Raw genomic sequence first — 144,179 nt, forward strand, 5'->3', positions numbered from 1 at the left:
TAGAAAGTGGAAACTTAGAGAATAGTTTATATACCGGGACGTTTGGAGTTCCTGAACTTTAGGGAATACGTTTATGGACACACGCTAAACGATTTACTGTAATCACAAACTTTGAATAAATCTTATCTCCGGGGAAGATAAAGGGACATTATTGCCGCAGTCTTCTATAAATATAATACATACGCGTCACAATCACGGAGGTATACGGTGACATTATCTTCAGTGTCGGTCGCATTAGTGAAGGGACGGGACTCGCTAAGTTGCCCTTTGGTTGTTTAACTGGAGGGACGTAATCCTCTCGTAAACGACTCGACAATGTCGGGGACTTAACGCGCTCGTGTTTGAAGCCATTTCGAAAAGCCAGGAATTTCCGCGAAAATCCAAGCGGGTAGATTCGTTAGCGCTTGCAATTCGTAGAGAACGTCCTTTGGAAGTGAATCAATTGAAACCAAATCGCGGAAACACCGTCTCATTGATTTCGGAGATTGGCTCGCTTTCATTAGTTAAAAGCGCGAGTCTTCGACGTGCACCTTCTCTCTCACTCGGTGTGCCTGAGATATTCTAATCCCGGGAGAGAACAAGGGGACGATTGGCCCCGAAGATAAACATCAATATCGCCACGCCCGTAACTTGAACGTTTGACGCCCGACTAGATTCCAAAACGCGTCGCCTTTTGCTCCCGAGGTAAACAGAGTAGGTTGACTCGGATTAAACCCGTTTCCCCACTCCGAGCGTCATAGCCATAATGTTAACCCATCGCGTTCGTAGGGAAATATATAAGGTAGTTCTTGGGGGCCCTTCAGACTAGTTTCTCGCTCATACAAAGTGTCAAGACGAGCTAATTAAAATGATACCCGAACTCCTAAATCTGGGCTTAAACCTCGCGAAACCTTCCTTGTCCAGCAAACACCTTGTTTAACGTCATGCCGCGTCCCCGTACGCCGGAGACTGTTTTGGCATTCGGGACGACCCACACCCTTAATATTCCGCACTCGCTATCACCCAGGGGGAAGACTCCCGTAAACAAATTATACCCTATACAACCCTTCGTTTATAGTTTCGGGGGTTTTGAGACGACAACCCTGCTCTCCGAGCTGCGACGCTTTCTATATTTCACCGGTAAAATATGACGCTACCCGGAGGTATACCCACCGCCTTCGCGAATAAAGGGAACGCGTTTTACGTGCTTCGGACCTTAAAACAATTCATTATCGTTGATCCGAGCTTTACCGGGCTGACTCGGAAACCTCCCCAAAGCTCAAACATACGGTTAGTATGTTGGACGCATAGTCGAGTTATAACTCAGCAGGTTGGTGTTGAAGTATAGCCAGGTACAAAGGTGCGGAGAGTTAGAACTATGGTTTTCCCGATGGCTAAGTAATAGCGTGGTCGTGGGTAGGACGCGTCTATTCTTTGCAGACTTTACCTTGTCCGTACTGGGGAAGAGTTATTAATTGGTCTTTCAAACAAGCAGATGAGGTGGTTTAAGGAATCAATTTTTTTCCGCGTTTTACGAGACCGTGACTGAGCATGTAAATTGCCGGCCGTTTGGCAATTTGCTGTACATTCTTTCACTTTTTGACTACCACGGTCTTGGGTCGCGTGAGCGAAGATGCTTAAGGGATTTGGGAGGATGGTTCTTTCGCACTACAGCTTCCTACAAAGCTGTCGCTGGAACGTTCGATTGGGTGTAGTGAATAATGCTATTTCGAATCGATTGCAAACTAATTTTGACTTCTAGTGTAAACGCAGCCATTTTTGAGGATTGCTCTTTTTACGCTTTTTTTTTGCGGCGTTACAGAAAGGGTTGAAGTTTTTCTTTAGGCCAGAAAACGAAGGATTGGGAACGGAAACTCATTACTTGGTTTTTTTTCGTTTAGGAGTTCTAGTTATTTTTTTTGTTATGGAGGAAATTGGAACGATTACGGGAAAATTTTTGGCCACTGCTTTTGCCATTGCTTGACGAAATATAAGGTATTAAAAGTTCACAGTAAAAAGCATGACTCGTTACGTTTTTTAGCTCTCCGTCTGTACAGTCCATTACAAAAACCTCTGTTTTCTATAGCTCATTGTAAATTTATTTTGTGATGGAGCTATTTCCAGATAGGGAAGTTTTAATCTTTAATTTAAGAAAACCAAAATTAAGGGATACAATTTTAAAATAACCACACCTCAAACCATAAGTTTATAATATTGTTTCCTAAGTTTGCCATTTTGGGGAATATTTTGGGGAATATTTTAGTGAGAGCTAGTAACAAAGTGACGTCATCACAAGCGGGAGCAAGCCGACGTAAAACGTCGATGAAGCAGTCTGTCAGTGAATAGCTCCCTGTAAAACTTTTGCATGTGAAGAATACGAAGTGTCACTCTTTTGGAACATTATTATACAATGATGCTCAAACTGTATTAATTTTCCTGTTCAAGAATATTGAAGACCAAGACCAGAGGCTCGTGCGCGAATTAATATTATACCTCATCATATTGAGTGACAGCTGGGACTGTTCTGATACCTGATGTTTCTTTGATGGTTGATATTTAAATTGTAGATGTTTCTGCACCAAAACATTTATATGTTAATATGTGAATATGTATAATAATCTCATGTTAATTGTATTGAGTCCGGGTTGTCATTCAAGCTGTGTAACAAAGCAACAAATTAAGAGACCTGTGCAAGAATAATCATCCGAAAAATAGAGTCTTGGTTTGGGTTTTTTTAATATGATTTTAATAATTTGCTTAAAAAAAAGCTGAGTTTTCGTTTTAATTTTCTTAAAAATGTAAAGAGAAAGCCGACTCTTCCATTAGGCGCACCGATGTGGTAAATTAAAAAAGCCATTTCGCGTAAACATTTGTATGAGTACAGACACATACTCCTTTAATTTCAATATTTTTAATCAATTATTTACACGGGCAATTGGGTTATGGTTAAATGGAAGACGGAATAACTGTATTTGCTTGAGCAGGTGTTTTGAATTCCAGTCAAGAGAGGAAATTGCTTTATTTTTCTATCACCGCGCAGAAAAGTCTTTTTAGAATTCGCGGATCTTATTAAAGAACTTTGGCGAAACTCTTTCCCGCGCTTTAACAGCGTGCCAACTTCTCTGTTTCGTAGCTTTTGATTGAAGCGCGTATTTACCTTATACATAGTTTCGCGGCGATCCTTCACTCTGAAGCATTTTCAATAAACAGCCAGTGAGAGAGCGTGCCAAACTTTTCCGGGGTCTCGTGTTGAAGGGCGCAAACTCCCTTAAACACACCTTACTCGGAAAAATTTCCTCCCTATTTACTTTTCAACATCGATTCGGCGGCTTCCTCGTCCGCCGGATTTTGACGTGTTATTCCCGGGCTCATCGTTCCTCCTATACTCTACTCTCGCTTCTTCCCTTCCAAATAGCGGTGTACCCGGAAAGAAAGAAAATAGGGACGAGACGTTTACCTCCAACTTCCCTCAAGATAAACCACTCCTTCTCGCTAAGGTCATATATTACGAAAATCGATTTCACTTTCTCTAAATATCGAAAGAAATTCGATAAAAAAGATGGAATTTCAATGGCGTAATATGGCGAAATAGTAGGGTAGACCTAACGCCTATTAATTCGGGGTATTTTTTGTAGGGGCTATTAAAATAATTATGCTCTAAATCTCGCATCCGGAGCCTGAAAACTAAAAATAAATTATTCGCTAAACATTCGCGTGCTTTCGAGACATAAATCAAGCCTGAGGCTTAAATTAAATTTTAGTTTCTTCCAATATGAATTTTATTTTCAGTGTTTGAAAAAAAATTATATGAGTCAAAGTTTTTATGAAAAAATATTATTTTAAGTTCTATTTGAATAATTAAGTTAAAATTCCTAATAACAAATTAATCTATTAACTTAATCTTAATTTAGTGGACGTTTTTTATTATTGGGGAAGTGCGCTTACCCCTGAACATGGGTGTACAACGGGTGGAACACTTTTACAGGAGTAGTAGATATAATCGTCTATTTTTCGCCGTAATTATTAATAAAATCATTATTTACCAAAACATTTTCTGTAAATAAGTAATACGACGCCGAAAAGAGCTTATTTTATTTTAATATCTTTAGTCCTATTTAATAATAGGAATCTTAAACTAAATTTTATAAATAGAACGTTGCTAGAAGTTCTCGAACCACTCAATCAATTAATTATTTTCCGTTTGAGAAAGAGAGATCGTTCGTAACACGTTTCATTTTAAAAAGTTCGATATCGAAGCCCCTTTTTTTCGTTTATTTTCCAAAAAGAGAGTGGAAATCAGTTATCGGAAGAAGTTTAGGAACTGATTACGTTCATCAGATTAAGTACCATTAGGCCCAAGAAAATTCAGCATCCACCCTTTGGCAGCACCCCACCAACCCCCTGTTCTTTTTTTTTCAGTCGAGCGGCGTATAAAAAGAGTAAGGAGGGGGCCATAATTTCTTTCGCTCCATTAGATCGAGAATTTTCAACAGGGAGAAATCTCTTTGTCGAAATAAAAAGGACTGGAAAATGCAGTTCTATTGATCCCTTTCGCATCCAAATCAAGCATGCTTTGATCTGATTTACCCCTCTTACCTCCTCTCACTGCCAATACACGGCCTCTCTTTTTTCGCCTCCCCGTCCTATCTTCCTTAATTGAGCTTTACGGGTAAAAAAGTTCCCTTTTTAGACTATAAATCTTCATTTGTCCCGTTTGCCTCCCCCACGCCCCCGTGTCTCTGAGCTCCCTTTTCTTTGGCGCCTCATGGTAAGAACGCTACGGAGAGATTTAGAATGCGGGAAACTGCGAACGTTATCCCCGTACGCTCTTTTTAAAAGATATTGAAGATAAATAGACGATATACGCCGTATACCTTTCTGGCAGTTTTCGAATAAAATTCAATTTTGCATCACGTAAAGATTTCAGGAACGTCATCACGTCACCGAAGTTTCTTAAATTAACGTTTTTTTTCGGAATTTGTTAATACAGTGGGAAATTTTACGCCAAAGTTTAGCGTTAGTATAAACTGCGCCTATATTTCTCATCGTCTGATTAATTAAATTTGGTTTCCATTATTAAGGGCGCCTTAAAAACACTAAGCCTATTAAATTTACCCCTAGTCATATTAATAAACCGCCTATGATTTCATTTACGCCAATTCCCCTTCGTATTCTTATTTTCAGAAAATAAAAATACCAATCTCATTCCATAATGGAATATATTGAAATGATCGATATTTTGAAGTTATATTTCTTTCGTAGCCCGTCTGCGCTATGATAAAGCTATTAGCTCCCCTCCCGTACATATATCTTTGCGGGACGTATATATCTGGGCTATAAATAATCGTGTTTTGTGTATAGCCGGTCGCTCGCTAAAATATTTACACCCTTTTCGAGTCGCGTTCACGCCTTTCTTGATCCGTAAGAAAAATTCGTAGCTTTTATATAATGTAGGGCGGAACGCGGTGCTTGTTAAGGTAAGGAGTGGGCCGCGACCAACCCTCTCTGGAGAATGGGGGGTGGTCGTAAAATCTCGTTTTCGAGGAGGCCTATAGCTCTCTTACCCTGAATGGCTGGTTGTCGCTTTTCTGGATAGGGGTTAACTATAACGTTTCCAAAAATGACCAAATATATTTTATGGGTGGGCCCTTCCAATATTTTACTTTCTCTACAAAATTTGATCGCAAAATTGGCCATTTTTCCAAGGGTTTCTTTACCTTCGGCTAGGCGTTTTCCACCGTATTGATTTTGTCGCTGTCTTAATTTTGGAATTTCGCTCGTTAATGCTTTTTTGTATTAAATACTAGCCGACTCCATTGTTTAAAATCGAATAACTCAATGACGGTCTTCCGAACCCCCGTTATTCTGAAATGTTTCGTTTTTACGATAAATTTGTTCTCCTTTATATCGGAAAATTATTTTAAGGCTGATTCATTCCGAACGCTAGTTCTATCGGGCTTTTAGAAATTAATTTAAACAACCATTAAATATTGCAATTGTGGTTTCGAAATAGTTATTGATTCCTAGTATGACGAAACTCTAAATCACCCACTATTATATCTTATTTACTTTATTGATTGAGCGGCCTTATTTTTCAGTAATTTTCCACTTCGGTGCCGGGGCCCTAGCTTCTAGATGGAAACGATAAGCTGTAATTAAGTACAAACGTATTCCGCGCATTATACACGTACGACTTTAACGAATCTTAAGCGGATTAAAAATATCAGAATGTTAATCAACAGGTATTGGAAACTAGGCTCGGGCTATAGCGCCTGCGGAAACAAAATCCACGGCTTTCACTTTCATTTTATTCCTTGTTGGCCATGCCGCGCGTAATCACTCCATTTCGGGAATTTAAGGAACTCAAATCCGTCGGCAGGGCGCTGCTATATAAAAGGGGGATGTAACGAAGCGGTAATTCCGTCCAAACAAACTAACATACAAACTAGGAGGGCCGCGCGAAAGATGGGGAAGAAGAAATCCGGCAGGAAAATCCTCGTAACAAAGTCCCTCGAGACTCGGAGCTTATTCCGCTAACCTTGTTGGCGTAAGCAATTTTCTTCGCTTAGGGTCCTACCGAAAATATACCGGTACCTGTAGGAAGCTCACGTAGGCAAGCGCCCCTCCTTTACGACCTCAAACATTTTCTCTCTCTCGGCACCAGCTCCTTTTTGCTCTCCTTATCAGATCCTTATTTTTTATTTTTGCATGTCAGAGGTCAGAAACCACTAAAAGTTTTATAGAGGGCCTAGTTTTACGTTCTTCCTAGCATCTTCGGGGGCTCTCTTCTACCCTTCGCTTGCCAGGCTATGAACGTTTGGCCCTGGGCCCCGCTTCGCGTGGATTCAATAATCGCCCGGGAAGATTTATCTAACCCCAGCCTCTTCGATTTTAGAGGCGTAAGTGACTCCCTTAGCGAAGTTGTTAAGCTAACCAATAAAAGTTGAACTCGCTCGCTAAAGTAGTCGCTGGAGATTCGCCAGTTTTAGGGTTCTAGTTGTATTACTGGCTCCGAAAAGGGAACCGATAACTACGTAACCCCGTCGAAACACCAGGCTCACTCTACCTCTTTATAGGAGCGTATAATTGAACTCCTCCTAAGAAACTCATCTTCATAAATAATTGATCGTAAAATTTATAATACTTTTGCCTGTGAGAAAATGAAGATGATTTATTTCCACAGCAATGTTGTATAAGAAATGTTATTGCGATTCTAGTTTTTTATTAAAGGTCACTTTTAAATTGAACTAACTTTTTCTAAAATAAGAAAACCGTGCAATTTTTTAAAGAATTTTTGGTCACTCTTTTTCAGACCTTAAAATTTTACTATTGTTTTTTGTTGTACAGATAATTATAAATTTATTTTTCACCAGGATATATTTATTAATAGTTTATAAATAAATATTTTCCGAAGAAAGTCGTAGTTAAATAATTCCATACAGTTTAGTGTATAGTTGTGATATTTAGCCGCGTAGCTAGTTTAGAAGTTGATAAACCAATATTGATTTCGAATATCAGTTGCTCTTTGATCCAACTTTATCAAACAAGGCTAGCATCTCTTTGTTGCCAAAATGAAAGAACGGAAAGTTCAATTGGTAGTTTTCCTTTCGCTTTCCCCCCCTCTCTCTCATTCTCTCTACTTCGGTTTCATTTGGGGCGGATGAAAAATTCGGTCTTAAAGAAAACGGACGAAATAACTGCGAGACATAGAACTAGCTCTGCCGCGTTTCTTTAAAACTAACTTTCCACGGAGAAGGTAGAGAGGGTGAAGGCTCGAATCTCGAGATTATTATACTTATAAGAAACCTATTCTTCCATAAAGTTCGCCTAGAGAGTCGCAGCCAGGGGCCCAACAAACAGTTTACTAAGTCGGTAAAGAGGAAGGCGGCTTAACCCTCACTCTCGGGCCTCGCGATGGAAAAGATGCTGCCAGAGAGAAAGGAATTCAAGGCCAATGTGTTTTTCCCGATCCGAAAAATCACCTATAAAGTACCAATCTCTCGCTCTTTCTCCTCTCATTGGTGGAAGAAAGCGAGCTGGGAAGTTTGAAACGGGGGCCCGCGGCTACTCGAACGTTAAACAAGGCTCGCCGGTAACGGTTAACGACCAGCAGAGCGAAGCTGCTTCGCGAAGCTATCGCACCGGGGCGCTCGTGTCTTCCTAGAAAACTAGCCGCGTGCCAGGCCTTCTCTCTCTTTCTCTATCCACGGTGGCTCCCATTCTGTTCCATCTTTTGATCCGTGGCTGGGTTGCAGCGGCAGAAAGCTCCGGGCTTTCGAAACAGAGCGTCGCAGTTCGGGAGCAAATAAAGAGTCCGAGAGTTTTGGTGGAGAAAGAGACGGGACATACCCGGCCGTTCTTGCGCGAATTTCTCCGCGGGGCACGTGAAGCTCCTCTAGATGATAAGCCGGATGGCGGATAGGAGCTAATAATGTCGGGTGGCCACGCGCCCTTTTGCTAGTTTGCGTTTCCTCTTTTTTATTTCTTCTTCTTTCTCTTCCGCGAATTTTCGCTCAGATGACTAGCCTGTTGGAATATTTGACTGTTAGGGATATCATGCTTTGGATTTTGGCTTTCTTTCTATCGGGTGAGTTAACCTTCCTTCGTTCTCGCGTAGATGTTCAATATATTTTATATACCCGGAATTATTAATGCGTTGGACACCGTTACGAATATTTTGCTTTCGAACTAGGGGCTCTATTTCTGAGCTTCCGAGCTCAGTTTTAAATCTTCGTATAAAATTCAGAGGGTCTTACAATTTTTTCATAAACTATATTTCACTATTAAAGTTGCAACTGCGAATTTTTATGAAGGGTTTCGCGATTCTCGATCGTCGAGGCTTTGTCTGTTCTAGGTGGGTGTTAATGAAAATGGAAGCGGTCGGAGCGGACCTTTGGTTTATTTTAAAATTACTCTTATGATATTATTTTCTAGTAATGAAAAGGCTGAAGACTGTTGGGATTTAGAATTTTCGCCTGTTTAATGATAAAATGGAGGTGACCCGAAACAACAATTTACAGGGGAACGTGGGTCAGGGAAAACAGGAAAATCAGATAAAGGGTATTTTTAATTATCTTGAAAATGTTATAGTTATATAAAAAAATATAAGATTGCAATGAACGTTTTTCAATAACAACATAACGTACTCACCTTTGTAATAAAGTAAATATACTTTACTTTTCAAAAAGTTAATGAAAAATTAAAAACTGTATAATCTTTAAAAACCAGAAAATGTCAAAGGATTTTGAAAATATTTTGGCAACCTAATTTAAAATTTTAATCAACAAAATGAAACACAAGGTATAAGGATAATTCAGAATGCGTTCTTTTTCAAACGGAGGAGAATGTACAATAGTCCATTAGTCTGGTCGCATCGGAAATTTGGCGATAAAACATTTACAAGGCGTTTTCCTTTTAGTGCTCTTACGTCTAGCGATAGTTAATGCACCATCTCAATCTTATCGTACCATTTTCATTGTTCATAAGTGAAATGGATTTTCAATGTTTTTCTCCCTATGAATCTCTGGCGCTTATTATTATTATTTTCTCGGGTACAAGGAGTGGGATTCAATCTTAGAAGAAAAGCTATGTCTAGGCGGGCCATTACATGTTAAACCCATTATCCCCGACCAGTAGATATCTCTTTGCCCCCCTTTATTTGGTCATAAAGGAGCAGCTGCAATAAAAAAATGGCCAAAATACGCTTAAAAAATATCTCTCTCATATTTGCCAAGTCGTATCTGCCGATATAAAAGCCGCGCTTTTTATCGACACAATTTCTTACATAATTTACCCTTATGCAGCTAGATGGCACATTTTATTAACAACACTTCGTAGCAAATGCCTTAGTAGACACTCGCCCATTATTTCGACAAATAATATAAATAACGGAATTCGACCTGATTTAACATCTTTTCCCGGAGAAAAGCTTATGAAGATATCTCCAGTAACTATAATCGGCTTAGGTTCCTGTCTCTTTTCGTTGTCTTTCAAGCGCAACCAGCCGTAACATTGTTGCTATAGCGCTTCTCTAATGCTTCCGTGACTTTACCCATCACTACAGTATACTTCCACTGTCAATTTAACTCGTCGGCGCTACTAAAGCTTATTAAGTTGCGGGATTTATTTCCTTCCCTGCTCGCGTGCAATACTCATCGGCCGTCCATTTATGTGCTTGTATCGCGTATACAGTTACTGGAGAATAGGCGTTGGATAGTAAGCAGATTTATTTAGAGAAAGATACTGAGCCGATACGTGTACGCGTGACTTGAGAATGACGCTTTTGTATCGTTTTAATGTAGTGCACTCTAATGAGCGCTATTTCACATCTTTGCTTTGAAGTATATATAACGAATTCCCTTTGATCTCCTTCCTCCGCGATTCATATCCGTAATAATAAATTAATTTAAACAATGAAAATCGATAACTTTCTGCGTTAGCTTTCGCTTTCATTGGTATACTTTTCGGATATCGCTTTTCATTTATTCATTTCAAATAATTTTATTTTATACCTTATCGAAAAACAATAGGAATGCACTCTACGACAATTGGTTTTTCTATTTTAACTATAAAAAGCATTTCCTTGTTTAGCTAAAAAAATATTCGTTAGGGTTGGGATGCTATATATATATTTATTAGCAATACGAAAAATATTCATAGCATTTTTTCGTAACAGGAGAAAGCTCTTCGTAAATTAGGATCTTTTTGACCTATAAATAAATTATAGACCCCTGGTTAGCCGTTCCATGTTATCATAACGGTTATTACCAGATAGATCGTTCCTTTATTAAAAATCGATTTTAAAAGATGACGCTGTATTTTAAACATATTTATACATTTATTTTTTTCGCGTTGCAGCCAACCCATGCAAAGCCAGCTTGAGCGGACCTTCGTTCGTGAAAGAGCCGCCAGCGAAAGTGTTGTTCTACAACACGACGGGCACGGTTCTGTCTTGCTCCTGCCAGGGCTCCCCTACGCCGACAATCTCGTGGGTGGACGAGGAAGGGAAGCCCGTGTCGGACGTCGCCGGCTTACGACAAATTCGCAAGGACGGCTCCCTGGTTTTTTTACCCTTTCGTGGTGATGAATACAGGCTAGATGTGCACGCTGCTTCTTATCGCTGTACCGCTTCCAATTCAGTGGGGACCATCGGTAGTCGGATATCCGCCGTTAGAGCTGGTAAGTGTAAGATTTTCAAGTCTGCCCTATCCCGGACCTCTTTCTACACCTCTCCTTTTCTTACATCCGCGCCGCTTCGCTCTGTTTACAGTCCGCCAAACGTTATTATTTATGGACTTTTGATAGAGGTAGCAATATCTCCGGTCATGATACGAAAGCCAATATTCTTCCGCCACCGTGTATCCGTATCGTCGATAAAGGCATGGTGGCTCCAATGGTGTTGTTGATTTCGTTTTTACGATGGTCTTATCAAATTCCCCCGGATTCTCGATTTAATACAGCTTCCTGGTTTTGTTTACGCGGTACGGAACAATTTGAATAGGTGGTTTGGGATTTGTTTAGGATTTTATAAGCTAAATTCGGAAATGTACTACGATGGAATTGCTAAAGTCTTCACGTAAAATGTTTTTGCGTATTCATCACTAAGATTCTGAAGGATAATATTTCTTTTTCGGTTACTCAATTTTGGGTTAGAAGCTTTGAAAAATCAAAATGTAAAATAAGACTTGCATATTTGAAAAGAGCGCGATATATATCGCGATAGTTTGTTACGTATTCTTTCGAGTTGTGGACTTAGAGGTCGGCGGAACGAATAAATTAACCGTCAATATTTCGATTAACCATAAAAAGTTGGGTTAATGGTTTTTATGAACATTTTATACGAATAAACAACGATTTAACGCGCAATAATAATCGGTTTTTTCGTATATTTTTTGGATACTTTGCGGTTATGAATAAAAATAAATAATTGGATGATTTCTTATTCAAACGCCGACCTCTAGTTGTGGTTAGCAGTTAACCGTTAACGAATAGCAGAGAAAATACCTTCACCTCCGATCATCTTCTCTGATTGAATAAAGTCTATTAATTTTATCTAAATATGTCAACTGACCTGCTTTTTAATTCTTAGAGCCGTCATATTATGTGGTCATATTAGAAAATGAAAACATTTAGAGTAATGTTTTCTTATTTAAAGTTAAAGGAAAAATTTCACGTTAAGTAGGCGTAAAGTTTACTTTCGAACAGCAAGAAGTAGATTCTACATTCGGCTAAAGAAAACGGATAATTTTTTAATTGGATATATTCAGTATAGTGTCAAACAGCTAACTGTTATCTGCAATTGGTTAAAATATTCATTTAATCTGATATCGGAAAAAATAAGTTAACCTATCGCAGTTGGAAGCGATACTTTCAGGGCAAATACCAGCTTAATATGAGTTTAACCGTGCATTAGGGCGTTTAAGCATTATAATGCTACCAAACTGCATTAAAATAATCCATGTACGTGCTGTCATCGTGTGTAGTCAACCAACCGATTCTCAGATAACAGTTATCTGAACCTGTAAACTAATTGTGATAAGTCAGATAAAAGATTATCCTCATAATTAATCAATATTATCGAATCCGTATATGGGTCAAAATAACGGAATCTGATGAGATGAAATATAGCAGATCAGTTTAGATTAATTCATCATCCTAAATAACCATCTTGAAATTACATTGCTGGACGGAAGAATGGAGGGTGTTTCAAAAGGTTATGCAAAAATTTTAAGGAGTTGTAGGGGGTGAGTTGAGAAGTATGCCTGCTTTTCCCCCATTTTCATACGATGAGTTAAAAGAGCGCTAGAGAGCTTCTATGTGTGGCCTAGCAGCCCCTGGAAGTAGGCTGCAACAAGTGAAAAACCAAGCTGCAGGGACTTTAAATACTTTTTAAGTTTACATTTTTACGCTGGTTACCTCGATTTGTTTACAAAGTCTTTTGTTACCTATATCACACGAACCCAAACCCTAATGTTCGCGTTTTACTGCTGCTTGGTCTTGTGCTTGCTGCAGCCTACTTCCAGGGGCTAGTAGGCCACACTTTGAAGCTCTCTGGCGCTCTTTTAACTCATCATAGGAAATTTGGGGGAAAACAGGCATACTTCTCAATTCACCCCTACAACTCTTTAAAATATTTTCATAACCTTTTGGCCTCTGAAAGCTCTAACCAAATGTACCTCAATTGTATTTCAAAAGATTCCACAAATTTGATGTTGTTTCAACACCGCGTGATTCGTAGGAAACAAAAGCTTCCCTTTCCCTTCCATCGGTTGCAACATTTCTTTCTCCGTAAAATCTACGTTACCGTTGTTACGTTATGGGTCTTTATAGCAAAGACCGAATGATAACAGTTCTATATATAAATCAATAGCGCCGGAAGAACGTGATGGACACTAAGCCCTTAACATACGGTTCGCTGTTTCCTTAACATCAAAACTGAGTCGGTGGAGCGATTCATTCTCTAAAATTATAGGTCCCTCAAAAAATGGCTTGAAAGGATACGACAAAACCAAGAAAAAGGATCTCGACGACATTTTTACGAAATTAGCGCGAAGCAATGATTGGGTAGCAAAAGGGAACGTCGTAGACCTCCATCATTATACGTCATCCGCGATTTATTAAAACGGCAATCAAATTCACTCGCGTCCGCACACTCTCCAACTGCCAAGTCGTTCGACCATTAATTCTCTGTTTTAGACATCATTCTTTAGCCCTTTTTTAATAACTTAATACTTAGAAATCAGGGGAAAGGCTGAGAAAGAGAATCGGGGGGAAAAGCCGTCTCTCGGAACCATTATTTAAATTCCTTGTCAGAGATATTTTCTGGTGGAGAAAGCGACTCTCTCCCGCGATGTAGGGGCGGGCCGCTGATAGCTCGATTTTACTACAACATATTGCCCCAGCATCCATAACTTGGAGGCCTCGCGACTCCTTTTATTATAAGAAATATCGAGATAGATTACGTCATTTCCATAACCTAACGCAACGTTCTTTGCCCTTACGATTCCCTGTCGGGTATTCGCGCTCTTTACTTCCGAACAAATCGAGGTGGAAAGCTTTGGACGAGAGACGACGTTGAGGTGCGTTGAACGGCGACTAGAGACTCGACGGGGTTAAAGCCAAAAAGTAATAAATTTTCTACAACATTCATAGTCCACTCAGGTCGATCGGGAAAGAAAATGTATAATCCTCTTCGGCCCGGAGGTGATGCTCGGATTTTTTCCTTCCAATTTTGGGACGAATTTAAAAAAAAAATTGATTCAACTTTGCCCAGAGGCGCGTGAAAAAAACGATTTCTTATTTTCAAAGGAAAACAACCTATTTCACCTCGCTTTTTTACGCGTCCTTTGTTTCTTTTATGCCCACCTATTTTACATATGCACCTTCGTTAACACTAATCACCCCCCCCCCGAATATCATTAATGTGTTAATTTAAAAATACATTTCTTCAAGGTGGTGAGTAACACAAACCTTAATAATAATAGACACGATGGTGTCTCGTTAAAGTTAGTTAATGATCATAAACATATAGTTTTGCAGTAAGAGTAAGATATATTTCGCTTGTGGATTTTTCCTATACTGTAGAGCTCCGAAATTGGATAAGAAATATCCGTTTTATTTGATTTTATCCATAACCGAAAATTATCTGAATATAATTTTTTTTTGCATATTAAACCGTGAATAATATCCATAAATAAACAGTTAACCTAAATTTTTATGAATTATCGAAAATTTGGCGGTTAATTTATCTGTTCCGCTGAGCTCAACTAAACAGTTTAATAAAATAAAATCTTACCAATACACTCTTTTATGCGTTATTTTTCAGGGCGCCTCCATTGGAGTTTTCCCCCTTTAGCCCCCATTCTCCATATCCGCCGACCAAAGACCCAAGCCTGGACTCCCCGCCAAGGGTGTAGGTAATGGCGAACGCGCGGGGGGCGAATAAGAGGGAGAGGAAGGCGCGAAAAATAGTGTATACACTCATTCTGTATACTTATTTGCTTTTTTTGCAAACTTAATTGCCGATATAACTGATGGCCAGAAGCCAATACCACGTACGAGACTGACGATGGATCAATCTCTTAGCATAATTAGAATACATTTGCTTATTAATTTGATCCTTATAGCTTCAACCGAAGGAGTTGGGTAGCGGGATTAAAAAAACTGAGAGAAGAAGGAGTATAGAAAGGTACATATTTGAAAATGTATCGTTGAATCAACAGAGCGAGGAATTTGTAAAATATTTTAAACTTATTTAATAATCCATTTAATTAATTTGGAGTCGGACGAGGAGAGGAGATAAGGGAAGGTGGGCGGGTGGGCGTGGGAAAACAGGAAGCTGCCAGCGCCCTTAATCTGGTCGGGGATTTGCGAGGGGGCCTCCTTGTCGTTCGATTCGGCCGCGATGCAGCACGCCATCAGGTTATGTAGAAGGCATCGGCATACGTCTGTTTGGCCGCCGTTAGCCGAAACTGTTCAATGATAAATGACCGGAGATTTGAGAGTGTATTACGCTAAAGGCCCTCGCGAGCCTGTCTCCCGACATTGATGAATTTATGAAGCTTGGATTGACTCGGCTTATTTAGCACGCCTCGCCCTGATATTAAACTACACTTTAATAGTTACTGAGGTCGACTATGTAAAGACCACCCCTTTAAATCCTTTCGGGTGGTTTAGCAATTGAATCTAACCTGACGAAAGTTTAATTTTGCCCTGATTTTGCGTTTGTCTTTGGCCTAATATACGCGTATAAAACCTACTTGTCCCACCGCGATGAAGTATCATATCTAACGATCTCTCTGCTTACCGCGAATAGCGCATTTTACGAATTAACGTATATAGCCATCCTATTTCTCTACAGCTAGGCATTTAGAAAATAGTAATTTTTACAGTTCGGAGCTCCAAAGATGACTTATGGCATTAATTACCTTAAACCGAATTTAATGAGAAAAGCTTGTCGGGTGAGAGGGGCGAGACAAATGGGGTTGAAACTAGCTCTCCTTTTTGCTGCGATATACGTTCATTTATCGGAGTCTAAGCCTCATGTATATCCGTCTGGGCTTCGCGCAGACTCGCTATAATTAAAGCTATTTATAATGACCGCATTTGCCAGCCAACTTGATTAATTTAAAGTTAAGAAGTCTGACCGAAATTGTGTATAATATATGGGTTTCGATTTTCTTGCCCTCGAAAGATATCAGATTTTAGGGTGTTTTCCGCAATGCTTAGTAAAGTCAGCTCATTAATTGTAAATTTTCAATTACACACGAACACTTATTAATGTTATCAACGTAACGTTTAGTTTTTATAAAACTAAAAGTAATTAACGTTTTGGCTCGATCATTGCGTAAGTACATTAATAAAGCCGCTGTAGAAGTGTTCCACCCGGGTGAAAGAATGAATGTTTTCAAACAGGGAGGAGCAAAGCAATACAATTAGAACACACTTTAATTTTGTTTGTGAAAATATTAATTTGAATATTAAAAATAAGAGCATTGGTGTCCAGTTTGAAGCGTTGCCAATAGGAAGTTTAACCAAATTTTTCTGAACTACGCCATTGGCCCTCCTGGATATTGGTATAGCAACCATAAATAATATTTGTTTACCGTATCGGGATTATACGGTGTTATTAACACGCAGTCGTTAATATTTCGTGAACATTTCACAACAAACACACCTATATATTACTCTGTGTTTACATTTCGCGTGCATAAAGTCAGCCTGCCGTCTAAAGGAAAAAAAAAGCTTTTAGAAAATTCCGGCTATAGTACGCTTGACCGCTTAAGTGTTCCATTCGGCATACAAGCGTAGACATATCCATTAACGAAGGCATTCTTTTAAGTCTTTTAGTAAAGGAAACCAAAAGAAGGGGGAAATAAAAACAGACGCTTATTGAGCTTGAATAGGCAAACAGAAATGCTTTATTCTCTAAGTCTCTAAAACCTTTTTTTATGGGCTTTATTTTCGCCATCAGGCACGACGCTAACGATATACGTCTATCGGCACTCTTTAACCCGAACGGGTTAGTGACCGGGTGGGGGGGGGGGGGGGGGTTACTTTACCAAATTGCAGCGGGCGGCGTCTAGTGTCTTGGAACGTGGCTTGTTTCTACTCCGTTGTAAACTGGCGGAGGGTCCTATACGTAAAAATCTCTCCGTAAAAGCTCGCTCTGTCGGGTTAAAAATAAAGCACATATTGTTTTCTCAAACTCTTTTCTTTCTCTATATGGCTCTCGACTTGAGGCATTTAAACTGGTCAATCCACTTTGCCGAATGGGAAAATCGTGTACGGTTTTAACGGATTATAATTCATCAGGTTCTAAAGCCCCGCGGAGCCTCCCCCACCCTTGCCTCATAGCTTCCTGGGCTCATGGCCGATTATGCGGCAACGCAAGAGGTTACCTTACGCTTTGTTCTCTCCACAGCCAGCTCTGCCATCCATCCTACCGATAGTTTCGACCAAATAGAATCGATACCGTACATTGGCTCTACCTTGTTAAGGTTATCGATAGTATAGCTAAGTAGCGGAGGACCCTCGAATAGGAGCGCTTTCCTATCGTAATAAAGGACATCCTTTTGGAAATTCGACGCTTTATCAATAGGGCTTAAAACGCGTGTATTGTTTTGCCGAGTTCCTACGTACGTTTTGAGAATGTATACGGTCCTTTAAAATTTATCTCTGGTTTTGTAATTTGATGGCCTGATTAGGAACCGAATTTAACCTTCGAGGAAGCCGCTCGGATCGCAGCCGTAAAAGGAAACGCGGAGAGGCCGGCGAGTGGGGTGCTATCTAATTAGTATTTATCCCGAGATGCTAATCTTACAGCAGCCGCGGCTCGGAAACTATCAACGCGAGTTATATAATGGACGGCTCGGATCGGGAGTGTTTACAATTGACGGCATACGATAGACCGCGTATACGTAGTTTGAGAGATGAGCCCTTCTATATCCGTTATCATTTCTAAAACATTACTTCTGTTATAAGCCGGCTGGGAAGATACAGTATAAAAGGCTTATATACGGAGGATGTATATTTCATCGGGATAAAGGCCGCCTCGTTTACAGGGTCTCGCGGATGACGCGTCCATTTCCCCGAATCGACGAGAGTGGCGTCGCTCGCCAACAGCGCGCAACCTAGGACGCTAATAGACTGTTGACAATTTGAGACGTGAATCGAAGTATTGTCGCGAGTGTATTCCGGGATTATTCGGCCGAGAACCGGCTTCGCCGACGTTCTGTTAATAATTAAAGCCTATTCAATCGCTCGCCGGCTTAAAGGGTCTTAACTAAATAGGATTCGGAAGGTATATATCTCCGCGATTCCGCCCTCTCCCTACCTAAATACTCGAATCAATATTTGAACGGAAAACCGGTAAACTGGGTGGCGCGCTTGTAACAGAACAAACACGCCCCCTCTTTATACCCGTTTATAATTAAAGTTGTCTGGCGCCAATAATAAGGATAATAGTCCGTTTAAGGATCTCACGTTCTTCTCGCTGAAATTAAATTTCGAGAGCCCGTGAGCCCATAAACGTACCCTTTTAAAGTAGTATCTGGAGTAGCGAACAACCCTCTTACCAGGATGTCGCGTTTTGGGAAGCATATACGCTACGCGATGACCATTTTCTAATTATTTCGGCTCGAATAGAAAATTCCTAGATCTTGGGAATATGATTCTCCCTTTGGGCGTTGCTCACTAATTCCGTTTGAGACCAACGACGCTTTATTTTTCGGATCAAACGAAATCGAATTATCTTTCAATAAAGAAGAATTCGCATAGCGTGTTTTAATTCCCTCGTGGGAAGTATAATTAGAAAATGTAACTACTCAGCCCTCCATTTTCGTATTTGTACCACCTCCAGTTCCATTTCTAAAAGACATCCGTTGCGTTTTGACAGGTAGAGCAAAGATTAAAGGTTAAACGTCGGCCGTTTTGCAGTTGAAGGCATGCGATGGTTATTACTTTTGTAGGACCTTGTCTCCGCGGCTAAATCGCTTTGGCCAGAGGCGTTTACTCTTGTTAACATGCGAAACACGTTGCTGACAAGTTTCCTTTATTGCTTTGGTTTGGATCAAAACCGACCGGCTCAACCACCAGGACACGCGATGACCGTTTTGTTCGGGTCCAGGCTATCGTAATCTCAGATTTATTCTCGCAATAAGAAAATTCCTTACAGGTTAGTCGCGAGAATGTTCTGATCGCGATGATTGCGTGGATTGGCGGGTCGTGATACCGTATGCTCTGTTGGCTAGTGATATGAAGATTACGCTACTGATCCAATTTCTAATTTAATTACGGCACGCTGCCGAGAAGCCCTTTATTTTTGGTCTCACTCATTCTTCGACGGGGTCTCCACGGATACCTAAGCAAGAAACTATTTTTTTAAATTGGGCTGAGATGGTATAATCTTTTTACCAGCCGCCCTTCTGATGAACTGATATCCAATGAGTAGAAAAGTAAAGACAGAATGGCACCCTTTACTGACAATTAGTAGTCGTTAGAATTTCAACATCATTAGTGGAAGATTAATTGATTCTTAATCGTCACTTTACAGTAACGGATAAAACCCTCCTCGAGACATGGCTGCGGGGACCCTTCTCTCTCTTTTTGGGCGGGAGACGAAACAAGGGTGACAATCAAGATGGCGAATTGCCTTCAGGGTTCAACTCTTTCACTGTCTCTTTCTCGCAACACCAGCCTTTTGTTCCTAATAAGTGGGCCAGAGGGCGCGTCTTGAGATTTGGAAGGCTACTTTTGTCTCGAAGCGGGTTTTGACTCGCCCATTTTCTCTTTCTTGTTTTTCCCGTTTTGTGCCAGGTGTACTTTTCTCCGGGCACCCCGATGCGATTTCTATATTAGTAACGCTGGGGCGCGGATAATTGGGAGACGGCGCGATTAAAGCGTTGCCCTTAATGAGAAAGGACTACCTTAATAGGATTTCAGTGCGCTCTCTCCACGTATGGCTTTCGTGCCTACCGGCTCCTTATACGAATAAAGGAGGTTGTCGCCCCTGTATTTGTCTGCTGTCTTCTTGGAGAATTGCTAGTTTCAACTCGTTCAAATAATTTATTATAACAGTGCTTAAGAATAAATGATAAGCGTCATATAGACCCGGGAAGAGTTGTTATATATTGCCTTCGTCTTTAATTCATAATAATATTCTCTCGTTGTTTTCTATTTTTACAAATTGCACGCTTCGTATAATTGGTGGTATTAATACAATTATTTTACTAAAATATCTTTAATTTAGTAATTAAATTAGAATAATACAAGTTCTAGCACAATTTTCTATTTTATTTCGTAATAAGGCTATTATAAATTAGTTCAGCTAAGCGTACAAAAATCTTTTCACTCAAACGTTAATTTCATTTTCTGTATTTTTTTAATGAACTATCGTGTTGCCCCAACGCAATTATTTTTGTAGCAAATATTCTAATTAAAAATATTTAAAATTTTGATTTTGTGCCTTTTACTTTATAAACTTGGTTTGGACTTAGTTCTGGCCCATTTCTTCGTTCGCGGGAAACTGGACGGTAGTATTTTAAGTCGAATGCAGTACTAGGCGCAAAAAAAGCGTTGAAAAATACGAGGGTGTAGAAGATCTCCTCTCGTAGCGTCGCCCGCGAGTCGATCATAGACTGGTCGGCCAAACATTCTGGGGGCTCTATTTCCCTAAGCTTCTTCTCGACCATCAAAAGTGGTTTATTAAGATCCATGGCGATGCAATGGGATGGGGTGAATGATAAGGCAAAGCCGACTTTGCCCGAAACGCGAAGCCGACCCTCCCCACCCCTCGATTGGAATGATTGTCGACTCAACTGACAGTTCGGCGAAAAGCCCTATAGGCGCTGATGTAGCGCTCTTTTTAGCATCTCGACCCATCCGCTTTTGACAGAAACGCCAGCTAGATCGTGGCCCAAACTCGCACCAGCTCATATTTTCATCGAAGATTCATCTAGGCCCCTTCCATATTTTTTTTTGCTTCACTGGCTTCTATATCTCACGCTTGTGTAATATGCCTAGAAGATAGCTTAGAAACTTCACTCTCTTTTCCCCTTTTCTAGATTATATGGGAACCTATTTTGCCATGTCCCTTTTTTTAAGCGTACCCCTGCTGGACTGATGCTGTGTGCATATTGCCTTATCGATCCCGTATACGGAAACCCTAAACGGTTCTCTGGAATTTTCCACCAATCTACTATTTTTTGTATTGGGTTTTTTTTTATCCTCGCCACCCATCACCTCTCCGTTATGACTTTGAGATTGGTGTTTTATACGTGAATGACCTCTTAAGAAAATTGAAGTAATCCGTTTTGGGGAAACTAATAAAAATTTTTTCGAGTGCCCACTCTTAGCTATGGTGTTTGCGGTAACGAATGTTTGCAAGGTCAAACCGTAGGTGTATATTTTTTTAAGTTTAATTGAGGAGTTTAAAATTATACTCTGAACAATTAGCAATTTACGGTTCTTCAATTAACTTTTAAACCAGAGTCTACGTATTGACCTGTCAATTATCGATGCGTTTCTGTTGCCTGTCAATAGCGAGAGTTATTTGCGTGCTCGCAAACCACTAGAACTTACACGAACTAATTTTTAATGAGTGAGTGCAAAAAAGGAATTTTGGGAACCAATTTCTTCTCCACTTTGATGTTGGCCTTAAAGAAAGAGGCTTAGATATGAAATCAACAACGTAACTTCGATGTTATAACATTTTCAATCCCACGATTCATTTCGTTAGTTACATGATCGTGCGATCTTTTTTACGTTGGTACCTAAATCTAATAATATCTTGGAAAAATCTCTGTGTTCGAGACCTATATAAAATTTTATTTATAATGGAACTGTATAGTTTCGAAAATGCAATCGGTTTTTGACAAGACCCGCGAGGGATGGCTATTATTTTTTTAATAAAAAAAGACCCAATAAGATTGATATCAAAGAAACCAATTTGTATGAGAGTTACAATAGAGCCTCAGGGTCACAAAACGTATATACGTGTAGCTAGTTTTTTCCGTCATTGTAAAGCGAGATGAGGACGAAGAACAAGTCCATTTTGTTTCTCTGGCTCTCTTTCTAAAACTTCGCTATAAGCCTCTATTCAAGAATTTTGGAATTCCCAGGCTGGATCACGCGTATTCCATCATTCGCTTAAAAGACCATCGGTTTCGCTTGTCGATAGAAAATTACCCATTGTACGAAAAGAACGGGAAACTATAAAAAGTGGACATGTCTTGCCGATTCCGAATCGTATTATTCGTGGCCGGAACCAAATATATTCTACTCGATTATTTGAGCGTTTTTACGGCTAGATGTAATGTAATTGCGCGTGTATTACACCAAGTTTCTCTCTCTCTGGAGACTCACGTATGAATAATTCTGAGTTGACCTTTAAATCGAAGGTGACCTGCCTTAAGATCCCCGCACGTGAAAAGGATTGGATTACGCCTTTAATTAACCTTAGGGGATTCATTAAAACGGCGTCTAGGGCTCCTCTGGAGATACTTCTCGCGTTACGAACACCCTCGTGGCCAAATGTTAAGACGTATTCTAGATTAAATATTTCGCTTCACCAGAAGGCTTTAAAAAATTTCAAAATGTGTTAAACAAAATTTTGTTCAAAGATCAGGTAATTTTGTCGGTTTTCCGACCGTTGACAGCGGCTGCTGTTTGGTGTCATAACAAGAATTACGATTCTGGTGAAGTTAAGGTCAATTTTGGTTGGTTTTGATCAGGCATAGGTTCTTTGGGTTGGGTTAGATTTGGTTGAGTTGAATTATACTACATATGATAGGCTTAGGATAAGCTAGGTACGATATATTTAGGTTTAGAATAAGCTAGGTAGGATAGATTTAAGTGTAAATTAGGCTAGGGAGGATAAATTTTGGTTTCGGTTTTCTCAAATAAAGTTATGGTTGGGTAAATAGCGTTTGTTAGCTTTTTTTAATAAGCTTGAAATTCTTTTAATTACCAAAAAAACTCTTACGTATTGTCTTTGCAATGATATTACACCAAATATATCACATTAGAGCAATTTGTGATTGTTATGAATAATTATAAATTATTATGTAATATTGGTAAATAATAATTATACATTTGATATTTGAAACCCGCACATTTAGTGGGTGGAATTCAATCGAATGAGATTGGCTTAAAATGGAAGTCGTATGGGAGTCGGTTAAATGGATGATTTAATTTATACGGGAGACTAAATAGAGTTTTTGATTGTAAGCCTTTTAATTAGACTTTCCGTCGGAGTCTTCGAAAATAATACCTCTAATTACATTAGGCAAACGCGAAATGCTGCCTCAATTTTCGAGTATAAATACTCCAGGAATGAACTTCGAGAAGAGTCCTGCCCTAACTATGATTTTGTTTTTGTACTTAAGTTTATTGGGTGGAAAGCTTCAGCTACTTGCGGGTAAGGTGCTCTGGTCAGAGCGAGTTTTTCCCGCGTAGAACAATCATACTACGTGTACTTTAAATTAGCGCTAAGCCAAGCGTTAAATGTTTATTTTTATTGTGTTTTACACGCAATGGTACACTGCGTGTGGGTTTAATTGAACCAAATACTCATTTTTGGTACTGTTACATAGTCTTTTCATAAATATATGTTTTCAGTGAAAGTAGGAATCTAATTATCTAGGAAATATCCCAGACATTAGTTGTCCTGTAATTCTAAAAATAAAATAGTTTTTTGTTTATACATTTTTTCCGCCAAATATTTCTTTCGGGAAAATATCGGTAAAGGGAACGGAAAAATTTCGTGTATAAATTTTGTATGTAGGAAAATATGATGCTGTTGGGAAAGTTTGAAAAATTCCTTTTAAACATTTAGATATACGGCATTTTAGGTTTTACGACTCTAGCCGTTTCGGAATGCCTTGGTTTGTTGAAAAAGTAAATAAAATAAAATGATCTTTCCTTCGCAGTTTTCCAAGCATAGATGCTACACTCGCTGGCTTAACGTTCCCGCAGATAACCGAAAGAAATAGGCCTGAAATCGATTTGTTTCCTACTCGATGTCGACTTTTAGGAACTCTCGCGATATCAAAGATTTATTTTACTTCGTTTTTTCCGAAATAAAACTTATTATATTTTATAACTCGAAATCAGATGGGGAATGTGCCATCAATTTTGGTTCAAGGTGAAGGTTTTATTATTTTCCTTAGAAAGTATAGCTTCGGTAGTTTTATAAAAAAATTACTTACTTTAACAAATTTAAAGACAACATTATAGCTACGGTAGTTTTATAAAAAAGGTACTTACTTTTACACATTTAAAGACAACATAATGCAAATTTAGTATTTTTTTAAGATTTTGCTCGAAATGTTCCAAGTAAAGGTTTTGTTGAACCAATAAGTAAAACGTAGTTTCCGTGTTTCAGTCTTGATTCGTAAAATAGCCCTTGGTAAATTTTTATTTTCTATATACAGGAAATGTATGAGGTTGTCGATATCGATGATTTGAAAATTGCAAAGATATACGTTCTGAAAACCGAGGCTGTCTCATTTGCAAATTTTCCACCTTTCGTCTTCATATATCGAAGGGTGTGGGAAGAACTTTTGAGCATTTTTTTGAGTTTGTAAATGTTTACGCTTCAAATCTTCTAGGTATGGTATAGTCTACGATTCAAATCTTCTAGGTATGGTATAGTCTACGATTCAAATCTTCTAGGTACGGTAGTCTAAGGTTCTTATCATCTAGGTACTGTATAGTTTAGGCTTCAAGTCTTCTAGGTACCTTATCTGAATGCTCAAAAATAGTTTTTATTTTATTATATATCTGGAGTTGTCTAGTGTTGTTGGATTTTTAGTGTACATTTTATTTAAGCTTACGAGCACTAGAGATTAATATATAATTAGCTTTTTCTGACTGTACATTTTATTTAAGCTTACGAGCACTAGAGATTAATATATAATTAGCTTTTTCTGACTCTCCAAAAAAAAAACACAAAGACCATGAATTTAGGGATGAATTCGTTTTCTCACTGAAAATTTGTCGTCTATTTAAAATCTCGTACACAAGTTTTGGATTAAAAATCAGAAATTCCTGTACTTCAAAGGCAAAAATAAAGATTTATGTATATGATAGCATCACTTCAAACTTGGAATAAAGGGCCATAGTATCATTTTAGAGGGAATTTCAGAAAGCTCCTCCCTTTCCGTACCTCGTGATAGCTTTATAATTTGGCATTTATCCAACCCTATTTCCAGAGAATAGCTAGATAATCAAGTGAAATTGAAACGATCTCATTACCTTTGAAAACTACGACTCACGGTCTCCAGCGTATCGTCGACGAGACAACCGTTTGCTTCGTTAAGCGCTAGCTCTATCACTGAGAGAAAAATGTTCTGTAAAGAGAACAAAGTTTCTGGCCACCCCTGATTCCAGAAAACCCCTGTATATATTACAGACAAATCTCTCTGTTGGTTGGTACCTCAGAACCTTTCTGTAAAATTTACATATATAAATATTCCAAAAAACAGACCCTTTTCTGTAAATTCAACAGTTTTTATATGTGTTCCTATTATTTATTTATACAGAAATAATTATAAATTTACCGGTTTCGTTTTGCTTGAAAACGAGTAATTTTACAGAAACTACTGTACATAAAAAGTTTTTAATGTTTATCTTTCTTACAGAAAAACATTAAAATGTTCTTAAATTTTAATACTGTAAAAACTATCCGTAGGAAGTACAGATATTTCTCTCAATGTAATACTTATTTGCCTTAGAGAAAATAAGTTTCGCCTATCACTTATATAGTGGTACACAATTATAAGGGTTTCTTGTAGGGGTTATTGGTATTATTTAAAGATACCATTTTGTTCCACTTCGAAAAAAATAACCTCTGTTTTTTTCTGGGGTGTAAAACAATTTAATGAGATTTACAGTGGAATTGTAAATATTAACTTATTAAGTACATTCAAAAGATTTTTAAAAAATGAAGTTTTAAAGGAGTAATAAATTTGTGTGAAGTTCTTTTGTTCTATATTTATATTTTTAATTTTTTTATTATGCGTGTTACCTGTTCTTGTTTACATTTTTTTTTATTATATAAAATCTATTACATATTTTTAACTATATGATATATCATAGAGGGAAATAAGTGGCCTGATGACTTGGCCCTCTAATGTATTAAGTTAACTTCCTTTTTAATAATTTTTTTTGAATTTGAATTTGATTTGATAATGATGGATATAAGCAACACGTTTATTGCGTTTCAAGGATTGAATTTTTAAAGACTTGTTCTGGTTTCCAGCAACTTTCGTTTTAAGTAATAACTTGAGGATAACTCGCGATAACTTGGAAATCGTGTATCCTCCGAAGCAAAATGAAAATCAAATACATGTTTCTCGACGGAAAGGGAGGACTATAAGGGAGAAGGGTGAGGAAACGAGAAGAGGAAATATTCGATAAGCGATCGTTTTCGGGCCACCGCTATTGTAAGATCGTTAATTACGTCGAGTCGACCGAACACGTAGCTGATAGAGAATCATTGGATGAAAAGGGAAGGAAATAGCGAATGACATAACGAAAAAAAAAAAACACGAGAGAGAGAAGAGGGAGAAATCCCTTTTTATCGATTTTTCCCCTTTTACCAGTTTCCCTGGTAAAACTCTGTTTGAAAGATCTAGCATAACACCTACGATGACCTAATAGGTGGCAGATCGCCGGAAATATCTCACTTTCGCAGCAGCACGTGTGCCATAGAGCTGATAGCCCGTCGATAGTCTTCCTTCTGGTCGTAGTCCTTCTCCCGTTCTCTCCCAGCCACCAAAGAATCTAGGTGTCTAAACGCGAGGAAAGCACTTCGAGCTTATCGCGTCCACAGAAAACTCTAGGCGATTCCCTCAGGAGATTTTACCATCCTTCGATCCCCTTTGCTCCATCTCTCTCTCTCTCGTTGTAAGCTCCCAATCTTTAAGAATTCCTTTCATATAGAATGTGTGTCAATATGGTCGAATTTAAAGTCACTAGTTTCTAATAGCGAACGTGCTACATCACCAATGTGGATTTAGCTTTTTCCTTTAAAAAAACACATCGCTAGGCACAATGAGTCTTCTTTCTTAAACTTCAAATATTTGATCGGACACGAATTTAGTGAGTGCTCGATTAGGGTATAGAAAAACTCTTTGGAAATATTTATAGCAAATTGATACCAAAAGTATTTACTTTTTTAGATATTACCCACATGACTGCCCCAAAAAGAAAAAAAGAAATATTCTCAAGGTAAAAAGTAAATTAATTATTATACCTAAAGTATTTACTCTCTTTAATATCTACATGATTGCCAGAATACAGTAAAAGTTTCTACGTATATATGAAGTAAATCGATAAACGAAAACGAATGAAGTTTTTTTTTGCTTTATTAACCGCGCCTCCAGGTAAAAATTATATGATAAACTTTTTTAATACCCGAATAGCTAACTAAATGAGAGTTAAGTAAAATTATCATGGTAAGAAGTAAAAAATCTCAGGCTAACAAAAGCTTAATTTGTTACTTGAAAGTCACGAATGAAAAACGTGTTTGTGAGGAATGATCCATGATGAATAAACGCTCCTAAGCAACAAAGAATGAGAATTGCTCAGGCCCCTCCGACTGTCATATTTTGTTTTTGGCTTTCCCTTTAAATTAGGCAGGAACCTTAGTCGTTCTTTTCTAATGTTAAGCGAACCGGAAAATTAGGCTTTTACTTAATGAGTTTTTTCATCGCTTGAAATGGAATAATTTATCCCGCTTATATTTTTTTTGACTACCAAGAACTTTTCATTAATTATGTCCCTTTACGTTTTTACGCTGGTCTTACCTTACGAAATTTTCCCATTTTCTAAACTCATTCGTTTCATTTTAAGGGCCATCTTCTGGTAATCGACATACGCGTCTTAATTAAAATAATATACTATCTTAACGCATAAGGGTAAAGAAGATGTGGTTTCTAAGTTGATGTTATTCTGAATACGTACGATCACAAATAGTAAACACTAAATATCTATGTATAGTCTCTAGCTATAGCAAGTTCGTTGTCCCTCCCTGGGATTGCAACCAACATTGTTTCTTACGCGTGTCGTAAATTACGATATCTTACTGTCATTACCCTTTGGGTGACTAAATAATTATAGGCAAAACGGCCAAAAGAAGCCGGGAAGTCATCCGTTTGATGTGACGGACAAACACCGACTGTTTACGTTTAACTCTCCGCTTTCTAAATTTTCTGATTCTCTATTAATTCACTCCTGACATAACAAAAATGACTGTCTCGCTTTGTTTCCATTTACCGACTTCTCTCCGAATCCGGCCGGAAGCGTTCCGAATAAACTTTCCGGCCTTTTCGAGTGACGAAGCGAAAGGAAACGGCCTCGTTGCGTCACTGCGACTGTCCGGCCAAGACAATCTGAATTGACCGTACCCTACGCCGAGCCTTTTATCGAACTCTCCGCTCACTTTGACACGCTCTCGTTGAACTATACGAGTGGAGAACGTCGAATCATTTACGGTCGCGAGCACGTTCTCAAGTAAAACTAATGAAACGTCTCATTCCTCGCCTCAATTTGCATAATTCTCTCTTTCTCCGTTTTCTCTATTCTCTGGGTGTGGCGAGCGCTCGGGACGGCTTACGAAGCGTACCCTTGTCTCTGCGCAATGCCCTTAATTGAAAGTACAATCGCACTCATCCGTTTATAAGAGACAGGCTAGCGTGTTCAGTAAATAGTCTAAACTCGACCACAAAATCTACTTCTCTTTTATTATCTCTTAAAACTTTAATCGCGTTGGACAAAACCCGAACAAATATTTTTGAGAATACGTCTAGGATTTCCACTTACGCTATTGCGGACGCGGCGAGTTCTCAAAGAGTTTACGCGGTTTGAAGAGAGCCCGTCCCCGAGTCTCGGTCGCTGAGGGTGATTATTTCTTACGATTGACTCGTCCCAGTTATAGACTCGGATTGCATTTTCATATTTACGTTATATTCTTTGTGGATAAACTTAAATCCTCGGTTTATCTTCGTTTAATTTATGAGAACGGATTTGCTTAAGAGAGGGCCGCAGTAATTTTTCCTTGGTGATAACTCTAGCAAGCAGCTTTAGCTATAAGTCGCCTCGGACATAGACAAACAGGAACGAGCCGGAGCTTACGTCTTTATCGTTATGCTAGGGCAAGTTTTAATCTCGTTAATTACTTCTAGCCTTAAGAGAGCCAGAGCCTGAAGAGAATGCGACGAGAAAGAGGCCTGGAATCCCTGGACGATCTCTATCTCGCCTTCCCTCTCTCTCTCTTCTCGGAGGCTCGGCGGATCGTGCCGGTAATTACCCCGCGCGTTCGTGGACAAAAGCTCCTTCTATCGTCGTCGGACGTTAGGGATCGCTTTACGCCGGAGGGTTTTCCATCCCCTCTAGACAACGAAACTACTAATAAAAGAAAACCCTTCCCACCGCTGTTGCAGTGTTGAATTTGATCTTGGTATCTGGAAAGGTTTTACTACCGACGCGTTTCGCTGCCAGAAGAGAATTTTCGCCACGCTTTATTGCTCCAGTTTTTCTCGGGCATTAATCCGAGGTTAATTGAGTCCATGAGTCGAGAGGTGCACCCTTGTCCGAGAGCTTCTCTCTTTCCATAGCGTTATTCCACCGACAAAAACACCATTTAGCATCCAAAGGTCGTTATATTCCGTGTAAAAATGAAAAGAACGAGCGACCCATGATGAAAATGGCTTAAGTAATTTTTTGGGGCGTTGTAGCTAAATGTTCGTTGATAACTGGAAATTTTTTACGACGCCTCATAAAAATCCTTTTTTTTGCGAGGTACTTAATGCGGTTTTCCTCCATCATTCGAGACTTAGTTTAATTTTTTTACGGGTGCGTGGCGACGGTTATTTGCCCCGTTTTCCCACGAGACGCAGTGTCTGATGGGTTCATATCGAATAAACCCCCCTTCTTTGTCCTTGGATTTAATTTTGGGAGAACGAGACAAAGGTGCTTATTTAACCATTTCCGTTTCTATTTCGCAGTGATTTATCAAAAGTACGAGATACGTGTCTACGACGAGTACGTCATTCGTGGTAACAGTGCCGTCATGAGATGTCACGTTCCTAGTTACGTCAAGGATTACGTGATAGTGACGTCTTGGATGGGCGATGATGGGATCGTAGTATTTCCGCATTCTTCACTAGGTAAGCTCCAACTTCATTCCTTCGCTGTCTCCTCTCTTTTATGTCTTAGTTCGCTCGTAAAAACCAGCGAAAAAAGAAGTTGGGTAGTTGGGAAGGCGTACGTCATTCCCTTATCTCTGCCGCTTTTTCATCGTTTTTTTCTCTCTCTGGGCCGTGGTGTAGACGCCAACAGTAAATTTAGCGTTTTACCGTCAACCGGGGAGCTGCTGGTCAGGAACGTGCAGACGGAAGATGGCAAGATCATTTTCAAATGCCACGTCAAGAACGCTCTTTCCGGACACACCGAGGGTAGCGCTTCGGGTGGAAAGCTGGTCGTAACCGGTAAGAAGCCGTTCCACGCTGGCGCAATCTTATTAGGCATTTTCGCCGCTGAGAAGCTTTAATGCTTCCGTTGGTGTTACAGCCCAATTCTATCGTTATAAAAGCCGCCTTACACCGCGGATATAAATGACACGTGAGAAACTCGTTTCCCGAGCGCGTGTTTTCTCCTCCATTTCGAATATTGGATAGGGATTTTAACGTTCCCAATATTCGTGGAGAGAAAGAGAGAGTATTCCATGGGTTTAAAATAGGTCAACTTCATTGTAGATCCGCGGGAACCGGATAACTCTTATCGTTCGTACAATTCCGTTCAGTCAACCGTACCAATGGATAAGATGGTAGAGAATCCATTCGTGTCCAGTCTAGGGCACTCGCGGCTTACTTTCAAACTTTACCCTCAATTTACCTCTTAAAGAAATGTCAACGTCACGACTCTATACGCTAAATATCTCTATAGCTCACTCCAATCCCCTCGCTAACTTCTTCGGCCGTATCGCGCTTGGCCCCGTATTTCCATTTGCCAATTTTGGTTCAATCCCGTAGCGAGGCTGATGAATGACGTGTCAAATGGGACGACAACCGATACTGTCTGCTCCGGGTTTAGACCCTTTCAGTCTGCTGGCTAGTTTTGGAGGTCGTTTCTCGAACGACACCACCGCCATCGTACCGACGGATTTTCCCTCCGTTTTCTCTCGGTTTCTCTAGACACCCAATTCTGGGTGCATCCCTCTTTTTTTGCTATTTTTCTTTCCCTTTTCCACGCTCATTCTTTAAGGTAAATAGGCCGTTGGGGACAGTAAAATGTTTACCTTTTTTATCCTCGCGTCCTCCGTCGTGGCCAGCCATTTATTTATTTGCTGACTTTTATTCGGTTCCCTTAGAAAAATTGCTCTTTCTTCGAGTATAAGGAAGAAATCCCTTACGTACCGACCAGAGTGCAATCTAGAACGTCGCCTGACTTTTGGGCTGTTTCTTAAGCTTAAGGCCCAAAAAAATCGGGCCAGACAAAAACTTTTTAAGCAGATGAAGGTGTAATTTGTTTATTTTAAAATGATTCAGTGGCTATCATCAACTCTCTATACACCACTGTAAAATAGAATAAAATAAAAACAAAGAAAGAAAAAACCAAATATGCTTTCATCCTCTAGAGGCTAAAGTATAGACTCGTTCGTCTTTTATCTTGGTTTATTTCCTACAAAACCCGTAAATGGAGGGTACGAAGAGTGAAAAAGGAGAGGAAGTAATGGTTGAGCCCCTGCGTAGTAAACTTTTCTATTCTAATGGTCCGCTATTGAAGTATCAGATTACCCCGAGACTCTTAGACACGGAAAACACCATGTCAGGCTAGTTCAGATAATAGAACAGAAAATGATGCCAAAAGCTTTCTACAGATTGAAACTTTGGCTCCGAATTTACTGCCGTACTTGTACCGGTAAAACATATTTCTGATCTTAGCAAACACTCTAAGTCAGTCTTCAGTTTTTTCTGAGGGTGTTAGGATTTAGCTCCCGTCTTATAGTGTTTGTGTAGTGTGGAGCTTAGGGAACAATGGTTGAGTAAATAACGAAAATATTTTTAACAGAACCACGGCGTGACAAGGCTTACCTTGGACAACATCGAAGAGGATATATATATATATATACAGTATGTTTCAAAAGGTTATGCAAAAATTTTAAGGAGCTGTAGGAGGTGAGTTGAGAAGAATGGCTGTTTTTTTCCCATTTCCGTACGATGAGTTAAAAGAGTGCCAGAGAGCTTCCAAGTGTGGCCTACTAGCCCCTGGAAGTAGGCTGCAAAATGCACAAAACCAACTCACCCCCCATAACTCCTTAAAAGTTTGCTAAATATTTCGAAACATCCTATATATAAAAAAAAATAATAATAAGATATATTTCTCTGTTATATAAGGCCCAAGCCTACTTAACTATGGGGGAAATTAGTACAGCCAAAGGCACGAAAGTTCATAGTCGGACCGCTAAAAAATTAAGACTTCTTTCTTTATTTATACGTAATTAAATATTTTGAAATCAAAATTATCATCAACATTATTAAATTTTAATACAACTTTAACCTTTAAGCCTTTGCTTTCGTAGAAACAATTACCCCATATCATTCTATTAGTTCATACATTCTAATTCACTGACATGAACCAATTAATGGAAAACATTAACTGGAGGTTAAATTTAATCTAAGACTGATTAGAGGGTTAATTTTGTATGTTTGAGATAGCTGCTTCATGGATCAGAATAAAATGCCATCTTGGATCATTCCCAAACAATTTTTGCATAGAGATAAATATTAGCTGTTGAGTGAGACCATGCATAGACAGTATATATCCCTAAGGGGATTAGAATACGCTCTAATTATTAGACCCCACCACAGTCACTTTGTTGCCAACTCCAAGATTTCGTATCGATGCTAGGGCCCCGACTGAATAAAGACGACCGTACTTTAAAAACGCCAGATTTCAAGGTCATTTGAAGCGCTGGGAAGCTAACGTTTGTCTCCCCCTCTTTCAATAACAATGACGTTAATGCAATGCAGGTAGGCAATTTTCGTCTCCTTAGGTACGTATACTATCTATGGTGAGACCTGCATTTTGACAACTATTTAGATGTAACTAGGATTAATTGTCTATAATTCAGTGGCTGTGTTGTGGCTATTAGTTTATTTAAAGTTATATTTTTGAAAGGTAATTAAAGAAGGTCTTCTGAAGAATCACTTACTAAGATATCGCAAAAATTCGATAACTTTAGTGTTCGTTTCAAATAATACTTTTATTGACCTAAGAAAATACATTCTAGACCACCGAAGAATTGTTCGAAGTTTCATTCATTGTATAACCTTGTCATCGCAGTTGAAAAATTTTCTTCAAATTTAAATGAATTGTTAAAATTTGAAACTTTTGATTTTCCATGTGTAAAATTTTGTTCTAGGTAAATAATTCAAACAAAATTAATTACTGAGATAAAATATAGTAAATACATAAATTTACATGTTAATAAAGTTGTAGGGAATTCCAGCGTAACCCTGCAATGACCTTCTTTTAAGGGTAAATGGACCTTACATGTAAGTATTCACAATGACTTAGTTGAATCTACTACACAACTTTTGGGTCAAGCAAGTTAAACGATACTTCCCGGTAATCTTAGCGAAATGAAGGAAATATGACAAATTCAACAAACCTACATTAATTATCTTAAAAACTCTCATACACAAGATTTAAAGTCTACTAGTAGTCCCTTGCTTCGCTCGCTAAATCAATTAAGAACGCTCAATTATTAATTGAGATGACTCTTATTTCCAATATATAATAAACTTGAAATTAAAATAAAATTCTATATATTGTAATCTTTTGATTACTTAAAAAAAATTCGAGGTAAACAACACAAAGTTGATACAGTGTAGTATAAACCCTTTTTCTTGATTATAAGGTTTTTTCACTATAAGAATGATAATATTTCAGCACGAGAGATAGGTAGTTTGGCCTAATAGGAAGTTTGTTTCATCATTTCCATAAAAATAAACTTTATTCCTAAACTATCATATATTTTCCAATTTCATTTACAATTTCCCTAACATTTTTTAGTTTTCTAAATATTCCTCATTTGAACGAATCATGGCCAAAATAATACTTGTGGGTCAGAATAAAAATATAGATATAGACTATTATACGCGCCTTCCCAATCGACCGCCATTAACTTACAGTCTACTGGGAGGGTGATGATAAAGCCGGTTTTGGGGGTATGAAATTTTTGCGGTAGAGGGCTTGCTCGTTTGTTGTCTGTACGATAATGGCGGCGCCCATTAAACGTTTCTAAAAAGAGTATATATCTACAAAAAATATCTAATCTAAAATATAATAAATATCTTAAACTGCTTTGGTAAAAACATTTTTGTTTTAATAGAAATATGGCTTTTAGAAGGTCTAATCGGAACATTTATTTCTTTATTTGGCCTTGCATTTCTTATAACGCTGGCCGTAAATATATATTTTTCTATTTGATAAAATAACTTGTTGTTATGGCCTTATGATGAATGCTCACTGGTAATTTACTGTTCCCATGACATATTTTTTTCTTATAATTTCAAAACCCCTGATAATAGGGTGGGAACAAAGATTCATATCTGAGGTTTGTTAAACACTTCTACAGCCGTTTTTATCTATTTTCATCCTATTAAAATATATTCGTTAAACATAACAAATATTTACACTTATTAATAATTTTCAACATAAAATACAATACAATACAAACACTTAGCCAAAAATCCGTATTCTAAACTACTTAAAGTTTCAAAAATACAATACAAAAATTATTCACATAAAAATCCATATTTTAAACGCCTGTTAAAAAGAGTTCCATTCGTTTTCAACCAAATAAATGGTATATAAGACGTGACTTAATAAGTTACGACTTCCGTATATTGAAAGAAAACACCCCCTTTTCCCCTCTGCTACTGCCAAATCCATTCCATCCGCGAATAAAGAAAATCTTTCTTTTAGCGTTGCTCTTTCTTTTAATACCGATAGCAGTCTTTTTCCCCCAAATTTTTTTCTATCATAAATAGAAGGGCTTTTAGTAAATGGTAAATAGCAAACCTCCCTTCCGTTAAAAAAACAATTAGAGTGTAAAATAGTATAGAATCCTTTTTTCTCTTCCATCCTCTGATAATTGGTTTTGCGAGGAAATGTTCCTTCCTAAAATGAGAGCCGCTATTCCCAAGTAAAGATAAGTTATCTTTACGAGTATTGTCTTTGACTCGATTTAACCTTTTGGAGATTTTTTCATACATATATATTCAACGAAATAGGAAGGAAGGGAGTTGCTAAGAATATATCTGTACATAGCTTAAAAGGAATTTAAACTAAGGGGCCCACCTCTATTCTCCCGCCCCCTTCTAAATTTACGGAGTATTTCACTAGAAATCGAAGATTTGGGTCCCTCTCTTTGAAAGCACTAAATCTCTGTAGGTTGCTTGTCTGGGTGGGATTTTTGGTTCCTTTTAGTTTGCAACCAAGAAAAAGTCTCGAAAGAAACGGGGAAGAGAAAGCTAGATTAGGTTACTGATGGAGCAAAAACGAACAAATTTTCCTACTGGTTATCTCTCCTTCTCCATCTTTCTATTTTCCACGGAGAAGGCATCATTGAACCTTCTTTGAATATTAGAGTTTGAGCGACGATCATATTTTTCCAGCGCCATTAATGTTGAATCGCGCCAACGTACTGAAATCGTCGTTTAATTGGTGGTGTAATGCTTATCGAGGTCATTAGTTAGCGTTTAGACTTAGGAGCGTACACTCCAAGGACTACGACTAGTTTTCCGTGTAGCTTTGGGTAATTTATAAGCATTTTATGAATAAGATATTTTTCTTGCAAAATTTCTTTGGGTTGCGAGAAAATCTTTGAAGAATAAAAATTTTGAAATCAGTGCTACAATTATTCTTATGAATGCGGGTTAAGTGAGAATAAGTAGCCCCAACTATAGCCTCTGTTTTCATGATTCCCGAAAGAAATTATCCGCCTGTACACGGAGAGAGAACCCGCGATCCTACCTGACTGTCTAACCGCTGCCGGCAACTAAGGAGGAAAAATTACACGAGGAAAGGCGGTGTGGCGAGTTCTTCCATCCGGAAATCACGAGTTGAACAGGAAGCTGCCCAGCTTTTGTCTGCCAAGGTTAATTCATCCGTGGGCGCGCGCTCTAAAATAGCAAAGTTCCAAATAATGGGAAGAATGACTACATAAATAAATAAATAAAATAAATTGAATTTAATTGAATTTATATTTTTATATTCCGGAGAATGTGCGTCGTGGGAAACTAATTATTACGACTTGCCACTCTTGTTTCGAGTTTCTCACTCTCGTAAATTTCAAGGTAATGGAAGATAGGCGCGCTATACGCGACACAAACTGGCAATTTTTCCGGAGAACGAGGTTTTTTTATATATATTTCTTTCCTCTTCTCCCATTTCGAAGATTTCGGTCGAGAAAATTACGGATTCAACATGCAGAACGAGAATATTATGCTTAAGAAAACATCTTTCCACTTTTGTTATCTTACCCCCTTTTTTATTACGGTTCTTGCTGCCTGCGTGGAGAGGCATGTGGGACAGGGATTTCGGATAGAGGTTGAGTAGACGCGGTAGCCCTTCCTAATAGAGAAAGGGAAAAGGAGACTAGAATTGAGAGAAGAGAAGGAATAAGATGGGAATACAAAATCCCATTTTTGAACTTTTTGTCAAGGAGTTTATTTGTTTTAGACCCGATGCTATTTCGCTACGCGAATAATTTACAGAGTATTTTGAATGAAATGGTAGCATTGGGAATTTCTTGTTATTTTATCTCTGAAGAACGTAATTGGAATTTCATGGGTTAATGGGATTTTTCGTTTTCAAAATTTTATTATAGACCGGATATTTATCCCCGTACCGTTTAATGATATTCAAATTCGTGGTGCTTAAAATGTATTAAAAGTTATGTAAATATTCAATTTCAAATTTTCATTTAATTTTGCAATAATTTTAGATAGTAAGATATCAAATAAATTTAACGCATTGAACCAGAAATAAGTTTTTTTTAATATTTTGCTTAAAATTTAACGCAACTTTTAAATTAGAATCGCTACTTCTTCCAACCAATTCCTTGCTTATAATATTTGATAAAGGATTATTCTTCGGAGATCTGTAGTCTTTCCGTAACGAATACGGAAATGCTTAAATTAGCCATAACGTTAACCATTAATCATAATTTTCTTCGGGCACCGCATTTTTGTTTATATTCTATTATATTCATTCCATCCACGGAACCTGAATAAAAAACTAGATATTTTATCCTTTGCATTAAAATTTATAAAATAATGGAACTTCTTACGGAAATAACGAAGAGTTTGGATAGAAGAGCCTTCTTCGCTTAAAGAAAAAGAGAAGTTGAAGTAGAAAACGCAGAGTACGATAAAGCGAGTGAAGGAAGGGTTTCTTTGTAGAGGAAAAATGGGATTAAAAAAGGGAAGACGAGGGCTAAAAAGATGAGCGTATCGCATGACCAGCCACAAGCGTACTGGGTGACTGAAATTCCTTAACATACTGGTATCTTCCGTCGTAGTGTCTCGGTTGGAATGCCTCGAGGAATGCTGGATGGGCGCGTTATCCAGTTGCAATGAACGACTAGATTTTTGTCTGAGAAGGAGGCAGTATAACCAGAGGTTTTTCAAAGAGAAAACTCCTTTATCCGGAAAATTTATTCAAATAGAAGGGGGATAGGAGGGAATAGGCGCGTTTTCAATTTTGTGACGAGTATGAGGGGCTAGAACGGAGGAGGCGAGTCCGTGGTGTTTCCTGAGTGGGGGGGTCCCTTCGTATTATACTCTTTGGAAGATCTAGGTCGAAATACATGACCCATAACTAATTATTCACTTTTATACTTAACCTATGTGTTACATATAATATTAGTACAAGTGAGGTGGGACGCGAAAATCAAAGCATATTCCACATTCTCCATTCCCCGAGAATTTGGTAGCCTTAACCTATGTATATACTCTGTCTCGATTGTCTTTTTCGTTGTCATTTCTCGAAAATTCTTGTAGCGTAACGCGCCTTTTTATCGTTGAAAGAGCAAACACGTATCCGCCAAATTACAAACTCCAGACTATAATGGAACATTATGTATATTTACTGTTTTTAATCACATTCGCAGAGAATCTTCCCGGTTAAATTTCCGAATCTACTTAGTACAGAGAAATTAGGTTATAGACCTTCGTGCTGAATTATTATAAGAATAAAAACATTTAATTAAATACAATTATATACAATTGAATAGAACCTCGACTAGTTTCGGGGAGACTATCGCGCCGATTATCAAGAGGAAGAAGTACTTAGTACACTTTGTTTGCTTTACCCAATTTTAAGTTCGAGTTAATTTCGCTTGTGCAAGTTTACTTTCTACGCGAGTTTTGACAATAAATATATTACGACAATATACTTTTCTCTCGTAGCAGCGGTATTTATTTAATATTAAATTTCCAAACTAGGATTCTTATTCTAATTTCTAAATTAACCCCGCCGTTGGTAATTTAACTTATTTACTCGGTCACGTGAACAAATTTGCGATATAATAACGGTTGTTTAGACAGCAGCATGCATTTGAAACGATTTTAATATTTTCGAGTCGCCCGTGTTTACAGAACCGCACACCAGCGTTCCTCCTCGAGTAACTCACGTCCTGCACCAAGTATCAGCCAAACAAGGTGACAATGCCGTCCTTCCCTGCGTCGCTCAGGGCTTTCCGGTGCCACGACATCAGTGGTTTAGGTCGTCCGGAAGTCAGTTGGAATACTTGCATCTCGGACACCGACACAAGCAACAAGACGGGGTTTTGGTTCTACATCGCGTTTCGATCGACGAGGCCGGCTCCTACGTGTGTTCCGTCTCCAACGACGTCGGCGAAGAGAAAGTGGAAATGAGGCTCACCGTCACTGGTAAGACAAAGTAGAAATCCGTCCAACAATTCATATTTAATTAGTCTCGTTGATTCGTAATTCCTTAATAACCAAGAATACCCAGCACGCAAAACAATTTATCCCATGAGGCTCATTTAAAGCTTCTATATTTTCACTTAGCACGAAATAATTGTAGTGTATTACCGCGAGGAAAATGTATACAGTATGGATCGTTTTAGTCGTCTGATATCTTAGAAAATTTAATTATAGCCAATCCCGTAGTTTAGTAATCAAATTAGCTTGCTTTGTACTCCCGGGTCATCCTGAAATACTTTAATTTCTCCTATTTTATAGAATTATCCTATTTATAAGCTATAAGTGTTATTTAGAATAGTCATTTATCTCCGAATAACTGGCTTGGCTTTAAATAATGGCGAGGGAGTATTGTTAATTTAATCAAGCGTGACGAAGCTCGTTATCAGTCTTCCCCCAAAGTTTACTTTGAAAATAAATTAAGCCTGTTCAAGTTGACTTGAATCACGTAGGAATCCCTTGTTTAGTCTCTCTTCACGCACCGTTGATAATTAGTTGGGAAGTTGACTGCTGTTTCGGGTCCCCGCTAAATCTAAGCTAGAGACCTGCACATCGCGAATGGAACGGAGAGGGAGAAATCAGATGTAACCACCCAGGCCTACCGAGTTCGTTATATTCTCGATTGTTTAAATTGAAATGAGCCAATGTTTAGTTTCCCCAAGATAGAACTCTGTCTAACGAGTAACGAACGAACTAATTTTCGTTGGAAGGAGCGTAAGCTGTTGATACTAGAAATCGGCTGTAATTAAATTCTTTGAAGCGGGTTACCGGAGGTTGAACCGGGGAAAGTAGAAGACTTTGCCGCTCTTGGTTTTCTTTGTCTCAGACCCTCTTATTCCGGTGGAGTTTAGCCCTAGAGGTTGTATGTTCTACAGAGAGTGATGTTCCCTTTTTAGTGCCCTTATCCGTTTCGATTCACCCGCACCATCAAGAAGTGAACAAAGGCGTTCAAGTGAGCATGAATTGCACTGTTGTCGGACAGCCGTTGGACTTCGTCGAGTGGAAAAAGAATATGGAGGCCATCGTCGCTGACAGAAGGGTTTCTTTTCACTCCAGGACTTTGCTCAATATAAACTCAGTCGAGCAGCGGGACAGGGGCATGTACCAGTGCTTCGTGGGCAACGAAGAAGGTGCTGTGCAGGCCGTTTCCCAACTTTTAGTTTTATGTAAGATGCTTCATTGTTCATAGTTCCTTGATCTTTCAAGTTCAAGTTCAAAACCTAATACTTTATGGAAGCACATTCTTGAGAAAATTTAACTACCCTTAATTCCAAACGAAATAAGCGATATTTATTCGCTACGAATAAAGATCTCGCGTGTCTCATTGTGTGTCTCGCTCTTGCTTCTCTTCACACAGCAGAACCGCCACTGTTACTTCATGCCTTTGACGACATCACTATTAGGCCGGGCCAGCAGTCGTCTCTCAAGTGCTCCGCGACGGGAAATCCTTTGCCGCAAATCACGTGGTCGACATTCGGATACCCGGTTAGGGACTCTCATAATGTCCGACTGGGGGATTACGTCAGCAGGGACGGTTCGGTGGTCAGTTTCGTTAACTTCACTTCGGTGAGCCTGTCCGACGGCGGACATTACGAATGTCGTGTCGAAAACGATTACGGACTAGTGATTCACGGTGGACAAATGAAAGTTACGGGCCCTCCTTACATTCGAGACTTATCTAATAGAACGGCCATCGCCGGACAGAGCATCTCAATCACCTGTCCCGTAACGTCCGCTCCGATTCAGAAGATCACCTGGGAGAAGGGTGAGTTGTTCTTCGTCATCATTTAGTCGAGTGATACAGCGTTGCAGTTTCATTGTTAAGTTCTGAAAAACAGACTGGAAATGCAAAAAACCTTGTTTTAAATTGGGGACTAGAGGTTTGAGCCAGCCTGCGGTGTAACCGGGGAAAAATTATATTTCCACATTGTAATTCAATAATTTTACATTATAAAATTGCCGTGAGGAAGTATTTTCGTGGTACAGACCCATACTTCCGGAATTTCAATAGTATATTTTTCTCAAATTTCTATGAGAGTATAATGTAAAACCTTTAAATCCGAGATTGTTTTGCATTTTTAAGTAGTATGAAAATTTAGGTCAGAGTAGATAAACTAGAAAGCCGAAACCATTTAGCTTTGCATAATTTTGGAACCCTAAATAACCGGCCCTCGGCAGATAGTAAAATTTAATTTTGTTGATTTTGAAAATGCCCAAGTCTTTAAAAAAATTTCAGTAAGCGCGTGCCATTCCTCGAAGTTGTGGGCCAAGAATTGGCGAGATTCAATTGAGATAATAGGGGTACAAATTCTTTTCGTGACGTTGCTTTTACATTACTGTCGCTCGCTGCTGGCGGAGAAAGAAAAGGAGAGATGGAATACGCCATTACAACTTACGGTGACCATTTTCCGTCTATAAGACACTCTGGGGACCTAGTCCAACCAAATCGACCATTTGAATCTCGAAAGGGTATATTCTTTATCGCGGGCCCAGGCGGAACTCAGTACCGTCGCTTTTTTTATTTTAAACGAGGCCGGATATATTCCCGAGGTCGCCTTAACATACCATTACAATCTTAAAATCTACTGTTTTTATATCGCTCTCGGAGTATATACCCCGAGCGTTTTATTGAAATTGATCTTCCCCGCCTTTATTGTTTTGTCTTAGGTGGTAAACAGCTTCCGTTGGGACGAAGGCACAAAGTTTTTGGCAACGGTACTCTGGTTATTCAAGACGTGGATCGTATCGAAGATAATGGTCGGTACACTTGTTTCGCCGAGGCGGACAATGGAGAAAAATCGCACAGGGATATGTACTTAAAGGTTATAGGTAAAACTAACTTGATGCTTTATATATTTAAGCCTCCCTTTGAACTAAAAGTCTGAAAAGGTTTGTTCGCGATATTTTAATGGTGTTTTCCTTCTTCTACATAAGTTTTAATATACTATCAGCGAAGAAAAAATTAGTACCTGAACCAACGGTAATAGAGACAGGGAAGAATGTTTTCTTGGCTTTCAACGATTTCATTTAAAACACTTGAAAAGAGTTTGTTTGACGTATTCCACTCGGAGCCGAGTATCATATCTAGTTCAATTATCTAAGTTTCCAGAGTTTTCTTGAATGAATAAAAAAAAACAAGTCTCGTTCTAATTTTAAATTCGTTTATTTCGAACTAAACCTTAAGGCACTTTCCCCGTGACAAAGAGCGCGTAAAAAAACAATATTTGAAATTCCTTTTGAAGCCACAGGGAATTTCTCTTCCATTTTCTTCCTCCCTTATAGTTCCGTGGCCATTGAATTTTATCCTAGATTGCCAGACATAAATCCAATAAATTTTCTCTTTTTGGCGTCCTCCCGTTACCCTTTTATTCCCTTAGTGCCCCCAGCCATCACTCCGATCGCAGCCAGTACCAACCTGCAGGAAGGGATGAGAACAAGCCTGACGTGTTCCGTCCCCGTCGGCGACCCTCCAATTAGAATTCGCTGGTTCAAAGACGGCCAGTCTTTCGGGGGAGCTCTGAGCGCCGAGCTGGGCGTTTCGACAGAGTCGATAGATGATTTCATCTCGACGCTGGTTTTTAAGTCCTTGCGGAGGGACAACAGCGGGACTTACACTTGCTTGGCCACCAACGACGCTGCGGCCGTTAATTTCTCCGTTCCAATCAACGTTAATGGTACGCCTGGCTTCATTTATACTTTCTCATATTGATTACCTCGAATATTTTATCCCCTTCTCTTTACCGCCATGCTATTATTCTTAATAATTTCTTTCTCGGGAAATTACTTTGGAATGATTACGAGTAATGACACCGGACATTTTTGTTCTTCTTTTCCTATTAATAACCCGCGAAATTAGCTTGGTTTTTTGACTGTTTCTTTTTCTTCTTTAAGGATTCTAAGATTATATGTTTTTTTTTTCGGTTTTAAAATGGGCTACAAAATAACTTTTTATCATTGTCTGTGAAGCGCTAGGTTTTCGATTCGATCTGAACCAAATGCGTTTACACTGCATTGCTTGAGATTTTCTAACTTATTAAACGTAAAATACATGAAACATTTCATTTAATTATTATTGTTCACTTCACTAATTCAAAATCGAGCAGATTTCGAATGACTTGAAAAAATAATGACTACATTCACGTTCCATTCACTTGTACACCAGAAGTAAAATGTTCAAATGTAAAATTTAACGTGAACGGTTTTAATTAATAGAGGGAAAAGTTTCTGAAAGATCAAAAGAGTTCTACTTCAGACTAGGAATGAAATATTTAATGATGAACCACTTATGTTAAAGAGATCCGTCGGACTTACGAAAATCCTTCTTAATGTGGAAAAATTTTTCCTTGACAACAAAATCTCCGATAAACTTGACAGTTTCATCTTAACAAGAATTTTTGGCGCCACTAGGCCTACCTTTAACTTAACTTTTCAGTGGTTGCCAATTCACTTTTCACCTTATTTTCATCATTGTTATTTAGGTTCGGCGACTGTAGGCAGTGACTTTGCAAGGCTGCGAACACGTACGAGCACCACGCTTTAGTTAGCGCGAGCGTACGCGTTATTGAGAAACGGTTACCGTAGAGATTTTCCCATATACATCCGTTGCTGAAATAGCGTTTCTCTTTCTGTGAAGAATTGGTGGGGTGCTTTTTCCTTTTTTCAATCGTTGACAAGAAATCGTCAAGTCGCTAAAAAGCGAGTGAAACCTTTTCCCGCGAAGCCCAACTAAAAAGAGAAGAGAGGCGATGAACAGGCGGGGGGGGGGGAGGGGGTCGCAAATGGAATAAGTGAAATCGAGACTCTTTCTCCCGGCGCGCGACTTTTGGTCTTCTTTCGAGTTTCTTTTTATTACGATTTCGGAATTTCCAAGCTGCTCTAAGTTTCCCTAATGAGCGAAAGTTCTTTTTTCCTGGCTGTGGAGTTTAGTGTTCTCTTTCCTCTTCGCGGAAAGAAGTTATAGGCGGCTGCTCACGGAGCCGCTTTCTCGTTTTACTTTATAGCCCCGAAAACGGGAGTTCTCCGAGCTCTCAACTATGCGGTCAAATTTCTCATAACTTTTCAACTGGTACGTTACGTTCTCATTTCCATTCCTACCACGCTATTAGTTCTGTAAAGAAATTTAAACACTTGGAATTCTTTATTTATATTTTAAATTAGACATGAACGGAAAATAGCCGAAATATTTATCTAGCTACTTGTATTTTATATTAAATGAATGGATATTTTTTTAAATTTGTTTGAATTATAATTTTGGTTTATCAAGTTATCAAAAAGCACCCACCCTTATTTGAAAAAACTTCAAAATCCAAGAGTGTCAAATGATTTTACCTTTGGATCGCAGTAATTTTGAAATTAGTTTAACGAAATCGTATACGAAAATGTTTTATATCGCTAAGTTTATTTCGAATTTGAGTTAATTTTAAAATAACGAATCTTCGAGTCTTTTCAATAAATAGTGATAATTTCCTTACGGACGCGCCGTCGTTGATTCTTCTTAAGCGTATCCGAACAGTCCTTTCTCGTAGCGAAGCTTCCACTTGGGAAGGTATCGGAGAAAAGGGCTCGTAGATCGAGACATTTCCTAGATGGATTTTTATCCTTCGAAAGTAGCTCTTCCCCGCAGCACTTCTCCCTTAAGTCCAGCCCCGCTGCGCTTTCGAGTGCTTCTTTCCCTTTCTTTCCACGGATATCCCCTTCGCGCACCCACTTCTCGGGTTGCTTCGGCTAATAAACAAAAAGAATCGAGCCTAACGAAGCGAAAGATTAAAGGCATAAAGTTTCATTCGACGCATTAGGCCAAATCCATTTAGTCTTCTGGGCTGCTTCAAAGAGGGGGTTTTCTTTACGAACTGCCATTCCCGAGACCTTAATTATGGACGCGAAGCCCTTTTTGACTGTCAAGGTGTGCGGAGATCGTTAAACTTAAGCTTCGTCTAAAAGAGTTCCTCGTGGATTTGGGGTACCACGAGGGGTGAAAATAATTTTTCCTCTTCACTGTTATTCCCTCTTAACCGATCTCGCTGCCTCTTTAAAGGCGAAAGGCTGCTAGAAGAAAATAAAGATTCGTTAAGGAGAAAGGGGTTTTGTACCGAGCGAGAAAGGGGGTGGGGCCAGTGGAGAAGCGGGAATCGAGCCGAAAGGCTACTTTTATTAAAGAATTCCCCTAAGTTCTTTATCTTGGTGCGCTCGTGGAATTTTTAAATAAAGGATGTTATTAATAAGTTCCCAATTTCCAGCTCCGCCCAGATGGAAAATTGAGCCACGAGATTTGGACGTAATAGTTGGTAGCAGAGCCGTTATTGATTGCCAGGCTACGGGAAAACCCGAGCCCAGGGTACTCTGGAAAAAATCTCTAGGCAAGATATTCAATTTCTTTTCTATCTTTTTACTTTTCCTTAGTCTCTTTTATATTCCGGTTGGAAAGATTAACGTTTATTATTTCAAAATGGCCGCGTACACAATTAGAAACTTCGTCACATACCAGCGAGAAAAGCAATGTATAAGTAACGCCTGAAGTTATATATATTATATTGAATGCTCGCATTCTAAATTAAATCATATTCGATATTAAGCTAAATTTTTACAAAATTAAAATAATAAAAACCTTTCTGACTGCTTTTCTAACTCTTTTAAATATTTTTTTAAATCTTAAGCGCTTGTTTTAAAATGTCCTCTTTTGATCTTACGGTATCAAGCCATTTAGCGCGAATAACCTAATCGATATTCAAGGGTGCGTGCCCTTGTTATAAATTGGCCTCCTCTTTTCTTTATTTAGAGTTGGATTCGCCCGATTTCAAGACGGTCATCAGCGGGTCAAGGGTTCAAACCCTGATGAACGGCTCCCTCGTCTTTCGCGAGATTGAACCCGAAGATAGTGGGCGGTTTATGTGTGAGGCGAGTAATGGAGTGGGAGCCCCTCTGAGCACCGTAATCAATCTCAAGGTTCATGGTAAGGACGCCGCTAACCTCCACTTGCTCTCGGCCTCTCTCCGAAGAAAGATCTCGATACCCACGGGCGCCTGAGACCAGAGAGGTGGGCGGGGAGTGAGCGTTATTAAAGTTTTATTTTGGCCTGACGCTCGAGTGATTTGGAAAGCGAATATACTCACAAATTTCGTTTCTACTTAGTTCCGGTGCATTTCAATATGCCCTTCGAGGCGCTCACTGTGGCCAAAAACGATCCCGTGGAAATAAATTGCGATGCCCAGGGTGAAACACCCATTACATATCTATGGTTCAAGGAAGGCCAAGCTATCAAGAGGTCCTCTTACACTAGGTATGTTACGTTTGACATTTTAAATTGTTTCGGATTCCCACGTCGTTTGCGAGCTAGGCTCTTAAAGGAAATAGCTTTTAAGACATAATAGATTGGGTGTAATTTTAAACTTTTATTGGTTATTTTACCTACCCGTTCGTGTTGTAGTGAAAAAGCCTTTCCAGATGTTAGTCGCAAGACTCTATCCTTATACACCGGTTAATAGTTAACGCAATTGTTAAACACGTCAGAAATAATGGTAGCAAGGACTATTTGTGAAAGAAAAACGTACTTTTTAATCCGACACGGATTTCAAGCAATGGTTTTTTCGTTTCATTTCTAACAGAAGCGATCAAATTGTAATTGAAAGAGCGGACCGTAGCGACACTGGTCTGTACTCTTGCGTGGCCTCGAACGCATTCGGCCAGGAGAAGAAGACCATTCAGCTCACCGTTCAAGGTTCGTTACGTTTAAACATTACTTAAGCAACCCGTCTTTAGTCTTACATTTTTAATTGGGCTTGGATCGAGAAAAAAGTAGCGAAATCCGTTCTTTTCAATTCGTTCTCATTAAACCTAGCATCCGAAAATAAAAGAGAGCCGCCCTTTAGATAAGACCTTTTTTCAACGGCCGGGTTCTCTTTTTCATTCTCTCCTGAGTTTCAACTTTTCTCTCTCGCTTGCCCAACTCCACCGTGTTATATCGTGTATTTATTCGGCAGTCTGGCATTTTATCTCGGTCCTTTAAAATGCATTTTGTTTCGCCAGCGAAGTTTGACATTTATTATTTAAGAATGGCCTTCCGGAAAACGGAGTTTGCTAAAAATATGACGTTTGAGGCGAAGATATTTACCGAAAGGAGGCATTCTTTAACAGTCAGACCGGGGTAAAGTAGTTGAGGTCTATATAATACCGTATACGTCCTCCTCATCTTATCCTCGCAACCTGTTAGAGACCGGTTTCGAAAATAGCTTTACTTCGCGAATTCCCCTCTGGGTTCCGTCTTCCTCAAGTTATAAATCCACGTCTCGTGGTTATCTAACCTTAAAAGATCTAGAGCCCCATTTTTTGAAACAATGGCGTCGACGCGAACTATACATCCCGCCTTTAGAAAGAGGATATAAAATCACTCCCTCCCGACGCGGGTGGAAGAGACTCTCGCGTTTTCTTTCGACGAATAAACTTTCAAAAGTGCTTTACGGATGGACGAGTTTTAAAATTACGTTTGCAGCCCGTTGAGAGTTAACGCGCATGGCCTCCGAAGCCAATAGGCGCGCAAAGAGCATCCTCCTATTGATGTTTCTCTATAGTTGGGTTATTTCCTTCCGTTAAATCCTGGGAGATTTTGCAGTTACCTTTGACGTATTATTTCGGTTGTCGTCTTACTGCCATATACTTCCAAACGTATACATACATTTATTGATAAGCCCACTCGCCGTTCGTGTTTATTTATTACTTCGTCCCTGTTGTACAACTTGATCAAAATCTATATCCTTATAAATATACTTTTATTTGGATAAGGCCTTAATACATTGATTTATTTTTGTAGACAGACCCGATCCACCGAGTGATATGTCCATTGTAAGCGTTTCTAGCAAGAGCGTCACCTTATCTTGGAAAACACCGTTCACCGGAAATGCTGCCCTCACAAAGTACATCTTGCAATTGAAGAAGGCTAGAGGTAATTTATTTTGTTCGCTGTATTTTAGAATTGCGAATTGTCGCTTTCGGAGGAGCGTTAGTTTGGAAGAAGCTTATCGTCCCGATTTCTTATCCACTGATTTCGACTATAATCTGTTCGCTCATAGAACAAGGTATCCCCCATCTCAAAAGGAACGAAATGAATGAAACTTTTTTTCCCGCGAGAGAGATCACTCTCCTTTGACGAAGCAGAAATAACTTCGCGGTGCGCGAATTTCGGGGAATTTCTCGCAATTCGAAAACGGATCTTTTTCGGGGAACAGCTATATAAGTTATCGCTTGCCGCTTCACTGGATCGAAAGATACAAATTACCGTTTTTGGGAGACGAAGATAATTTGTAACTCCGAATGACATCTGCGACGCTCACTCTTTCCGCGGTGCGTGAGCTAAATTTCCGTCTTAATTATTTTTGGGTGTGGTGCGGGGGAATCTTTTGGCCCGAGACCTTTACGCTCTACATACCGTCCAATTATTTTTGATACAAGTTCTACGAATCTTTTTTTTCTTAATTGGCTCCAAGAAACACGGCGTGTAAAAACAAAAGTGACAGCCTGCTTTTATAAATTGATAAAAATGGCGTTAACCGTTTTGAGATGAAGTTACTTTCATCAAACCTGACGGAAATTTGAAAAATATCTTTTGATTTTAATTATATTTAATATTGTTTCGACCGGTGTTGAACAATAAAGTCAGAATTTAAGAATATGGCCTTCGATAACTTAGTAATATCGTAAGTTATTTAAAATTGGCGGGTATTCGTTAAAGTAGTTTACCAGGATGATTTAAAAGAGGGAAAGTGGTATTATGGAGAATGCATCTTGGTATTTGAAAAATGAAGCCACACCCCATACATTTAATATTCCAAAAATAGCGTGAGACAATAGACAAAGAAAACGTTGAACATCCGAAACTTGGCCCATAAACCAATGAGTGCCAAGAACGTGTTTAACTTTTAGAAAACTATACACAGCACGCAACCGGAGTTTTGAAGCGCCGAAATATAGTTTGTATAACATTTAGTTCCCAGATGAAGGTGTCCGTTGAGGATTGCGTAACTTTGGCGTCACGAATGGGATACGCGTTATCTTATCAAAATCATATCCGCTGGCGCAATCAGGGCAGCCAAATCGGAATTTCACATTATTATATCTTTGGCGATAAAATCTTCTCTTTTATATAGATTCGTGGGATTCGGGTAGCCGTGACGTGGTTGTGGCGAACGAGCAAGTCGAAACAATGGTCCAAGATTTAACGCCCATGACCGATTATCACTTCCGCTTGGCCGCCGAAAATATCATAGGATTGAGCGATTACACCGCCGTTTCTTCCGTAACTACTTCTGAAGAAGGTGAGGATAAAAGTCCCCTCGTAAATCTTTCGTTTCTCTCCTTCTCAGTCTTTCCGCGCTTTCTTTCTTGAGCCAAAGGTGTGGAGAGCTGGAAAGCGAACCCCTAAGCCACCCGTCTCTCACAAATTTCCAGTAATACTATATTACGGCGCAGTGAATAAAATAAGATCGGTTTAGACTCCGTATAAGGCTAACAGTTTAGTTCGGCGTGCGGTGGTTGAAGCGGCGTAGACCTTAATTCTTTCAGTTCCCTATTCTCACTTACCTACGTCGGCTTAACTTTAACCCCGGAACCCCTGTCAACTCCAGATCCTAAATCTTTTTTTACGACTCTCTTTAGAACCTTACAAATTGGATTTCAAATTGAAAGCTGTAGGTCTCGGATTTCCTAAATTTATGCGAATTCTTCGTAGAAGCTCTATTTTAAATTTTATACGAAAAGCGCTTTTCATTATTATTTTGTGTTCTCACTAAACTTAACTTTTGAGTGTGCTATTAAAATTCTTTACGGAATTACGGTTTTTTCACGTAAAAAATTTGGTATCCTTACAAAAAAATTTCATTTTTTCCTCAAGTTCCCGGAGGTCCTCCCACCAACATCAGGGTCATCAGCACTAGCTCCACTTCTTTGCACGTCTCGTGGCAGGTAAGCAAACTATAAAGTGTTTTTACTCCCTGTTTTACTTTTATTGGTTGGAAAGTGGTTTTTAATGTATTATTAAAAAAAAGTTGCTCTAAGAGTGTTTTTGGTGGGCTATTTTGAAAATATTCAAAGCTCGCTTTCAAAAACTTCATACATGGTTAAAAGTCCCGGAAGTAAATTCCACTTAATAAATTGCTTAAATATTCTTTAGAAATATCTCATACATTTTTCGAAAATGATGAATATAACAAGACGGTCAAAGTACACACAATCCTCCTGATGTGTTAAGTTTGTTTGAGCTATACACAGCAATCTGCAACGCCGGTGATATAACCAATATATATCCACGGCCATACTTATTTGCACTTATACGTATTTGTTACCGAAGGTGTAGATCCGCTGAATCCTAACCTAACCAAAAATATTTTTTTAACGTTATCGGACTTAATTTTAAATAAAATATCTACCACAGAAAGCGAAACCACCGAAAATAGTCAATTGGGCATTTACCCGACTTCTAGGGCTCCGATTTCAAACATTTATGAAAGGCTAACGATGCCGATGTATGTACATTCGAACGAGATATAATTGACTTTTCTAGACCTAACTATTGAAGAGATATGCGCGACGTGGTGGCATCGGCTACACTATACGTGAAACGAATACACACAAATACTTAGGATTGTGTGTAAAAAGGCTTAAATGCAATTTCTCATTTTTTGCCTACTAACGCCTGTAAAAATGTTCCACACGCTGCGCACCGGTGTCCAGGGTGAAGTCCACTGAGAAAATTTATTGGAACGCTTGTCAAAATGTGCTATCTAAATGTATTTCCGAAGAGACACTGGTTACTGTAGCAAATTCCTTCACACTACACTGCCGTATAAGATTCAACATTTCTCTACCTATCGGTGTTAATGTAGGAAAGCTATAGCTACATGTGCTATATGCAATAAAGCATATATTAAGCTCCAAGAATTCCAATATTTTTTTAAAGGCACACAATAAAAACGTAAGGGGAAACAATTGAAATCGTTAAATAGCTCTCTTTAAAATCAAAATATTTAAGAAATAACATTTAAATACTTATGTTTAAAAATTTCCAAAAACTAACGGCAACTTTTCTTTATTATCTCTGATAGGGATGGTAAAGTGTTGTTTAATAAGAGACAGTGCCGCATTATTCATAAGGCTGACCAGGCTGAAACCTAGGGCCCAGCAAGATCATGCATGATAAGGAGGAGGAGGGCCCCAAAAAATTAATCAGGGATCTTGGTTGAATAATAAAAATTTTGGTTGAAAACCGTATATTAAATTACCTCCATCTTTATATACCTCGAAATTGAACGTTTACCCCAAGTAATTTGGAAAGAGCATTTTCGAATGACTTTATATGAAAGTATATTTTTCGCTCTGACTATTTTGCAGGCTCCTTCCGTTTCGTTGCAACATGGTCGAATAAAAGGCTATTACATCGGTTACAAAGTGTACGGCTCGACGGAACCCTTCATCTACAAGACGGTCGATTTGAAAGCCGACACTCAAGACGGCGAGTGTGACATTGATAACTTAAGAAGAGCCTCGAAATACGTCGTCGTCGTCCAAGCGTTTAACGTCCGTGGAGCCGGACCTTTGTCCGACGAAGTAACGGCCGAAACTTTAGAACTAGGTAAGCTGGCAATTTCATTTTAGAAAGTAACTTTTCGGGCCGTCTTCCAAGTACGTTCCGAACGGCCTATTTCTATCGGTTTTCAAGCACTAGCATATAGTTTATCCCAACCTATTACCGAGAGTGCGAAAGCGCAAATTTTCTTTCCAGCTAAAAGATTTAATAGCCCGTAAAAGATCATAAACTTAATCTTTCGCATTTCCGAAATCTTCGAAATGGTGCAATTTCTAGGCAAACCTGTATTTCAATCTTGTCGAATATAATTTAGTTATATTCCCTAAATTATACGCTTCTAAGATATCTTAATTTACGCTACGAATCAGAGTCGTTTCTTCGAGAGACCTTTTGACAAATTATTAAGCCTTAGTCCATGCTTAAAATTCATTTACGAAGCGAGTGGATTTTGTTCCGATACGCCACGCAAAATGAGAGGAATGTCTGAAGAGAAATTCCAACGCAGCTGTCAGAATTTATTTCGCCATTAAGAGATGGCGCTTTCTCATATTATTTTTGAAGTTCGACGATAAGGCTCTTTCTCTCTAGTCCGAGTCTGAGGCAGGGTTCCAAAGCCCATTTTTCAAAAATTTACAACGCGCTCTCTCGCTGTGTAAACACATTATCGGAATCCCCCAATTACACAAAGGCTTTCTTACGCTCGCATGGCGCCCAAGCAAAAATCCATTATCTTCTTGCTCCCCACGCGCCATCTCTCTCTCTCTCTCTCTCTCTCTCTCTCTCTCTCTCTCTCTCTCTCTCTCTCTCTCTCTCTCTCTCTCTCTCTCTCTCTCTCTCTCGCTCTCTCTCTCTCTCTCTCTCTCTCTCGCTCTCTCTCTCTATCTCTCTCTCTGTGTGTGTGTAAATGAATGACGCTTCTCTCTCGATAATTACACTAGAGTGCCTAATCTTAGAGACATTGTCAGCTGTCTTCATAAATTATTAACTCTCTTAAGCTTAGGTAAAAAATGGGTCCTAACTCTCGTCCGACTCCTTTGGTATTTAAAGCTAAGGTTTCTGGGGAGGCACAGAAACTGATCGAATGAATGGAACGACGTCTACTCGAACCAGGGCAGGGGGGGGGGGGGGGCACGAAATTTCTTGACGATAATGTTTCACGGAATTTTATAGCTCTTCCTCATCAATTGTATTATTTTAAATTTTGGGTATTTTTTATTTGGTCCTAGTCTTTTCTTTAACTTTCTTTTCTTGCGGATGGAAAAACTATTATTCCCTCGAAAAAGATTTTAGCTCATTTCCAATTTATTCCCCTCGCCTTGTCTCATCCGCGTTCGTGCCTAAACTTAGTAGATTCTTTTGGAAAGGCCGAGGTACGGTTGTACTGTTATCGGGCCTTTTCTGTGTAGTAACGGTTGATTCTCGAACGTAGCTAGGTAATAAGGAGGAGAGGGGTAAATTGTGAATGAAAGAAGAGTCTTTATAGGGTAGGTAGGTAGCGATTCTGATAAGGAGTTAAGGAAAGGAATGGGGTGTGTATTTGAAGTTTTCTCGAGGTTTTATCCATTTTTTTCCGCCTCTTTTGATTCGGAGGAGGATGGGTTTCTTATCGGATTTCAGTTAGTGAGAGACGGATGGAATAGAATCGTTTTAACATCAACATTCAATTCCCTTTTCTGGTAAGGTTCCCGAATTTTTCGCTCGCACCGTTATATATCATTCTTACCTATAGATGTAATTGAAATTTTGTAACTGATAGCGAGGGCAACTGTACGGCTTATTTCGTTTCTTTGCTTCGAATCACTATCGCTTTGATATGAAGAATATCTGGTAGGTTGAGATATGAATAGGCTATTTCTTCGTCTACAAAGGTCTAATCGGTAGTGAGCGTATTGAAAAAGCGGCGCCAAAAATAATAAATATTCTTTATTACGAAAACCAAAAGCGACAATCTTTTATCCGATGGCGGTTACTTTTATATTTTACGGTGTACGTTTCAACGCCTTATTAAAATTTAATTCAGAATTTTCGATCAAATTAAAGTAATCCAAATCTAATTTCGAAAGAAAATTATTTCACCATTAATTCGCACAGCAGTCCTTCACTCTAAGATACTCCACGACCATCTTGTAACGAATTTTCTCGCGTTTAAAATGAATAACAGTTCATCTTCTCAACGTGAAAACCCTATAATGAGTGCGTTAGACACACTCGTCCAGCTAAATTTAACGGGGTATGTAAAAGACATTACTAATTTGGTGGAATTGTTATCCAGTGAAGCACGGAGACGATGAAGTCTTCAGCCCCACCTTTATCCGAACAAATGATTCCGCAAAACCACCACTAGCGGCAGTTACATTGTCTTTTTCAGAGGCTCGTTCCGCACTTTGTATTATGAAGAGGATAAAAAAAGGGAAGGAAAGCAGAGCGGGAGGAAGGGCTTGAAAAAGAGTGCGCTTAGCGGAAAAATTATCGGCTATCTCATTCGTCCGGGTTCTTTTCTCTTTCCGCGTCTGTGTGTTGGCGATCATTTGGCCCGACCGGAGTGAGAGAGAGAGAAAGGGACTATTAGCGTAACTTCTGCTAGAAGAGGGCGATAATTGGAAGCCATTAAGCTCGTTCTAGTCCCAACATTAAAAAAGGTGCAGTTCAAATTGGATTTTCGCCATAGAGAACAGACAGTAATTAATGATGTCGAGCTAGCAATTTGGATCGAGCCGTATCACTGAAAGAGAGACCCGTAAGCGAGCGACGTTAGACGCGTCAAATTATCGCTATGTATATACTTACCCATCCTAATCACGTTCTAATGCGTGTTAAATGATTAAGCCGGCCTTTTTTATTCCGCTTAGTTTTATCGTCTTTTTAAATGCAAAATAGGTTGCGCTTAGATTCCCACGACAACAAATATCGGAATTCCCTTTCAATTATGCTAATTATCGCGAATGTTTTTGAAATTAACCCCTTTCGGCACGGCTATAGAGTGCGGAGGACTGTTTTAAGGGAAATCGTTCCGAGAATCGAAAGGGTCGCGATTAAAACTTCCTAACGTAACCTCCCGATGTCTTAATCAAAGTATAGAAGCTAAAGGTCGTGGAGTCTTGATCGGCTTCTACGGCTTGTAAGTGATTTAAATGTAGATCGCGTACGCGGAAGGTTATTAAGGTCACCGGTTCCATATATCGGGTGGCGGGAAAATGTAATTGTCTCGATATACGGGGGCCTTTCGGGGTTGACGGTTTTAAATACCATACCCTATAATGACGAGTCTCTGGTTCGATCGTAATTGTTTTTGCTCTGTGCACAAATTATAACCTCACTAACGACGTGTTTATTATTCCAGTAAAATTTTAAGAATATACCTTTCGTATCGTACCCTAACATCATCCGTAAAAATAAGGCTTTTTACTTGTCCAATTTGCGTCTTTCCGCTTCGGGAATAATACGCGTTTGATATCACCCGCGAGGTATTTATTTTCGCCAACCCCACCAGAAAAAAAAACAATCCGCCACTATCTATAAAACTTTAATACATAAACATTTGCACTTCATTATTTATACGCTGGTTGGTAAAAACCTTTTTAATATAAAGCTGGCGCGTATATATAGAGAGCTCTAATCTGGTATAAAATTGAACGTCATTTTTTAAAGAAGCATCTAGTGAAGGCCTACCGAGAGAGCTTCACAAAGAAACGAGAACGGCTAGTTTATTTTCTTCCGCATAATTTAATAGAGCTTATTTGATTTTGCGTTGCCTGGTTTAAGAAAGAAAAAAAAACGGCCGTAGCGAGGATGGCGAATAAAATCGAAACAAAATCTCTCTATTCTCCTCTATTCGCAAATTTTCAGCAATTCCCGGAGAATACGATGGTGGGTCCCAAATCCCCACCCGTCAAAACCCTACACGCAATAAGCCCTATTGAAGATTTTGAAAGTATAAAGAACCGGTAAGGGGAAAAATACTAAGGATCCGTACTTTGGCGATGGACGCTGAGCCGAAATTTAACACGGGGAAACTGTACCCTTTCGTTAGTTTAGCGTTAAGCGTCGGTTAGGGTTCGTTTTTTGGTTACGTCACTCCGCTATATGTTGGGTTCATACCGGTAGATGGCGCCGCGGAGAGGCAAAGGGGATGAAAATCGTTTCCATAAAAAGGGACGTCAACTTGGCTTTTTCAGATCCTCCGTCTCCGCCAATTTTACGGGCGGTTGCTCTGACCTCTTCGTCGGTCCGCCTGACGTGGCACTCTGAAAACGGGGTCAACCAAGTATCAGGTAAAGTCCATTCCTCCCAGCACATGATTTCCTTCTCTCTGGTGTATATATCGTTTTGGATTCTGCCGTTTCCAATATCCACTTCCTTTCCTCCCCTTCCCATCCAGAACATTCTTTCTTTGGGAAGACTCGCTCGTGGTACACGGATGTCCTAGTGGCTTACAATCGAAGCTTCTAATACTTCCCTACTTTTTCCTCACCCAATCTCTCTTTCGAACAGACTTAGAAATAAGTGATGGAAGGGTTACTTTTCTGACATAGAGGCGCCAACACTTAGCCAAAACAAAACCACTAACGCAAATAGAAACTTGTCACTCTATGAAATATCTTCTCATTGAGTCATCCACGGATAGAATATCACTCTTTTTGACAATTTCGTTGTGCCATGAAAGTAACTTAGTTTTTCAAGAACGCAAAATACATATTTTCGTAAGCTTATTAAAATCGTAAACTAGATAGTTCGGTTTTATTTTACGTTAAATAAATAATAAAATTTTGGTATACGTAATAAAATTGGCTAGAAACTATTGCAAAAAAGGTCCTTCGTATAACATTTTTTTTGGTCTATTTATAGCAATATCTTTACTCGTATTGTACATGGCTAAAAAAATCCCAAAAATGAGAAGTTCCAGGAGTCGTAAAAACAGTTATTTCGGCGAAAGATTATCTTTTATCTTATACTGGAATAACTGCAACGGTGGGGGGAGGGGGAGAGCAGTTGTTCCGAGCGCATTAATTCAATAATTACACGGTGGGTGCGAGAGAAATGCCCGGGATGAAAAAAATAATCTGGTGAACATAAAAAAGGGGCGGACGATTTGTAGCTTGTACCGGAAGGTATCCAGCCATATCCATTCCATAGAAGAGAATATAACGGAAAAGTACTTATTTCTCAGCCCTCACTTCGGCCATAGTGAAGAAAGAAGTTTCTTATTTATCTTTTCGAAGCGTATACGCGCGCGCGGAAGAAGAAGTTGAAAGGGCTGTTGCAGTCTTTGGTATACAATCGAGTCCGCCGACGAAAGAAGAAAAACAGGGAAAGAGGCGGATCTTGTACTTTTTCGGGGTCCTTTTATGAAATTCCTTCGTGGCGATAGAAAATTGTTTTCGCCTTTTTTATCCGTTTTCTTTTTCTTAACATTATACTTTAGGTCACCCTTCCCTTTATAGGGCAATAGCGTAAGACGCTTTTGCTAAAAGCCATGTACCCGCTTTTTCGAGTAAAGAACTAAAGAGTTAGAACTACAACGTAAGTCTACGTCATGGAAGAGATTGTCTTGATCATTTGAAATTGGACGCTTGCCCTATGCCAGTGATAGACCGAAACACGTACGTCCAATACCTTACCAACTACCAACTATCAGCTATCGCGGCTAGGGGTAAACTAACTCGCGATTATCCCGAACCATCGCTCCTACGATACCTCGCCAATCGGTACTCGTCCCGATCCATTGGCTTATCGAGTAACGTTATCTCTTCCAAGGCGGATTTTCCCTTTGGAAAATAGCGGAGAAAGTGTCTCGAAGTGGGGGATGTATGTTTCCCAATGGAATCGCCTACTTTTCTAATGGCCAACTTGACGAAGCGTGGATGCGAGAGAGAAGTATTTCTATATATTTCGTAACTGGACTGGAGACCCAACTGGGATCTTACCGGTCCTGTAAAGGGCCGAGTGTGATATTTCCGTCTTAAATTATGATCCTAATAATGTATTTCTTATAAGGCCCTATAATAGTATAGTACGAAGCGCGTGGGTGGTTCGGAGATGACCGTCTCGCTCTCGACCACGACGTTGTCCTTTTTATTTGAAGGCACCATTTTCCCCGGTCGTGTTCTTTTCCAAAGAAAATGGGATAAAGTACAGTTTCGCTAAATGACTTTTATGAGGCCGAGCCGCGACTGCCTTAAGGGCTTATGAGGTAAAATACCGTAAGAGTTCCTTTTATGGCATTGTTGAATCATTTTTCTCCAGAGGCTTAAGGCTTAGCCTCTCCTATACGCCGCTTCGAAAATGCATGGCATTATGCACTTTAGGGAGGATGCACCCTCGTAAGGATCTGAAAATCCTTATCCTTTTCTCTGATTCATTTAGGCGTCCTTATTTGTTATTATTATATTTCATTTAAATCTCATAAACGTATTGTAACGATTTTTAAGTGGGTTTTCGATATTTTTCTTCATTCTTATCAAAGATTGGAATTTAATCGAGATTCTATTAAATTTCAATATAACGACGTTCAGGTTCTTTTAATATTTATTGGAAAAATAATTGTTTGCGATGCGAATACTCGATATAACAACCAACGAGGGTTTTCTTCCATTAAAGTTTTTTCGGGTAATAAATATTATGGAATATTAAAGTACGAAATGGAGCTTTCTCGGTGAACGCCATTATCGTACCTGTTCGGGGAATTTGATAACCGATGCGTTTTCAATTTCAGAGGTTAAAGTATTTTAGTTTAAAACCTTACTGCCAGGTAAAAGAGGCGGCATTAACTTGTTACGTTCTTGAAAACGCCGTACGAGCTGTCATCGGGCTAAAAGATAGCTACGGTTTAAAGTTAATTGAACGCGGCACGAATTTTCATGCTTTCGGTAACACACGAAAACCGAGACCCCAAAACCGAGGTTTTATTACCATTTTACAAAACAAAATGGCGGAAAATGGGTTGCCTTCGTACGATATTTCTCACGGCGTACGTGAGCAGTTTCGCATTCGAGCCATTCCTAACACGTGTTTAGAAATTGCGAGCGGTAGCTATAAAAATAGGTAAAAAATCCTCTTTCGGTTTGCGCCAAGGTATAATAAATACAGTAGAAATCCAATATCGTGTCTAAGAAATTTCGAAAGTGACGCAAAAAAAATCAATATTAAACTCCGTAGAAATAAGGCTTAGTTTCGGGTCATCACGAGTATACAACGCTTCGCTTCCAACGCTAACGCTAGATATGAAGAAACTGGCCTAAAAAGAAACGAGCGAGACATACTTTCAAATATTGAATTTCCGCACGGAGGAGGGGCTATATAAAGGGACTCTGGGCGTAAGTTTTTGTGTAAAACCTGTCAACAACGTCGAGGATTATCTCTAAAACGGTGAGGACAACTCTTTCCCCTTTAAAAGCGAGGATTCTCGAGAATGTACATCGTGAAACGATGACGGTTTGCACGACCATTTTGGGAATTTGCAGGATAGGTTAACTCTCCATTTCGGTGTCTCGAGAAAAATGATGTTAAGAAAAGGGATGGGGGCTTTGCGTGTATCGAGTGAAAGATTTTTTTCAATAAATCACGAAAGGGAAGTTGAGTACATCAGGAAACCATCTGCACTCTTTTATTTTTTTATACCCTCGCTTTTTCCCCAGTTCCTACTTTCTTCGCTATCTGGCGAGTCTTGCCACTTCAAATCCGTCGCAACTTCGAAACGCGTCTGTCCTTTTAGATTTTCTTTAACGGATTTGGTATAAATAAAAAGACGTGACGGATACGTTACGCAGTTGCGATTGCGCGCTATAGCTTTCTTCCTTCGCTTATCTGATTTGTTATTTCTGAAAAAAATTTCCCTTCGTCGGCACTCTCTGGCGCAGGTCATGTCCTTCAGTATCGCAAAGAAGCCGAGGAATGGATGGAGATTCAACTGCCTCCCGAAACCTCCTCTTACACGGTGGAAGATCTCACCTGCGGAACCCGATATCAATTTTATATCTACGCCTTTAACCGAGTGGGCAAGGGTGATCCCAGTGAAGTGATCGCCCTGAAGACGGAGGGAACCGGTAAGAAAATGAAATTTTATCGGGCTATTTTTACAACATCTTCCACTCTCCACCCGGCCATCGTCGGGGAATTGAGTTCCTCCACGATTGCACTGGGATCCACGCTATTCCCCGTAGTTGACTATCGTTATTCATTCGTAACTTCTTGGATTATTTAAAGAAAATGCCACGTGACCAATCGATTTCATTCTTTTGAGAACTATTTCCCGTGAAAATTAGACGAGATGGAAATGCGAAAGGTAGACCTCCGCTATTTGGACGCCTATGACGTGCCAAAAATCAATACATAAAACGCACGCAAAATGTTTTAAGTGTCACTGGAAAGAGAGCGAGCTTTAATCCAATTAGCGTTATCTTTAAAATTACTTCAAACGTCCTTAATTAATGATCTTATAGGTCTCCTTTAAAAGGTAACCAAAAATTGTCAATTTTCTTAGAGGAAGTTGAACCTTAACATTTTAATAAATTGGGAGTTTTTCATTCCGATTAATTAGGAGCAAATTTCAAAAGTTGGAATCTCTGGATTTCTCTTAAGACAAATATATAATCAAATTAATTTTTAATGACAATTCTTAGATAAGGCTTTTCCAGTCTCTTCCGTATTTTATTGTACGAAGCAAAAATTTTAAATGGAAGGTTATTAGAATAGCGTTGTCTAGCTCTAAAAGAGTGCTCTAGGTATTCTTCTCTCTCACGGAGAAGTATAGCGAACCCTTCAACTTTCTATTTTCCTTCTATCCGAGCGACTAAATTCTCGAGAGCTCACTCTATATCACCCTTTCGTTATTCTTTCTGCCTAATTTATTTTTCTTAAGCTCCGCTCACTAAGACTCCCGGGACCTTTGCTCCTTTTCTAGAACGCTTAATTCTGCAACTTGACTTTTTAGTTTCAGGCTTGCTCATATATTAAATTAATGAAATGCGTAAAATGAATTTTTTATTGTCTGTATTGACTCTTCCGAGAAAAAACTTTGAAGCCCGTTTCCGAGACGCCCTTTGAAAATTTTAGCTCGCGTAAAGTCATCCCGCGATCTAGATCATACGTTGCTACCGTTGTCTAGCAACGTTTTAAAATTTTTAAATATCAGGGATAGTTTTCTCTCATGTGTGTACGTAAGTGTTTTCATTTCCGAAAGTCAAGGGTTTGCCTTAGCTTCGATGACGCAAAATCTAAAGACAAATATTTGCGTTAAAGTATATCCTTTCGTATAGAGAGAACGTTTTCCTTGTCCTTTGATCCCGAGACGAAGACAGCGTCCGAGTGGGATGTCAACCCAAATAACCCCGATAAAGCTGTTCTCAGGATTGCTCTCCCACTCTTACCATTCTCAAACAGCAGTGGGCCAATCTCCTCCTTTTCTTTTTCACGTTTCTTTTAACACTCGGTTTTCTTGTTTGTCTTTGGTTATGGACAGAGCCAGTACCGCCTAACGAACGACACTTGATCGTTCGCAATGTCACCAACCTCTCGCTTCTGCTTAATTCTTGGGGTGACGGGGGATGTCCGATCAAGCACTTCGTAGTTCAGTTCCGACGCGAGAGCGAGCAAGAATGGAATCTATTATCGTCCAGCATCAGACCTGATCAAGAAGTGGCTCTACTCGTCGACTTGAGTCCCGGAACGTGGTAGGATTTCTTTTACGACCTATACGTATCTTAGGCTTGACCATCGCGTAGAGTGATCGCCGAAAAAAAGACTTTAATCACTGACCAAAATTATTTATTATAGCTGCAATAACCTTTGTACGCTGACAAACCCTTACGTTTATTGCATTTCTCGCCAGGGGAGACGGCTGATTAACGACTTTTAGTCACGGGTATAAATTGAAGCCCGCCTACCTCTCTTCACTCGTTCGTGATAAATTGTATTGGTTTTTGACAGTTGTAGTCCCGATACGTTGCAGTTTGTAGAGAGTGTGATAAGAGTGCCTTATTTAACTCGACAACGTTATCAACAACGTTATTAATAAGACTCGACGGAGTAGCCCCAGGGAACCATCTTCGACGACCGTGTCCATTAGGATGAAATATTTCTACAAAATCAGCGCCATCACGGTCAACAGATTTATTTCCCTATACAAATATTTGCGATGATAAGGCGAGCCGTAAAAACCCTTATCCTTCGTTTTCCCCGCAGAGAAACGCGAACCGTAGCGTTCATTTGTCAATCCTTTATCAGTGAATCGTGATTGGTACGCGTAATAGATCTTAGGAATTACCTCGGTGGGATACCGTCAAAAAAACCGAAGAGCGCAACGAGTTAAGGACACTTATTAAAGCCAATCACGTTTCTCATTAAGCAAGCCTATAGATTTTCCGGCAAACAATGAAGAACCGCTCGCGTCTATATATACTAGCGAAACGATTATGATTTTTGCGGGATAACCTCGTTTCAGGTACAACCTCTTAATGTCAGCCTTCAATGATGCCGGAGAAGCTCAAGCCGAGTACTCCGTGGCCACTTTGACCCTCTCAGGAGGTGAGACGCCAAATTTATTTTCCGCTTTTTTCGCCGCGTGAAAGACCGAGATCTTCAGCGAGCAACCGAAATATTAGCCTTTTCCGCTAAATTATTAAGCTCGAACATATTAGCCGGACGAATCAGTGGTTCAGCGCGCTTTAATAAAGAGACGCCACCTTCACCGTTCGAAACTCTTCGTCCATCGCTCCTTAAAGCTCTTCAACCGTCCGTGTGACAGAAGCCTCTTCATCTCTTTTAATTCCTTTCCGTATTCCCGAAGTCAGTATCGAGACTGCCGCCGCTACTGAAAAGGCGAGCCCAAAATATATACGGGAGGGAAGGACGTCGCGGAGGAGAGAGGATTTCGGGGCAAGGCCGTAATACAATGGGCGCGCATTAATAACGGTGGCGGCCGCTAGATAAGATGCTATATAGAACCCCGAGGACCGAGGCCGCGCTATAAGTTAAGTGTTTTGATAATGATATTGGATAATATAAAGGCCTCGGAAGCCCGATATAATTAAGATCAATGGCCGAGCCTCCTTTCGAATATCGCATTTGGAATAGAAATTTATCGTTTTACGTTACGAAAACTATCCGGGAAGAGAGGCCGTATAATATTCGTAAAATTTTACTGGCTAGGAAGTAAAGGTTTTATGGACGTTCGGTTTAAAGGGTTTGAATCGGCCCGAAGAGTTTAACGCGGTTGAAGTCGTAAAATGAGATTGCTATCAACCGACGGATGTACGTGGAACCTTCCTTCTTACTATTTCCTTTAAATGTTATTCGGGGCTATTATATTCCTTGTTTCCAATCCCCATTTTTAATCGATTGTATAAATTATTTACACCACGGACATTCACCGCGATATTGGCCGATAATGAGCCATCCAGACCAATAGCTTTCCATTCGCGACGACTAAGTTACGTCATTCCTGTATTTCCTAAAGAAAAGACTGTAAATTGATCGAGATTTAATTGATGTCGTCCATTCCGTGGTCATGTAAGAGGGATGACAGTCACGTGAGCTTTCAATCATTAAGCCTACGAGACGCTCTCTAGATTTACTGACTATCTTAACCGTATTCTCCGCGAAAGGGAGACAGTATACGAAGAGTTTCTTTTCGTTTTGTTTTTGAACCATCTGCTGGGCCATTTTTTCCCTTCTTCCGCATTCTCGTATAGGTACCGTGGAGCCTAAAACGGGAAGTGACCCTCCGGATAACTCTAAGCTGCGCAGCCTTTCAATCATTGTTCCAGTGACGTCGGCTCTTTTAGTCTTGGTTGCCGTCGGGATTGCCGTTTTCTTCCTCGTCTGCAAGAAAAGGAGCGGCAGATCGAGCAACATATATGAAGGTAATCCATTACCGTCGAACGTTCAACCCTCATCTTCCACGGCCACGCGCGTGCGTCTTTGTAGTGCTTTAGTAGTTTTTTTTTCGTGTCTGGGCTTGCGCGCGAGGGCTGGAGGATAAAAAAAAGTTAGGTTTCAAACTAGGATGTCTTTGACGCGATAAAGCTCTTGTTCTTGCTTCTAGCGCGGCTCCCAAAATGATTTTGATTACGGCGTATACAAGTTACTACTAAGTGATGGGTCAGCGTCAGACTAATGTCGATAACGAGGGCCTGCTTTTTTATCGCTGGGAGGAATCCAAGACGTTTTAGCCTTCTTTAACGATTTTTCTGATGTACTTGATGAAATGACGTTAGGGTTAATGTTGCGATACAAAATGGAGAGGGTTGCTAATGTCCACTTTTTTGCCTCGTGAACCTCCGTTCCCTGTAAATTTTATATTTTCAAGCCTTTCTTGACTTCCCAACAACGCAAAACTAGGAGCAGAAGGGTTAAATTAGGCTTGTCATTGTGTTTTTTTTTCATTCCCAAAAGCTTCGTAACTCTAACTACCGTCGTATCCAATGAACAAAAACGTAGTGTATGTTGCCCTAATTCATTCGCGTCGTACTTTCCTCAAAAACTGTAGGTATTCGGTATAGTTATTATGAAGCTCGCGTTTAGTCAAGCGCGATAGATTTACACGTATAAAGGCGAAGAGTGTTGTAGGCTTTACTAACAAGCTACGAAGCTGCCTTGGTCATCATCGGGGGGAGGGAGTCACTCTGTTCCAGACACTGACGACTTCAATTCAATTCAGTACAATTTTATTTAATAATTTTGTTTTACATAGGTTTATTGGGGCTAAGTCATGGTTGACTTGTGAGCCCTACAAATTTTTAGTTAAAACATTTTACTATATCGATATTTATATTAACATTTTAAGCATAAACGTAAGAAAAATAAACAATATTAATTAAAAGAAAAAACAAAAAATAAAAAGTATTGAAAATAATAACAGAGTGTATAAAATTACAACATTTAGAATTAGACTAGAACCAGACGGTAGAAAGATATGCGAGAAAATAAATTTTCATGTTAGGCGTTAATTATATTTATCTTTCGATCAGAAAATTCTTAATGTCTCGCTTGAATATATCATATTTTTTGTTTACGTCTATTGAATTATTTATATCGTTGAAAAGCTATATTCCGTTATGGTATATAGATGTAAATTTTTTATTTGTACTACAGTTTGGAAGAAAAAATTTATTTGGATTTCTAGAATTTATAGGTTTAATTTTTGGTTGTATAATTTTACGTTTACCATGGAAATCCTTATATAAAAATAAAATGGATAAGTAATCATAATAATTTGTAAACATTTAAGATTTTGTCTTTAAGGAATAATTCTTTAGTATGAGCTAGGTTTAAAGCGCGTATTGCTCGTTTTTGGAGATCACTTATTCTTTTTAGATTATTTTTACTTGTATTTCCCCAGATAAAATATCCATAACTTAATTTTGCGTTAAATAGTGTATAGTAGACTTCTTTTAATATCTTGTGGGTCATTATTGTTGTACATTTGTACATTATTCCGCTTATTGTTCTCAATGTCTTACATAGTTCAATTACATGGGCATTCCAGTTTAGATTTTGGTCGAAGACAATTCCGAGGTATTTGTAAGTTTGTACTTTGTTTAGTTTTTGATTGTCTATTTTTAAATCGATAGAGGTGTTTGTATTTTTACCTATATTGCTGAAAATTATGTATTCTGTTTTCGATAAGTTTAGTGTTAGGTTATTTTTTTTAGCCATGTATTAAGTTTGTCCAATGCAAGATTTACTTTTTGCATGATGGTAACGACGCATATCCCCCCCCCATTAATAATAGTGTGTCGTCTGCGTACAGAATTAATCCAGATTTGATAACGTCCGTGATATCATTTAGATATAGATTAAAAAGTAAAGGAAATAGTACTGAGCCCTGTGGGGTGCCATTACTTAGCTTTCTGGGCTCAGATAGTACACCGTTCACTTTGGTATAGCATACTCTATTGATTAAATAGCTTTCAAGCCAGCTACCGGCTACACCTCTTATTCCCAAGTCGTTTAATTTTCTTAATAAGTTTTTATGAGGGATGGAATCGAAAGCTTTAGGGGAACGGCTGTAAAACAATTTGAAAAATAGGGATTTTTGGTTATCAAACATTCTTTCTCTACCTTTAAAAGCGTCCTGAAAAAAAACCCGCTTCAAAGTTGAGTCACGACGCTCTATTCGCAATTAAACGCCGTAACTGGAAAAGCGCGCACGTACGAGCCTTCAATCTGAGCGTGCCCATATAGGCCTTTAGATCTCCAAGGGGTAAAATAGGGAGTGGAACGAGGTAGTAGAGTAAAATCGCATAGCTTGGCAATTGCGTCACGTCTTAGATCTCCGGTGACTCGGAAAAGATAACGTTTCTGGGCTCTCATTCGCGAACTCATCCGTTCCTTCTGGTCGTTCCGTTTGCAGGAGTTCGAGCGAGCGAAACTGGAGGACCTAAAGGAGAAGCCATCGTCTTGGGGGAAATCGAGAAGCCCTACGAGCAAGGAAGGGAGCAGGTTTACTTTCCGTCACCGTACGCTTCTTCCAAGGTCCCGCCGTCTTCGATGGGTCGCGAGCATTCCGAGGGTCACCTCGATAGCCCTCGTTCCTTCGGACACTCGGGTCTCCGAGGACTCCCACACGTGTATGACGTGCCTCAACACCTTCGGGGCGGAAGCTCCAGAGAAGTTAGTACCAATTTGTTGGTCCGAGTCAATATTGTCCGAAACCATACCCTCCATATACCCAACGGGCCACGGGGGAATTCCTCTTAATTAGATTTAGCTTGGTCGTATAGCGAATGACTACGTGGCGGGTCAAACAGACAGAAGTTAACTTAAAATGAAAAGATTAAAGAGATATATCAGTTATCTTCATTCGTATAAAATCCCTTATCGTTACCGTCAAAATTTCCGTTATCCACACAATTTCGTGACCCTACAGTTACCAAAAAATTTTGCTAAAGTATATTGATCGGTACTAGTAGTGTTCTACTCTGGCAAAGCCTTTGAGCTAAGAGTGTTTTCGTAAAATATACACGCTCGAAGGTTGGGCCTGGCATGGTTTAAAAAACCCGGTGTTATTACAAATAACAGTGGGTTTTCTATCAGAATTATCCCCACTTTAATTATCGATCATATTTGAATAACCTAAATAAAAATCGCTGACGTCTTTTCCTCTTCATCGTATATGTTCACCCTCTATTTTTTTCTGAAAAACGTGTTCTTGACATCTTAACTTCTTTTTTGATTTTTCTTCCCCCATTTCCCCTGCTCCGTCACATCGTATGGAAAATGGGAAAACTCCAGCAAGACAGCTGTTCCAATTACCAACTAAGTCCAACCAGCCTCTCTCGATATAATGGCGTATCCCTAGCCAAAGTGAATTTCGGTATGTATAGAACACCGCACTCGAATACAATAAAAACGACGCCGTACATTCGTATCTCCTTAAAAGAGAGCCACCCTTATTAAATTCTGTTCCGGAGTAGTTTGAAAAACCCCTTAAAAATTTGCGGAATAGAGTTGCCCGATGCAGACATTTTTTCGCTTCCCTCGAAAAAAAAAATTTCGAATGGAATTGTTCGGGATATTTATAGAAAAGCGTTGATTCGGTTTTCTTTGGTTTTCATACGTTTCTTTCGCCTTTTCTCTCTGTCTTCGGATGAAGCCGCGGAGCTGGAAGGCAAGCTTTGCAATTACGGGGAGCACAGGCCGTTGAGTTCCCACGCCGCGTCGCACAATGCTCGCCGGGAAGCTGACAAGCGCTGGTCCGCTCCGCTTTATTCGGAAAAACCTAGGTGAGTGCGCGCGATTTTTTCAATCACTTTTCTCCTACACTCTTTCTCCATCCCGTGCCGGCAATTTTCGTATACGCCGAGGTGGTGCTGGGTTAATTCGCTTTCCATTTAGACGCGTTGGCGTGCCTCGTAAACGTCCTCTTTAAGTGGGTTTTTCTAGTATGTGGAAAATTATCTACTAGGTTCTTAAAGTGCGTGCACTTTAGGCCTGATGTAATTTCAGACGGAGAAAATGGATTATCCAACCCTCGTTCCAAAAGAAAACCATTTTGTTTTGCTAATGTAATTTTTGGACTAGATACTTTTCGTTAGATTTTTAAAATACTGGCTATACGTGTGTCTAGAAATTATTCTAGTGTGCTAAAAATTATGTTATTATCATCGCTATCATCTTCTCTAACAACTCGTTATTTCTAATATAAATAAAAATTAGCTATTCTAATTTTTGGTATTTTAAATGTAAAATCATTGCTCCTTTTCTAGATTACATTAATGATTAAAATCACCGTTACTAACACTAGCATTTAAAGCATTGTTACATATGATTGAAAGTTATTTTTTAGTCAAAAGAGATAAAGTTTAGTTAGGAATAGCAATAACGATTTCATTTTAGAAATATATTAAAATATTTATATTCCTCTCTAAAGTAATTTTTTTCCAGTTATATCAGTTATATATACGTAGCCCACTTAATAATCTAATATTAATAGTTGGGATACATTGAAATATCGGGATCTTTCTCTAAGCTTTAATATATAATCCTACATAAATCCCTTTAACTAATGATTTCCGCTTTGCCCGGGCTGAATGCCGATCTGTGCTTCTTTGGTCTCTCCGCATGTTCTTGTTGTCCTTTTCTGTCCACCCTGCATCCAGACTGAGATCGGGCTTAGCGCTAAGATATGGCGTCTATCCTCCTCAGATAGGACTGGGCGATATGGAACTTTCGGACACGGAGTGTGACCAAGACCTTAATGATCTTTACGATATCGGTAAGTACCAGCATCGAACATTGCGTTTCCTTTTCTCTCTGGCGCGATCCCACTTCTCGGTTCTTTTTCATCGAAATTCCTATTTGACGGGCGCTCTTAGATTTATTTAGATCCACCACGCGGTTCCAACTACAAAGTACTGGCATGTACGCGATGAACCCCTTCTCGTGTTAAGAGTCGGAAATTAAGTCCATGAACTGTGGCTATTAACATCGCGAAGAATTCAAAATACTATTTTCTTAGCCGTAAACCGTCACACCACATTCCATTCGTACCGTTCCCGAATCACCTAACAAGACGAATATAAATTCAAAGATGTACGAAATTTAGTTGTAAAGTCGCGTTTTATTAGTCGCGAAGGTCGCTATGAATATGAGATGTATAAATAGTTCAATTTGTATTGTTAGTTATTGCAGAAACTTAATTTGACCATTACCATAAATGTAAGCGCATTATAGGCATTAACATTTACTAATCGTAAACTATTGTAGTTTAGAATTAAACGACGAGTTTAGTTACGTTGTATGATATTGGATAGCTTTATTTAGGTTCTACGGCGTGTTCGCTTTTTTCATTTGGTTTGTTTAAAAGGGCGTCGAGATTGCGAAATATGTCTTAAAAAATTCCTCCCGTTATCATCCAATTAAGTGTGTTTGGAAGATCATCTGGCTTTTCTTCACCTGCTGGCGAGCGGAGAGAGGCCCATCATCGAAGAAGCGGACGAGAACGCCGCTTATTTCGATTGCAATCATATGGACGACCGATGAAAATTACACACACAACCCTCGATTGCTGTCGTCTCTTTATGTTTATTCATTCATATATGATGAAAGGTTCTCATTGTGAGCGTCTCGCCAAAAATGCCTCGTGGAAAGACGAACGTTCTAAATAAAATGACGCTAATCAAATGAACCAATAAAAATTATTTTAATTCGGTGTCGTTTTCGAGCATTCAGGACTCAAACCTCGATCGATATTCGAGATAATGTTACTATGAACGTTTTACCACGAAAAAACCGAAAATTTCCAATCATTTAAGATAAAAAAATTGAACTGTCCCTGTGAATAAACTTTGTCATACGGAGAATGATTTATCGAGAATAAAAAAATCAAACGGTTACCACTACGTATACCTGTTGGTTTTCCTAAAAACAAATTAAATTGTTTGCCAAAATTTGAAAAACGATTGTCAATATTTGTTATTTCTGTCATAGCAAATGATTCTGCCATTTGATAATGGGCTTTTTTTGGATGCATCTATAACGTTTGAACGATTTATTGTTAGGATACCAACGACGCCTAAATTAATTAGTTTTAATTTCAATACCACGTTTTCTTTTTAGTATTTTAACTCTCCTCTAGTGTTTCAAATAGTTAGCTCATTTGAAAATTAAAAAAATATATATTTACATCGTATTATATTGAAAATCTGTAAATATCTCATGAACTTACCAAACATTTTTTCCGCTTTAAAAAGCATATTTGATCTATTAATAGAAACATTTATAAAACACGGTTGATTGGAAAAAGAAACCGATTTTTTTATATATATTTCCATTAAAAGTAAACCAAGTCTTTATAACAAAGGTATGCAGATGGAATAGCGTTCTCTAAAATCATGGGTTCGCAAAACTGATATAATTTCAGCTGGGTTTCTAAAATAGCAGCGGCAACCCAAATCCTTTATTAATTTTGGGTAAGGTAATAAAATTATATTGAGTTGGGTTCCGTTAGGTTTCGCAAGGCCAACGATCCGCAAATATCCTCAAATTTTATTAATTTATGACAACGCTTCGCTGTTTGAGGACCAAACTTATTTGAAAGTTGCTGTTTTGAAAGACACTGAAATTGCAAACGTGGTTTTGAAAAATGCTGAAACACCGACCAATACAAATTGAATTACATTAAGGCTTATAAGAATTTTATTGTTTTAGATAATTTCGGATTTTAAAGCAAAGACTTTGGTTGTCAGCGGTTGAAGTGTGTGTTTGCAAGTATGAATGTATCATTGTTGAGTAAACAGGGGTTGTATAGTGGACATATAAAGTAAGAGACCATTCTTCAAATTTTATCGCCAACCAGCGTTGGTACCGAGAAAATGGACTAAACGTGGTTATCTTCTAATATCGTGTACGTGCATGTTTAATATTTTAGGTGCAAATCTTTACAATATCGGACATCGTGACGCTGGTCTAATGGAACCAATAGCGCTTTCCAGAGTCGGCTCCAATAGTTTATTCGTCAAATTTCAGGTTTATTAGTTAAAGGTCATGGAAATTCAACAAACTTGCGAGAGCTTCGAGAACCATGAACGCTCACTTTCAAAACTACAAATTGCCGAGAACATGGAGTAAGTTCTTTGTATTTTTTTAAGTTTTCTACTTTCATTAAACGTACATTCTGACGAGAATGCCGTGGCCGCGATTACTCTATTTAAAGAGAAGATAGCGAAAGGGGCTACATCCTTTTCACGCGTTATAATAAAGTCCCCAAAGTGTAGGAAAACCCTGCCTGTTCGAAAGAGAAGATGCCGCCGATAAACAACAACTTGTTAATTTAGCATGTCGAAAAAAAGGGTGTCACCAGCTCTAATTTCAAATCGTGTCACCGGAGACCCGAAGCGGAAATTACGCTCTCTCTTCCACAAACAACTTCCGGAAGCGTTCGTAACCGTTAATATCCGGATCTCCTCTCTCACCCTCCGCGTGTCCCTTATACGTATAGAATATGTATAAAACGCCGTATTTTCCTAGAATGACTACGTAAACGCGACGCTACCACTGGTGCAGTGTATATTGCGTAAACCTTTCCCCCTTAAGAGTATATTGTCATCACTAAAGTATTCCTTCCATCCCAAACACGCAAGTGGCCGTTTTAATCACGAGACAGGGAGCGAGCTCGGAACGGCCCACTAAATTCGGTAGGCTTCGCCTTTCGCAGTGTATAAAAGACGGAGCGTATTATTGACGCCGTGTTAGCTACTGAGAAAACTCGCTCTACCATGCAGAGAGCCACTGGGAGAAAGCTAGCTAGCTCGCGAAAGACCCGCTCCAAGTTCATCATGGATTAAATTACCGATCCCTCCCTTAATATAAATGTTCCGTTAAAGACGATATGAGGTTGGTCCGCTTTCGTCAGCGCTGTCGGGTTATCTTGCTTTTTGAAAACTGGGAATTGCGTGCTGGCCGCATCTAGAGAGTTAATTAAATTTGCCAAATTAGGGGGAAATCAACATTTTAAGAATTATAACTTTGGCCGATTTATAGTTGCGCGTGCCGATGGGGACTCATTTTAAGTGTAAATGCGTAACGTACGCTGTACTCTGTTCTTGATTTAAATGGTTTATATATCTCTAGAGTTTAGCTGTTTACGGCTACCCTAGAGGAATGACGATAAAAATCACATTAAAATTCATTAGCACTCAAATAAATGTAACCTATGTTTATCCGTAACTTTGTAATGGTGGACCGTCTATTAAAGCATCTACACTGCCGTTTGGGAATTTCGCTTTAGTTTGAAGTAGCTATACACAAAACTCGTAGGTATGAACATTAAAAATCCAATACTTTACTCACTCCAACAATTTAGCCTGCGCTTTTGTAGAACTCTATTAAGTTCGTGGGAGTAGATTTTAAATTCGGTGTAGTGCGAATAAAGGTGGAACTCATAGACAGACTAGAGCAAGCTAATGAAATAGGACAATTAGATTAAAAGTTGTTAACCTGGTGCCAACTTGCTGTTTAATTGCCAGTCCCTAAACTTAAAGGGAATTTGCTATACATTCTTTATATTTTCTTAATTTTGGTTTTTTAATGAAGTTTCTTCTCATCACTTGTTATTTTTGTTATAGTTTATTGCGTTACAAAATTCAGTAGACGTTTATAGGTATATTTCGTCACATACATATATAATACACGGATAATTTTAACCTCAATTGACTGTGGTCATAAGGGTTATTGAGTCAATTTTAAATAACTTCAGAGTAATTATAATGTACTTACTACTGGTATTGAACAAATATAATATATATCTCGTACATTTGTAGCTTTTAAAAAATCCTGAAATAAGTATTTTTAAATTATTAAATTTTTATATTTCAAGTACTATAAAAATCAACTACTTTTTTCTATTTAATAACTTAAATATATTTCGACCAAAAGTTTGATCCGTAATATATGTATGTTGACGAAAATTATTATTTGAAATTTAAATACATTGCGCTTTGTTTGAAAATCTAAAAGTAATTGACTTAAGTCCTATTTACCACTATATTTTAAGTTAAAGCACTAAATATAAGCTTGTTGAGCCTATAAACAAAATCCACGCGTGTCTCTTATTTTATAAAATAATTATTTAAATCTTTTAATGGATAAATTTAAAACAAATTTTAATATTTATTTTATGTTGAAACGACTCGAAAAAATCAATAGGGTTGTAAAATTGAGAATCATTTTTAAGGAGATTTGGGTAAAATTTTCACCAAACGGTAAGTGGCAAAAATGTAAGTTTTTGCGATCTTTTATTGATAAAAACAACGATAAAGACTTTTTACGTCTCCTACTCTGCTCACTATTTAATATTTTTTAAGTTGTTTAAATATATTTGACCGAACAATAACATCGTTTATTCAGATTTTACAGGAATGTCGATGTTGTTGTTTTTAACTCTTGTAACCAAATAAAATTATATTTAAACAAAAATATTAGTCACAGCTTCGGCACCCGAATCCATAAAGTCACGAAACCGGGATAAATGGGCCGGGAGTAGTCAGTTAATTTTGGTGCCCCCCTTTCAATAGCGAGCGAAGCGAGTAAGGCGCTTCCTCAATTTATAATTGAGAAATGGAAGGAAAATTAATTTTGCTGCCAGATTTAGTATGTCGTCAGACGTCAAGGGCTAGACGGCAGTCCGTCAGAGAATGTGACAATCAAACGTTTTTGGTTCATAGGGGTGGACGCATTTACTAAGATAACTCCGGAAAATATTTTGTGAAAAGCAAATGATTAAAGTTTTGTACTTTTATTTTTTTCGAACCCTCTTGGTGCCCCTTGTAGGCTTGGTGCCCTAGGCCCAGGCCTTTTCAGCCTATTCGTTAATCCGGCCCTGGGAGTAGTGGCGTACTCCTGTCATCCCAAGCGTCTGGGAGGCAGAGTTTGTGTATGGCCATGTGAGGATGACCACCAATCACCCAACGGGTGGTCGGTATACTTCCGCCACGGGTGTCCCCACCCCTGTCCTTACGTATCCCCCCGTTGGCGTGGCCGTTACACATATCTCGCCCTGATTAATCAGATCTTCGCCGGGCTCGCGGTCTTCTCAGACTCTATCAGCCCTTATTTCTTCCTTCTTTTAATAAAAGAAAAACCGGGATAAATGGTTCAGCTCCGACGCCTTCTAAGAGCGAAAAGCGTTATCAGCTCCTCTTCAAAGGTGAGTACTCCGGCATCCGCATAACATATATTCTGGCCAAAAAGTCTGACGTTGTCGACCACCTCAAGGATATCTTTGGCATTCTGCAAGAATCATGAGTGTACTATCTGAAAGCTGGTCACGGATAACGGGGCACAATATGTAAATGAGGAGTTTTGCCGTATTACTACGCCCAAGGTCGGCCGGAATCATCTAACCTCAAAGCGTACACTCCGGAGAAGAAAAATGTAGCAGAGAGGGGAAATCGGACCATCATGGAATCAGTTCGAGTTATGTTCCATTCCAAACCTGATCTACCGCAAAATCTTTTGGCAGAAGTCGTGAATACGACGACGTATGGACTGAACCGTACTGCGCCGACAAGCGTTGCAGGAAAGAATGAATTATGGACTGGAAAAACTTATCTGTCTATCAAGCACCTAAAAGCGTTTGAGACAGACTGCTACGTACATTTCCAAAAATAAAGAGGAAGAAGCTTTTAAGAAAACGAATAAGGGTATCCTTGTTGGATACTAAGCAGATGCAGACGGATGCAGTATTTACGTTCTGAAACTTGTAGATGTTCTGCGATCCAGATATGACAGATTCAATCTAGAACGGTACATCAGCGACTCGTATTCCCCTACCTCTGATGACATTTCGAGTCACGGCAAGCTTGTTTCCAACTCTGACTACGATGACTCGGGTGAAGTTTCTAGTCAGGGTGAGCAGACATACGATGCTACATATCCTGATCTCCAGTGGTCCGCTTCAAGACGCACAGAATCTTCCTCGGCAATGTTGCCCATAATCGACTAATTCTAAAGCAATTCGATGTATAGACCATATTTCTTCATGGGAAATTACCAGAACAAGTAACCAAACGCCTTTGACAATATCAGCGGAAGAGTTTGGAACCTCCAGAAAAGCTTATATGGTCGTAAGCAGTCACCGCGCTTTTGGATCGAATGAGAGTATGGTTCCAAAGGAGCAGTGGTGATCACTGCTCATATATCTAACTCATTTTTCTTCTTTACCTCAACGATGGACTTCCTTCTTGAACTACTGACGACGCCATTGAGTACTTTCTCCGTCGATTCTCCAATGAGTTCGTGAAAGTCTCTGGGGCAGCCTCTACTTACCTTGGTTTGAAGATCATCTTTACGAATCAGAGCGCTTATGTTGCAAAGGTTCTGGAAAGATTTAAAATGATCAAATGTAAAAACCCCAGCCTTCGCTTTGCAACCTTGGGCACACGGCCCGACATAAAGTATCGCAAGCTCTGGAAAATCCAACTGTAGCTGATTGGAACGCCGTCAATCACATTATCCGGTACTTGCGAGGAACCTCAACCATTAGTCTCTTGTTCATTGCTGTTGGTACTACAATGATAAATCCCTATGGTGACGCAGATTGTGGTCGTTGCGAAAAGACTTAACGCTCAGCTTCCGGGATAGTCTGTCTGTTGGGATCAAATCCACTTACGTGGGCCAGCCGAAAGCAGCAGTCAAAGAAATAACATTACGCAGACATTTTAACTAAACCACTTTCAACCGTGGTCTTCTTTCTTCTTCGCCCGAGATTCATCTTCACCAGCAAGAAAAAGTCTTCATCGAGGGCGAGTGTTGAGAATAAACAACGATATAGACTTTGTACGTCTCTACTCGGCTCTCTAGGTGAGAGAATATACACCACTTCTCCTATTTTTGTAATACAAATATTTTTTTAGCGTTTGCATAAATATATTCACCCGAGCATCGTTTAATCAGATCCTACGGTGTTGCTGTTTTATTTCTTGTAATTAATACCAATGCTATTTTATATCAATTTTATTTTGAGTTATTTATTTTTTCGTGCTTTCTGGTTGAAATAATTTTAAACGGTTTTCTACTGAAACCAATAAATATTTTAAAATACATTCTGTAAGTGGAAAAAATTGTGGATAGATTACACAAACTCAGATTCTCTAATCTAGGGACGAACCAAAGGTATCAAGGGGTGACAATCAATTAGCCTATTTTATTTGCCTTTGGAGAGAGAAACACAATGCAAACTCAATTTTTTTATGTTATTAAAAACAGGGTTATTTTTACTTCAAATATGTCAAAAGTTCCACGTTAATTTTCTATATAATTTTGTAAAGAAAGGAAAATTATATTTTCAGTATGCTCTAAACATTTCGTCTCCAGTAAGAATTTAATCATTAGCGAAATATTACACTTTCATCTTAGAAAATACTCTGAAAAGGTGAAATAATTCACGTGACAATTTGAAAATGAAAATCAGCCTTCATTATCATCAGAGGGCTGGTTAGGCTTATATGTACGCCAAATTTAATTACATTTTGTCTTTGAGAAACATTGTTAAAAACCGAACGCCGTTTGAGTCTCTAGCTTAGTTCCAATCATATTTTTAAGATCAATGGAGTCTTCCTCTTAATACTCTTCGTAAATGAGGGGGAAGGCCCGTACAATGAACGTCGGATATTTATCAAAGTGCTAATGCTTGGAAAAACAGCATTGATGTAAATTAAGCCCAACCCTATTAGTGAAGACAAAAGGTGGGATACAGTTTCTATCGAATGCGAAAACGAAGGCTCCCGCTTTTCATTAGTTTGCCCGGGGGAAAGTTTGTTTGCCTTTTTATTACGCTCTGAAAAGCGTTTCTCCTCAAACGATCAGTCATTAAAATAAAAAAGTGGTGGAAGAAACCCTTTTTAATGAGACTTCTTCCTGCTATAAGAATAAATTTATAGACGTGCCAAAGAAGCAATTTCCAACTAATTATACACCGGAATTATTTTTTCAGGGCCGATCGTGTCTTTGCGAAATTGTAAAGCGACGAAGCGGCAAGCTAATTGGGCAGCGCGTGACGAGCCCATTTTCTTCCTCTTTATTATTTTGCGTCTAAATAAATACGTCGCAGTACCATTAATAAAAACATAAAATCTGACAGAATGGAGATTAGGCGTGAAGCATTTTGAGAAAGAATAATTTAGGAAAATGGCGTTTGGTTCTTTGACTTAATTATAAAGAATTCTAAGAATACCGATCTAACACCAACAGTTGTTTGTTTAAATATGATTTTGGAGCCCTTTTACAACGTGAAAGCTTGCTTTTATTACGCAATATATTTAAGATAAGTAAAGCGTAAATATTGAGTATAATTAGGTTCATTGTACCAATATATAATAATAATGACTAAACTTTCAGGGGATTATTAAACGAGTATTAAACTGAGATGTCTTGGAAGAGAGAAAGTAGGGTCGCCCCCATATTTTCCCCATCCATTCTTTTTTCGCCCAGAGTGAAAAAATAAACTGGCGTATAGTAATTTCTCTTCATTGAATAACATAGTAATTTAAAAATCCGTTGAAACCTTTTATTGGTGGCGCGGGTGAGCCTTTGACGGAGTACTTTCTTTGCGGGTACGTAATACTTGCAAACCCAAGTTCCCTGCGGTCGTATGCATCAATGACAAACTCTAAGACACCATTTATCATATCCTGATGGATCTCGTTGAAGTAGATGGCCGGAACGTCGAAAGCGCTGCACCGCGACTCGAACGCTTGAAAAAATTTCCAACCTCGGATTTCATTAAATTTTTCTTTATATACCCATTTTTTTCTCAACATCAACTCTCAAAAAACGATAAATTGCAGTTCAATAGAACTTTATTCTTAATTTTTATCGATTTGGTTAATCCGTCTTTTGAGAAATTTTAAGAAGTTTCGCGTTAATGTATTTATGATTAAATTATGGCTCTGTTGCAATCGAGGGAGACAATTTTTTGGAAGACAGTTGTTGTTAAATCCAAAGCGAGGAAAACCCTTTCTATAAAATAACGTAGGACAAATGGATGATTAAAAGCGATGTTTTTTATCTTGCGTTTTTTCTGGTTTTAGTTTAATTGGTTGTGCAATGCGTCATCTTGTTTGTTTTCTGTGGCCAAAGAAATACGATCAATCACACTGTTTTGCTTAAGCTTAGATAAATATATGAATAATAACTAAACTGTGAACGAATCTTCCCGCGTTGAGTTTGCAAGTTCTCTCCCTGTCTGTCGTAGGGGTTTTCCTTCGACTTCTTTAAGTTTTTCCATAAAAATTGCAAAGGTACTAAAGCAAAAGTTAGTGGACGGACACTAATGGTTATCTGTGGAAACCTTCCCTGTTGGTTTAATTTCCACTGTACCGTTGTTAGAGGGCCTTAGAATCCACACACCAATTGCAAGTGGCCCTTTCTTGTGATAGCAGATCCAACCAAGCAAAATCTGGAAACTAGCACTTTAAATTACAAAATTTTAAACGATACTGTGTCAATTTAAAAAAACTCCATTGCTGTTTGTAATGCAGATAAGGAAAATAGTTTAGAATAACTAAGGTCTTCTGGTTAAATTTTATATGGAATATTTATTGTATTTTTGCTTAATTAAATTTAATTTCACCAGAAGATTCACTAAGTTCGAAAAACCTGGCGTAGCAATCGATTCGCGAATTTCGAAGACTTACGAAAAGGAAACCCGAGGATGAAATCCGAAACCAATGGAAAATCGTTACTACGTTTACTTTGCTTCTTACAGTACTGTGACAGTAGCATAAATAGGTGACAACCCTATTTTCTATCCCTACTAAGGTTAGGCAGGGCTTAAAAAGTTAATATCAGTCGTCTGTCAAAGATAGAGTCCGAATTATGAAAGATTTAAAAAACTAATCGTTGATATCCAAATTGATTTGGTTTACTTACATTGTTAGTCGAAAGAAGTAAAGACAAATAGGGCAAAACTCCAGTAGACAAGACAGGTTCCACAAGTTCGAGTGTACTGTAAAAATAATCTCAACAATGATTAATTTCGCTAAAGAAAAGATCGTGGAAATCGGGCTCTCTTTTTTTAATAATCTCGTTAGAACGTTTATAGTTTATATAGTCATTAAGCGCTTCGAAACGAACGTTTTTCATTTTCGGTTTGTTATTTCGGTGGCCTTCCTTTTCGGAAACTGGGGATTTCGGGAGGGGTGGGAATAGAAAACTAAATATATTTATTCTCTCTCTCTCTCTCGAAATTTCAATTTTAAGCTCTTTACAAAGCAGAAAAGGTCACGAGTCGATTTCACCGGGTTTATATACCAAAAGGGAGCGTCATTATTTTTCGTTAATGGTGAAATGGGTTGAGAGAGAAGAGAAGGAGAGGAGTAGAAGCCCGGGGCACGATGTTGTAATAAGGAAGGGGCTAGGGTATATTAACCTGGATGGGGCTAGACTTTTACTACCCCCCAGTCCCCACCCATTTTTTTTTATATAAAAACGGCATTATGATGGTGGGGGGATTTTTGAAATATGGTATTAGAATAAGGAACCCTATATACACTTTTCGGCACGTCTAGCGGATGCAATTGGCCGGCCGCGAATATAGACAACTGTCCTTTCTTTCACGGTGAAAAGTGTGATATTCATTATTATTTAATTATAATTAACTTATTTCAGTAAGTTTAGATTTTATCCTTTTTATGTTCAATAAATATTTAAAAAATTCCAACAAGTTTCCATGTAATCTGGTTATTTATAATATCGTGTTAAAAAGGTTATATTTAATCTTAACTTTAGCAAAACCTTGCTTCAGAATTTTAAAAACACTACAAAGGGCAACTTTCAAATATTTTTAATTATGGTATATTTTTCACTCGGAGTGAAAATAAGCGTAAGACTTCCTCATTGTTATTTCTTTTGAAATTATGTTCTCTTTTTCTCCTTCAAACCTCTCGGGGGGCTATCCAAGTTATGAAAAATATTTATAGGAGGTAACGGACCTCACTTTGAAAATCGTTATTTTGAGAAATCCTTCCCGCCGGGAATGCGAATGAGTTCAAACACGTTGCTTTTGTTTCTTCTTTTTTTACTCGAGGATATTATTTTTTCCCACGCACTGTATACTATAAAATGGTAATTCCTTAACAGCTTTCCTTGGAACTTTTTAAGATGTTTTGACTTTGGCAATGGCCTATTTCATGTGATGTTATGATGGTTTTTCGAAAAGGGTAAATGGAAATTAAGTAGCATTACGCGACGGCCGTATTTTAATGAAGATTTATTTGATATACATCAACCTCGGTTTTTAAAATCCACTATCTCTATTTTAATTAATAGTTGAAGGGAAAAAAGCCTTTTCAGATGGGGCAAAATTTCAGTGCTATAATTAAGTAGGAACAAATGATCAAATTATTTAAGCGTTACTTCCAATGTACGTCATGGTCTAACGGTCTAAAAAATACATCATTGGTTCCCGAAAACTGACGTCTTCCAACGTCATTAGAGCTCAAGCCGGTGACGTTTTTACTTTCCCTTATTTTTCTGAATAAACCATATTTCTAATAGTTAAAGAAGTAAGTTATGCCACGTGTATCCAATTTTTTGACTTATCCAGTTCCTTACACCAAATATACTCGAACTTCTTTATTTTCTGTGTGTTGCTATCCACGAGAGGGAGGGGATGTATAAGGAATGTTCTTGGGGCTATTATTCGTTTAAATGTCTCTATGCATCAGTCAAATGGGGTCTGCACTATCTCATACAGTCTTTTCCACGAACTACGTTGCAGGTGCTCTCAGTGTCAGCTAAATTGGAATTAACGGTTGCTCTTTTCGCACTTATTGAAGACTTATTCGCATTCTTGCCTTTAAATAAGTCCCCTAGTATCTGCCCCCTTTTAAGGGTTTCTTAAACGGATAAAATTATTTAAAAGCCACGTGTGGGGTCCCATCCTCATTTCCCGGCATTAAAAAAGTTATTTTGATGAGGTTCTAAATAATATCGATTATTTGTCGTGATAAATTTTTCAATCGTTCAACTTTCAATGTAAATAACTCGTAATTGGAAGAGATATTTGAAGTTTTAAAGCGCACTATTTTTTCGGCATAACGAGTGAGAATACGCCGGAAAATAGTTTTGTTGTTGATGTTCTCTGTACACTATAATAAAATGGTTAGCTGTATGCCATTAGTGTTAACAATACTTACCATGTTTAATGAATTGCTGAGCAGGGAAAATATAGGTTGAGTAACAATACCGCCAAACTGATGAATGAGTCTGTTAAAAGGCTGTTAGCAAGTGAGGTGTATTGTTACAAATACTTTAAATCTTTCAACACTAGTTGAAATTGAATGTTTTCTGTTAAAGGAAGAATTTCTACTACATTTACGATAAGGTAAATTATCCTTCCATACGTATTTTAGGAATTCCCGCATTGTATATTCAGTGCTTTGTAAAATGCAGAATTATCATACCTCAAAACATTTGCTGTAAAACACTTTTATCTTTTGTGCTACGTAGAATATCTAGCGCCTTGAGCACAAACTAACAGTTGTCGAACGTCATAATGAGAAAATATATTGGCGCGTGTACGCTTTCGTAATATCTTCGGGGAATTCCGGGAAATTGGCTCCGTCCCGTTGTTGCGTGCCGTTTCAAGGGTCATTGGCCCTGATTTGAAATTTATCTCCTCCGTCGAGATTCCTTCTTATATTTTGTGTTTTGTTTGAGGTGCGAACGTGAGCCTACATCTTATTTATCTCATCTTGAGCTTCCTCTCGAAGCGGCATTCCCTCAACATCTAATTTCCAGACATATCAACACTATCTGAAGCTGTTGGATGATGCTCGTGTTGAACCCGTATCTGTTTTAAAAGAGTACCTTCTGGTATCACACTGTAAGGGCGGGCATATGTTTGAATCGGCCAATAAGGCTGCCCTTACAAAATACTAAATCTTCATTTTCCCTCAGCTCGAAGTAAACAAAAATTGTGCTTTACCTTTTTTCCTAGCTTTTGTTTAATACTAGACGGGCAAATTACTCACTAATAAACGTTAGTTTTCGTGGAAATGCGGAATATATTCTATCAGTTTTGATGGGTAGAATAGTGCAATCCGAGTACACTTTTGGCGTTGAAAAGAAGCGTCTGGTTTGTGTAAGGTCAGTTTTCCCGGAAAGTCATTTGGACGGGATTTGTCGTAGATGCCCCTTATGTATGTTTATATGCCCGTAGATATTGGTGGGGTACGATTTGCATTACTTGAGAAGCTCGAAAGTTCAAGCGTTTCAAGTTACAAATTTTAGTGTCGCCTGCACAATATTTAGATTTCTCTTGTTTTCTTAAGTTTAAAGATTATCCTTAGAAAAGAGCCTGTTTTTTTAAGTTAAAGGATAATATTAATAAAGTATTGAGTGAACGAGTTTCAACTTTAATGTGTTTTTATTTTCATATTCATAAGGGATCCGTTCCCTTCTTATTTTTTTATAGAAGCTTTTAGCGCTTAGAAACCTAGTCGAAGTAGCGGTATTTTCTAAGGCTTAATTTAGCATACATGTTGAACGCGCTCTTATGAATAAATTGTTGGGGAGAGTGTGAACAAAAGAAAAATTAAATAAATATGGAAATTTTTGCTTAAGAAAGATTGGGAGATAAAAAAGATAACGGTTCTTGTAATAATACGCAGTGAGCTTCTTTTTCCTTCTCGAACAATTAACAAATTTGTAAAGATAGACATTCTTAGCTGGGGCAGGGTGTAAAAACATGTTTGTACCCGCGAAAATTTTTTGATTGGCGGGATAGACATCGTGTACTAATGAAGCTAATGAATAAAACAGATACACGTTATTTATTAGCCTTTACAATTTTGGTCATTGGAAAGTCAATATACTTTGTTTCTCTTTTGGGTTGTAGGGTTAATTGAGGGCAGATAGTTTTAATAAAACCACGGTAGAGACATTGTCTTCGGTGAGGGTTAAATTGCTCCGTTATGGTCAAAATTCTCAGCAGAGTTATTTTTTTGATGCATTAAAAAATCCGTCGTATTAATTAACCTTCAGCTTTTCGTTTTCGCTTAAATCTAGTAAAAAGTCTTCCGAATAAGTCAATTTCTACGACATTTTTCGCTCTTTTATTTTTTGTCCTCAACTTTTGTATTTCCCGCTTCTCTGAGTAGCTTTATTCTCTAAGTCACACTTCTTTACCACGCTCTGGTTGTCGCTATAGATTTTGACCAATTTAAAGACGAGCGCTAACAAATTCATAATTTGTCTTGCATAAATGGGTTTGATAATACTGCAGATCATTTCTTTTTCTTGGAAAGATGATTTAGAGTTGCCTTAAATATTTTTTATAAACATACATTAGAAGCAACGTTTTTTATTAGGTTTGAAAATTATATAGACACTTGGACTGGATCCATTGCAACCTAAAACTACCGGGCCTAAACTTTGAGGCTAATGAACACACTCACTCGAAAAATAGAATATAAAATGGATTGGCGCAAAATAATGTATTAAGGGCCCAGTGCAGACTTTCTCAGAATCGCTAAATTAACAGAAAAATCGCCAACTTCCTACAAAATCGGTGTGCAGAGACATCTCGATCGCAAAAATAACAGAAATGCATCCTGTTTATTTTACGAGTGCTCTTGAGCAGTCGCTTACCATAAAGCACGCTAAAGCAAAAGCGGATTATTTTTCATAAGGTGCTTTGCAAAGAGCCCAGGATATTAATTTAGAACGCTTTTGAGCCCAAATTAAAAAGATAAATAATATATTAACGCCTTTCGAAAAATATTTACGTCAAAATCTTGTCAAACAGCGTTTGCACCGATTTAAACAGTTTCTACCTAGAAGAAACCATTCCTGGGGTAGACTAGGAGTCGTATGAAAGACGTATTGGAGTATTCGAGGCTATTTGGCGTTCCTGGACCGTTTATGGAGCCAATTTGTTGTATTACCAAATAACGTTTATCAATTTGTACACGCTTGTACCATTTTGTAAAATTTCTACTTGGAAATTCCAGAGCCTTAGGTAGAAGAACATATTATATAAAATAGACATTTTAGCTAGTTCAGATTATAGTATGACACGCGACGCTAAAAAACTTAATTGTACAATATTTTATTAAAATATTTAAATATTTTTTATCAAAGTTCCGGCGAACCAAGATTTTTTTAATTTTATTAGCAATATTTAGCCCAAAATCATAGTCCTACCTTATTATTTGAGCAGAACCAGTATACTAAAATTTCACCTGGAATCGCACCTTGTTACACCCGAGGGGTAAGTCACTCCCGGATGACCTGTACACGGAGTTCGCGTACTTAGTACTGTTAAAGGTACGGATTTTGAAGAGTTCACGAACTCTTATTAGCACAGTCAGAGGTACGACAGTGTACACCGAGTTCGCGGAGTGACCAACCCCTCGGTTACACCGTATTCCACTGACATCGTAACTAGTACAGCCAAATAGTACAGCTAATTGGGCTATAAATTTAAATTGTTTTCAAATAAACTCTTTAGCTTGCAGTTCTAATGAGGCAAAATAAAAATAAAAACGAAAAAAACTGAAAAAGTGTCGATCAACAGGCGTTCGATCATTTGGGTTTTTACCATAAAAGTAATTAACCTAATTTTAATTCACTATTTTATTGCTGTACAATCATATTTTAAGTGACTATATTAAAAAAATATATTTTACACAAAAATATCAAAACGATGAGACTATATACGAAATACAATAAATCAAATAAGACAATTAATAATCAGAAGAGCGTGGCATTCACCTTTAAATTGTGCCACAACGCAAGCAAACAATAACCACGCGATAGCTTTTCACGTAAAAATCTTATAAAAATATGTCAAAATAACAGCGTGGTCGATTAACAAGAATCGTTAAAACGTAGCGGCGGGGATCGCAAATAAACAGCTCCTTAAATATGAATCGCACAATTGCGAAAGTGTTAAAATTAACAGGAATAGCACAAGGTATCTGCATCAGGCCCTTAGATGGTTAAAGAAGATTAAATTGGGATTTATTAACTTTTTTCCTGTTAAAATTTAATATCAAATTGTCAGAATAACGAGGGCCAACATTTTATTGCTTATATATAATTATTATCAGTTAGGCTAATAGCACGGAAAGCGTATATTAGGAAGAATGGGTATGCGCTTTAGAAAAAATTTCGTTGTGGCGGTAAAGCCATTTAATTCTAGAATCTAGTCAAAATGGGCCGCCTTTGCCTCCGTGCGGACCCCATCGAAACCCGTCATTCTTTCTCGCTACAGAAAAATCTACTTTTAATTTTTTGATTCGTTCATTTACTTTTTCTATATATATAATGGATGCGCGTGTTTTGGGAATTTCTTTCGCACTCTTGTGACGACGGTAGATGAAATGATGAAAAGGAAACCGTATCCGCGTTTAGTTTGAATTTTGCTCCCCCACACCGTATAACGCGCGAGGGACCAAAATATGTTGAAGCTTTAGACGCGTTAGTTACCTATAGTATAGGCGAATATTAAGTATTCCTTACTTAATGGGACCGTGAAAAATCACCGTCGACCTCTGGTGTCGTTCGCATGGTATAGCTTTGGTCAACTCTATATTTTATCGTGCTCAATAGACCTATTAAGTTACACGCATATCGTTGCCTAATCTCAACGGAACAAAGTGTGAAATTGTTTTGTGGAAATTGGGCTCGTACGCTGTGTGAATTTTGGAAATATAGAAACCTGCCAGATTCTAACTGTCTTCAAAAGTGCCATTTTCCGTTAATACGAAAGAAATTTCAATAATGAACATTTTAACGCATCACATCATAAATTTAACATTTTTAATGGAATATTTTAAATTATGGTCGTAAAGTGCTTGAGAAATTCTCGTTGGGTTTAATGCTGATGGTATTGTTCTAAATTTGGAATCCACTAAGGGCGAAGCTGTTGGTGATATAGCTCTCGCGTAACTTGCAACGGGCTTCCCTCTCGCTCTGCATAGATGGGCTACGTCTTTCGTAATCGATACCCTTCAGGTCTTCTAATTGAGCGAGTCTCTCTTCGATCGCTTGTCAAAGCATTTGGACCCCCTAGTCCCTAATTCTAGCCAGCAGAGGACGCAGAATGTACGCCCCGAGTAACACCGGACAAGGCAAAGCGTCTTATTCTTCTTTTGGGGCGTTTTCACTCATTGTTTTCCTTTAAGCCCTATTGTTTAGTCTACCATTCAGGTTCAAATTAGATCAAGCTGATGGCTGACAAGGGTGCGATTGTCATCGTGCTCTTCCTTTCCTGGGTGCTATATAAAGCTTGAAGTGCCCGAGATTGGGGCTTTTTGGTTCCTCAGGAATTAGGGGTGTGCAAAATATTTGGTCAGACCAAATAATTCGATCGAATACCAAATCGAATATTCGATTCGTCGAATCGAATAGCGCTTGGAAAAGTTCGCGAATAATCGAATTTCTTTATCAAATAGTCGAATATTCGAAAAGATAGGGAAAAAGTATTTGGTATTTTCAAATAGTTGGCAAACTGGTCGAATAACAGCGGGTCTTTTTCTAATTTGTTGAAGTTCAAGGCCATCCCAGGAGAGCGTAGTGAAATTTTCGAACTAGTCCTTATTTCTGGCACCTCTCTTTAGGCCGCAGCGCCAAGGACCATATAAAGAGTAGCTTGCACGTCCATTATCCATACCGTTTGTATAAAAACTTCTTAGCGAAAGGTAGAAGCTGTTTATTCTAGCGCATATTGGCCAGATTACTCGCGTGTTCTCTTTTGTTATGGAATTTTCTAGAATAGCAAAGAAAAACTAAAATTGAGTCTAAAACGTAAACCAAGTCCAAAACAAAACTAAAAACCGGGAGGAAAGTTGAAGTAAGTAACTTTATGGATTTTTCTGTTTAGTATTTTTGAGTTACCTAAATTAATAATTATTGATTTAAAATGAATATAAATGCAATTTTTTAATTTGTATCAAAAGATCTGCTCCCTCTCGTTTTACATATATTTAAAAACTTGAAATTTTAATTAAGTGTTTGCAAACCATGAAGTATGTAGCATGTCCTCTGATTTTAATTGTAGTTAGTAGTTACTAAAGGTTAAAAGTCGCTAGAAGACTTGGTCCTGGAGTGGTACCTAGGGTAATAGCCTAGTTAATTATTATTATTATTATTATTTTGCCATGGTACCCAATTAAAATATGTATGATAATTGATAAGTTGATATGCACTATATTTTTGTAGGTTACGATTAACTCATTTTGATCAAATCGAAAAAGGAAGGTTGAAAATAAAGACATTTTGTACAACAATTAGAATTAATTTGAATGGTAAGTTAGAGTTTACCACAGTGGCGTAATATAAAATTATGGGCCCGCCTGCAGCCTGAGACAATGGACCCCCTTCAGTGTTTTTTATTAAGAGCATTAGAGAAGGCTAAGTAAAATTAAAAATTTAAAAGACCATCTTTTAGGACGGGCACGTCATTATACCACTGATTTATCAAGTTCGCCCAGGGAACTTTGTTCTAGGCTATACTGTATTTGGTTTAATATTTTACTATTTTCAAGTAAAGCGAACAGTGAATTCAATTACTTTTTTTGACAAATATGCAAACTATTTGGCTATTTGAAAACCAAATACGTCGAATAATTTAATATTCGAAATACTATTTGGTATTTGATCAGTTAACTGGTCTAAATTTTTGCCCTAAAAATATTCGGCCAAATTATTTGACGTTATAAATATTCGATTTGGTATTTGCCGTGCTTTGAAAAAAATATTTGATATTCGATTCGATCCCCAAAAAATGGTATTTGCACACCTCTATCAGGAATTAATATACTAGAGGAGTAGAGCTTAGGAGACCGGGGTTGTTAGTATTAATCTCAATTGCCCAAATTTTTAAATTAAAAGATTGCCATTTTGGATACCTGATATAGAACATAATTCATAATCGTCAAGTTTATTGGGTTTTCACTGAAATTTAAAACTCCGAGTGTACGTAATCGAATTCATTTTTACGGCAAACTTTATTTGGTTCAGAGGATATACGAAAGAGCTTAATTATTTCCCGAAACAAATTGTACGACTGAGGGGAGTGCAATCCAACCTCGTAAGCTAAATCCTCCGTCTCGCATTAATAAATATTTTCCACAGCAGCTGGGTGGGCCCAATTTGTAGGTTTTTCTCTCTCCGGAGCGAGTCACTCGGCTCTTGTTTATCGGGTTCGGTCCTGTCTTACTCCGTTATCTAGTTTTGTTCCATTATTAGAAAAGGGACTTTTTCCTTCACTCAGAAAGCTTCCGTATAAGTGTATTATTAGCTAAAAAGGGTCTCTTCTCTCCGTGAACAATATAATATATCACGAACGGAGAGATGGAGAGCCCGATCTTTTTCTCCAACCCCACGACCAGTAACAAAGCGTCCTTCGCAACTTCAACTCCCATTCCATCCATCTTTTTCTAGTTAAGCAATATGAAACCCTAACGTTCGGAAGTTACGAAGGGAGACTAGCTCAAGACCAAAATCAATCCGTGAGTCTTCGTTCCGTCATCACTAAAAACCACAGCCCTCTAATCTGCCACGCCGCAGTCGGACAAAAACTAATGAGCCCTGTCAGCCTTCTCTCCATGTTCTATTCCATGTCGACATTTCGGCTCTTTCTCGAGTCCCTCGATGTGGCCATCTCGTCCCATCCATCTCCAAATAGCGGTCCTCCAAAAAGGCCAATTAGGCTGTCCTCTTCTACCATTGCTTTCCCTTTCACGGCTCAATAAAAAATGGCCCTTCTTCTATAATCTTATTTTTTCAACCCGTTTAAGGATAAGCCGCAACCCATTTTGGTTTGGTAACGTTCGGTACATAGACCTCTATTGACCAACGAATCTTCCATGTTATACTGTAAGCGAGTGAGCGATGATTTTAAATTGGACCACAAAACCAAATCTATGAGGGTGCTCTTTCTGGGCGGCTTCTCTGTGGGATATACGATTAATTTAATAGCTATACCTGATGGGAACCATATATCCAGCACTTTTCTCTATTCGATATTTTTTTAGCTCAAGAATCGTCCGAAAAAGCTCTCTCAACAACGATCTGTAAAAGTCGGTTCGATCATAATCGAATTTCTCCCTTAGTAGTATTAAGTGGACATTCCAATTGCGTCTTTCGCTCTATGGAATTCAAATACTCGTTTACACATCGCGAAATTCCCTAGCGATAAATTCTATCGATTCCTCGCTCGATCAATACGCAACTCTCAAACGCTTTCCAGCTGGTCTTCCTTGCGTGTTGGCATGCGTTTGGAGATAAATTCTGCTTCAAGCGTTATTGAATTGTGAATTCGATCTCAGTTTTAGTTTAAACTACCTTTTTAAGCTCCAACATTTCGCGTAGCTAAATATTTTAGTATTCCAACCCTGATCGAGCCAATGATATACTAAACTCGATAAAACTAATAACAAAACCACAACCACCCTCGCGTATTACGAGCCCCAGTACTGGAAAACGGTATGTTAGCCTCTCCAAGCTCCCTCGCTAACACTGGGATTTTTATTGTTTCTGTCGACCATTCTCTGGCGAAGGTAACTGACGGCGTCGAGCTTAGTAAACGCGAGCGGAAAACACGAAATGCCTCTCGTGGAAAAGTTATCGGCTGTTTAATTTAATTTGCCACTTTGGGAAATAACAACATGGGTACAAATGATGGTCCTACAAGACATTTTAAACGTGTAGTTAAGAGGAAACCTTGGGATATGTCGCCAAAATAAGCAAACGTGAAACTTTTTCTCAGGTTCTAAGTGTCTTCATTTCTAAATAACTGCTAGCCTCCAAGCGCCGCAACTTGTCGTTTATGTAGGTGGAAACAAATTATCTTTGTATTTATATATTTAGTTATTTATTTATTTATTTATTTTATACAAAACGGTACGGCTTAGGCCTTGTTGTTATTCTTACAGCGGCGCCCTTTGAAAAGCGAAGGAAAAGCTTAAAGTCGTTTGCCGTAATTCTCTCCGCGTAGCTTTAACTCTTTCCGCAACGTACACTTATATATCGAGAAAAGGCTAAAATCCGGCATTTGGAACTAAGCGAGACAAGTTGGAAGAGTTGTCTGTTTCAATTTCCCCAGTGATTACGAGGCAGCGCTTTTAAAGTAGTAGGGTTTAGAATATGGGAAACTAGAGTGCCTAGAGATATCAACAGCCAAGTGATCTCTACGCAGCCTCTACCATTTGGTCCACTCCCTCAGGTTTTGCTCTTGGAAAGGAGAATTTCGCGATACAAAGTCCAATTAACTCCCGCCTCTTTGCTTCGTATATACCAGGCCTATCATTTCAAATGTACAAAACGGAGAAAATTACGTATTCTTAGAATAATAAAGCGCATCCCAGAGTCCTTTCGCGCGAGGAACAACTTTCATCCCTTACAAATGATCATTATGGTCGGTGTAAAAGTAATCGTCCTGTTGGGCTCTACTAGCAAGTATCTGCGGATGAATTTCGGGGAGAAGGCGCTAGTAGGACAATATTTCAAAAAGGGGGGAAAAGTTAAGCGTCATTACCACTTTTGACGTCGAGAAACTTCATTAGGGACCTCCTTGTAGCGGTAATTTTGATAAAATACCCTCTATAATTACCTGTTTCATTTCTCATAACGCTTGACTGATTCATTTCTTAAATTTCTATAAGAGCACCGAGGGACTTTTCCAAGACGCGGAGGTCAGAGTTGCAAAAATAATTGTTCTTCAATTGAGCCTTAGACGGTAAATCTCGTCCGAGTCTTTTTTGATACTTCTTCTCTCCGGTGGGGATTGGAACCAGACAAAAATTTTAATTTGGTTCGGAGGAGATGTTTGGAATTTGTTTTAAAGGTGCGACGTAATAGGGTTGATGATCTTCCAATACTGAAAAGTATTTAAGGCTTCAGAGCGAAACCACTACGTTTTTGGGGGTTCCGCTCTGTGAGGCCTGGAAATTGTCGGATTATATTTAAACCATTTACGGGAGTCGAACTGTAAAAAACTGTTTTATGTTTAATAATATTTTCTAATATATAAAGATGAGTGTTTGTATAAATATATGTAACGTTAAAAGAAACCACCTATGGACTGCAATGCAAAGGATAAAAAATTAGCGAATAAGTAGATTAGTCCATTATGAAAGGGATAAAAAGGGATAGATCTTCGAGTGAAAAACTAAATTAATTTAATTTAGTTTTTCACTCGAAGATCTATTTGGTCCGCATTTCGCGTCTTTTTGTTTGCTCGAAGACCTATCGGTACGAGCTATTTGTAAGTTTTTAATTTTCTACAAATTTGTTTAGGGTTAGCTTTTTCATCCCTTTTTATAATGGACTAATCTACTTATTCGCTAATTTTTTCATCCTAAATATATGTTAGTCCGCTAAAGGAATCTACAGTTTTCAACTTAGGTCGACCACATTTGGACGGTAATGGTCGGCAAAAAATCTTCCAATTTATTGTATTCATTTAATAATTAGGTATATCCGCAATATGCAAGATAGTAACTTTTGATCTTAGCCAAAAGATCGAGTTTCTTAATTCTTTAGGCATACACATGAAACAAGCTTAAATTATTATATATGGCAATTTCGACCAAACCAAAGAGTCAATATCACCTTATTATGAAACTTGGCTAGAAATGTGTTTTAAAACTGCAAGAAATCTACAGAAACTTCTCCTCAAAAGTTAATTTTTAATTTATAGGACTTGGAACGTCACATCTTAGGTCCAGGGATATATATATATATATATATATATATATATATATATATATATATATATATTGAATTGAATTAATTAATTAATTAACACATGATTAAAAATATATAATAATACATAACATAATAACTAAAATGAGGAAAAAAAGCATATACAAACATTTGTCAACGAAAATTTAAAATATCTCTCTGAATACTGAAAGGTGTCATACAATTATATTAGGAATTTTTCGTACTTTCCTGTACTTCATAATTTTGATAACAATATTTTCTTGTTTGAAAGCTTTTCATTTAAAAATAAATCGTTGGTTATTCCATACAAATTCTAATTGTTCAAAATTCTTTTAATCAATTCGCTATAAGACTTTGGGGTTGGGTAAAATAGCATTTGATTCCTAGTTAAACGGTTTGGACAGTTTAGGTTTATACACTCTAATAGCTCGGTATAGTCGATTTTATGGTTCACTATTCTGGGTAAAATTTTATGTCACATTTTATTAAACTCGCATTTACGGTATCAATGTGTAGTTTATCAAGGAATTCATAATAATTTTAAGATATGAAAAACTTTTTTCTGTATGCTTTCTAATTTTAATAGGTTTGTGACACTAGTAGATTTTACCAAAGACGTATAAAGAGTAACAAAACATCTATATGATTGTATTTGGCGAGAAATTTTGTAGGAGCAAACAAGAAGTCTAATACATATAATTATGGTATTCTGTATATGTAGGCCAAAATTGAGTTTGCTGTCGAATATGAAGCCTAAGTTTTTAATTATTTTTCGCGTTTAAGGGTTATGCCGTGTAAATTATAATTGAAAAACCTAATTTTGCTAAACGTGACTATCACGAACTATACAAATTCATACGGGACTTTAACTGGTCAAACTTTTATAAAGAAATTAGCGTTGATATTTGTGTTAATATACTAACTGAAACCATAAATAGGGGCATGGAGCTCTTCATACCTAAGACTTTACACAAGAGCTATAAAAGCATGCCAGGCTGGTATTCGCCAGATTTAGTGACTACTTCGAAACGTAAAAAATATTTTCATAAAAAATTAAAGGAACTTAAGCTACTGCTGAATAAAAACAATTCTGTGAGTTACGCTCTCTCTCTCAAAAACTCTTAATTTAAAAGGGATCATAATAATATGACTAAAAATCTGTGTGATATGGCGTTAAAACACCCTAAAATGTTCTGGAGCTATGTCAATAATAGTCTCAAAGGTAAACACTTTGACATCAAACTGAAACAAGGGTCACTTTTAAACCCTTTTTTGAATATCGGAGATATAATTGCAGCTTTCCAGGTAGTAGGGAACAAACCAGAGGTTAGTGATAAGTTAAATATGAATAAAACTTGTTGAGGTTAACGGTAATAGTTAGTGTAGGGAGCTGTTGGCTCGAACGCGTGGCATGCAGGGCTTGCCACCACCCTCCTACGCATTGTAACCCGGCCACCTGAATTAAGGGCTTTAAAAGTCGCATGATGACTTAGGCCTAAGGTGGTGCCTTGGGTATTAGCCTAGCTGATTATTATTATTATTATTAAAGTTCCTACATCCCTTGAGCAGGAAATTGTGAATTCCGTCGAAACCAGAACAAGTATTAGGTTCGAGTGTATTTATAGATTGGACGACATCGTCTTCTGTAAGACGAAGTGAAGATAAATTATTCGTTGATAGAAAATTATCAGGGCTTGATACGCCTGGTGTGCTTAAGTCGCTGGCTGCATTTGCGAAGAACATCGAGAACTCTTTAGCTATTAGGATGTTGTCAGTAATTTGTATATTATTTTTCATTAGAGTTATTGTTTGACGTGGCTCTTTGCACTTTCGGTTTTCGTAATCCCAAAAGACTTTTGGATCTTTACATATCGAGTCGGATATTTTGTGACTGTAAGATAACTTGTCAGGATCGATTAGTCTTTTTGTTAGGGTACGTTGCAATTTAAAATTTCCATTATTTATGTCACTTGGGATCGCTTCATTTTGCGATGAAGGTACTTTTTCTTCTTTAAGGATTTGATAGTCTCAGGTGAGAACCAACTCGGGTAGGAATTGTTTTTATTATTTTGTTCTTATTATTTAATGTCATTTCTTTTCTTTTAGGTACGGCGTGGTCGAGAGAAGATCGTAGAACTGAGGTAAGTATGAAGACTGCATCATTTACATCGGTGCAAGCATATAAGTTGGACCAATCAGTGGTAGCGACATAATTGTGCAGACTTACGTAATCCCCCTTTTTGAATAGATAGAGCGAATCAGCGTGATAGTAACATATTGAGAATGCGGGGTGGTATGATTCTTCAAAAACAACTGGACAATGTTTCTCAACAAAGACCGTGTTATTATTGACTAGACATAAATCTAGGGTGTTCTCTTGATGATTTCAAATACTGTTTATTTGCGAAAATTTGCACTGGTGGGAGAGGTCGAATAAAAATTCTACCTTTTTCTTGACATAGGAAGGACATCTATCGGTGACGGCGAATTGTGACCAATCAACACATCGCAGGTTGAAATCGCCTACAAAAATTATATATCCAAGACTGATCTCCTGAAACACTTTATTGAACGAGAGACTGCGATAAGTGCGCCACCACCATGAGTTTCTCTGTCCGATCTGTGTATATGGTACGGCTCGGGAAAGAAATCAGTATCAAAGTCTCCGGGGTTAAGGAATGTTTCAGTTAAACAATAAATTGGAATGTCAGTGGATACTATGTTTTCGAAGAGTTGGTCAGCTTTTTTTATTAAAAAGTAATGGCATAACCGCCTGGAGAATATTGCAACAATTGCTATGATAATTTTAAAAGCAAACTTTACACGGCACGTAAGATTGTCTGCCATGTATGTCATAGTCGCAGATTTCGCAGAGGCCGAGTACTCCTGTTTTGCCTTGAACAAGGGGGTCTTGGGCCTTCGTCTTCGAAATGTCGGGATTAATTATTATTATTCATAACTTAGTCGACATAAATAGCCATTTAAAAATAAACGAGAAAGAGATAAATCAGTACTCGACAAAAGTCAGAACCTATATATATATAGTAAGTAAGTTTTTAAGATTGTGTGGGATCCCTTTTTCTTGTGGGTTTTATTCCAAAGATTTAATTATTGAGCTATATCTATATATCTATATATCTATAATATATATATATATATATCTATATATATATCTATCTATATATATATCTATCTATATATATATCTATATCTCTATATATATATATATATATCTATATATATATCTATCTATATATATATCTATATCTCTATATCTATATATCTATATATCTAGAGATTAAAATAATTAAAAACCACTATTGTACAATTAGAAGGTTTTATTAGTGTAGTCTATATATCTATATATGTACATATATATATATATATATATATATATATATATAATTAAAACATAACTTGTCGAGGAGATGTTTCCGTAGATTTCTTGCAGTTTTAATACACATTTTACCTATATTTCCTATATCTACCGTTGTTCCTAACCAAGTTTCATAATAAGTTGATATTGACTGTTTGGTTTGGTTAGGTTGAGATTGCCATTAACTAAAGATGGCACACCTCTGATCTACAATAAAGGGGTCTGGTAATATTTAATTGATACTTTTTTCGAGCGCGAATGAGCCATCGAGTCTCGGGGGCGTTTACAGCGTATGAAGGATTAGGTTTCACCCCTTTACAGCTAATCAACTGAAGCGAGATTAAAATAGTACAGCAACCGATTAGGTTTGGCGCAAATTGGCCGCCGTTAGTTGAAATGCAAATTTCCCGCCCTTTCTCCAAACTGCAATTTCCCGCCCTTTTCTCTAAACGCCGTGTTTAATATCGCCCGTTCTACGCCATTTCATAACGCGTCTAGCGTGGGCTCTATCCGCCGCTGTTGGACTTACGCGTTCGCGGAGTTCCGTCTGACGAACTAGATTATGGAGGTCAAATGGACGGCATTTCGCTTGATACACGTAGTTGGTCCCTTATGTTAGGCCACTTAAAGGGCTGGCCATGATGGATGGAGCATACGTGCAGCGGAACTACGGGTTCAATTAGTCTTACTCAATCAACGAAGCTGGCCGAATAAGGGACCCAATATCTTCGGGAGCAGAAATTCCCTTTCCCTCCTCTTCTCGCAGGCTGGCTCATTCTCTTTATCCCTCCATTTCACAAACTATAAGCTCGCGCCAGGGATAATTCTGACAATCAGCCATATAGAATTATAATTAGTATCGCTCTCGGTGGCATCGAAGGAGGTAGAGTTTAAACGAATCTACATGCGCTGTTGAATATAGCGGTGGCGCCGGTCCTAGACGCTCAGTATTCGAGGAACACACTATTAATTGGAAGTTCCTTATTGCGATACGAGCTGGTCTTAGCTACGTAAACGGGTCGAAGGTAGACGTAATAGCTACCCTGCTGTATTTGGCCTCTTACTTCGGGGCGGACTTTGTTGATAATTACCGATGCGAGCCTGGCGAATTTAAACGCGTTTTAATGTGTAATATATTCATATCTGATTCCTATTCGCGGAATTGTTCAATTTACGGAACCCTTTGGTTTTTAGGTTTCACTACAGTGAATTCGGCAGCTAATGTCGTTTCGAATGTTATCTCAAACCCTTTTCCCTGCGTTCCGAGTTGTTTGCAATAAGCCAATGGAATTAGCGGTCCCCTGCCTTCGTAGACTTAGCTTTTATAGGTTGGCGCACTTTAACTCGCTACGCAAAGTAAATATCGAAGAACGTATTCCGTCGAAGATTTCATATTTTCCCCAACTATTCAAAATTCGTTCTATTTTAAAGCTCCTATATGTACTGTGAAGCCTGCAAATTTCCAGCTTATGTTTAGACCATGCACTAGAGTTGAACTGTAAAATACTCTTTATTTATAATAATACATATATTTACCAAAGATTACAAAGCTTAGCAACTAATAACTATCTCTTGAAGAGAAAGATTCGACTGGTTAGGTCGCACACCGGAACCAAGAAGATGAGTCCAGTGTCCCAACGTCCCTTATATAGCGGGCCCCTCGGATGACGCTACCGGTCTTCATCCTAATTCGCTGGAGAAGAAAGCCCGCCAAAAAATCTTTGCGGACTCACTGTGGTGCAATAGTAAGCGTCACCGGTAACTTTACCCCGCTCATAACCCGAAGGTGGACGACGTGAGCGAGGACGAGTCATCCCTACCTTCCACAGCAGCGTTGGCCCAAAACAACGAGAGAACTCTCTGAAGTAAATGAAAAGGCTGTTAGGGACAAAGCCTACATTTGCGAATGCAAATGCGGGCTTTACAGTACTCTAACGGCGATTTCAATAACTTAATTAAACTTCGAAAAGCTGGAAAGTACGCGACATTTCCAATAGCTCTACGACGTTTTTGAATGGTTGATGGGACACCATTAGTAGGATATTAAATTTAGTAGCCTAACCATCGAAAACATTTACCGCAATTTTTAACATAGGAGAATGGCTATTCGTAACGTACAGTCTGTTACAAAAGTCTTCGACAAAGGGAGTTTTTTCACTTTTCTTAAATTTTCTCGAAACGTGTAAAAGATAGAAAAATGAAACCATAAGAAATTTTGAATATTTTTTTATTTCCTTTCACGTGGAGTTGTTGGTTTTTTCAAAGCGACAATAGTTTCGGCGGTTACGCCAGATGTCGTTTTTGACAACTTTTTTAATAATGGAGTTCCACCTCTGAAACCGGCATTTTCGGATTCAGAGTGGTCGATTCATATTTAGAAAGGGTCACTGTCATCGCTCTACGACCAACGGTTGAGGAGCTATAGTCGGTTGCAATTTTGGTTTTGATTTGCGAAAAACTAAAAGACGTAAATTGTCCCTTTTTGGCATTCCTTCCGAATATTGAGAGACTTTCAACAACAATTCATATTGTATAGGAATATCTTAGAAAAATAGGCTTGACAATAAAAGTAAAACATTGGTAAAGAAAACTATGTTCACTTGTTGCCACCATTTAACTCCCTCAACCAATTCCGCCAAAGTTTGTTTTTACTACAATTAACATAATGCCATAAGTATGACACTTTGTTTTAATGTTAAAACTATTAGTTACTGTGTCTATCAACATAGTGTAAAAACGAGATTCACTCGAGGCAAGGAAATAAAGAAATATTAAAAATTGCTTTTGGTTTCATTTTTCTATCGTTTACACGTTTCGAGAAAATTTAAGAAAAATGAAAAAACTCCCTTTGTCGAAGACTTTTGTAGCAGACTGTACGTCTGCGTCAAAGAGGGCTACGAAAAATCGATCTTTCGATATTTTTGGCACCCAAAATTATTTTTGGTAATAATTGTTTTGAACGTGGACTAATTGTTTACATATATTACAGATTGCAGTTTAACCTCGATATCCCTTCTTTTCTGCGATTCGGATATTATATTAAATCGACATCGTGGTGACCTCACAACTTCAATAATGGTCTACGGTTTGACTCAACAACACAGATGATATACAGTGTCCTCTACAATTGTCTCTTCAAATAAGAAATAGAAATCACATACAAGATTGCCATTCCGGCGTGGAAAGTTACGATTGTCTACTCTCTTCGATAAAGAATACGCCTGATAAGAGATGGGTAATTCCATGCCAAATCACCCGTTTTCGGAAAAAGTTTCCCACGGCACCATGCGCGATTTCGACGTTACTTTACACGTTAGTAATATAGATAGTTTTAGTGGGAAATACAAATTTTTAGCATAAAATTCAACGTAGTTTTTAAAATATGATTTTTTGAAAAAATTATGTCTAGGGTGTACATTTTCGAAATGCCGAAAATCTGGGTATGTGCGTACGAATAACTCAAAACGTTTTCAAGATAGACCCACGAAACATTTTATACTATAAATATAGGTAACAGTGAGTAACTAGAAAGTTTTTTTCCCGAAATATATAAATTAAGTTTTTAATAAAAAATATTTGAAAATGGCGATTTTAACTGAAATTTCGTTTTTTTAGGTATACTAAAGATGATGTTGTCGCCAAGATATTAAATCGGAGATAAATATGAGAATTGATATTATGTTAAATGGACCCAATGAACACGAAAATAGCGCTGAAAGAAATCTCAGGAATTTAGTTTTTGAGTTATAGCTACGTGAACCGACCTATTTTTTTGAAAAACTACCAAACATGGTAGTGATTGCGGCAAAATTACGGTACGTAGGGAGTTGAAAATCAGAAAAAGGTTGCCACCGCTAAAAAGCTAAGGTTTTAAGCTACAAAATACGTAAAGAAAAAAGTTGTTTATGGGAGACCTAAATAACCAAAATCACGATTCAATTTTAAGTTATTTCAACTTGCTACGTAAGTTCCAAAACTTCGCACACGTGTCGCGGCAAACTGTAACGTTTGTTTCTAGTTTCTACCCTTAGATATTCCTTTTTTACGGATTATGTCGTGGGCTTATCAGATTATAAACAGATAAACTAAAGATTTGGTCTGCTACAAACTTCCAAAATATCGTCTAGTCACAGTATACAGGGTGTTAACTAAAAAACGATACAGAGCCAATTACTCAAAATGTGTTTTATGTAAGAATTGGAAAGTTGCAGGTTACATAGAGGGTGCAGGGGGACAAATGACAATGGAAATTTCAATGACCTTGAACCAGGTCTTCAAGGTCATTCAAATTTTATCTCTAGAATCGTTAGGATTAAAAGAATGGTTCCAATTCGAAATGTGTTCTACGTTTAATTTTAAGTCTAAACAGCTAAAATGGATGTTTTTAACATTTTGTGTACACCACATGAACATTTCTTCAGGTTTTTGTATTTGGGAGGTTTTCGTTGCCTGTAGGCTCGCCTTGGCCACTAGCCGTTTCACGGTACCCCCAATTCTAACTTTAGAATTTATTTCAATTACTTATTTAGTTTCTTTTGTGTTTAAAACATTTAAACTAAAAAAATGTTAATAAAAGTACTTGGTACGTCTTAAATCAATTAATTAACGTTTAATTTGGAGTTTTATTGGTTTATTTACCTCGGGTAAAAAGTAATTTGACTTAAAAAACCTTGGCGGGCATTTTCCTAATTAGAACCATTCTTAAGTTCTTAAGTTCGTTTATTGCAAAATGGTTCTCGAGATAAATTTTGAATGACCTTGAGCTAATGTTTCAAGGTCATCACAAGTTACAATTTACGAACTCAGTTTAGAGTTTCACGACAATTTTGATTCATTACATCTGGTAGTTTTCGATTTATAAGCCCTTAAAGGTCGTGTCTTGATTAGAATACCACACACGACCTTATTGTTTTTGGTCTAACATTTTTCGGCTTCCCATTAGTCAAATTAGATCGGGTCAAAGCTGTTTAGACATAAAATTAAACGTAGAACACATTTCTAATTGGAACCATTCTTTTAATCCTAACGATTCTAGAGATAAAATTTGAATGACCTTGAAGACCTGGTTCAAGGTCATTGAAATTTCCATTGTCATTTGTCCCCCTGCACCCTCTATGTAACCTGCAAATTTCCAATTCTTACATAAAACACATTTTGAGTAATTGGCTCTGTATCGTTTTTTAGTTAACACCCTGTATACTGTGACTAGACGATATTTTGGAAGTTTGTAGCAGACCAAATCTTTAGTTTATCTGTTTATAATCTGATAAGCCCACGACATAATCCGTAAAAAAGGAATATCTAAGGGTAGAAACTAGAAACAAACGTTACAGTTTGCCGCGACACGTGTGCGAAGTTTTGGAACTTACGTAGCAAGTTGAAATAACTTAAAATTGAATCTCGATTTTGGTTATTTAGGTCTCCCATAAACAACTTTTTTCTTTACGTATTTTGTAGCTTAAAATCTTAGCTTTTTAGCGGTGGCAACCTTTTTTTGATTTTCAACTACGGTTCACGTAGCTATAACTCAAAAACTAAATTCCTGAGATTTCTTTCAGCGCTATTTTCGTGTTCATTGGGTCTATTTAACATAATATCAACTCTCATATTTATCTCCGATTTAATATCTTGGCGACAACATCATCATTAGTATACCTCAAAAAACGAAATTTCAGTTAAAATCGCCATTTTCAAATATTTTTTTATTAAAAACCTGATTGACATATTTCGGAAAAAAACTTCCTAGTTACTCACTGTTACCTATATTTATAGTATAAAACGTTTCGTGGGTCTATCTTGAATACGTTTTGAGTTATTCGTACGCACATACCAAGATTTTCGGCATTTCGAAAATGTACACCCTAGACATCATTTTTCCAAAGAATCATATTTTAAAAACTACGTTGAATTTTGGGCTAAAAATTTGGATTTCCCACTAAAACTATCTATATTACTAACGTGTAAAGTAACGTCGAAATCGCGCATGGTGCCGTGGGAAAAATTTTCCGAAAACGGGTGATTTGGCATAGAATTACCCAGATATCTTATCTTTCCTTGCCTAAAAAATCAAGTTTTCAAAGTCTATCTAGACCGAGGATATATATAGAGCCATCAAATCACCGCCTTCTTCAGAGCGCCAGCGATTTTGAACGTGGACTAATTGTTTACATATATTACAGGTAATAATTGTTTACTCTATTACCTTTTTATTGCTCTGCTGGCAATCTTGTCATATACTATTTTTTTTTTCGGTCTTTATTTGTATAAGAATGGTTAATGACCCCAGCCTTTCGCTTATTATCGAGGAACTTAAAAAACTGAGGGCTTATAATAAGGCTGAATTTGAAAAACTAAACACATCTAATAATCACTTCTGCTCAAAAATTGATAACATTTGTAAAAAAATAAACGAACATGAAACCCGAATTGAAAGTTTAGAGGGAAAAATAGATAAAGTTAATCTCATAAATTTCGACCTTGAAAATTTACAAAAATCTACCAACTCGAAATTAGCTAAAAAAGACGAGGAAATTGCGTTATTAAAAATGCAGGTCAACTCGTTAGATATAGATAAAAGGCGAAACAATATTACAATTACTGGTGTACCAGAAAAATACGGAGAAGACCGGTCCAAATTAGCTCAGGAAATTCAAAATATTTTTCAAGACCTTCTGGGATTACCAATTAGAATTTCTTACAACCAGATTTTTAGACGAGGTGAAAATAGACGAATAATACTTAAATTAGAAGATTCTTACACTAAAACCGAAATATTGAAGCAAACTTATAAATTAAAAGGCTCAAATATTTTTATATCTCACGACTTTACAATTAGACAAGATCTTGCTAGGTACCATCTTAGAAAATTTATAAAAAACCAAGCAAAAGGCGTAGCAAAATTCAATTCTCAGTTTACTGTTTTAAGGGAAGGAAAAATATATTACTTTGACGAAAAGAATAACTGTGTAAAACCTAAAGCCTAATACGAAAAAGAATTACTTGTCTCTGTATAATCTATAATTTTTGACAGCAGTATTATCCAAAAAAATATGAAAATTTTGTACTCAAATGTAGGGAGTGCAAATGCCAACTTAGATAAACTTGTTGCAAATTTCTTTGATGAAGAAATTGATATTATAGCAATAAATGAAACCTGGCTTACTCATAATTTTAAAATCTATATCCCAAATTATACTTTTTCTGGTATTGGTGAAAGAAGGGGAGGGGGAGTGGGATTTCTAATTAAAAAGGGAATTAGATTTTTTGTAAAGCAAGAGCTGTGCCTTTTTGACCCAGACATAGAAAGCTATTGTGTAGCATTAGAGCCATCTGGGGACACAATCACAACAATATATCGACCTCATTCAGCAACATTTAATAGTTTTATGGAAAAGTGCGAATCTATAGTTAGTAAAATGGGTAATTGTAACGTTAACAAAGTTATTGTTGGTGATTTTAATTTTGATTTTAATTCAGACACTCCATGTCCGAGATCAATAATTACCTTACTTGCAAGCTATGGCCTTAGAAAAATGATAGATCTTCCCACAAGACCAGCTTCCGGAAAATGTATAGATAATTTATTTACAAATATTAATGGAGATATAAAATTGGTAAATGAATAAAAAATATCAGATCATATTCCTATTATTTTTTCTTATGATACACCTATAACCACTCCTTCAACAATCAGTATAAAGGACTTCTCGCAAAAAAATTTAATCAAATTCTCAGATAAAATAGCCAAAATTCAATGGGACGAGCTTTTTAGAATGAATGAAGTTAACATAGCCTATAATTATTTTAACGATAAAATAGAGGAAGCCTTTAAAGAAAGCTTCCCGACTAAACAAATAAGATTAACTCAAGAGTCGTGGATAACTGAAGATATTAAAATACATATTAGACATAAACGTAAATTATATAAATTATACGAACGCAACCCTTCCATCCATATTAAAAATGAATATACAAGACTCTGTAATAATATAATAAGGAACGCACGTTGCATCTATATTCGTAAAAAAATGGATTCAGCAAACTCTATTAAAGACAAATGGAAAATAATTAAATCGGTTACTGGTAAAGATAACCCAAAGAATCCCATTCCTGAGTCCTTAAGTCCTAATATAATGAACAACCATTTTACACCTATTAGTAATTCTAATAATATAAATGTGTTGCCACCAGAAGTAGATAGAAATGATGCAACCTGTGCCCTTTTTCTTGTTTCCGAAAGCGAAATTAAGACTGTTTTTGACTCTTTATCAACCACTAGTTCTCCTGGACTAGACGACTTCCATCCAAAACCTATTAAATTCATTTCCAATTATATTTTAACTCCATTGGCATTTCTTATAAACCTTTCGTTTTCAATGGGCATTTATCCGGACAAGCTTAAAAAAACCTCGATAACACCAATATTTAAAAAAGGGGATCCGAATAACGCAAATAATTATCGACCGATATCAGTTCTCTCAGTTTTTTCTAAGATTTTTGATAAATGTTTTTTAAATAGATTAAACTCCTTTTGCAATAAACATAAAATTCTTTCTGAACACCAATTTGGTTTTAGGGCAGAGCGGGGTACAGAACATGCTATAACCAAGGTCTATAACAAAATTTTAAATGCACTAGACTCGTCCAAATATTGCCTTGGCATATTTCTTGATCTCGAAAAGGCATTCGACAGTGTCCCGCACCAAAAACTTTTACAGAAGCTTGAATGTGTGGGTATTAGAGGCACAGCACTAAGCTGGATAGCGAGTTATTTGCATAATAGAAGAAGTGTAACTAAAATTAATCAAATATTATCAGACCCAAGGGTAATATCTATTGGCGTCCCACAAGGATCGGTCCTATCACCTCTGTTTTTTAACATTTTTATTAATGATATAATAAGAACCTTGACTCTCGGAACTCTGACGCTATATGCAGAGGACGCGGTCTTACTTTTGGAAAATATTAACCTAGAACTATTAATTAAGAAAGGAAATGATTACCTAGAAATCATAAATACTTGGTTGGTTAAAAATTGTCTTAAATTAAACAAAAGTAAAACAGAGTTTATTATATTTACTAATATTGGGAAAAAAATAAATGACTCCCTATGCAAAATACACATAATGGGAACTCCCATCAAATGAGTATTGAACTTTAAATATCTCGGTATATGGTTTGATAATTATCTTAATTGGAACGAACATGTCAATCAAATTTGTAAAAAGATAGCAAACGCCTCATACACCATTCGTAAATGTAAAGAAATATTTCCAAGGAGTATTCTATTTCAAATGTATTACAGCTTTTTATACCCACATTTAACATATGGAATTGTAGCTTGGGGAAACACGGCTAACTATAATATAGATAGAATGAAGAAACTTCAAAAACGCACGCTGAGAAGTATATATAATGTAGAATGGCTGTCCCCAACGAAAATACTGTTTAAAAAATGTAAAATGCTAAACATAAACCAGGTGTATAAAAACGCACGTTTAATTTTTATCTACAAAAACGCAACAAGTGATTTTAACCCATTTTTTAAAATAAATACAGCTATAAGAAATACAAGGTCAAATATATATTTAGAAATACCCCGGTGTAAAATTCAAAAAAAAAATACTCTCTATTTTCTATGCTGGTGTCAAATTATTTAATGAAGTTTATTCGGAAGTAAAAAATCTCCAATCACTTGCGTCGGTTAAAAAAAAATTAAAAATTTATTGTTAAATGACCTAATTTAAAAACATTTTTTCCCTGTTACTTTTGTTTGGTAATTGTTATTTTTAAAAAATACTCATTTATTGCATTATATTTATTGTATGTTGATAACAAAATAATTGCATATTTACCAACCGGGCTATAAGTCACTCATGACTTGGCCCGTAACCAAATATTGTAAATTTACTACGAATTAACAACAATAAACTTGAAACTTGAAACTTGAAACTTATTATTGTATCTGACACCTATGGATCAGGTAGAAGTTACGAGCTCGGTTCCACTCCTCAACATAATTCAGTATAAAAACGCCGTTCAATACAATAGGGGATACCAGGGAAGTCTAGCGGAGAGTCGTATCACATTCTTAAATCTATCTTTCCCCGAAAATAGATTTAAACGTTTAAAGATTCCTTTCAAGGTTGAGTTCAGACTTTCTCTTTCCATCAACCCGCGCCTTAAATCGTCTTCATCCCCTTTATATCCCGTGCTGTACTCAGTTAGGGAAGCATGGATTCGAAGAGCGTTTTCTGGCTAGAAGGCATTTCACTCTCGAAAACGTTGGAGATATTTTTGTTAGGACCCCAGGCTCAACCTAGCGCGGACACTGTATTTTTTTCCTTCTTTCACTGGGGCTCTTTTCTTTTCCGGTCCGGAGTCAGCATTGATATGAAAGTCGGTAGAGCGGATTACAAACTGCGAGTTGGCCGCAAGGGCTATGGACGAGAAAAAATAGTTGTAAATGTTTCAAGTGTAGATATTGCAGTTTTCCTTCTTTTCCCCTCGCTCTCTTTCTCTCCAGTCGTTGCAACGGTCTAAAACGCAAGCACAAACATGTGGTCTCGATTGAATGTTTGAGAGAAAAAAATAGTCGTTTTCTATCCTCTAGCGAGAGATATAAATTCGAGACAACTTTGAAGTATAACGTTGGCGATACTCGTGGCTATAAATATAAACATTTTTCAGAAGTAACTCGCCCGATTGGACCTTGGATGTCGTTTTTTGTTGTTCTGACGTTCTGTTTGTCGTAATTCGAATACCGTACTTCAGTTTCAGGTGAAAATAAAACAATGGTATTTTGCGTTTCAAAATGGCCTCGGTGCATTCTTTTTTAGTATCAAAAGTTTTTAGGTCACAAAAACATAATTTCCATAAAACATTATACAAAACATTTGTTTTTTACGGTCTTGCATTTGTCTGGAATTCTAATTTAATAGCCCTTTTAAGAAAGAGACGTGTCAGCTTGTTTAAAAAGTAACTTTACTGTGAGACGCGACACAAGAAACAGCCACTGATGGTCAGCTTACCCCATTCTATCGGGGACAGATTAACGTAATTTCTTTTAGCCCGCACCCTATAGTATGTCCACTTGGTCCCGCTGGTTCGTAGCTTAATTTAATGCCGCGAAAAATATCTTTGGGCGTCCAACCATTCCTGGTCATTTGGCAACGTCAGCTCCTTTTTAATATTCCGACGTCGGTCATTTGGGATATGCGAAGTCTTTTTGGGGCTGGTCATAGTGGTCCCTGGAGCGGGAAGCCATCATCCTTGGTGTAGGCAAATAGTACAGAGACGCGCGAGCTTGGTGAACAGGCTGGGATGATTTTTGCAAGAAGGGAAGGCTGGCGGAAAATGACCCTAACATCTGGAACGATGGCGGAAGAGGAAATGTTGTAAGCGCTTAGAAACACGAATTTAGTTTGGAGACGCTTCATAGAAGGCAGAATAAAATTGACGCGTGCCGTATAAGGAGGAAATATTTCCAGACGTGGCGCCTTTGAGCGACCTATCTTGCTAGTAATTTTTGTACTCGCGCGAAAACTTTACGTTTACCATTTCCTGGCTGATGTCCGTGAGCTAAAAAAATGGAAGCTCTTTAGCGAAATTCGCGAGAATTGAATTTAAATTATGAAAAAAAAAAGATTCCTAGGCGACCCGATTAAAGCGAAAGTTCTTTTCCGTGTTGCAGCCAATTTTTCTCGTTTTATACTTTTTATCGTATTTACTTGAAGAAACAAATTATCACTCTAAATTTAAAGTACACGATTTAACAAAAAAAAATTGGAAATAATGAAATCGAAAATTTCGGAGTCGGAAAGCCACGCGGATAATCTTATAAATCTTCCATGCTCGTTTCCGTTTTTTTTCAAAGAAATTATTTCATACCAGTCGTATAAAAGTAATTACAGTTTCCTTTATTTACATATTTAGTTATAGCATAATCTTTGTTAGTAGGTATAGCAGAAGCCCCGAAGCTACTACATCCGTCTCTTTTCTCCATTCTTTGAAAAAATAAGTAGGGTCTGCCGTCACTTTTATCTGGCGTACTGTGAAATACCAAGGAGCACTCTGCGTCACGAATACAAACGACTAGAAAAGAAAAGGACCAAGATCGAAATTCATCCCGTTTCCTTTTTGACTCCCATGAAAATAAAAGCAACAGAAAACCCAAGTTGAAAAGCGTGTATTTGTGAAAACGGAAATAAGTGGTTTGAGGGCTTTTGTGACATTCCTTGTTTTGCACAAACAAACAAAGATACTCTTAAGCTTCTCTCACTGTATACATGTATGGTGGCTCATACTTTCCCCGGTACATCATTTCTGTACACCCACCATAGATCCATATGAAAACGATTTTCCTTTTCTTGTTGGTCTCAACTTGGCCTCGCTTATCCGCCACAAGTTTTCAATTCGGTTTTATTTTACAAAGCAATCGTCTACATGATTGTGCAAAGTTTTATTAATTATCTTGTACTTCGCAATCCGTGATAAATATTCTTCTTGTTGGTAAACATGGAGTCGTCGTCTCCACAGGAAAAAGGCCAGGTTTAACTTAGGAGAATAGATGTTCCAATCCAACTTTAGAACGGTTTTGATGAATTTACTTCGGCAAATAAAGTAAGTTATAGATTTCGGTTTAGATTGCAGTTCCTTCTGACAGACAGCTAATATCGACACAAAACCAATTCTTGTTAGATTGATAATTATAATACGGAAGTAATTAAATGTGTAGAGTTAAATTAAGGTGTTAATCCTCAAAGGTGATAAACAGTGGACAACAGTATCCCGGGTCCTTATTTTCTTTGTGTGTCGTCATTCTGAGATATGAATTCATCTAACGAGTCAATATTGTTTTATCCGTGAAAAGGCCAATATTTTTTAAAAAACTTTGTACGATCTGAAAAACTAAATACCAAACAAATTTTAAAGAAAAAAAATATTTATATATGTTTAATAAGTTCTTTTTGAACTGCCTAATGTGTGCATATGTTTCCAGTCTTTCTTGGCTAAAAACTGTCCTCTTAATCTATCAAATTTGGTTTCCAGGATCAATTGAGTCACGCGTCTGATCCTAATTGATTCAAGTCATTTTCCCACCTCAACTTGTGTTGTCCCCGAGGCATCTACGATGCTGCTAGAGAAATAGAACACCTCATTAGAGTCATTACTGTACGTAACAGAGTATATTAACATTTTTTTTTACCAATTTCCTGACTAACTAAATCAACGTGTTTAATGACCATGTCCTGCGCTATAGCCACAAATATGGACCCACTATTTTTTTTGTTTTACGGATATAATATTTCATTTTCGGTCCTTTGACGAGGAGCCCCGAAATTCAGGTATTTGCTTCAAAAACTATTTAAATAAATAAAGCAAATAGCGATAGGATTATTCAACTCTTTAAAATTTCAAAAGCACGCATCCGTTCCTTAAAAAGAGTACCCATCGCTCTAACGGAAGATGGGCGAATTTGCCTTATAAAGGGGAAAATAATGTTCAAGCGCCGTTTTTCCCGAAGGAATTAAGAAAGATCTTAGTTGAAAGATTTCCTTGGATAATAGTTTTGGAAAACAGGAAATGTCCTCGCTGACGCTGCTTCTTTTCGCTGTTAGCTGTTGTTCTCGTTATTTCTTTCAATTCAGGGAAACGTTGAATAATGAATCGCTTTGTTTCAAAGAGCATCATTTAAAATGCATTCGTTTTACTCCGGTTCTTGTAAATCTCCATTCCGAATAATATTTTTACTTTCCAGCTCGTTTTCTTATACCGGACGACTACTACAATTTCGAATAGCTAATATTGAATTATTAATATTTTTCTGCGCGGTATTTATTAAATAGGACTTTCGATAACCAAAAAAGCGGCTAATTTTAAATGTTATTTTCATAAACAGGGGTGCTTTAGATATGCGAAAATCGATAGTGTGGGGTTCTAAAAAAAAAGAATTTGAATCTATCCAAGATATTCTAATATAAGTACTAGTAACGAAGATATATAAATAATCGTGCAGGGGGGCGATTTTATAATTTTGAGGTTAGGGACATTTTACTATATATTGATTGTTTTATCTATTTAATCGATCTAGCATGCCATTAACGAAAGAAATATCTGATACAACTTTTTATTTTATTTTTGTGCAATATCACATTGTTTATTTTATGTCTTTTATTACATTTATTTACCCCAATGTTAAACTAAACGCAAATATCGTTAACACAATCAGAATAATCGGAGTCACCAGAGATTTGAACGCAATCTTCGTCATCCGTAACCATATTTGTGCAATTACAATTTTTCCAAGCTGCCGTACATTTTAAATTATTAAGTATGCATGTACACTCATTTGAACGGCAAGTACGTGCGCATTTGCAAGCCATAAGTGTTAGAACTATATCTGGAGCTGGTGGGCCAGTAATAAAGAGGAAATCTAATTCTTTATTAGAATCTTGCCCTTCCATTCTCCATCCGTGAGCATCTGCGGGGTCGGGAATAACCGGAAACGCTTCACGACTTCTTTTGCAAAGGGCAGCTTGGTAGTTCGCTCTCAATGTGTGCTGCTTTAGCGTATCAGCGCATGGTGGAAGAGGTCCGGATTCACATCTCTCACGTTTGTGTTTTTGCAGTACATTTGGCATGTTAAATTTTAATTTCATTATAAGTCTCTTCGGACAACATCCAATTGGAACCGAGGTCATCGACTGCCTTTCGATATTATAAATTCTTAGTAATAATCTTTAAAGCTTTTAGTTTTCCATGACCACCTAACCGTATCACAGCCGCTAAACGCGTGTATCCTTATTAATGCGCTACTCGTTTGAGCTCCGATTGCGCTAACCAATTTTGAAATATCTACAATTATCACTTTAGATTTTGGGATTCTCATTAAAAATATATCAGTGTTTATTTGACGACTGAATGCGATAAATAAAACTGAAACATCTGTGTCATCGGAAACGCAAATGACATTATGGTAATGTTCAGCGGCGTGTTTAAAGTTTCAAAAGGTTTTTTTTTAATTGGAAATTGAGTTCAAAAAAGTTGGTTGAGGGCTAAGTCTTCTTGCGACTTATAGCCCTCGCTTACAAACAAGTGTACTCAACAAAATATCAAATTGTGTTAATTTATAACAGATGTAAATTTAAAATTAACATTAACTATAAACATTTTATCCAAACGGACCGACAACTAAGAAAAAAACATCAAAATAGAAAAAAAAAATATATATATATACATTTTTAACACTTAAACATTGAAAAAATCCATAAAAAATATACAATCGAAAAGTTGACTTAGGTTAAATATATTCCGCAATTACCCAAAATAATTTGCAAACATTGCTTCTTTTACATGTTTTTTAACAGCTGTATGGGTGTGCAGATTTTTTATACTATCATAAATTACGTTATATAATTTTATTCCTAAATAATATAGTGAATTAATTTTTTTGTAGTGTTAGATTTCGGGGGTCGTATAAGAATACTTGATCTAGTTACTGTATCAATTGAATTTAATTCAAACATAGGTTTGAAGTTACTGTTTAAATTCTTATAAATAAAATTTATACAACTGTATTTATAAATTTGCTCTATATTCAATAGTTTACACTTTATGTACAGTGGCTTAGACGAGGACCTCCAGTTAAGGCTATAAATACTTTTTAATACACGTTTTTGTAATTTTGTTATTCTTTTTAGATTGTTATTGGATGTATTTCCCCAGGCTATAGTATATTTCAAATAGAATGCTTCTGGGAAAGAATTCTTTACATTTGGTAATTAGGTATGTCGCGGACGCCAGTTTTTTACATAAGTAATTAATATGGATGTCCCAAGTTAACCTCTGGTCAAACCATATACCCAGGTATTTATAACTCGATACCCTTTTAATATCCGTGTCACTTATTTTAACTTTACAAGTTCCGTCCGAGATCGGCTTACCAATATTGGAAAAAATTATGTATTCGGTTTTTATTTAATTTTAAGCCGTTTTCATTTAACCATTTATCTATTAAACCCAAATAATTATTAGCAGTATTAATTAGGTGATCTAGATTTGAATTTTTTATTAATAAAATCGCGTCGTCTGCATATAAGGTTAAAAGACCCACAGGCAGTATACTTATTAAATCGTTTAATAAGTAAAGGGGAAAGAATTGAGCCTTGGGGGACCCCGATGGTTATAGGCAATGATTTAGACAAATTATAATTGATTTTCGTGACACATGTCCTATTAGATAAGTAGCTTTTAAGCCATTCAAGTACTAAGCCTCTCACCCCTAAATGTTCTAATTTATCCAGCAACCTTCTATGGGGGACACTATCGAAGGCCTTTTCCAAGTCAAGAAAAACCCCAATACAATATTTTGAGGCGTCACGTGCATCTATTATTATTTTGTAAACTGTAGCAATTGCCAATTCAGTGCCTTTACCACTTCGGAAGCCAAACTGATGGTCGGATATTAACTGGTGTTTGTCACAGAACGAATTTAACCTTAGTAGAAAACATTTGTCAATTATCTTAGCGAACACTGAGAGAACGGAAAAGGGCCTAAAATTATTGGGGACGTTTGGGTCACCTTTCTTGTGCACTGGAGTGATATAAGTGTTTTTTAATTGGTCCGGATATATACCCTTTGCAAATGATAAATTTATGATAAAGAGCAACGGAGTTATTAAATATTGCATTGTAAATATAATAGGCTTTGGATGAAAACCGTCTAGTCCTGGTGAGCTAGTTGATTTTATAGTATCAACGATTTCCGTAAGTTCCGTTGTAGTAATTGGAAATAGAGCACAAGTGGCGGAATTTTTATCAAAAGTTAAAGTTGAATCAAAGTCGATATCAGATTTAATAGTAGTAGTGAAATGCTTATTCATTTTATCAGGTGGTATACTAATAGTAGTTGACTTCGAAGTTTTTGACCTCCCAGTGACGTGGTTTATAACCTTCCATTTTTCTTTACATGTAGAGGCTGCTAGTATTTTTTTATGGATAAAGTTACATCTCGCGTTTCTAATTTGATTGTTACAGTAATTCCGGAACTTCGTATAGCTTTTTCGATTTTCATCGGTAGGATTGCGTTTAAAAAGTTTATATATATTGCGTTTCGTTTTAATAATTATTTTGATGTTTTCGGTAATCCACGATTCCTGTGACAATTTAATTGTCTTAAGTTTAAAGCAATATTCGTACATTTGTGCAAGGTTTTCGACAAAGAAATTGAAAGCTTGATTAACATCGTCGATACAATAGAGCGAGTCCCATTTAAACATTTTTATACTATTTGTAAATTTTTTTAAATTTTTTGTTGAGAAATCTTTAATTTTTATGGTGTTTGGAATTTTTATGGAGGCTTCACAAGTGAGGGCAATTGGCAAATGGTCAGATATATCATAATTTTTAATTGTTTTAGCTTCTTCATCTATATTCGTAAATAAATTATCTATACATGTGCCCGACATTGGTCTAGTGACGTCATGAATAGTTTTTCTTAGTTCATAACTCGCGAAAACATCAATTATAGCCAGCGGGCAAGGGGTGTTAGACATGAAGTTATAATTAAAATCACCAACTACAATTTTGTTAATATTGGTATTATTAATGTAATTTAAAATTAATTCGCAATAATCCAGAAAACTATCGAAATTTGCCGAGTGAGGTTTGTAAACCACAATAATTATATCACCAGAATCGTCAAATTTTTACACTATAACACTCAATATTTTCGTTAAAAAAGCAAATATCTGATAAGACAGTAAATTTAATGCCCATTTTAAGATAAAAACCTACACCCCCACCAGTCCGATTACCAACACCGGTGAAGATGTAGTTTGGAATATAAGTAACAAAGTCATCTTGAAACCATGTCTCAGTAAGAGGAAAAAATATCAATATGTCCCTCTGAGAACTGAGATACTAATTTTGGAAAATTACAATTTGCGCTCCTGACATTCGCATAAATAACTTTCATAGAAATAGAGAAAATCTAGCTAAGGGAGAAAATACAATTTATTTAAAGAAACTTAGTTTTTCAGTTCGACACAATTCTTGGATTCATTATAAAAGTATGTAAGACCGTCCTTGACAACAGTGAACTGGGTTTTAAATCTGGCCGTGCTATTACCAGGGGCTCTTATAAATTGTCTAAGATTGTAACGGGCTAATTCTTGCTTAATCGTATAGTCGTGCGATACATAGATTTGAGACCCTTTGAGCTTATATGAATGTTTTATAATTTCATTTTTTAAATGCAGGTTGTCAAGTCTTAGAATTATACGCTTGCATTCGCCCCTCCTATACACTTGGTGCGGTAATACATTTATATCAATATCAAGCAGTTCCTTTACTATAATCTTTACTTCACTAGCTAACTGAGCGCGGTCTTCTCCCGGTTTTTCCGGGAGGCCAGAGATTGTTAAATTACTGCGTTTTTTGTCAGCTTCAAGGGAATCAACCTGAGATATTAAGCTTGATATTTGTACATCTTTCTCATCTAATTTACCAGCCATTAATTCTTGGAAGTTATCGTTTTCGAATTTTAAAGTGTCTATTTCAGCAATTTTATCTTCAAGTTTGCCTAATCGGGTTTCATGCTCATTTATTTTTTTGCATATTTTATCAATTTTTATGCATAAATTTTGATTTGAGGTATTTATTTTATCGAATTCTACCTTATTATCGGTTCTAAGTTTTCTTAGTTCTTGGAGGATCGCGGGTAGAGTTGCATCGGTTTCCATTTTAGGTTAAAATAATATTAGCAGCAGTTAGTTTTTAGGTATAAGGGATAATTTCACACAAATTTCAGTACGACTTCAGAATGAGCACCAGCGAAATCAAATTATAAACAGAAAAATCAAGTCTTATTACCTGAAATACACATACAGTGGTTAGTCCAGGTTTTCAGTCGCTAGCGCTCTGAAGGGTGGTGGAGAGTAACAGCTCCTTATAAGTCCTCGATGCGATGTTTTTTGTAAATAAATGTCTTTTTTTAAATTATTTTTTTGAAGAGTGGATGATATCTCTTATCAGGCGTAGCGTTGCTCGAACGACGTAGGAGATTTTAAATCTGCACGCCAATTAGACGTAAAGCGGCACACTTTAAAAAATGATGGTTTTCTTCACAGAGACAAGATAGAAATCACTTTGAAATCAGCAATGAAGTAGCACATCAAACGCAGTAACTGCGGAGTATCAGGCTCTGTTGACTGCAATCTGAAATACACATACAGTGGTTAGTCCAGGTTTTCAGTCGCTGGCACTTTGCCGTGTATTACTCAGCGGGTGTCGGCCTCTTCTTGATTAGTGCTTAATTCTTCAATATCTTGGACGTGGTTTTTGGTCAGTTCTATGCATTTTTCGTCAAATTCCACGTATAATTTCTTCTTACCTAATTTATTTATTTTTATTTTATCTTTCCAGCTATCTGTGAGAAATTTGATTTGATGGTTTTTGCTTTCGTTACATGATAAGAGCCATGGGCAGTTTTGGATCTTGTGACTAGGTTGAATTTTACCAAAAGCAATTCCTTCTTGTGAGCCTCTCTTAGCTCTTTCCATAGATTTTAGGGAAGTTTTCCTGTACACGTCAAAAACTATATATATTCGCTCACTGTCTCGAGCAACTCGTAGAATTTATAAAAATAAATTATCCGACAGATCGTCAAATGTGTGGTTTTCGTATTAATGACATACCGTCTATGATTGTAGTGTTTGGAACAGTAACCATAGAAACGGGGGCTATTTGACCCTCTAGATAATTTGCTAATAGCCTAATACTGCTTTGTTGGTTTTTTCATCGTTCCGTCGGGATTTGCCAACGTCCACGGAAATGAGCCTAAAGGGTGACTGAATACATCTTGCATATTCAGTTTTCAACTATCTGATATGAGAAGCATATGTGAGAATTGTCATTGGTCAGCTTTTAAAGTGATTTCTTTGTTTTTTTCCTCAAACGAATTTGTCTTTTAATGTCAGTAAATGTCTTCAGTTTCAACTTTTTAATTGGATCGTAGAAGCCTGTCCCTCTTCGACAAACGATTATCAAGGAAAGATTTATAGGCTGATTCGCCTTTCTCTCTATCAGCTAATAATATCGGACAGGAATTCTCCAAAAGGATTAGTCCATGTGTTCTCTAATAGGTCGATAACTGAAGAAATAACCGCTTCGTCTCTTTTTAACCGTGGCTCTTGTAAATCAGGATGTGATAAACCATAACTTTAAGTGTTGATTTGTTCCCGTGGCTGCTCTAGATTCCGCGGTAAGATACTAGCGTGATACACTCGCTGGTTTAATGCTCAAAAAACGGTTCCTCCGGCTGTCTGCGTGTCTTTATTAACCGTTTTAACTGAACGGAAAATCCACCTTGCTTAAAATGTTCGTGTAAGTCAGGACAGGTTTTTTCCAGTTGCGTCATGGCAGCGTAGTAGTAAGGCATATATCCGAAATAGTTAACTTTGTCCATGGCGAAGGACCAAGTAATGATGTCTCGGATTGCTGACAGGTGGAGATACCAATCTCCCTCCCTATCAGCTCGAATGAGCCGTAAAAGAACGCCAACCATATCTAAATAAGTCATCCAAAACTTTGAAAGCGCCAACTTGTTTTAGAACGATTAAGGTTTTAAAAATTTCGTTAGTGTGGTCGTCTGGATTTCCTTTCCACGCCACTCTCAAGAGGGCTTCAAACATAAGTTTATGGAAACAAACTGCGCGATTATACTGCTTTCCATCTATTATTTTATTTATCGACCCCTCTGCTATTACGCCAGACTCGACTGCTAAATCACGAAGCCCCACATCGCCGAACATCTTCCCAATACTTGACATAAAGTTGCAGATAGTGTGAAAGTTCGCCATCATTAAATAAATTCCACTAAATGCTACTTGATTGGCCCAAACTATTTGGCGTATAAAGCTTGGTCAAATACTACGGCGATATTATTCAAATAACAGTCGCCAATTCAGTCGCTGGAGCATTTATAGTAGGTTAGTGCGTTGAACAATAAATCCGTTTACGCGGTGAGAAGTTCCAGAACCGCTAAGAACCTCTAATTGCCTATCTGTAATAGTAGGCACGTTAGGGTAAACCCCGCTAGGAAGTAAAACGGTGCTGTCTGTCATTGTAGTCTTTTCGTTACATAGTGCTGTGTCAATTTCTTGTAATTTGGAATACGAAGAGGAATGACCTAGTCTATTTAACGTTTTAATTAATTCAACGTTTCCAGTCAGTGTTTTGACTACCCACGGTAGTAATATATGCTTCGGAGTAAATACTTCGCCTATCGTTACGGCGTAAATTATGTCTTGCGCGATGGACCATAAAAGTCGTTTAACTCGGGCAGTTGATTTGGCGCTAGTAACACAAAGCAAATCGTTTAAAAATGTCATTAGGTTCTGTGGTATTGCCAAGTAGTCGGAGTTAAGTTCTTCAGGTTGGGGTGGCCAATGCTGCTCCGGAATAGACGTTTTAATTTGAGTTCGCTGAGAAAAAGAGAGCTTGTCTCTTGAAAATTTGATTTAGACTTTGAGAATTAACGTTAAAAAGGTGTAAAGAGTTACCGACTTCTTCTTTAATGTGTCTTCGCAGATGATTTTTAGTTGACTCTGCCACTATTTTTTTTGGAATTCCATTTCTTCCCATAAATAATATCATGTTGGTGGTAATGTCTTCTAACGAACACACTGGTTGATTTAAAAATAAGTCATTGCGAAGACTGATATAAATTCTTAAGAGACGCTTCTTCAGCTTGTTGGTAGTCATCAAGACTTTCTAATTTCTCAGACTTATCCGAAACTGTAACGGTAGTTTTCTTCGGGTAGAGTCTATAACACGTTTTATGATAATGCGTTTCCGCGGCGATAGCTAAAGTTCTTTTATCACAACTTTCGGTGGCGATTTATCTTACAGTTTTATCCGACCTTAGCTCCACTGATTGCCGTAATGGTTCTCTCGTGTTTTTTCCTTTTAAGTATTTGGTTATTTGACAAAGTATGCAAATTTTTCAAGAATTGTGGAACCTGAGGCAACTTGCTCAGAACTTCGCGATGAACGTCTTGGATTAAATAATAATAAATAATAAATCAGCTAGGCTAATACCCAAGGCACCACCTTAGGCCAGTGATTAACCGTTACCTTGACTAGACGATCCTTGTTCTCTTTCTATCATGGCAAGGTTAGTGAAACTAGCTCTAAATTTCCGATGGTAGAATGTTCTTAAATAGAGTAGAGTGGTCTTTGGATAGAGTAAGAATAGCCTCAAAATCCCTAACTTTGGCAGCGTCACAAAGGGTTTGCCACGATCTCTCATCTTGGCATCTACTTAGACTCTCACTTTCAGCCGACCGTTTGTTACATATTACAAAAATCTTCGAAATGTTTAACACATGGACAGAAAAAATCAACGTTCACTCAATTGCTCATAGAAATAAACACTGTTGTCGAAAAGTGAGGGAATCCCTGAAAAACACTTTAAACCCTTGAAGCAAAAATAAATCTCTTTATACAAAAAAACACGAAACAATTGCCAAAGCCAGAGAGTTATACAAAATTGACTTAAAACAAGGTCAGGTTAAAAGTGTCCAGTATATATGTGGCATTGTAGGCTGGACTTTGGCAAAACGAAGGAGAGAGTAAGTAGAAATATAACACCAAGGCGCTAATGCGTAAAGAACGGAACAAGTGGTGGCTGGTAGAGATTATGTGAGATAAAATGTTAGTAACCTCTAAATTAGAAAATCGCCCCCGTTACGATTATTTTTATATCTTCGTTACTATTTAGGATAGGTGACTAGTACTTATATTTAAAGATTGATAAAATCTTAAGCTACTAATATATAATTGTTAAAAAAATTGAATATATTTTAAATTTTTTTAGTAAAAAAATCAGTTCTCAAAATAACGAAAATTTCTTTAATTAAACGAAAATTCCAGATGGCGTCAGCTATGAAAAAAACGTCAAAATTTATAAAATGTACGGCAAACACCTCTCGGTAATTTGGTGTATTGAACATGACAATCGGTTAAATAGCAGTCGAGATATAAGCAATTTAATGATCTCTATCGCACCATTTTGAAATGGCCACCATCGTGTAAAGAACCCCACCCCACCGATTTTTGAATATCTAAAGCACCCCTGATTATGAAAATAACATTTAAAATTAACCACTTTTTTGGTTATCGAAAGTCCTATTTTGGGTTTCTGGCTCATGGACTAATGAGGCACACTCAAAGATGTAATAAAAATTAGTGCAGAAAAAGATTAATAATTTAAAATTAGCTATTTTGTTTATCAAAATATCATCTGGCTCATAAACTACATGTTTATGTAATATCGAGCAAATCTCGAGCGATATGATTTTCTCTTCCCCAGAATATCACACATAATAGATTTGTATCAATTTGTTGAGTCTGTATTTAGCGGTACTTTCGTATCTTAACCTTGTTATCGCGAATGCGTTACCCCAACTTGATCAAAGGTCAGGAACAAAGTTCATATTGATTCCTTTGATTGAACACGCAACTGCTACTTGATTTTTTTTCTTTCAACACATTTCTGTACTCTTTGCTTTCGCTTTCGCTTCTAAGAGGATTTTAGTTCGAGTTGAGTGCTAGCGATGGTTTGGGCGGAAATACCACCAAGAGGAAAAACTACTCGGCGTTCAGGCACTTTTGTTATTCTTTGCCTGCAGCGACGCTTTCGGATCCTAGTTTTCGCTGTCGAACGTGAGTCGCGTGTCAAAAACCGTCCCGTTTAATAAAGAAATAACCGGTAGAAGGGAGTAGAACGAATTCGGAGATACCGTTGGGTTTTCTTAATATGGTCTAGAAAATCCCGCCCGAAAACAAAAGCTTTCGTCAGTTATAACCTTTGCCAATTCGAAATTCTTCAGGATTAAATTAACGAGTCGGCCACGTCAAATTGGTAGTTATTATTTATTCGATGTAAAATCCAAGACAATTGGACACGAAGACTATAGTGAGCTGCGTGGAAAAGCTGTTTTAGCGTTAACTAGGGTAATGTGGCAGTTAGATATATTCGGTTAAACTGTGAAAAGGTAATTTTGAATTAGGAAATGATATTTGTTTTTCGGGGGATAAAATATAAGCAAGAAAACGTACGTCCAATGAAAAAGAACTATATTGGCAAGGTTATATTTAAAACTGTTTACTTGCGCACCAAAAACATATAGAATTCCACAAAAGATTATATATTTTTCCTTGTCCGAATTCATATTAAAGTAGAAGTGTTGTTGTTTGAGTTTTCACGGACCTAAGATGGAGTATTTTGCATACTAATTGAAAGCCTGATTAAAGAGATTAATGTCTTAGAGACTATGTATATAAGTCCGGGACCAGGACGCAATCTTTAATAACCCACGATATAATACTAATGATTGTGTACCCTTTGAAGTCTGCTGATACCCCTATACGTGAGGCCGGTTGTGTTTGCGTCCTACTGGGACAGAGATTCATCCTAGCTCTCCGAATGATACACGAAGGGAGTTGTCTTATCTAGGGCGCTAATGAAGGAAGGTTATACATCATGCATAAACCGGCCAGCATTGTTAAAATTTATGATTTCACGTATCTTTCAAACCATATTAACCTTCCCCAAAATAATTATAAATAATTGTATCTCTTAAAGCGAATATAAACTGGGCACCTACCTATTAAGAAGCGGATACTTGTTTGCGTTTCCTGTTTTCCAGAGACTTTTATTTAAGATGAAATTTTTAGAATTGGGCGGAGAAAATTCCGGATTTACACACATTAATATTGATTTATAATGGTCTTAAGGATGTTTCTGCGATCATTTAAAATATCGCAAATTTTAATTAAATTAGTATTATCACAGTTACTAACGCGGAGATTGTGGTTTAATTTTTTTAATTTCGTAGTCGTACGCGTTGATTATCTTTTGTAATGTAAATCTGTCGTCGACATTGATGTGCTCAAATATTTGAGAGGTATAGTTTTCATTTGGGTACGCTTTTTAGTTCATTCTCCATCTGTAAGAGCATTGTGTCGTCATTTTTTCAAAATCGCGTTACAGAGTTAGTTAATGAGCACTAGCGAAAATAAGTTAAAGCTGTCGAGTATATGTATCTTAGAAAACGACCAAAAAGCTTCCATCCGCTATATTTTTACCCGCGTGAATCTCTAGCCAAATGAACATTACCTAACTGCAGTGTGTCAGAATTAATAGCCCGGTGCACCTAGTAACAGATATCATATCACCGGAGTTCTATCATCATAGTTCCCTATGCCAGCGTCCACAAGCCCGGACAGGTGACAAATCCAGCATGGGTAGTAGTACCCTAATACTGATGGTCGCACCTTTGACGCAAGGCACTCAACCCATGCAGCAGAAGGTGCAGCAATGAGACGACCAATCCCTAATCCCCACTTCGCACACAGCAGTGGGATTAAGAGTGGATGCTATGGTAACTACAGCCGACACCCTACCAAAGTAGGTAAAGAGTCATACCCTTTGGAGAGAGCTCCTAATGAGAAAAGACGGGTACACAGCGGTCCACGTAACCCGGCACAGCTGGCACCGGAAATCCCGGTGTGCCCCAAAAGGCCGGGAAATAGGACTACCATGCCCTCAAACGGAGGCCCGCCACCCCACAGCATGCTACCCAATCCACTGAGGTGGCAAGTTTGCACGGACGCTCTCCGTTAGCCTGAGCCAAAGCTCAGTTTCCAGCCCAAACATGACCGAATTCGGAGGTGGAGATACGACAATTTGATCAGAGCTAACATCTCCCAGTGCGCCACTGCCCTCATGGGTTACAAGTGTCGGACCCTGACTCTCCGGTTAAACCACTAGTTATTGAACACTCTTACACATTTAGGGCCATTACCTAAATGCAACTGAGTGAGTAAAGAAAACGAGATGGCTTTGGTGGTCTGTAATTCTTTCGCTTTTTTTTCTGTTGGATGGAACTGAAGATGCGCCATTTCATCATCCCACTATTTTTCACTGAACACAAAACGTGGATAAAAGTGAAGGCTTTTTGTTTTGAACTAACCGTTAAACGGGTCTGTTCTCCTCATTAGAGATGCATGAGTGCCCCAAGGAGAGAAAGTGCGCAAGAAGTGGTCAGAAAATTCATCTCTTGCTAAACGATTATCTAGCGAATCCAAAGAGCTTAGCGATTTAAAGGTCTGATGACCCCTCCTACGATACCCTTAATAAGTGTTCCGTTGCAAAGTTGTTCGTCATCATATTCAGATTTCATTTTTATTTCATTCTTTTCATTTCAATAATGTACTAGACGTTTCTTTTTTGAGACTCCAAATTAATTGATGTGAATTTGTAGATCAAATCAAACTGTAAATGGCGGTCATTATTTCGATTTTTGTAATGGGGACATTTATGGCTTCATCTTCCGGACAATTATTTTATACTAAAGTATTCGATAAATTAATGGAATTATGATTACACACATATGTTACTAAATTAAATATGCCAATTTAGCTTAATTTAAAAGTTGCAAAAGTTGAAATACATGAAAACATTTCGTTAAACGATGTTTGAGTAACAACTTCCGTTATTTCCAGATGCTCATTAGGTGTCCTTACATGACATGCTTCAAAATACGTATCGATCACACAGTACTGAAAATCATTGAGCGCCTCCTGGATTAAAAAAAATGCAAGTTAACTGATATAAATGTGCACTTTAACCCCATCATTTCTGCGTACGCATTACGTTTTATGGCGTGAAAATGTGCCATATTGAACTCCTATTTACATCTACGTTCTTATTGATTTTACAACTAAAACATTCAAGTAACAATATTACGTTCTTATTGATTTTACTACTAAATTTACCAACAATTAAAAGATCAGAAAATTATCTAGAAATTTTAAATGTTCTTCAAAAAAAATTACATTAGTGTTTTAACGAATAAGCTAGATGGCGCCACCGGGTAGAGCTATTTTATATGAAAATTTAGATCGTTAGCAAGCACTCTCCTTCAATTCAATTCAATTTCCATTTATTAGATTCTTTAAATAGATCATACAAAAATTGAAAAGGGCTAAGTCAAAAAGATGACTTATAAGCCCGACACTTATATTATTATAAATTCAAAAATTCAAACAATAAATATAAAAAATAAAAAATAAAATGATGTTTAATAAAATTCCAATTTTCAATATTCTAAATTATGAATCAGTAATAACAAAAATGGGTAAGGATTAAATAAGATTATTAGGGATTTTAGTTTACTTTTAAATAGATATTCTCTTGTTGTAATGTCAATGGATTCTACAGTGGAATTTAATAAGTGTATGCCATTATACATTAGGGAGGATAACTTTTTGCTTTTTTTACAATTTGGTAATTTAAACATTATATTCATTCTAGTATTAACACATTTTTTATTTAATTCAACTATTTGCTTAAGGCCATGGTAATCTTTATACAAAAAAAGAATTGTAGCGTATTTGGATTGTTGGTAGATATTAAAGATTTTACAATTTATAAAGAGGTCTTTTGTATGTGCTAGAAAGGGGGCGTTACTTATGGTTCTAATTATTCGCTTTAGTAAAAGGCTAACTCTATTTAGATTTTGGGCGGAAGTATTTTCCCAAATACATAATCCGTAGTTTAGTTTGGAGGCAAACAGAGCATGATAAATTTCATTCAGGGTTTTACCCGAAAAAATGTGTTTACATCTATAAATGGTACCGCATATTTTCCTGAGAGATTTACATGTTCATCAAATATAATGCCTCTTCATTAACTCTTTTAATTTTTTTTATTTTCAATATGTATTTCTAAGTCACTGTTTGTTTTTTTACCAACATTGCTAAATATTATGTATTCAGTTTTTTCAAGGTTTAGATTTAGATTATTGTTTTTTAACCAGATGTTAATTATATTTAAGAGTCGATTAATTTCCCTAATAACGGAATCAAGACATTTGCCACCATATAACAATAATGCGTCGTCTGCATATAAAATTAAACCTTTTTTAATCATGTCTGAAATGTCATTAATGTAGAGGTTAAACAGTATTGGGGATATTACAGACCCTTGAGGGACACCATTTTGCAGATTTTTAGCGTCAGATAGTTGTGAATTTACTTTTGTAAAGCACGATCGATTGGACAAGTAACTCTCCAACCAGTCACCGGCCACGCCTCTCAAACCCAATTTATATAGTTTATTTATTAAGTTTTTGTGTGGGACTGAATCAAACGCCTTTCTTAGATCTAAAAATACACCAATGCAAATCATCCCGTCATCAAGGTAATTTATTATATGTTCATAAGCCCCACATATAGCATTGATCGTACCCCTACCAGAACGAAACCCGAACTGAGAGTTAGACAATAGTCTGTGTTTATCGGAGAACGATAGTAACCGGTTATGGAATGCCTTATCGAATAGCTTAGCAAAAATTGAAAGTATAGATATTGGTCTGTAGTTTAAGCAATTTGTTGGGTCTCCTTTTTTATGTATAGGGACTATAATCGTTCGTTTTAATTTTTCTGGGTATTGGCCGGTGCGAAAGGATAAATTGATTAGAAAAGCTAAGGGTATTAATATATATGGTAAAATAAATTTAATAGGTTTAGCCTGTAGGCCGTCAATAGCTTCGGCAGAGTGATTTGGAATAGAATCAGCTAAGGTTAAAGTTCGTGGTCGGTGACCGGATAGAGAGCCATTTTACTGGAGATTCTAGGGGAGTTTAAGTTAGAAGAGTCTGAGTTATTAAGGATTTCGGCAGTAAAAATATCGTTTAGAGAATTGGGATTGATTGGAATAGCTTGTTGGCTTTTTATAGATCGGTTCAGGAGATAATTTATCGTTTGCCATTTAGCTTTTTGGGTTTTACTATTTTTTATTTTTACTGAGAAATACGAGTTACGCGCGTCACGAATTTTGTTGTTGACTGTATTTCTGAAGGTCATATAGTTTTTAATATTTTCATTGGTTGGCTGGCGCTTCGATATTTTCTGTAGTTTGTGTTTAAAGCGGAGTAGTTTTCTTATTTCACTTGTTACCCACGAATCTGGTTTATTTTTTACTGTTTTTAATTCAAAACTTGCTTTATATTCGTTTTTAATTTTACATTCAAAAAGATCATATGCATCGTTTACGTTATCTATTTTATATAATTCAACCAACGATTGTTGAGGTAACTACGCACAAATTCATCTAAGGCTTAAGAGTCATTACTAATACATTACTTCCCCTCTTTTTATAAAAATTTTCAGATACTATTTTTAATTTATATAAAATACGGAGAGTATCTGAACAAAAAAATTGTCAAATTGTGTGATTTTTATTTTAGATTTTAATTACCACTTACTATGCACAAATTGGGTGCATAGGCCAATTTAGGCCTTCTGCTTGCTACCTCATATTAAACTAAAATTTTAAAATCTTTAAAATTTATATGTTAAATTGACCATCTGTTTCTATTGGTTTAAGTAAATTAACTAGTCTCCATATCGCAGTAACTCAATCAGTAACTCAGTATGGAACTCAATCAAGGACAATTTTTTTTTTAATTTTATATAACTTAACTCGTTGTATGTTTCTTTCCACATGAACTATTTAACCAATATTTTTTTAAATTGTGGTAAATATAGAGAAATACCCTTATCAGAACATTCATCTTCGAAAAGTAATCCTATAAATGTTAATAAGAAAATGGTTTACTTATACACTCTTAAAACAGTTGGGTTAAAATCAATCCAAAATGGGTTATTTTTGTAACCCAACGCTGGGTCAGTATTTACCCTACCCTTTTTTTGGGTTATTTAAATTTCAACCCAGAAATGGTTAGAACTTGCAACACAAAGTTGGGTTGTTACGTTTTAACCCACAGTTGGGTTACAAGAATAACCTAAACTGGGTTATTTTTCGTAACCCAAAACTGTGTTAATATCTAAAACAACCCATTTTGGGTTGCAATAATAACCCAATTTGGGCTCTTTTTTTACTGAAATACCCCATTTTTGGTTGCAATAATAACCCAATTTGGGCTCTTTTTTAAACTGAAACACCCCATTTTTAGTTGCAATAGTAACCCATTTTCGGCTTTTATTTACCCAAACCACCCATTATTGGTTACAATAATAGTCCTATTTGAGGTCTTTTTTTAATTTTAATCCATAACTGGGTTAATATTCCATCAATAACAGCCCAATTTTGGTTGCCTTAAAAAACAAAACTCTGAAGGAATCCATATTTCGGTTACAAAGGGACACAAATATAGTTGGTTTCCAGACTATATATAAAAAATCATAATACTGGACCTGTATTTACTGACATTTAGCTTAAAAATACACTCATTTAGTTTATATATACCGAAACTTCGTAACATTCTTAGTAAAAGAATCAAAACTATCTCTGATTTACCTAAAAGAATCCTTTCTAGCCTAAGCAGGTATAACCTAGCCCGTTCATCTACCCTATGTGAATACAATCAATAAATACCAAACTCAATCACTTAGGAAATTTTTTTATTTTCAAAATGTTGTTGTAAATAGTTAAATTATGACATTATTGTATTTTAAAAATTATATTGTTCTTTGGTTTTTACCTCTCCGAGGGCACAAAGTCCCCTAGGAGGGGTTATACAACGACCGTGTCTGTCTGTGGGTCTGTGGGTGGGTCTGTCTGTCAGGACTGCGAACGCGTTCGCATTTTCGGTGCAAAGTGTAATCACTGCGTACGCAGTTTCTCAAAGGGTTGGCAAAACCACCGTGTGACGGTGAGCGTTAACGGATGCATTTGCGGTTTGGTTTGGATGGTGTTTTTTCGCTCACCGTCGTGACGGTTTGGTGTATTACGTTTTTGTAATGTTTATGCGTAGGTTGTGAGTGTTGAATTTGTTGTGTTTGTGTTCTGATGGTTGTGCATGTTGAGTCTGTTGTGTTTATATGGGCGTTTTCTCTCCAACTTCTTAATGACTTTGGGACGGACCGAGTGCTGAGTGTTATGCTACCTCTCAACGTCCAATGGCAGGGTTTCCACCAGTTGTACACGGTATTCGTCTTAGTATCAATTTGCGATCGCATCGGGCGGGATTTGAACCCGAGACCTCCTGATTGACAGGCGGACGTTCTACCACAGAACCACCGACACTTGTTACGCCTTATTGAAAATTAGACCTTCAGCTTTATCGGAAGCGTATTTAATAGAGTACGAAATTTTGGTTTAATTGAAATAGAATTGAAATTGAAATTATTGCATCGAAGAAATTCTAATTTAGCGTTTCTCTATTGATTAAAAACAAATGCGCCACCCAGGTTTCGAACCCAGACCATTCGGCTTGGCAGTCGAGCGCTCTACCACAGAACCACCGATAGCTGCTTAGATTCACTGAAATTAAGACAGGCATCGTAAGCATAATAGGTAATAAAGTCTTTTTTTATTAATGAATTTATGAAGGCCTAATCTGGTATTTTTTAAAGGTTAAATCTTGTTTTAGCGCAGTCAGCCGAGATTAGAGGGTTAAAGGGTAGACCCTGTGGGTGGTCCACTTTCTTAACGACCTATATATAGTTCTGTTAATTCAAAGGAGATAATTTAACGTTAATTGCTTTAAGAGCTGGCGGTTTGTCAAGTGGCTCTCTGTGCTTTGTTGATGGTAAGGTTTTTGCTTCTTGTAAATACATTTGGTGTGGATATTTGGATATCTACGATTTCTAACGCAGTCAATGATTTCTTGGGTGTGCGAGTCATTATATGATATTGGAAATTGGACGGCATTGGTCTTTTTCATGTTGTATGCGTCACAACGTCAACAGGAAGTGAACGAGTCGTCCACTACCAGATATCTACGGTATCTTCATCAAGGGCGAGTGTTGAAATAAAATGAGCGTTAAAGATGCGGCAAGTATTTCGTAAGCGAGTAATTCCAAAAAGCCTCTGTAGATATTTCTTTCATTAAAATTTGCTTCGTATTATATTTAACTGATAAACTTGTTCTGTAAAAGGGTTTAATTCAATTGTGCATTGTTATAGTACGTCTAACTTACTGTTGTAACTACTTAACTTATGATATTCTGAATAAATTAAAATTGGTCGTTTCGTCTCAATTATTTTAATTATAATAAAAATTTTATACCGGGCGGGATAGAAATGGGTTAATATTTTTAACAAATAACTCTAAATTGCGGAGATATATCTTTAAGGGTTATCTCGAGAAATTAATACCACTAGGGACAATTCTTCCGAGGAGAGGTATATTTTGGCTTGCCAACTTGTTTTAAGTTAAAATTTTAACTCAACAGAACTATTATGTTACAAATTTTTAAGATACCTGTATTTTACCACAACTGTTAGCAAAATACTAATTTTAAATTGTGGTAAAACAAATTAAAAATTGTTTATTACAAAACTTAAAAAACATATAAACCATATGAAAAGGAATTTGACTTAAAATTGCTTTTTGCTTCACAAATTATAAAAAGTTCAGCCTCACTATATAAAAGTATATTATCTTAAAAAATAACAATGAAAGACTAGATTTAAAAGTTCAGTGAAATTAGGATTAAAAAAATGAAACTATAATTACGAAAAATTTTAACAAGGTGTTCAACTTATGTGAAAAATATAATTATTACACATTTTGGCTGAATACATCTTAGATTCACGAAAGTTCAGTCTCACAAATTTAGTAATTTTCGTTAATTTAATTACTTAAAAGTTAAATCTCATAAATAAACTGATATTCACAATGGGCAACAAGTACGAAAACCTCAGTTACTTTTACAAGGGAAAGTAACCAAAAATTCTCATTTTTAAGAGCAGGATTTAACTAATTATTTTATAAATAGCAACAATGAGTCTGTAAAAGGTCAGAAATAGAGCTATGGTACTGACAAGGAGACTACCCGAGGTGTTACACACCGATTTTGTTCAAACTCGGGGGATTGGTAGACCTTCATGTAACTTGAAAAATCCTAAAGGGATTTTATTCAATGGGCAACGGTTTTGCCATGGCAACGAAAAATGTTTTTGACAACATAAAATAACATAGGATTTTGACCGATTTCCCTGTGATAAAAATTTAAAAAATTGATAAAAATGTGACCAATTTCGATTTTTTTCGTCAATTTTTATCAATTTTTTTATAATTTTGGTATATTCATTTTGTTTTCAATTTTGTAAAATGTTTCACAGGCTGGGACCCTTGGAATCGGTCAAAATCCCATGTTATTTTCAATGGGAAAATTTCCATTTTAAGTTGTCAAAAACATTTTTCGTTGCCATGGCAAAACCGTTGCCCATTGAATAAAATCCCTTTAGGATTTTTCAAGTTACATGAAGGTCTACCAATGACCCGAGTTTGAACAAAATCGGTGTGTAACACCTCGGGTAGTCTCCGTGTGACTTGATTTAAAAACAATTATAAAAGTATTAGTGTGGGCAATAACCATAAAAGTACCAAAACCTCAGTTACTTTTACAATAGAAAGTAACCAAAAATCCTAATTTTTAAGAGCAGGATTTAACTAATAATTTTACAAATAGTAAAAATAAGTTTGAAATAGGTCAGAAATATAGGTATGATAAAAAATGATTTTTCAAAAACATTTATAGAAGTGCTAGTCTGTGAAAGTTTCATAAATGTTTCGTATCACCCGTTGTATAACAAGGGATAAAGACCAAAAATCTTCATATTTAAGAGCAGGATTTAACTAATTATTTTATAAATAGCAACAATGAGACTGAAACCATACCTCTATTTCTGACCAGTGTTCCTAAAATGTCACTTTTTTTCGAATATAGGCAAATTTGACAAATAATGGCATATAGTGACAAATAATGGCATATAGTGACAAATAGGGAAAAAAAATATTTTTTTACTCTTAGAACACTTTATTTGCTAGAACTTTTAGCAAAGAACAAAATAAAAGGTTTAGCTTTCAAGAGGGTCCAGTTAAACCTTCCCGTTCGCGCAACATGATCCACCGAGATTGTCTCCTTGAGCGGGTTTACAGGGACCATCCGGAATTGTATTTGTTTTTACGGCAATGCTATAAGGCCCCGACGCATCTTACCTATGGAGAGGCTCTTATTTCTTCGGAACGGGGTGTCCAGCAAGGTGATCCCTTGGGTCCGGCACTTTTTTGCCTTCTCGTGCAGAACGTAGCTTGCCGTATGCAATCAGAGTTTAATACGTGGTACTTGGATGATTCGTCTTTGGGTGATGTTCCTGATGTCGTCTTGAAAGATCTTCATCTTCTACAGGAGCTTTCGTCAGACATTGGCCTTGAAGTAAACCCTTCAAAGTGCGAGCTCTTAATTCTTAACTCGGGCGGATTTACCGAACAGCATTTTAAATCTATGTTCGCCGCGGTAGCACCTGGAATGAAAATTTTGTCTCGACCAAATTACGCGCTCCTTGGTGCGCCCCTATCTTCTGAAGCTATTTCCTCTTGCTTAGCTAGTAAGACTGAGGCTTTAAAGGTGATGGCGAGAAACCCCGAGCACATCTCGGCGCATCATGGTTTCTTCTTGCTTAAAAACTCTTTGGCCATTCCGAGGTTGTCGTATCTTCTCCGCAGCGCTCCTGTGTGGCTTTATGAAGATGGCCTCAGGTCTTTCGATGGCACTCTTCGAAAATCACTCCAAGACGTCACCAATACGCTTATGGATGAAGCTCCTTGGGAACAATCGTCAATTCCCGTGGCTAAAGGCGGCCTTGGAATTCGTCATGCCTCAAAACTCGCGCTTCCGGGGTTTTTGTCGTCGGCCTCCAGCGTCGCTGATTTAGTGCAAAATATCCTTCCGTCCTATTTTGCTTCTTCTCCGGACCCGGTTTTTCGCGATGCTCTTCGCCATTGGGAACTTTTGACGGAGGCTGTTTTACCTTCTCCAGACCATTGGAGTCATCAAAGAGTATGGGAAGGACCGGTTAATGACAATACCGCGAAGCTACTTTCCAATGGCGCAGTCAATGATCGCGATAAAGCCCGTCTTCTCTCGGTTAGCTCGAAGGAATCCGGTTCTTGGCTGAACGCGCTTCCGTCGCCTTCTCTAGGAACCGACCTCGACGATGACTCCTTTCGGATTGCGGTCGGTCTGCGTTTGGGGGCCCGCATCTGCGTGCCTCACGCGTGTAATTGTGGTGCCCAGGTCGACTCTTACGGGACACAAGGCCTGAGCTGTTCCGGACGGCTTTCCAGGCACGGCGCCGTTAATGATATTCTTAAACGTGCTCTGGTTTCCGCTGGTGTCCCAACCATTCTGGAGCCTCCGGGTCTCTCGCGCGACGACGGGAAGCGGCCCGATGGAATGTCCCTGGTTCCATGGACCGGCGGAAAATCTTTGGTGTGGGACTTTACCTGCACTGACCCTTTGACTCCGTCATATTTGGCGTCTTCGTCTGCAGCCCCTCTCTGGGCCGCCACCTAGGCTGAGTCGAAGAAAAAAGCGAAGTACTCCGGGCTTGAACACCGATATTTATATCAAGCAGTGGCGGTAGAATGTCTCGGCTCCTTCGGCCGCGACGGTTTGGCTTTGGTCCATTCTATTGGTCGTCGAATTCGGGAAACTACCGGGGAGCCGCGTTCCACGTCGTTTTTGACTCAGCGGATAGCAATCGCGATACAGCGGGGTTATGCCGCGTCGGTGTTGAACACTTTTCTGCCCGGCACCTCCCTCGCGGAATATCTTTATTGCCTGTAAAGACTTTTTTTTGTCCTTCTATGTATTTTTAAACACTTTTGAATTATTTAAATAAATTTCTTCAAACTTTTTTTTTTAATGTTTCAATCTTCTCATTAATCATCTGCCAAACATTTTATATATTTATGCGAAAGATATACAAAATAGCCCAATTATTGGCAACCCCGCATACTATGATTACAAAAATAGCTTAAACATGTTTTTATGGTATTTCATATGAAAAATTTATTAGTATTTTTACTTTTTCTATTATTTGCCAGTATATGTCAATTTGTCACTAAAAATCATAATTTGCCATGACACTTTTTGCCACAATTTGCCACAATAAATGTCAGGTGGTATTTACCACCCCGGAACACTGTTTCTGACCTATCTCAGACTCATTGTGGCTATTAAATAAATTATTAGTTAAATCCTGCTCTTAAAAATGTCAATTTTTGATTTCTTACCCTTGTGAAAGTAACAGAGGTTTTGGTACTTTTATGGATATTGTCCACACTAACACTTTTATATATTTTTTTTTAAATAAATTCAGTACCATACCTCTATTTCTGACCTATTTCAGACTCATTGTGGGTATTTATAAAATAATTAGTCAAATCCTGCTTATAAAAAGGAGGTTTTTGGTCTTCATCCCTTGTTAAATCAACGGGTTTTACGAAACATTTATGAAACTTTCACAGACTAGCACTTCTATAAAGGTTTTTGATAAACAATTTCTATATCATACCTATATTTCTGACCAATTTCAAACTGATTTTTACTATTAGTAAAATAGGGCTATAAGTCGCAAGATGACTTGGCCCTCGAATTTGTACAAAAATGTCTAGAGATAATTAAATAAATTGAATTGAATTGAATTGAATTGAAATTACTAGTTAAATCCTGCTCTTAAAAATGAGGATTTTTAGTTACTTTCCCTTGTAAAAGTAACTGAGGTTTTGGTACTTTTATGGATATTTCCCACAATAACACTTTTATAAATGTTTTTGAAAAATAATTTCTATATCATACCTCTATTTCTGACCTATTTCAGACTCATTGTGGCTATTTATAAAATAATTAGTCAAATCTTGCTCTTAAAAAGGAGGTTTTTGATCTTCATCCCTTGTTAAATCAACAGGATTTACGAAACATTTATGAAACTTTCACAGACTAGCACTTTTATGGATATTTCTGACACTAAAACTTTTATAATTTTTTTTTAAAAATCAATTCAGTACCATACTATGGTACTGATTTGAATGGAGTGATTAAATAGTTAATTGCGAATTTAATGGGTTTTGGATGAAAGTCGTCAAACCCAGGCGAACTTGATTGTTTTAAATTGAGAATTATTTCTCGAATTTCTGTTTCAGCTATAGGTAAAAGGGCACAAGTTGAAGAATTTTTTTCAAAACCTAAAGGATAGCCAAGCTCAGAGTTTGATTTAATAACAGATGTAAAATGCTTATTCATGGTGTCTGGTGGTATGGAAATTGGCGTAGAAGATTTATGTCTACCAGTGACTGTATTAATAAATTTCCATTTTTCTTTACTTGAATTAGCAAGTTGTAATTTTTTATGAATATAGTTACATCTAGCATTCCTAATCTGATTATTACAGTAGTTGCGGAATTTCGTATAGTTAACCCGGTTATCATCTGAAGGGGTGCGTTTATAAAGTTTATAAAGTTTTCGCTTCTTTTTAATAATTAATTTAACATCTTCAGTGATCCAGGATTCCTTTGTTAATTTAATATTTCTAAAGTTAAAACTTATTTTGTAGGCTTCTGAGAGATATCCATTGAAAAGGTCGTAAGCTTGGTTTACGTCTTCCAGTCAGTAAAGGTTTTCCCAATTTAATTTACTTATGGTCTTAGCAAATTTATTCATATTTTTTAGATAAAAGTCTCTTATTTTTAAAATTGTTGGAGTTTTTGCTTCTACGTCGTACACAAATTTTATAGGTAGGTGATCAGAGATATGAAAATTTTGCATAAGTTTAGCTTCACCATTAATATTTGTAAAAATGTTATCAATGCAAGTTCCCGATTATGGCCTAGTGATGTCTTTTATGGTTTTTTGGAGGCCGTGACTAACAATTAGATCGACTATTGAAGACGGGCATGTGGTATTTGTATTAAAATCGGAGTTAAAGTCACCTCCTACTATTTTGCTTATCTTAGTACTTCTATTATAGTTTCTTCACAGTATTCCAGACACTTATCAAAATGTGCAGAATGTGGCTTATAAACTATTGTTATTATATCACCAGAGGAATCTATTTTGATGCTGTAGCTTTCAATATTTTCGTTAAAGAAACATATATCAGATAGAACCGAGAATTTAATTCCAGCCTTTAGATAAAAACCCACTCCCCCCCCCCCCAATTCTGTTACCGAGACCATGCAGTGAAAACGTAATTAGGGAGATAAGTTACAAAGTCGTTTTTAAACCAGGTCTCCGTGAGAGCGAAAATATCAATATGCCCATCTGGGAAATGCGATACAAGTTTTGGAAAGTTACAATTGGCGCTACAGACATTTGCAAACACAACTTTCATTAATGAGTGATAAAAAAAAATAGATAAGATGTAAAAAAAAAAGAAGAAATTGAGTATTCAATTTTTTAGAACCACACACGTTTTCGTCTCATTATAGTAGTACATTTGTCCGTCTTTTATAACAGAAAATTGTGAGTTGAATTTGGCCGTATTGTTACTAGCAGTTTTTACAAACTGACGGAGGTTATACCTAGCTACTTCCTGCTTAACTGTGAAGTCATGCGTGATAAAGATTTGGGATCCCTTTAGCTTGTAGGAATGTTTCATTATTTCAGATTTTAAGGTCAAGTTATCAAGTTTCAAAATGATTAGTTTTTTTTCACCCCTCCGAAATACTTGAAAAGGCAGCACATTAATTTATATATCTAACATAGCTTTAAGTAATATTTTCACTTCCTTTGCTAAGAGGTCACGATTTTCTCCGGGTTTTTCAGGGAGGCCACTTATAGTTATATTACAGCGCCTTTTTTCAACTTCTAGGGAGTCTACCTGGGACGTTAAGGTCATAATTTGTCGGTCTTTCTCATTTAACTTTGTACTGAAAGATTCTTGAAAATTATCAGTCTCAAATTTTAAAGAGTCTATTTCATCCATTTTAACCTCAAGGTTACCGAGACGGGTTTCATGTTCATTAATTTTTTTGCATATTTTATCAAGTTTAGAACAAAAGTTTTGATTGGATGCATTTAGTTTATCAAATTCAGACTTATTATCACCCCTCAGTTTTAAAAGTTCTTAATAAATTGAAGATAGAGTGGCCTCACTTCCCATTTTAGGAAACAAGTTACAGTGCAATAGTCAAAATTCAGAGTTTCAATAGGATTTCAATAGAGAGCACCAGCACGATTAAGTAAAGAGTATACAAAGATAGATAGTTACCTGAAATATAGAGATTTCGATTAATCCAAATTCAAATAGCTGGTGCTCTGAAGTCGATGGTGAACAAAATCTCTTTATATATCCTCGGTTTAAGGCGTATTTTTATTATTTTTTTATTCTTGTTTTTTACGCGAAGAAAGATATCCCTTCTTATCATGGTGTTGTTCTTTTTCAAATTCAGTTACGTGGGTCCCATTCTATTTTTGTGCCTAGGCCTAATTTCTTTAAGGGTGATTATGAGTCGTTTCGCGCCTTCCTTGCTTCTGTTGATTGGTCACTTGTTCTGGGCTCTGGTAACTTGTCCTTATCCTGGTCAGCCTTTCTCGACGTTATCAAAATTGGTATAGCCCGTTTTGTTCCGTTACGTAGGCCTCCCTCTTATCCCAAGCCCAACCATCGTACGACTCGTAGCAGAGAGTTTAAAAACGTAGCCTGGAAACGATTTCTCAAAGATAAAAAACGTTTGACCCCTCCGCGTGTTTTGGATACCCTCCATACTCAGTACCGTGCTGCTCGTAATGCTTTTAATTCCCATGTTAGAAATTTACGTCACAAATATGAATCTAACCTAACTTCTATATTTCGCGACAACCTTAAAACTTTCATGGCTCATATCAATCAGTTTCGCGCTTCTAGGGTTCCGATCTCTGAGCTAAAAAAGCCCGATGGATCTGTTAGAGCTACGTTATCTGAGGCTGCTTCGGTCCTCAATGACTTTATCTTTGCTCGCCTCGTTGAACCCCAGCGTGTCTGTTGCCACCAATGATATTCTTACGAAATTTTCGTGCGAGCCTGCCGATATTGTCTTTTTATTGGGTAAACTTAAGACTTCTAAATCTCCTGGGCATGATGGTCTACTTTCCTTGTAATATCTCGCTCGTTTTCACTCTGCGAACTTCCTCCTTCCTGGAAGGAGGCGCATATTACGCCGATTCATAAGAAGGGTTCTAGATCCGATCCTACTACTTATCGCCCTATTAGCAATTTGAATCAGGCTCCAAAACTCAGTGAGTATCTAGTGTTTGACCAAATAACATCCTTTCTCCATCGCACTGGGTTTATCTCCCCCTCTCAGCATGGTTTTCTCTCCAAGCGTTCCTGCCTTACTAACTTGCTCCAGGCTACGAATGCTTGGTCTAAGTGGATTGAAGATGGCTTTAGTGTCGATATTATATACTTAGATTTTTCTAAAGCTTTTTATTCCATTCCCCACTCTTGTCTTCTCGATGCTCTGCGTTCCGCGGGTATCGATGGTGATGCCTTGTTGTGGATTGAAAATTACTTAACGGATCGTAAGCAGAGAGTCGTTCTTCAGGGCCAAGCATCTGCTTGGACCAATGTTGGTAGGGGGGTTCCTCAGGGGTCGGTTTTGGGTCCTTTACTCTTAAACGTATTTGTAAATTCTTTACCCACAGTGGTGCTTATCGCGTTAATTTTACTTTTTGCCGATGATTCGAAACTTTCCCACAAAATTCGTTCCCGATCTGACTATCTCGCGCTGCAGAGTGACCTAGATGCGGTTGTTCGTTGGGCCGAATGTCGTGGTCTTTCCTTCAATACTACGAAATGCTCTGTGTTGCATCTCGGCTGGCGCAATCCGAACTTTGTTTACAATATTAAGGGTACTCCGATAGTTTCTACACTCTCCGAGCGTGACCTGGGGGTCGTGATTGACCCATACCTAAAATTTTCTGCGCAAACCAATAAAGTTACTAAACGAGTTCGTTCGGTGGCTGAGCTTATTCGACGTAATTTGAATTTTCGTAACCCTATACTTATTAAGCAGCTTTATAATTCACTCGCTCTCCCGCTCATTGATTATTGTTCCCCCGTTTGGACTCCTTTATCTACTGATCTTTCAGCTTTGCAAAAAGCGCAAAATCAATTTACCAAATTAGTTACCAAATTTTCAAAGCTCCATGCCCCCTCCCGTTTACATGCTCTTGGTATACATTCCATCTCTATTCGTCACAAAATTAATAATTTAAGCCTTCTGCACAAGTTTTTTAATAACAACTTAGAACTTAATTTTTCTTATTATTTTTCACTAAGCGTGAAGTCCAGAACCCGTGGGCAGTCGCTCAAACTTTACAAACCTAAAACAAAATCTTCCGTTCCTTTTAATTTCTTTTCAAACAGTGTAATTAATGATTGGAATTCGCTCCCCAACGATATTGCAACCGAGAATAATTATCAAATTTTCCGCTCAAAATTGTCCCTCTTTTACAATGTAGATTTTTAAAATATGTTCTTTGTTGTACTCTTATATCTCTTTTTTTTCTGCACAAAAGCCAACCTTCGTCTTTGCATTTGTTATTTCATGATATTAAATAAATATAGCTCAGTAGCGGCGCTAAGGTTTTTTCCCAGGTGGGTTAATTACTTTGTGGCCCCTAAGTATTTTGTGGCCCTTACAACCATGGGGTACACTCCATTTTACAAATTTAGTGACCCCTTAAAAATTTTCCAGGAAGCGAGAAGAGCAAGGTCGTTTTATTGTTGCGGCTCTCGTCGCGTTTACTGTACCCACTATGACCTTGTATCCGACCTGGAGGGGACACTTGCATGCCCGGGGTATTTCCTTAAATTCCCTTTCTGTTCTTTCTATTGTCCATTCAAATTTCTCTCAATTTCCGCTCCCTTCCTCCCGAATCTATCTGTTTATGGTCTACTATCTTATTGAGTAAATAAAACAAATTTCTAGAGATAAAGAAAATTCATAAATTCAAATATGTGGCCTCTTAATTATAAATATGTGGCCCTTTTAATATAAATATGTGGCCCCTCTCAGAAATGCAGGGGGGCTAAAGCCCACTTCAGCCCACCCTTAGCGCCGCTACTGATATAGCCTGGTCATGCCACTAGCGTCACGAAGATTTTTCTTAGATGCCTTTTCGATCAAAATAAAAAATAAGGCAAGCGTGTGTAATTAAATAGTACGAACATCACAAAAGCAATACAAGGTAACGTTAGAAACGCTTGTCTTTTTTCAGTATTTTAATTGAAAATCATTTTCATATCCTTCTTTTGCCGTAAAATGTTCAAAAGTCTTGTCGGAGTTCAACCTTAATGGGTGAGGTAGAACAAAATATATACTTGTGGTGTTGAGATTATTTTACTAGGATGTCATTCTTATGTTCTTTATCATCATTAATGTCTAAATATATATATTTTTTCCCCTACTAAATCACTTTGTGGAATCAATTAGTTATTTCTGATGGATTAATTGCTACACTAGTATGACTAATCGAAACACACCTTCGGCATAGAGTTTTAAAGTTATCTCCCCTTTGGTAAAGGGGTTTTTCTACAATGAACTTCATTTTCTTCTCACCATAAACACTGTAAATGCTAACGGTTTAAATATTAAGGTTATTTTATAAAGTGTATTTTTATACGCGTTATATACAATAAATTAAGCCACGAATGAAATTTAGTTAATTACTCATAAAAATTATAAAGCCTAGGCGCACTGTTATGTTAGACACACTCAGGGACACAATATACAAAATTTTTCCATTTTCAAAAATCCAATTTACTTTCTGACTGCAGTGTCAAAATACAAAATTATTGTAAATTGCTACTTAAGCCCGCCGCACACTGGACGGTTGCTCGTCCTAGCAACAAGTCAAATAAATTTCGTGTTTGCAACAGTAGAATCTCAGAAAACTATTGCAGAATTATTACTCTATTTACAGTATCCTTAGAAGGAAATGAGAGTCGACCTTATGAACTGCTCATAAGAACGACTGTCAACCATATGAGCACTCGATCTTATGAGCAAGTTCAGTCGATCTTATGAACAACATGGTGGTTTATTAGATCGACAATCGATCTTATGGCATGTTCATAAGATCGACTATATTAAATATAAGCCTTACCTAGTACAGTTGTCAAAGGCTAATTAGCCTTTCTATTTTCTATCAGGTGACATGGATTTGACTTCAAAAAGTCGACCTTGGGAGCAGTCGATCTTATGAACGTCAAAGGTCGACTTTATAAAAGTCGATCTTATGATTATGGTAGGTGAGTCGACCTTATGGACTGCCCATAGTGTCCATAAGGTCGACAGTAGACCTTATGAACAGGTTTTTTTGGGGTTAGTCGACCTAATGAAAGTCGTTCCTATGATACTGAACCGTGAGCCACGCCATCCGCTTAAAATTTTCGGAATTAGATCAAGCATGAAATTTTAAGCGGATGGCGTATCTCACTCGGTTTAGGTGTCGGTTTAGGAGATTACGCGGCCAGAAATCTGGGTACGAAACCCAGTGTCGCCAATAATATAAATTATATAAAATAAGTTATTTTTCGCAGCTCCATCTACCGTGTCGTCACTTTCCACGACAAAACAACAAACAAACAACACTTAACGACATTCCGTCCATAGAAATAGTCCCACTTCGATATATATATATATATATATATATATCGATGTGGAACTAAAAATGGTCAGATAACTTAGATAAGCCCGGGTTGATTCCAATTATATAATGCCGCCGCCCTCGCCATCTGGTGGTGCTAGTTCTAACTTGAAGTTTATGAACGGTTAAATATGTTTTAAAAATAATAAAAATCCTTTGAATTATCCGTTTAGTTAGCCGTATTTTGAAATATTCAAAAAATATATTTTTGAGAAAGATTCAAAAAATATATTTCATTTTTCTAAAAAATAGATGGCAGCAAAAACATTTTTACTGCGCTACGGCGGCGGCGGTCGCGGAGTCGTATTCTCTTATATAGGAGAATGGAAATTAATATTCCTAGCTTTTATAAATTTCGTATTTCACCAGTGATGGGCGCGCTCGTATCTTTGGATACTTTTAGCTAGCTTTTAGGATACTAGATGATACTTTATCCGAAAAATAAACATAAAATTATACGATTTTGATATGATCTTCTACATTGCAAAATGATCGCGATAGAATTTTGAAGATAATAAATCGGAATTGAGCTATATTTGAAAAGGTTCTTCTCTTACCTAGCTGTTTTCTAACGGGGGGGAGGCGAACAGGCGGAGGGGGGGGGGCGAACGGGCGGAGGGGGGGGGGCGAACAGGCGGAGGGAGGGGTACGGAAAGCGGAGATTTTGATTCTGCGCCGCGCAGCCTGAAAGGCGATTTCAAAACTAAAACCAAAACTCCCAAAAGTTATTTTTCCCACCGTCCCACCTTGGAGTAGAGATTAAACTGGCAACCCTTTAATGTTAGAGACACTTAGAAAATCGATATAAATTTTGTATTAATTCTTAAGAATGAAGACTTTTTCCATTTTCCAAAATCCATTTATCTGTCAGATTGCTATGTTGAAATACCAAATTTTGGTCAATTGCTTCAGTCAAAAATTTTTGATTAAAAATTGACACAAGCAATTGTTTAGCAAATAAATAAAACCTGAAAACATAATGACATAAATAAGCCTGGCAGCTCTGTTGTGTTAGTCACACTTCATAATTATCTAAACTTTTTCAGTTTTATAACCAGCTTCATCTGCCTAAGGAAGATTTTTGCAAATTTCCAACAGTAAAGGAACTTAAGGAATTCATAGAAGAAATACACATTTATTGTTATTCGCCTCGGTCAATCACAGCTTCCCCTGTAGCATTAGGGTGTCGGTCAAGAGTCGGGTATGGGTCTAAAAGTCGTTTTCAGGTCGACGACCGTATGCCGACTCAAATTGTTCAATTTTTTCAAACCCCAAAAATTACAAATTTCCATTTTGAGACTTTATAAAGTCGGCACGTCGACTTTAATGTACAGTCGATATGCCGACTTGATAAGGACCACACATGTAATTTTTTCATATTTTTTAAATAATTGTATTTTATTGTATAATTGTATATTAATTATGATTAATTAATTTTTAGAAATTAATTTGAATAATAAGTTACTTCCCCTGTAGCAAATTAGAGTCGGGCCGACGCCGGCAAAAGGTACTAAACACTTAAGTCGGCCGACCTTTGGATTGAGGGTCGAAATGTCGTAGGGGTAAAATGGTCGGCCGACTACAAAACGTCGACTCTTTACCGCCAATTAATAGACTCTAACCGACTCCGAAACGACGTCGGGCCGACTTTATGTTAATGCTTATTTCCGACCCAAAACTGATCTCATTATTAGATTTTCGAATACAAATAAGTTTGAAGAAAAATTAAAAGTGAATAAAAAATTCATCATCATCAAATAGTCAGAAAATAATTCAAATATCCCCTTTTCCTAAATAAATATGGTCGGTTTCATAAAGTTAATGTCGAATCCAATAATTAAATGTAAGGTCTATTTTAAGTTGGATAATGGTCGGTATACCGACCATAAATAGTCCCAAAAAAGGATTTACGGTTTTAGTGTCGAAAAACGTCGTCGACTATAAACCATTGAATTGGGAATAATACTGCTAGAATTAAAATAACGATTTCAGTTGCCAAGGTTACGCTGGACCTAGTCTGATAAGACGGTACGAAATTCATCTTTATAATTAGGCGGTAGCGCCATCTATATTTTGTAAAGTTATATGGCTAAAAATAAATAATTATTAGCTAACTCACCGTAACTTGAGTTAAAAAGAATCGTGTTGACAGAATAAAATTATTTTTAAACAACTTCAAAGGTTTGTTTGTTACGAGAAATCATACATTCCAATTTCGCATCAGATTCGCGGTAGAACGACAAAGTTGATAAAGTCTCTTTATGGAACGAAATTGATCCCGCGCCAGCCAGATTTAGTTGTACCTCTATTTATTCCCAACTCAATGCTATAAACCGACTTTTCGACCGTACCCCGACTCTAAACCAAAGACTATATATAAATAGACTGGCGTGTTCAATGGCTCAACTTGCATACGATAGCAGACGCTGGTCAAAATTTTCCCCGCGCTTCAGAGTGCTACTAGTGGCGCCTCTAACGGCTGGTCAAAGCATGGAATAACGATTCCTGATTTTTATTGATATTGATTAATTATACACTAAATAGATTAAAAAATTTAAAATGTATTAATAAATAGGCCTATTGATACGAGCACAAACGCTTTTCAAACGCTTCATAGTTTAAAAAATTCAAAAGCACGCGCCAGTTGATACTTTCGCAGCGCCATCTCCAGACTAGCAGCATGTTAGAAGTTTATTGGTGAACTTGCTTGAGATGAGAGGTGTAATTGTTGACTTGTGCGCTTAATTTTCTTTTAAAAATTAATGGAAAAATCATAATTGAAATCTTGAGAAATACATTATATCGAAACTAACAAAGTAAGTTTTTCAATAATATATCAATATAAATAATATCTATATCAATTAATTATAGCTTTGTGAACAATGTTTTGCATGAGTGGTTAGGCCTTGGCAATTACAAGGTCATGTGTTTTATAAATAACATATAAAATAGACTACAACATTAAAAGATAATGATATTTGTTAAAAGTATTTGAATTGTAATTGTTTTTACGTATTAAACTCTATAAGCTTAATTAAAATGTTTCTTTTCTATATCACTACTATATTAATTCTATGTACTTCGCCAAAAGATTTTCAGTCTTGTATATTGTTTGGATTAGTTCTATTAATATAAATAGCTCATTTTTGTTTACAAAATAATTGAAAATTATTATCGATTCAATCTCATCTAAATTACTGTTAAGGAATCAAATTGGTATTAAGTGGGAGTTCCGAAGTGCGATTTAATTTGACGTCGGCACAACGTCGTTTCACAGTCGGAATTGTATGTATATGAAGTTAGCCCAACGTCGTTTCCGAGTCGGAAATATGCCTTTGTGAAGTCGGCCCATAGTCATTTCTGAGTCGGCCCATAGTCATTTCTGAGTCGGCCCATAGTCATTTCTGAGTCGGCCCATAGTCCTTTCTGAGTCGGCCCATAGTCCTTTCCGAGTCAGCCCATAGTCCTTTCTGAGTCGGCCCATAGTCCTTTCTGAGTCGGCCCATAGTCCTTTCTGAGTCGGCCCATAGTCCTTTCTGAGTCGGCCCATAGTCATTTTTGAGTCGGCCCATAGTCATTTCTGAGTCGGCTCATAGTCATTTCTGAGTCGGCCCATAGTCATTTCCGAGTCAGCCCATAGTCCTTTCTGAGTCGGCCCATAGTCCTTTCTGAGTCGGCCCATAGTCCTTTCTGAGTCGGCCCATAGTCCTTTCTGAGTCGGCCCATAGTCATTTTTGAGTCGGCCCATAGTCATTTCTGAGTCGGCTCATAGTCATTTCTGAGTCGGCCCATAGTCATTTCTGAGTCGGCCCATAGTCATTTCTGAGTCGGCCCATAGTCATTTCTGAGTCGGCCCATAGTCATTTTTGAGTCGGTCCATAGTCCTTTCTGAGTCGAATTTTTTTGTCGATCGACGGTCGGCTGACTACTTATCTACTAGGACATTTCGACCTTTCAGAGTGGGGTGGCCCGACAGTAGGCCGACCTTTCTGTTTTAAGACACTAGCCGACGTCGGCCCGACTCTAAAATGCTACAGGGGTTATAAGTCTTAACGACACTAATATTTTGATAACAAAAAATAAACCTAAGTGATTAAAGATTTAATTAAACTGGCATTCCAAAATTATCTAAACTTTTTCAGTTTTAAACAGCTTGATCTACTTTTTATAACGAAAAACATTAACCAAAGTGATTAAAGATTTAATTAAACTGGCATTCCAAAATTATCTAAACTTTTTCAGTTTTAACCAGCTTGATCTGCTTTTGATAACCTAAGTGATTAAAGATTTAATTAAACTGGCAACACTTTAATGTTAGACACACTTAGAAAATCGATTTAAATTTTTAATTAATTCTTAAGAATGAAGAAATTTTCCAAGTTACAAATTGCATTAAACTGGCAGATTGCCGTGATGAAATACCAAATTTTGGTAAATTGCTTCAGTCAAACAGGGTTTTGATGAAAAAAAAATAAACAGCATGTATGTTGTAACCCTTCAGGTTTATCTTCCCCCACATACTTAATTTTTTTGTGTTTTTTTTACTTTTGCTATTAGATTTTCCATTGCACTATTGACCATTATTGATACTAATTAATTTGGTTATTACTCCATAGTTTATTTTAAGAATTCTTAAAGCCCACTATATCAAAGCCATTAGAATTCAAAGATCGATTTAATAAAATCTAATCCCAGTCGTTAACTTAAAACTTAAATAGCTTTTAAATGTCGCATCCGAATTAGTTATAATTTATACAGATAATAGAATTTGACTTACCCCCGCTTTAAAATATAAAATGAAGCTAATTTATTAAACCATTCCCTTAAAATAAATTATAGTCTAAATCCCTGCCTTCAGCAAACACTAGCGGCGCTAAGGTTTTTTCCCAGGTGGGCTAATTACTTTGTGGCCCCTAAGTATTTTGTGGCCCTTACAACCATTTACAAATTTAGTGACCCCTTAAAAATTTTCCAGGAAGCGAGAAGAGCAAGGTCGTTTTATTGTTGCGGCTCTCGTCGCGTTTACTGGACCCCCTATGACCTTGTATCCGACCTGGAGGGGACACTTGCATGCCCGGGGTATTTCCTTAAATTCCCTTTCTTTTTTTTCTATTGTCCATTCAAATTTCTCTCAATTTCCGCTCCCTTCCTCCCGAATCTATCTGTTTATGGTCTACTATCTTATTGAGTAAATAAAGCAAATTTCTAGAGATAAAGAAAATTCATAAATTCAAATATGTGGCCTCTTAATTATAAATATGTGGCCCTTTTAATATAAATATGTGGCCCCTCTCAGAAATGCAGGGGGGCTAAAGCCCACTTCAGCCCACCCTTAGTGCCGCAACTAACAGCAAAGATAAAATTAAATCCATTGCGAAATAAAGTGTTTTCTTTCTGTCACAAGACCATGGTGCAATACATTCCTCACCCGTCCCAAGCCCAGATTTTCCCCAAAACTTCCCCACAACCACGAGCTAACCTTCCCAGGTGAGACGACGTCATCATGGCATCACCAAATTAAACGTTAGGTCACCAGTTATTTTTTTTTCAACTCCGCCCCACAATCCCCAGAACAAAACAAATAAGGCAGATTGCTCATTCTCGAACCAAGAGAGAAATAATGTCGGAATAAAAACAAAAGCATGTACACTCGGTTAAATAACCCCAGTAGCACACGTAGTGCGTTTTATGGTCGGGTAGGGGTCAAGCTGTCGGGTAGTAATCGGAATCGGCTAGTGTGTGTCACGCCGACTCAATGCCGTCTGATATGGTTGATTTAAATATCCTTCGCGATTGGGCCGACTATAATTTGAGCAACTGTAAAATAGGCGTTTTATTGTGTAAAAATTGTCAAAGGTTGGTCGGCCCAATGTTTCTCCAGAAGCTCAAAAAGTCCGATTTCTGGTCGGATATGGGTCTTGCTTTCGGAAATGATCGATAAAACTTGGAAAATTAATTTGATAATTAAGAATTAAACACCTTTTAAAAATTGTCATAATAGTCATATTAGTTGTGCCGACTGCGATCGTCGTTGGGC

General features: G+C 37.5%; 1 protein-coding gene across 1 annotated transcript; it reads left to right on the plus strand.

The window, feature by feature from the left end:
- Nucleotides 1–8,516: 8,516 nt before the first annotated feature.
- LOC149936091 (cell adhesion molecule Dscam1-like) lies at nucleotides 8,517–69,294 on the plus strand. Its single transcript, XM_090181676.1, has 27 exons — nucleotides 8,517–8,566; nucleotides 10,837–11,157; nucleotides 29,988–30,149; nucleotides 30,312–30,470; nucleotides 38,652–38,945; nucleotides 39,896–40,165; nucleotides 40,357–40,764; nucleotides 41,667–41,828; nucleotides 42,377–42,673; nucleotides 45,236–45,355; nucleotides 45,775–45,948; nucleotides 46,128–46,275; nucleotides 46,601–46,713; nucleotides 47,803–47,934; nucleotides 49,136–49,303; nucleotides 49,879–49,949; nucleotides 51,375–51,615; nucleotides 55,746–55,841; nucleotides 59,427–59,612; nucleotides 61,028–61,238; nucleotides 62,009–62,091; nucleotides 63,258–63,428; nucleotides 65,921–66,180; nucleotides 66,802–66,883; nucleotides 67,163–67,292; nucleotides 68,169–68,284; nucleotides 68,933–69,294. Exons 1-27 carry the CDS (start codon nucleotides 8,536–8,538, stop codon nucleotides 69,049–69,051), a joined length of 4,725 nt encoding a protein of 1,574 aa, XP_090037802.1. The 5' UTR covers nucleotides 8,517–8,535; the 3' UTR covers nucleotides 69,052–69,294.
- Nucleotides 69,295–144,179: the final 74,885 nt, after the last annotated feature.

Source organism: Leiobunum rupestre, chromosome 7, assembly GCF_980474605.1.
Source record: "Leiobunum rupestre chromosome 7, qqLeiRupe1.1.hap1, whole genome shotgun sequence".
Classification (NCBI taxonomy): domain Eukaryota; kingdom Metazoa; phylum Arthropoda; class Arachnida; order Opiliones; family Sclerosomatidae; genus Leiobunum; species Leiobunum rupestre.

What these genes read in the sequence shown, in the direction of transcription:
- LOC149936091 (XM_090181676.1), top strand. Translation starts at nt 8,536, where the DNA reads ATGCTTTGGATTTTGGCTTTCTTTCTATCGG. An exon ending in CGGGGTCAACCAAGTATCAG is followed by an intron (nt 55,842 to 59,426) that starts GTAAAGTCCATT and finishes TCTCTGGCGCAG; the next exon opens with GTCATGTCCTTCAGTATCGC. An exon ending in GGGGCGGAAGCTCCAGAGAA is followed by an intron (nt 66,181 to 66,801) that starts GTTAGTACCAAT and finishes GGAAAACTCCAG; the next exon opens with CAAGACAGCTGTTCCAATTA.